Here is a 112,206-nt window from a genome sequence, read left to right as displayed (position 1 = left end):
TATCAAGCCTCCCCAGGATGGGAGTACAAGACCTTCCCACTCATTACATGGGTCTCCATCCACTGATGTAACACACAATGACAAGATGAACACTCACACACTCCCTCGAAGCTTGCCCCACATATGCCCTGTGCCAAATGCCCCCACCATCCAACACCCTAAACGAATAACCCTTCCTTGTCATATTGCCAAAAGAGTTTTCTCAACACTGTAATTTCAACCATGTACCCACCAATCCCCTGTGTTCACCTGCTCCCTCCCCCAACCCTCCCCCGTTCCATGGACCATTCAACCCATCCTCCCTACCCTAGCCCCCTGTTAAGGTTGCACTGCGCAGCCCAATGGTATCCCTATACCTCTGTCATATCCCTTCACTGCACAACTACTCACTTTCACCTTATCATAGTTTTCACCTGTGTGGGCATTGGCTCACAAACTTCTCCCTTTCTATTTCCTATAAACATATCTTTCAGACTCTAGCCCTCTGAGATGGCTTGATTTGTTTAATTCATATCAGAGAGGTCATGTAGTATTTGTCCTTCAGTGCCTGGCTTGCTTCACTATTCATCTATGTTATTCCGTGTGTTAGTACTATATTCCTTCTTACAGCTGAGTAGTATTCCATTGCATGTATATACCACATTTTGTTTACCCATTCATGTTGATGGGCATTTGGGTTGATTCCAGCTTTTGGCAATAGTGAATAATGCCACTATGAACACTGGTGTGTATATATCTGTTTGTATCCTTTATACCCAGCAGTGGAATTGCTAGGTCATATGGCAGATCTATAGTTAGTTTTTTGAGGAACTGCCAAACTGTCCTCACAATTGCTGGACTATTCTACATTCCCTCCAGCTGCGGATGAGGGTTCCCATTCCTCCACATCCTCTCCAAAATTTGTAGTCCTCTGTTTTTTTAAATAGCTGCCAGTCTAATGGGTGTAAGATGGTATCTCATTGTAGTTTTGATTTGCATTAGCTAATGATGTTGAGCATCTTTTCATGTGTTTTTTAGCCATTTGCATTTCTTCTTTGGAGAAGTGTGTCCAAATCACTTACCCATTTTTTCAATGGGTTGTTTGTCTTTTTATTTTTGAGATATAGGATTTCTTTATATATGCTGGATATTAAGCTCCTAGCAGATATATGGTTACCAAATATTTTCTTCCATTGGGTGAACTGTCTTTTCACTTTCTTGACAGACTACTTTGAGGTGCAAAAGGTTTTAATTTTGAGGAGGTCTCATTTATCTATTTTTTCTTTTGCTGCTCTTGCTTTGGGTGTGAAGTTCATGAAGCCATTTCTTATTACAAGGTTCTGTAGATGCTTCCCTACGTTATATTCCAAGGTCTTCATGGTCTTGGCTCTTATACTTAGATCTTTGATTCATCTTGAGTTGATTTTTGTATAAGGTGTGAGATGGTGTGCCTCTCTCATTCTTTTGGATATGGATATCCAGTTCTCCAAGCACCATTTGTTGAAGAGGCCATTCTCTCCCAGTTGAGTAGGCTTGGTGGCCTTGTTGAATATCAGATGACTGTATATGTGAGGATCTATTTCAGAACTCTCAATTCAGTTCCATTGGTCACTACGTCTATCCTTGTGCCAATACCATGCAGTTTTGACCACTGTAGGTTTGCATTATGTTTTAAAGTCAGGTAGTGTGATTGTTCTGATTTCATTTTTCTTTTTCAATATGTCTTTGGCTATTTGGGGCCTCTTTCTGATTAATTTCATAGTTTTTCCAATTCAGTACAAAATGCTGTGTTGATTTTTATTGGGATTGCATTAAATCTATAGATTAGTTTGCGTAGGATAAACATCTTAATGATACTTAAGTCTTCATATTCATGAACAGGGAATATTCTTCCACTTATTTAAGTCTTCTTTGATTTCCTTTAACAGCGTTGTGTAGTTTTCTGTGGATAAGTAATTTACATCTTTAGTTAAATTTATACCTAGCTATTTGATTTTTTTAGTTACTATTGTAAATGGTATTTTTTTTCTTGATTTCCTCCTCAGATTGCTTATTATTGGTGTATAAAAATACTACTGATTTTTGCATATTGATCTTATAACCTGCAACTTTACTGAACTCATTTACAAGTTCTTGAAGCTTTGGTGTAGATTTCTCAGGGCTTTCTATGTGTAGGATCATGTCCTCCACAAATAGGGAAATTTTGACTTCTTCCTTTCCAATTTGGATGCCTTTTATATGTTTTTCTTGTTCCCAATCTTAGCTTTAAGGATTTCACCATTGTACATGATGTTAGTTGTGGGTTTTTCATATATATCCTTTATCATGTCTGGAAAGTTTCCTTCTATTATTACCTTTTGCAGTGTTTTTTATCAGGAAAGGGTGCTGTAACTTGTCAAATGCTTTTTCTGCATTTATAGAGATAATCATGTGATTTTTAATTTTTGATCTGTTTATGTGGTGTATTACATTGATTGATTTTCTTATGTTGAACCATCCTTGCATACCCAGGATGAAACCCACTTGGTCATGGTGTATAATTCATTTGATATGTTGTTGAATATGATTAGCAAGTATTTTATTGAGGATTTTAGCATCTAGGTTCATTAGAGAGATTGGTCTGTAATTTTCCTTTCTTGTGGCATCTTTGGCTTTGGTATTATAGGGTAATGTTGGCATCATAGAATGAGTTAGGCAATGTTCCTTCTACTTCAATTTTTTGGAAGAGTTTAAGCAAGATTGGTGTTAGTTCTTTCCAGAATTTTTGGTAGAATTCACCTCTGAAGCTGTCTGGTCTGGGGCTCTTCTTAGTTCAGAGGTTTTTAATGACTGATTCTACTCTTTACTTGTGATTGGCCTGTTGAGTTCATCAATTTCTTCTTTCATAAATGTAGGCTGCTTGTATGTTTCTAGGAATTTGTCCATTTCCTCTAAATTGTCCATCTTGTTGGCATATTATTTTTCAAAGTATCCTCTTATGGTACTCTTTATTTCTGTGGTATCTCCTTCCTCATTTCTTATTCTGTGTATTTGCATCTTCTCTCTTTTTTTCTTTGTTTGTTTAGCTAAGGTTTGTCAATTTTATTGATCTTCTCAAAGAACCAGTTTTTGGTTTTGTTTATTTTTTTCTAGTGCTTTCTTATTTTCTATCTCGTTTAGTTCTGCTCTGATCTTTGTTATTTCTTGTTTCTACTCCCTTTGGGGTTAGTTTTCTGTTCTTTATCTAATTCCTCCAAGTGTGTGGTTAGGTCTTCGATTTTATCTCTCTCTTTTTTTGATGTATGAATTTATGGCTATGAATTTCCCTCTCAGTGCAGCTTTTGCTGAATCCCACAAGTTTTGATATGTTGTATTATCATTTTCATTTGTTTCAAGGTAGGTACTGATGTCTTTTGAAATTTCTTCCTCAACCCACTGTTTGTCTCAGAGTGTGTTGCTTAACTTCCATATCTTTGTACCTAATCTGATTCTCTGGCCTTTGAAGATTTCCAGCTTCATTCCATTGTGGTCAGAGAAATTACTTTGTATGATTTCAATCTTTCTCAGTTCATTGAGACTTTCTCTGTGGCCTAACATGTGGTCTATCTTGGAGAATGATCCATGTGCACTTGAGAAGAATGAATATCCTGCTCTATTTGGGTGTAGTGTTTTGTATATGTCTATTTGGTTCAGATACTCTAAAGTATTATTCAAAGTCTTTGTTTCTTTATCGATTCTCTGTCAAGATGTTCTAATGGTGAGAATGGTGTATTAAAGTTCCTCACTATATTTGTAGTGGCATTTATTTCTCCACTTAGTTTTTCTAGTGTTTACCTCATGTATTTTGAGGCACCCTGGGTAGATGAATAAATGTTTATGATTATTCTCTTTTCTTGAAAGATTACCCCTTTTACTAATTGTAGTGTCCATCTTTGTCTCTCCCAATAGTTTTGCATTAAAGTCTATTTTGTCCGATATTAGTATAGCTACTCTTGCCATTTTTCAGTTATTGTTTGTTTGTAAGATTGTTTTCCAGCCATTCACTTTCAACCTCCCTGAATCCCTGGGTCTAAGGTGAGTTTCTTGTGGACAGCACATAAATGGGTCATATTTCCTTATCCATTCTGCAATCTGTGTCTCTTGACTGGTGATTTTAACCCATTAACATTCAGTGTTATTACTCTCAAGGACTTACTTACATTGGCCATATTTTCTTTGGGGTTATGTATGTTGTATGTTGTTTTATTTCTCTTTTTGTCTTTTTAGTTGTTCTCACACTCTCTTCTGACTCCTGATTTTTCCTTTCAACCTGCAGAACTCCCTTTGGTATTTCTTGAAGGGTAGGTTTCTTATTGACATACTCTCTTAGTTTCTGTTTATCTGTGAATATTTTGAACTCTCCATCACTTTTGAAAGCCAGCTTTGCTGGAAGTTTTTTTTTCCTTTAGTACCATGACCATGTCATACCACTGCCTTCTTGCCTCCATGGTTTCAGATGAGAAATCAACACTTAATCTTATTGAGCTTCCCGTGTATGTGATGGTTCTCTTTTCTCTTGTTGCCTTCAGTATTTTCTCTTTGTCTTCAGCATTGGAGAGTTTGACAAGTATATCTCTTGGAGTAGGCCAGTTGGGATTTATACTGTGTGGGGTGTGCTGTACTTCCTGGACAGGTACATCCATCTCCCTCAGTAGGGAAGTTTTCAGCCATTATTTCCTCCAAACCCCGTCTGTCCCCTTTCTCTTCTCTTCTCCCTCTGGGATGCCTATAATGCATATGTTTGTGCATTTTTTTGTTGTTCAAATCCCTAAGTCTGTGCTGTATTTTTATCTTTTTATCTATCTGTTCTACTATTTGTTTGATTTCAGATGTACTGTCTTCCACATCACTAATTCTTTCTCTGCCTGTTCAAATCTGCTCTTATGTGCTGAGAGTGTATTTTTGATTTCTTGGATTGTGCTATTCATCATCATCATATCCATTATCTTTTTATGTATGTTTACAATTTCTTCAGTATGTTCTCCCAGTGTTTTCATAATCTCCTTAATCTCTTCCTTCATTTTATTAAGTTGGCCCATGATATTTGTTTGGATGTTTGATTAGTTGTTCAATGTTCTGCTTCTATTCCTGGTTTTTAGTTTGCTCATTGGACTGGGCCATGTCTTCCCATTTCTTGGTATGGCTTGTAATTTTTTGTTGTTGTCTGGTCATCTTTTTATCTTGATGGGTTTATTCAGTTGATTAGCTTCTCCCTCTAGGGTTTGTTTAGTTGCTGATTTTGTGTGTTACATTTTCTCTTTGACACTTTGTTCTTCTTATTCTATTTCCTTGTTGTTGTCTATGTTCCCTTGAAGGAAAAAGATTAGGGCCAGAGAAAGCAAAAGAGGTAAGAAAAGAAAAAGGATAGTAGTAATAATAATAGTAAAAGTTAGAAGAGAAACTGTCTAAGACCTGGGAAAATTAATATTTAACTCACGTGAGCAGTGTGGAGTAATAGAAAAAAAACCATGGTGTATCTATAATGAAATGGAAAACTGAATATAGAGAAGTATATTGGATGAATTAAAAGGCCAGGGTGATGAGGAGAGAGGGAAAAATAAAAGAAAAATAAGTTAATAAAAGAAAGAGAACAGAATAGAAGAGTTAGAAATTTAAAAAGAGAAAAATTGGGGACTAAACAAAGAGTGGTGGAATGTAAGAATAACAGAAAGCTGAAAATAGAAAGTTATAGGAAGGAAAAGAGATAGTGTTGGTAGCCAAAATTAGTATCCCACTCTCAAAGAATGCCTCCTCTTGCTGGGTGACCGGTGGAAGTTGGGGCTTACAGCAGTCCTCCTGCCCTGAGGGTGGGGTTTAGCCGTCTCATAGCTCCAGCCTCAAGGGCCAGAAACTCATGGTTTTACCTTGAGCAATCAATTTCTTTGTTGTGCTGTCTCCAGATCAATGCCCTGAAGCCACCTGCTCTATGGGTTCCCAAAACAGCTCACTCCGGCAGGATCTTGCCCCCACTCAGCCGAGTGTGCACTTAATCGGATGCCATCTTGCCCCTCCCTCCTGGAAGTTTTTTGATTACAGATTCAATCTCTTATTGTGATCTTTTTCTTTTCGAATCGTTGTGTTTTTCTAGAAATTTGCCAATTTCATCTAAGTTATCTAATTTGTTGGTGTACAGTTGTTCAAAGTATTACCTTACAATTCTATTTATTTTTGTGGAGTAGGTAGTAATGTCCCCCATTTCATTTCTAATTTGTTATTTGTGGTCTCTCTTTTTCCTGTCAGTGTAGCTTAAGGTTTGTCAATTTTATTGATCTTTTCAAAGAATGAAAATTTTGTTTCATTTATTCTACCTATTATTTTCTTATTCTCTGTTCCATTTATCTTCATATTGTTCTTTGTTATGTTCTTCCTTCTGCTCACTTGGATTTAGTTTGTGCTTCCTTTTATAGATAGAGTTGTGAGGTTAGGTCTCTGATTTGAGATTTCTTCTTTTTTAATGTAAGCACTTAGAGCTATACATTTCCCTCTCAGCACTACCTTTGTTGTATCTCATAATTTATGTTCTTATTTTCATTGCCTCAAGATATTTCCTAATTTCCCTTATGATTTCTTCTTTGACCCATTGGTTGGTTGAGTGCATTTTTAAAAATTTCCACATATTTGTCAATTTTTCAGTTCTCTTTTTAATTTATAGTTTCATTCCTTTGTGTTTGGAGATGACACATTGTATGATTCAATAATTTTGAACTCATTGAGACTTGTTTTGTGACCTAAGATATGGTCTATCCTACAGAAGTATCCATGTGCATAGAGAAGAATATGCATTCTGCTGCTATCGGGTGAAGTGTTCTCTATATATGTTTGTTAGGTCTTGTTGGTTTAGAGTATCATTTAAGTTTTCTATTTCCTTTTTGATCTGTATAGATCTATCCATTACTGAAAGTGGTGTATTGAAGGTTTATACTATTAATGAGTAATTGTCTATTTTTTCCCGTCAAATCTGTCAATATTTTCTTCATATAATTTGGAACTCTCCATTAGGGAAATAATATTTATAATTTTTTATGACTTCCTGTTAAATTAACCCCTTTATCAGTATATAGTGATGTTCTTGTTCCTCATAGCAGTTTTTGACTTAAAGTCTATTTTATCTGATATTTGTATAGCTACCGAAGCTCTCTTTTGGTTACTATTTGCATAGTATATATTTTTTCACCCCTTCACTTTCAACATACTTGTGTGTTTGAATTTAAGGCAAGTCTCTTGTAAACAGCATAAAGTTAGGTCATGCTTTTTTATTCATTCTGCCAATCTCTGCCAAAAGTCTGGAAAGTTTAATCCCTTTACATTTAAAGTAAGATAATGCAAGACTTTGTTCTGCTATATTGCTGTTTGGTCTTTGTAGGTATTATATATTTTTTCACCCTCAATTCTTCCTTTAATGCCTACTTTCATTTATCTGATATTTTGTATTGTACTATCTTGAGGAACTCCTCATTTCTTTCTGTGTGTATTTTTCAGATATTTTCTTTGTGGTTACCACGGGGATTAAATTTAACATCCTAATCTATAACTATCATGTTGATTTGATACCAACTTAACCTCAGTAGCATACACATGCATTGTTCCATTACCCCTTGGATACCAACCACACCCCCCGCTCCAGTTTTGGTGTAGTTGTTACAGATTATCTTTATACATCATATGTCCAAACCATGTTTATCATTATTTTCATGCATTTGTATTTTAGAACCCCTAGGAAAAAAAATGGTGTTATATACCAAATATACAATACAATTGTACTGCCATTTATAATGACCCACATGGTTGCCTTTACCAGATTTCTTCCTTTATGTCACTTTGCTCTACTGTCCAGTGTCCTCCTCTTTCTATCTGAAGAAGTCCCTTTAGTGGCCACTTGTAGGGAAGGTCTAGTAGTGATGAACTATCTCTGCTTTTCTTTATTCTGAAATGTCTTAATCTCTTCCTCATTTTTGAAAGACAGTCTTGCTGGACACAAAATTCTTGGTTGGCAAAAGTTTTCCTTCACCCCTTTAAATATTTCATCTCACTGCTTTCTTGCCTCCATGGCTCCTGATGAGAAATTGGTACTTGATCTTATTGAGGCTCCCCTGTACATAATATGTTGCCTTTCTCTTACAGCTTCAGTACTCTCTCCTTGTCCTTAGCATTCAACAATTGGCTTCAATATGTCTTGGCATGTTTTATTTTTCCAAGTTTATCCTGTTTGAGGTTCACTGGGCTTCTTGAATGTGCATATACATATCTTTTGTTAAATTTGGGAAGTTTCATTTTCTTGATTTTTTCCATATAGCTAATGCTTTTAAAAATGAAGTCTAACAACCTTAAATTCAAGTTAATACAGTGATGTTATAGTTTTTATAATAGTGACAATGACAAATTTCAATTGTCTTGAGTTTACTAATTCTTCTGCCAGCTCCAATCTGCTATTGAAACTCTCTAGGGAACTTTTCATTTCATTATTGTGGTTTTCATCTCCAATATTTTTGTCTGATTCCTTTAAAATTTCTGTCTCTTTATTGAGATTCTCATATTGCTCATTCATTGTGTTCCTGATATACTTTAGTTCTTTCTCTGTGTTTTCCTTATCTCCTTGATCATATTGAGAATCATTTTTAAAAGTCTTTGGCATTTTCGAAGTTTAGTCTTCCTTGTTGATGGTTTCTTGATTTTTAACTTGCTTCTTTGAATGGGTTATTATTTCCTGTTTCCTTATTTGTCTTGTAATCTTTTGTTGCACACTGTTCATCTTAATATTTCGAATTGTTAATAACTCTGGGATTGTAGTCCCTGAACTGTTTTTTTCCTTACGTTTGTAACCAGCTAGTGATATGACAAAGATTTCCTTGACTGTTGGGGCTAACAAAATGAAACAAACCAAAGCAAAAAAAATACCTTTCCTAGTCTTTGCAAATTGGCTCTGCTTTGGCTGGTGGTCTGCTTCAGAGTTCATCTCTCCTATCAAGATTAGCTTGATGCAAATACAAAGTGCAGGGTCCTCTCTATCTTTTCTGATCCTGTGTCTTGTCCTGGGCTTGTGCTTGCTAGTGGTCTTAGGAATTCCCCTTCTACTACTTATAAAATAGATTTTCTTCCCTGCAGGGTACTTTATTGTGTGACTTCAAGCAATCCTTTGCCCCAAGCCAATTTGACTTGTTCCTTATACTGCTTTAGCTGTCTGCAAGCTGCTTCTGCCTATAGGGCAAAGTTTAGAAGGGTGAGCCAGCAATGATGTCCAGGTTTACTCTTCCAGGCTTCTACCCAACAGACTATCATAGACATACAGGCACTCCAGTATGTACACAGGGGTTACTCTGCTCCCTCCTCAACAGGGTAAGTGAACCACGGAACTTAGGCTGGCTCAACAACACACTGAGGAGGGGTTGGGGAAGATGGAAGCAAGGTTGCTGTGAATGTCTCTCATCATTTTTAGAGCTGTGTTTTCTTGATTTTGGCTCTCACTCCGTACTGCAACCCTTTGTTTTCTTGAGTTTTCAGAAGATATCTCTGACAGTTTTTGCTGGTTTTTCAAGAATTCTGTGAGGCACAACGTTCTGGAGTGTCCCCCTGTTGCCATCTTGGTCAACAGGCAGGTTAAATATTTTATTCTTATTTCACTAACAATCCTGCCTTTCTTATTTTCTTGGCAATATATTCTTTTTACAGGTCTTAACTTTTTGAGTTTCTGCAAGTTTCTTACTTGACCACAGCAGGTCAGATAATATCTATACATTCCGGTAATAATCATCAGGATGCATTTCCTGTTCTTTTTTACTAAATACATTTAACATGTTTTCCAGCAAGTTGTTACACTATTCTAATTGTGGATGGTGATCATTTCTTCATTTTGATCACTTGATAGAATCACTTCCCATCTGAGTTCTCAACACAATATGCCTTCATATATGAATTCAACCTATTCTACCATTTTTCCATCTCTCTGCATTTTTGTTGTTGTTAATGATGCCATGGGGAAACAGGAAAAACACATGCACCCAGAGTTTCCCAAAAAGGTTTTCTTTGTTTATGGTGGACCCACCTAGCTCAATGGCACTCTTTTCTTTTTTTCTTACTTGATACATTTTCCATGGGCCATCTTGTACCCACAAAGGAATACCATCTGCATGCTGACTATTCCCATTTCTGTATCTCCAGCCCAGATCTCTTTCAGAACCTTTCTATCTAACCACTCACAAGACATCTCCATTTGGATATCTCATGACAACTCACATTCAAGGTTTATAAAACTGACTTCATCATCTACTATTCCTTCCTCTTATCTCCAACCAAGTGGCTACTCATCCTTTTTTCCCCATCTCAGGAAATGGTACTACTATCTAATCTAACAAATTATCCCAGACAGAAATCTGGAATTTCTGACCTTGACTGCTACCTTCCCTTAACTCCCACAGCCAGTCAATGGCCAATTCGTCAATGTTCCCTCTTTAACTTTCTGTCAATCACAGTTGTCATTATCTGAATCCAAATTACCATTGTTTCTTGCCCTTCCCAAAAATGCCTCCTACCTAATCTCCTGCTAAATCTTGCCCCTTCCTAACTATACTGCATCTGAGATAAAGGATTCTTTCTTAAATTGTATCTGATCTTGCCTCTCTCCTGCCCTGAAACTTTCATTACCTTCCCACTGCCCAGAGGATACAGCCCACACAAATATCACAAATAAATATCACTATATATCATAATGTTCAATATTTATTGAACATTTACTATATTTCAGGATCTTTGCATGTTTATTTCATTTAATCTGCTCAGCAACATTATGATGTATCATTATTATCTTCATTCTATAGAAAAGGAGAGCAACAACAATAACTATGGCTATCACATACATCCTGCTTAGCATACTGCAGGCACTTTCTAAACCTCATGTATTTTTTCATTTACTCTTCATAGTAGCCCTATGAAATATATAATATTATCATCTCCATTTTACAAATGAGGAAATTTAGGTGCAAAGAAGCTAAGTAATTTGCCTAAGGTTGCAAAACAGTAAGTGACAGGGTGGGATTCAGACCCAAGACTGAACTGAAAGCTCTTATTGACTATCTCATATTCCTGAATCTCTGCATAAGCATCCTTCTGTATGGACTATAACCAGGCTAATTGTTCTTGTTCAGATTTCAGTTTAGAGAAAGCTTCCATGTTTCCCAGACCCATAGCACAGGCTTTCTCGCTTCCATAGCAATGTGTGCTTGTCTCTATCTTTGTTATAGTATGATCCCAAGATTTCACACAAACACTTCTTTCTAAGAAAAGGAACTAAGTTCAATTATCCTTGATAACCCCTTTCTTATGATATTTTTTATTGTATTTTCTTGAAGATACATAGTTCACAAAAAATGTTACATTAAAAAATATAAGAGGTTCCCACATACCCCTAAAAATATGGAACACTTCATGAATTTGCATGTCATTCTTGCGCAGGGGCCATGCTAATCTCTGTATTGTTCCAATTTTAGTATATATGCTGTCAAAGCGAGTACTATACTTTATATCTTAATCCCCTTCCTAGTAGGTAGCTATGTACCCCAATACATAAGTGATGTTGTAAGTCAGGTTGTTCCAAAGGTATCAAAGGAGTTTTTGAGAATGTTTGGGCACACATACAGAAATGAGAATCATCTGTGGTTTATTCAACTTATGTTCATATTACAACCTAAAAGGCTCCTCATCTCACTTAGAAGAAAAGTCAAAGTCCTTATACCGCTGATAAGGAGCACAAGATGTACCCTTCTCATCTTTCACACCCCTGACTGCCCTATCCCTTTTTGTTGTCGAATTCAACTACCCTCTCCTGTGTTTGCTTCAGTCCAGCCATGTTGATACTCCTGTACTGACTTTCTATTGTCTGGAATGCTTTTCTTCGGGTATCATGTGCCTAATTCCCTCATTTCAAGCCTTTGTTCAAATGTCTCTTTCTCACTGAAGCTTATCCTGATCACTCTATTTAAAATTGCAAAGTGAGACATATCCCCTCTTACTCCCAGTCCTCCTTATCTTGCGGTACATTGTTCTTATCACCTTCCAACATATGAACTTCATATTTATTTTGTCTATTGTCTAGCTCTTCTCTCCCTGATAGAATGTAAGGTCCACAAGGGAGAGTTCATAATCTCTTTTGTTCACTGATGAATCCAAACAGTTAGAACAATGCCTGGAACATAGTATACACGGAAAAAATATTTGTTCAATGAACATGAAAGGTACTATCATCAGTCTCCACTTTTCCCTCACAACAGGACTGGAAATAATTGTTAACCAATCATAGAATAGAATGGATTATAGAATATAGTCCTGTTTGGATCCCCTTCTGCCCTGTTCTTAACCCCAGTTGGAATAAACTGTCCTGAACAGGGCCTTCATTATAGCCTTAGATTTAGCTTGTACACTTGCTAAATCTTGCAATGACTGTGCCATGCCACACTCTGTCCTCACCTTAATGGGGCCTTTTCTGTGCTCTCTTTGAGGGCTTCAGAGTTCTGCTCTGTTCTCTGTCTTTATTCTTTGACAGTGGCACAGATTTTAAAGTTCTTTTGTCTAGAACCAAAAAGGAAAAGGATAAGTTGTATTACATAAATAGCAAAGATTTCTACAAGGCAAAGAATACCATAAACAAAGTCAAAGAGGAAAAACAATCTGGCAGAAAATATTTAGCACACTCATGACACTGATTTTACAAATCAATAAGAAAAGGCCAAAAACAAATAGACAATGAGCAAAGGACATGAAAGAAAAGGATAAGAACCAAAAATTCATAGAATGATGTTCAATGTCATGAAAGGAATAATGAAATAAATTAAAAATATAGCAACTGCTTACCTTTCCCCCTCTATCAGAGGCACTTAAGTCTGAAGGCATACAACAGTGTTTGCAAAGATGTAGCCAAACAGACAAACTCACTCTAGATACATTTAGTGGGAATGTAAATTGGTGCAACCTCTTTGAAGGACAGTTGGCAATACCAAACCCCCTGAGAGGATGAGTTTATTCATTGCATTTTTCTTTGATAGGATTTGGACTTTTTTTTTTTTTTATACCATGTGCATATATTATTTTTCCAATAAAAAATAAGTTTAAATAATTAGAAAAAAATAACTTCTATTGCCAGGAGGGCCCTCCCATTCAGGCAGCAACTCGATGCTTCCTATATCACACCATTAAACAGCCCCCAGTAGGGGTTGCCCTGGGTTTACTCTCTACATGCCTCACATCCATGCTAGATTTACTCCAGGGCTCTGAGGGCATCTGCTTAGATCTACCTACTCATTCTTATTTTTTTCTTTCTTCCTCCTTCACCTTATTTCAGAAATAATTCAAGAGGACTGATGGAAACTTGTCACAAGTGCTTCAAAATGAAAGTTAATCAATGTAATTAATACTAATTTTCAAATTTCAAAATATAAAACTTGAGCATAGGAATCAGCCTGACAATTATGTTTTGTCATTTTATTTTAATTAACTTTCATCCCCTGGGCACACATAGTAATTGCAGGAAAAGTGCTCAAAGAACAAGTGGAGGGTGGGCAGATGCCAGTATTTAAAACAGGCTGTGGACAAAGTACTCTTCACACTGGGTTTAAGATTCCATTTTGAGAAATTACAAAGAATCAAACTCTAATGAATACGATCAGTAATCTGTAGCAATAATATAATCAAGGAGTCTGTAATATTTGCTAAGCATTTGGGTAATACTCCCAATTCAAAGAAGGTAACCTCACTCTTAGGGAAGCAAGACTTCTAGAGATGACTAAAATTAAATGTTTAAACCTCATCAACTGTAATGTGTGCTTTTGGAAGATAAAATTATTGGGGATGGGGAGTGCATGACACTTATAAAAATGGAAAGTTAGACAGCAAGCATTTGTCATGTGTCTCCAAAATGCAGAACAGAAGGCCTTACCATTTCCAAGTTAACATCCAGTCTACTTGGAAATGTTTATCCCAGTGGGGTATGTGCCTATCAGGTAAGTCATTAAGGCTATCAACCCATCACTGGCAATGATTCCATGCGCCCTAGGCCTCCTTCCCTGGTTTCTTCGGCCAGTCTCACCAGATGCCATTGCAATCTTTTAAGATCCATTAAGTCATTTAATTTAATCTCCTCCCAATACAGAATGCTCCCTGCCTTCTCATCAGTCCCTACCCCCAGCTCTACCATCTGTGACTCTTTAAAAGAACTTGTTCTACCAATCCCTGAGGAAACTTTCCCTCCCAGCTGCATTCCAAAGGTTTCTTAGGAGAATTTCTTCAGGCCTTTTTTTAAGGCTCCTAAAACCCAAACCTGCCCTACGGATAAAGGGTTAATGTTCTACAACTTTAATTGGTCTAATTGGTGGGAAGGAAACAAATACAACTATTATTTTAATTTCTTTATTTATCAAGTATCAAAAAAAAAGAAGAATCAGGAGTTACAAAACAAGTTAAATGCAATATGGAAGCCAACTAAATACAAATACATTTCACACATAGGCAACAGAAGCCTGTTCAAATCATTCCTTGAAGTCTGACTATTTTAAAATATAGATGTAAGGGAAAGATGTTCAGAGCTTGGTCCACATGGGCTTCTTAGTAGGTGGTAGAGCTCTGCTTTCCAAAAACAGTGATGGAGTCCAGAATCATGACGTGGGAAGGTTTCCATGGACACTGGATCTTCACAGTGTAATATGTTTATAAAACCACACACACATATAGGGAAAGCCTGAGTAAGCTTGCAGTCTAAACCCTGTGCTTTTAGAGGGCTAGAGGAACTGGACCTGACTTAATCCTGTTTATTTGCTCCATGCAAAGGTCTATGCAAGATCTCCCAAACTAAGCTATTTAGTAGCTTTCCATGAATGGTACTGAGATTATGTAACTCAACGCTGCAGACAACAGCTGCCGTATTTACACAGAAGCAGCAGAGCTCAGGAGAAATGTAGATTTGCTTTTAGGAATTCCATGTTGCAGGCTCGGGTAATATTAGATGGCAACCACAGTCCTAAATGTGACTGGTGAAGACACTCCGCACTTGCCCTTTAAACAAATTCTTACTCCTTCCCTCTCCCCTGTAGTGTCCAAGGACTGGCAAAACTTCTTTTGATTAAGGCATGCTGCTGTGAGTTCTCCAAGGCACTTGGACAAGGAGGTACATTTCAGACTGCACAAGTGGGCCTTCAAGAGTGACTTGAAGAGGGATGGTACAAAAGAGCTCAGACTTCTAAACAAAATGGAAAGCTATTTAGAAAAAAATTCCAATCTAGGCACAACAGTTTCTCACTGTGCAGAGAAACCTAATTAATCTCCCTCTAATGTCTGTAATCTGCTTTCTGTTCATGAGATAACATGTCAAGTCTTAATTCTTTGTTATTTCAAATGCATTTTAAACATCTTGTTGGAATGGGGTTAAGTAATCAGAGGCCAAGAGAGATGGAGGAACAACTGATTTCTTACCAATTCAGATTTAAGATTCAATTTTCTTTTTTTCATCTTGAAATTTGAAACCACTTTCTGTCCTCATCTCTAAAGTGGAAGCTATTTGTTTCCAAGAAGAGGTTAAAAAGTGAACACGGAACGGGCTGGTTCTTGTTCCCACTCTCCTCCTAGCCAGGCTTAGCCACAAGGGCTCTACACCACAGCAAGCCTGTGGGGCCGTCCAGACGGAGGTCAAATGCGATCATCTTGTTTTTGGCTGCCTGACTTGTTATTCTAACAAGGTTCCTAAGGAGAAGAGGGAAAAAATCACAGGACCTGTCTCCCTCTGGACCAATGACCAGAACCACAGAATTTAGAATTCATCAAATCTAAAGATGAATCCATTTCCACATGTTCACCGAAGAAACTGAGGCCCAGAAATGAGAAGAGACGAGGCCAAAGGCACTCTCCTAGGTAGTGGTGTATCAATTAGCATATTGGTGGGGATATCGGAAGCCTTGCTTAGCTATACGCCTCTCTCATCTCCAACCTTCTGGAATACTGATTTACACTGAACTTTTCAGTATAAACGAAAACAAATTAGCCTTTTGGATCTTTATACGAAGAATGCTTCCGCCCTGGCTTCTGTCTGAGGCATCCTCTGCTCCCCTGGCAAACTGGTGACCCACTAGAAGGCAGCCAGGGGAGTAAACTCTGGGCTGCATCGAGTGTGTGGCAAAGGTGGGGGAGTCCGGATTATAGTGATCCCTGCACTAGGAGCATAACACATGGAAGAACCCCAAACTCGCCTCACCTGTAAAATGGTAGGACTACTGAAAAAAAAATTACAAAAGCTTAATTTCTAGGAAAGAAAATAAAATATTAAAAACCACAATAATACAATGATAATAACTGAAAATGACGTCAACATGCCAAAAAAAAAGTGTTTTACAGAAGAATAGCACCTTTGGTGAAAAGTATTTTTATAAATTTGGCTATATCGCTAAGAGGCTTGAAGTATACAAGTATCTGCATCATGTGGGAAGACCCTCCAAAAACTCCATTCAAGCCTAAGGGACACCAGGAAACTAGCAGGATGGATGTGTACCTGAAGGCAGCGGTTGGGACCATGAGGAGAAGCAGAGATGCTGGAGATCTGTCATGCAGATGGCAAAGAGAAGTGGCCGGATGCAGAAGACATTCCTCTCTGTTAAGTGTCCCAAGCCCTTTCCTCCAGGAATGGCCTGATAACCTCTCTTTGGCATTGCCTGCACTCCCTGCAGCATGTTTATAACTGTGGTGGACTCAAAAGGGGTTTGCACCTGGGTCTGCTCCTCTCCCAAACCTAATGCAGTTGCCTTCTACCTCTCTAGCCCCACAGCACTGTTTACAGTTTCTCTCAAAGCACTTCTAGAAATGAAGGCTAGGGCCTGTCCCCTCCTTAGCCAGCCATTCCCATTCCCTTTATTGCTCAACAAATAAACGAAATAAAATTCATTGCTATACAAGCAAAATACTGGTGATTCGGTGATTGTAGCAGACACTTGCATATAGTGTATTGAGCGCTGAGTAGAAGAGAAGGTGCCAGGCTCCAGACACCACTCCCAGATGCCTTCTCATTAGATCTCTTTGGTGCTCATCCTCTTGGTCTTTTCAGCTGTTTCCTTTGAGAAAGAAGAGAAAATAAGGATCAATAAAATATAAAAAATCTTTTGCATTCATCTGTCCCCAAGACTATACTGCATTGACAGATAGATGCTCATCATGTTGAATTTAGTTCTGTTTGCTTGTCTGGCTTCTCCACGGATGATGGGACAACTTGAGGGCAAGGACCTCTTACCATTAATTCCCTGTGCTCAGCCAGCATACTGCTTAGCATGTAGGAGCTGTGTATTGAATTAAGAGCTGTCCTCATTGGAACTCCTACGAAACCAGCAGATCAGGTTTTATTGTCCCCTTTTTAAGATGAAGGAAAGGGTACTAAGTGGAAGTGCTACAAGATATTCAGAATCCAAATCCAGAGAAGTGCTAAGAGCAACAGCCTCTGGAGGAAGACAGCCTGAGCTTGAACTATCGCTGTGCTCCTTTCTGTGTGATCTTGGGCATATTGTGAAGACTTTCTGTCGGTCAAAGTCCTCAGCAATAAAATGAGGTTAATCATAATACCACTTCTTGCAACAGTGCCTGTATTTCTACAAAGGAGATATATGACTGGTCAATTAGCACAGGAAAAGATGCTCAAATCAAAACCACAATGAAAGACTATTTCATACCCTATAGGGTGGCTAAAATAAAAATGCTAGACAATAACAAGTATTGGTCTGGAAAAATGGAATTCCTAATACACTGGTGATGGGAATGAAAAATGGTGCAACCACTTTGGAAAAAAGTCTGGAATTCCTCAAAAAAAGAAAACATAGAGATACCACGTGACCCAGCAACTCTGCTTCGAGGTATATACACAAGGGGACAGAAAACATATGCCCACACACATGTGCACAATTGTTCACTGCAGCAGTGTTTGTAACAGCCAGAAAGTAAAGACAACCCAAAGTCCAACAACCAATCGATACAATGGAATATTATTTACCTATAATAAAAGAAAGAAATACTGACACAGGCTACAACATGGATGACCTCTGAAAACATTATGCTAAGTGAAATAAGCCAGATACAAAAGGACAAATATCATATTATTCTATTTATTTGAAATGTCCAGAATAGGCGGAGCTACAGAGTCAGAAAGTAGATTAGTGGTTGCTGGGGGCTGGAGGAGGGAAGAATGGGGATGCTGCTAAAGAGAACGGAGTTTCTTCTTCGTGTAATAAAAAGGTTTTGGAATTAGATAGTGATGATGGTTGCCCAAACTTGTGATGTACTAAAAACCACAGTACTGTACACTTTAGAAGGGTGAATTTTATGATACATGAATTATATCTTAATAAAAAAAATTAAATAAGAAAAAAATACAACCACAGTGCTGGCATCTAGCACACATGGTTGGTGTCCCACCACAATCCTGGTCCTTAATATTTCAGTGTGAGCTGGAATGACTTCTTACTGCCAGCACCTGCATCTCTTGGCCTGAGGGCTTTCTCTGGCTGCTGGAGCCTGTTCTACTCACATACACAAATGCAGGCAAGCCAGAAATGCCAGAGAATACCCCAGTTCCCTTCCCCTCAGGTCCAGTAACTGTTACGAGTTGCCCAGCAGAATTAGGCTCCGCTTGCCCACAGCGGTAACTTGCCTGAATACACATTCTTTACTGTTTCTTTCCCTTCTTGGGATCATTTCCCAACTCCCTTTCTGCTGTTTCCTGGGATTGCCTCCCAAATAAACTATTTGCACTTCAATCCTTGTCTCATGATCTCCTGAGGGATCTCACATAAACTAAAGACACTTAACAATGTTACCTGTTGTTAACTCACTTCCCACTGTCTACAGTGATAATCTACTTTGAACTACCTTATACTATTAAAAATTTCCCTCTTTTATGGGGCTCTGTTCATTTGGAGACTCAAGACTGCTGAAATATGAAAAACAAAAGACAATGGGTTTCTGCTTAAAAAATTGGTACGAGGTCTCTGCATTATCAGTGCTAATGACAAAATGCATAATGTGGTAGTATGAAAAGGTCATGTCCTTAGAGCTAATCCATTCCTGTGGGTGTGATCCTGAATCAGCAGAGACAGAGAGAAGTGCCCAGAAGCTGAGGTCAAGGCAGCAAAGAAGCGGGAAGAAACCCAAGAAGCAGGAAGCTGTGGGCAACAAGAGCGCAGAGGAGGGAGAGCCCTAGCAGACACCTCCACACACCTTGCCATGTGAGAGAGGAGTCCAGGATCACTGACAGCCTGTCTTCAGGGCGAAAAAGCAACACCTGATGAAGACTTGATTTGGACATTTTTCTTGGCTTCAGAACTGTAAGCTTTTAAACTAATAAATCCCCTTTGTAAAAGCCAACCCATTTCTGGTATACTGCCTTGGCAGCCTTTAGCAAACTAAAATACATAAAGAATAATCAATAAATATGAGCAATTGTTATTAATAGTTACTTAGACTTCTGTCAAATATTCTATCTCAATAGTTTAGCAGTTCTTATGACCATTATATTCCTTACAGAGTTTTATGTCAGAGAGGACTTGTATTTCTAGACCCAGTCAACAGCCAGGTTATCTAAGGTACAATATCCATTCTTAAAAACATCATGGCAAGTCAGTGGAAAGATGGGTCCAGGGGTCTAGCAGTTCCATGTTTTCTTCAGGTCCTTAGCATAAGATCTCAGTGGATCACTATTCTACCAGGAACCTCGTCCCCAAGGAGATCCTCAATGACATAGAACTGAATAGACTTCTTATTGTTTTCTCAAGTCTCAAGGAAGGAGAACCTCTCAGTTCCCTGTGCTTGTCAATCCCAGGCTGTTTTCTGGCCAGCCTGGCATTTAAATTAAATCCTTTCTGCTGCAAAATCCACTAATTTCTTGCACATGGAATACTAACTATGTACTAGGCACCGTGCTAGACGGGGGGATACAACAATGAACAAGTCACGGAGCCTGCCCTCGAGGAGCTACCATCTTTAGGTCTGGGTACTGGTCATGACTGTACTTCTTTAGACCACGCTCATTTGCAGCCCCTCAGCTGGCTGATGCTTCCTTATGCAGCAACCGGCCAAGTTCTAACCTACACGTGCCAGGGCCTGCTGGACCCCACCAGAGCTCCATCAGGGAACTACCCAAAGCATGAATTGATACTAATGGTGTGAAGGTATCATTCAGGACCTGGTCTGTTGAACAGAGTACATCTCTGCGATCTCCTCGGGCACAGGTAGTAACCCTGTGGTAGAAGAGCCTGGGTGGCAGCAGTGATACCTGAGCAGCATGGAGGCTGCCACTCACCTGGTGCTTTTGGAGCTTCTGCACATATCTAGTCATCTCCTCCTCTCTCTGGGTCTGGAGGCCCTTCTGATTTTTTCCTGCAAAAAGAACCAAGGTTCAGAGCAGTGGCACCTACCTTTTTGGGTCTCAGTCTGATCTCCCGTTTAACCTGAGGAAGGAAACGTGAATAACCTAGACCATGCTTCTCTGAATACGCAGGCATGAAGTGTCCCAGTGCAACTGATACCTCCAAGGAAGCACATGTGAACAAAACAATCTACCCACCACTCCCCTGTGGCTGCTCTTCTAGTGTCTCATTTAACTGCTCCTAGCACATCCAAGCCACTGCTGACCCTGCAGAATAAACTTCGCTGAACACCTGGATCCTGAACCAGGAAGTTCCCTTAGGACAGTGATTCTTAACCATTTAGAGCCTCAAATTTCCTGGAGAACATCTAAAACAATTGTCAGATTCTGATTTCTGTGAGGTAGGGCCTGGGCACCATTAAGTTTTCGAGGCTCTCTAGGAGATTCTAATGAGCAGCCAAGGTTGATAATCCAATCACTGCATCTAGCAATGTTTCTCAAACTTGCAGTGATTAAATAAAAGTCACCTAGAATATATCTTAAAACACAAAGGCTCCCCAGCTGCTTTTTTTTTTAAGATCTAGAATCAGTAGGTTGGGAATGAAGCCCAGGAATCTGTATGTTCATCATCAGGAAACACTGCCAAGGCATGCCTTTCTAACATTGGCATCAATCTGCCCCTCACACCAGTTTTCTTTGGCTCTGGCTCCACCTGGTTGCACATCCTGATACACCTTGTTTGCCCTATTTGGATTTGTGATATAGATCAGACTGCTAACTTTTAGCTACCGACCTGGAATGCTGCCTCTGTAATTTCCTCTCATACCCACTGCCTGCACACCAAGCCCTGATGGGGCCTCTGGAGCACCACCATCTGGATTGCCCTTTATACCAACATACAGGTCTGAACCCACCCAGGGAAGTAGGATAAGTAGTTCAGAGATGCGTGGCTATAGGAATGGGCATTATTCCATGGGAGAGCTCATTTGGCTTTTGGCTAATGCATGTCACAGGGTTTACTACTCATATTATCAAGATTAGGGCTCTGTAAATCAGCTGATGCCTACTCTATGTCCTAGAAAGGGAGGGCTACCTTTACAAAGACAGAGCAGGAGCACTTAGGTGTGGAGAGCTATGATGGGAGTGTTGGGAAGTTAAGACACCGGGTTTTACAGAACAGAAAGCTGAGACAGGGTGTACTGTTTTGAGACATTCTCTATTGGATGCAGTAGTGTCGTGTGCTTGGCGAGGCTTCTCTGGCTTGGTCTTGTCCTCCAGCAACTACTAGGACTTTCTAATGTCTAAATAGCCTTTTTGCTCCCTCACTCATACCTGGAGTGAGGTTGGCCTCCTGCCTCCCTGAACCGAGCAGTCTTGCTCCTGGGCAGTGGGAGACAGGTGAGCCCCTGGTCAGTACTGAGTTCCATCTGTACTGTTGGTGCTCCCTGGGCTCCTTGCCTAGAAGAACCTCTTCCTGGGTCCCCTGGCCCGTCTCCCAGGTAACATCGCATGTGATCTTCCTGAACATGGTCCTAGGAATCAGCCTGCTCTTTCTTACCTGTTTGACTTCTTAAAATATAAATTTATGTTCACCCCATTGCTCATAAGCCTTTCGGGCCTGGTTCCTTCCAAATCACCTTTTTCCTCAAATCCCACATGACTCTCCATTCTAGACCTGGCTTCTCTGTCTTGCCTCCAGTCTGAATCGTGCCTGGATCCTTGGTGGGACTTGGCTTTAATTCAAGCATCCCTCTTCACCTCTGACCTCAGTAGTCCCAGGATCTTGATGGGACACCAGAAGCTCCACCATACCCATAGCCTCTCTCTCCACTGCCTCCCCTCCAAATCCCCTTTGACACTTCTATTTCCACAAGCCATCCCATCCATGTCCCAACTGTCTTAACTTTTTTGTATGATTACCCAATTTTGTTAGTTCAAAGAGGGCCTAAGAACATTTTTCCTTTATCTTCCGGGTATGGCAAGGAAGAGTCATCTTACCTTTCAACTGCCTGTCTTTCACATAGTATTTCCTAAGGTATAATAAGGACTGAGTGGGTTAATATGGAAAATACTTAGAAGAGTGTTTGGCACACAGCAAGTATTAAATAAGAATTTGTTTTCACTGTTATTATTATTCCAATCTCATGTCAACATTTACTCTTGCTCTGGGACTTGGTCCTTTCCCATGCCAACCCTCTGGAGTAAGTTTTGAATTTAATGCATCTGGGGTAAGTGGTTTGGCCTCCAGCTGCCCACTAGGAGCTCTGGCATTTCAAGTTTGAACCCGTTACTTGCTCCCCACATCCTTTTTCCCAGCCACTACACTCCTCTCCGTTATCCCTGCCCTGACTTCTCTCATGGGTATTTCACAAAGGACGTTCTCTCCGTGCTGTTCTTTTCTCTGCCTGAGGCACAGCTCACCGTCACAGGTCATAGCTGTGCAGACCCAGTTTCCACAGGCACAGACACAGCGATTACAGTCCACCTCGGTCTCGGCTCCATCTGCGTATGTCTCATCCTCCAGGGCACACTCTGTTGGGTCCAGAAATAAGGGGCAACAGTTTGGGTTGTGAGGGTGGAAAAGGCGGTCTTTACTTAAGTCTCTGTACCTTAATCTTTTCTCAGACAAAACCTGCCTGTCCCTCAGCAGCACTCTATTTGAGTACCCACCCTGCCCCAGCATCAACCCAAAGAATTATGGGTCCTAATCTCACTGAGGAGATGAGGTACTTGGGCCCAATATAAAGTCATGAGAGAGGATTTTCTCAGCAAGTTGTGTAAAACTCCACCAATCCTGTCAATCACACCCCCCAATATCCCCACCTCCTACTATTCCCTATTTCTTAGGTTAAGGTGAGGGAATCATACTCTTCTCTGGGGGTTTGAAAGATGGGTTGAGGCACTTGAGGAACTCTTGGAAGCTGAGTTTCCAGTCAGCATTTTCATCAGACAGTTCAATGAGAGCATCAACACAGAGTCCTCTGAAATGAAAAACAAGAGAAATGTGTCAGCAAAACCTTGGCTCTACTTCTGAGGCAAAGAAATTAAGCATTAGGATGCACTTGCTATCATGTACATTGGAGCTTTTGTAGGAGGTCAAGAAGGCGAGTGTTGACTGAGAAAGTTTTCTCTCTACACTGACCTCCGATTACCATTATCTGTGTCTTGAGCACTTTGGAATCCTATCTTTATTTTGTTATTCTAGATATTAGACCATTCCGATATTCAAACATTCCTCCCCAAACAAGTAATGTTTCCTGCATTGTTTTATTCGCCTTGATTGACATGTGTTAACTTCCTGTACACCATCCACTAGCAATTGACTTTCCCATGTTTAAGTGTCAAGTCAGCCAAACTAGAAAAACCAAAAAGAAGAGATACGAAGAGATGATATAAAAGGAATAAGGGATTGGAAGGAATGTAGAGTTCAAGCAAGAATCCCCAACCTAGAAAGGGGATAAAAAGATTTTTCAGGAGCGGGGTTCTCCCAGTTCTTTCCCCACTGCCTTGGCCTGGATTTGAGTCTGGCTTCCACAACTTACTACCCAAATGGACTTGAGCTAGTTATTCAACCTTTCTGAGCCTGTTTCCCCATCTGTAAAATGAGGACAAGGAGCCCTCCTTGTTCAAGGATCAAACGTTGAAATTATAAAAAACAAGTGCCAAATGTCAGTTACTCTAGGTTATCAAAAGATGAAGGATTTGCAGATCTGATACTTATAGTCATGGACTATTATTAAGAAAGAATCTTTTTAGAAGGTGGACTTTGCTTTGTATTTCTTTTGAACAGAAGAGGTGCTTTTTCTATTTTTAATTCTTATACATATACTGGAACCACCCAGAAATTTCTAAGGGGTTAATTTTATTAATATTTACTCTAGAATAATACCAGAAAAGGGAAGGCACATACTCATATTTGTAACAATTAGGGCTCTATATATGAAATAACACTGTTTATCTTAAAAATCAGAATTAAAGCCTTTTCAGGCACACAGTTAAATAAGCATATTAATATAATTCCTTCATTCTTTCTGTTCCTTAAGAGTTTTGTCCAAAAACAATAATTATTTAATCAGATATTGATGTTCAATATTATCGGTTTTGTAATATGAACAGACTAGAACAGGAAAGAAATCCTATTTTGCTTTTTACTCCACATTTCCAGAAAGAAAGCAGTTCACGTTCCCTCTCCCATCAGCCCTTCCCTTGTGGAGCACGTCCTCACCCCCAGGCGCCACTCACCTAAGCAGCTTGTTGTTCTCCTTGTCTGCATAGGTGGTGATGTTGATGGTGGTTTCGTTCTGCTCCACAAATTTCAGGAATTCGCTGGAGTCCAAGTGAGAATCACCATTATCAAAGTTCTAGAAAGAGGATGAAGAGAACTTTCAAGAAAGTTCTATAGAGCCCCAGTTCCATCACGCCCCCTCAGCCTGCCCCACCTCTGGTTCATCTTGTTCTTGTCAGATTCCAAGCCTGCCCTGGCCTGGCATCAGACCACCTCATCAACAAAGGCTGGAATTCCTGGGGGATCCAGAGAAGGTACCTGGGTCCCAAGATGAGACCGTGAAAGTGCCTGGGCAGAGACCTTGCAGACTTTTCAAATCCAGATCCTGCTCTGGAGGGAAGCCTGAAAAGAGGCTTGAGCTGACCAAGAAGCCTGGGTGCCTGAGCGCGCTCTTTAGCCCCATCTCTGACAGTGTCCTGCAGACATCCTCAAATTTATTCTTGAGTTCAGACCAGCTACCACACATGGTCTCAAACTCTGATGAACACGCAATGGCACAGTCTAAAGTTGCAAGCTGCAAATCAGAATCTCTGCAGTAGAGACCAAAATATGCTTTTTAAACAAGTTCCTCAAGACCAACGATGCAGGTGACCCGCAGGGTTCGCTTTAGGAATCATAGGACCATTTCTTGCCACTTGGCTTCCAGTCTTTCTGCCTTGATATCAGGGCTTAACTGTAACACTGATACCCCTGACCAACCATATCATTAAGAAGCTGTGGCAGTTTGATATTATTTGTGAATTCCAAAAAGAGAGATTATGTTTCTAAACAGTTCTGTTTCTTTGGGCCTGATAAGCCTTTGTAATAAAATCAGAGATTTCACTTTTACTTGATTAACTAAGATTAGGGCTTTGATTCAGCTATGTCAGTAGGATGTTGAGTCCCCACCCCTTGGTGGCTCTGTTCCTTCTTTGGCAAAATGCTGACCCAAGGCCATAGCCATCTGGGACCATTCAAGATGCCCTGCCCCATCTGCCCTATCTGAAGGAGGGTGTTACCTTCAAGGTGCTGATCAAATTTCAAGTTGTGTACTGTTATTCTCCTAATTCCAGCAGCATTTCCCCTCTAAATTCCTTCCCTAGACTGTCTAATTCTGCTACCCTGGGGAATTAGCAGCTTCCCAAGTCAATTTCAAAGTGGCTCCCCAGACGGTGCAAGGGATTATTCTGGAGCCAAAGTATGTTCAGATTTCCAGATAGAAGGGAAAGATGTAGCTACTGACTCTCCTTTCTGACTGTCATGTATCACCTGTACTCCACTCTAAGTTGTATATTTTCCCATGGCATGTATAATGACAGGTATTTATAAAACAATTACAGAGGCCTTTGTTTTTTTTTTTTAAAGATATTGCTCTTTTTTTCCTTTTTTTTTTAAGATTTATTTATTTATTTATTTCTCTCTCCTTACCCCCAACCCCCTGCCCCGGTTGTTTGTTCTCTGTGTCTATTTGCTGCGTCATCTTCTTTGTCCGCTTCTGTTGTTGTCAGCAGCTCGGGAATCTGTTTCTTTTTGTTGTGTCATCTTGCTGTGTCAGCTCTCCGTGTGTGCGGTGCCATTCCTGGGCAGGCTGCACTTTCTTTTGCACTGGGCAGCTCTCCTTATGGGGTGCACTCTTTGCGCGTGGGGCTCCCCTATGCAGGGGACACCGCTGCGTGGCACGGCACTCCTTGCCCACATCAGCACTGCGCATGCAGAGGCCCTTGTTTATCATTCTTATTTATGTACTTATTTATCATTCTTATTCTAATTCCTAGGAACAGGTCTCAGATGTTCTCTATTCACTATACATTTACCTGAAGAAACTTCCCTTAGTGTCCACCTTCTCAGGTCTTGATTAATTAATGGTGAATAACTGATTAAGACGTTCAGCCAGGTGTCATTCTTTTTTTTTTTCCTCACTGTCTGAAAGATTTTTATTAATTCTTCTGCCAAACACAACACTGATTTCCATAAAAATTATTTCAGGTAAGAAATAGAAAGTCAATGGAAAAAAAAAAGTTGTGGCCTTGAGCTATGAAATATTGCTTTAATACACTTGATCGCAAAATTTAGAAATCACTGTGAAGATGTTAATTATTGTTGGCCTTCAGCAATGAATGGATTGCAGCTTTATTGTGACTTCCCCAAAAATGCTTTGCAGCACCTAACACACTGCTGCTACACAGTCTCAAAAAAATATGGAATGCTGGGCAACATAGAGCAACCCTCACAGACCTCAACATCATTGGGGCCAGATGACAGAGTCAGTGCAGAGAGAGGAAGGGTCTAGCAATATCCACAGGCCTCATTCAGAGGGCACCAGGGAGCATCTGCACATGTTATATTCAACTATAGCTCAGGCATCTCTAGAAAGTTAACAGCGGTGCTGCATGCACACACTTCAAATTCAGTGGGACCAAGAATCCAGGAAAGGCCTGGAGCTGACAGGAGGTCCCAGCCTGCCTGCATTCACACAACTTATGAATTATTGAACAAAATAAGGGCTCTGTTGGGCCCCCAAGGCCACATCTGTACATAGAATCTACAAGAGCACGGAGGTCGGGTGCCTGCCCCAGAACCAGCCTGGAATGCCTGGACCTGCCTGTGGGGTCATGATCTTGGACCATAATTCACTTGGCCTCTGTCTAGCCAACCAGTTACCAAGGCATGTGGCTCTGGATGCCTTACTTCCAGGCTCTGTAAGTGGTTAACAGTGCTTTCCTCATATGACATCATAAGGCTGTGGAAAGGTGGGAAGATGTGTGCTACGAGACCTGCTGGGGCTTATCATTGTGTGTTCGGAGGCTGTTCAGAGGAGGCAGATTGGGCTTCACTCACACAAAGCAGGTGCGGATATGATGCCAAGATACGGGATGTAAGAAGACTGGCTCTAGTTTCAGCCCTGGCCATCAAAGTCACATGGTGTGTGTCTGACATGGCCATGAAAGTCTGTTTCTTCCCTTCTTTATTCTGTTAGACTTTCATCTAAGAAACGGTGATCGAATCACCAGTTGAGGTGAACGTCTCTTTGAAGTACCAGATCTCTTGCCATCAGGCAGCTGTTTCACATGGTGGGAGACTCAGAGTCTTCCTTTGAAGACAGAACCACACAGGACTATGAAAAGCACTGAAGGGTTGGGAGTGAAACCCTCCCATTTTCTTTTGGAAGACACTGCCGGAGTATCTGGGAAGAGAGTCTGTGTTTGTCAGTCATGATCAATTTTTTTTAGTCTGGAATGAGAATGCCCTAGAGAAGAACTACTTTCTTAAGGGCCTTGCAGTTTTCAGATGGGATCATGTTAGTGAGTTACCGTAGGAGGAGGTGAAGACGTGTTGAGGGGAGGTGTGGCCCATGGACTTGGGAATCCAATGTAGAGGCAGGTGTCGGTGATTCCAGAGGCAGGGTGCCACCAGAAGGCCACTAGGAATGGCTACAAGATCCCAAGTGCTCCCTTGAAAGAGTGGCCTGGGCTCCAGCTCCCCTTCTTTGATCACCATGGCTTTGAGTCCTGCTCAAACAGACCCCACAGGGGCCATTTCCTCAGCTTCTGAAAACTTGTCTTATTTATTAATTTCTACTCCTGTCTGACTCTCTTGGCTTGGCAACAGGATGTGTTTTCCTGTGGAAAACAAACCACTCCCTCCCCACCCCACCCCCTCCTCAAAGGCTCTGTTATGTGGGAATGGTAGAGACAGAGAACAGGGAAGGGATGAGTTTTCTCATCCAGGTGTGATTTTAAGAACTTGGAATCCTGAGATACCCTTTCTGCCACAGAAGAGAGAAATCTCTATCAAAAAACAATGACATGGGAAGCGGCTGTGGCTCAATCAGTTGGGCTCCCGTCCACCATATGGGAGGCTCTGGGTTCGCATCCCGGGGCCTCCTTGTTAAGGCAGGCTAGCCCGCACACTGTGGAGACACAACAGCCCAGAAGCCGCGGAGTGCTGCTGGCCCGTAAGCGCCACGGAGAGCCGACTCAGCAAGGTGACGCAACAAAAAAGGAAGACAAGCAAAAACGCAGAAGAGTGTGCAGCAAATGGACACAGAGCAGACAGCAAACAAGCTGTGGGGGGGTGGTGGTGAAATAAATAAAAATAAATACAGGCACAGAAGAACGTACAGCAAATGGACACAGAGAGCAGACAGTAAGCAAAAAGTCTCAAGGCGGGGGATAAAATATATATATTTGTTAAAAACAAAAAACAAAAAAACAAAAAACAAACAAAAAAACACAATGAGACAAGCCAAGTGTCCAAATATCCTATTTCAGCCTAACCCAGTATTTCCCCATCTGTGGGGTTCATAATTAAGTGAGTCAGAAAGAGGAGTCCACAGACTAGACTGACGTTGGCCATAGTTGGTGGCCTCAGAGCTGCCCAGGTGCCTCAGGTCTGGAGCTGCTTCTGCTGGCTGGGTGCTGGGACATTTGGAAGGGTGTTAAGGGAATATATGACTGGGGTTGGGGATCGGAGGGCATCTACCCAGAGATCTGTGTCCATAAGTGAAGTGGGCTTTCGTGTTTATGTGGAATGTGGGTATCTGAGTGCGTTTGTCTCTATGTGGTGTGTCTCTGTGTGTGGTATGTGTACTCTGTGTGGGGTGTAGAAATGTGATGTTTGTGTGTGCACTTCTGTGTGTGGTATGTTTATCTCTGTGTATGGTGTACAGATGTATGTCTGCCTTCTTGTCAATTGGTTGGCAGACTGCGCTTAACCACATCTTCTGTCTTAATCTCCCTGAAAGATCTCCATGCCACGGTGGCCCTATCCACTTAGTTGCTAGATACTTTTTCCTCTTCCTTGTTGAAAACAGCATCTCTTGCCAATGGGAATGATTTGTCTCGTCAACTCAATATGATGGGAGCAACAATAATGAGGCTCATGAGGATTCTCTGGTCCAGTGAAATGTCAGTCCAATGACTCGTCCCTGATGAAGGGGAGCTCTGCAGACTAACGGGGTCTGGGTCCAGGTGAGATCAGAAAGTATTCTGTATGAACAGCCAGCTCTAGTTGGTATCACACAAGGGGAGGGGGACGAGCCTAGGTCATAGCTCTCACTGACAGGCTCTCCAAGACCTCCATGGCTTTAACTGCCCAAAGGCAGCTGCGCATGGAGTTAGACCCCAGAGGCTCGAATGACTAAACACTCAGAAGGAAACTATCACAGCTTCATGGAATGGTCTATGATAAGGAAACATTCAGGAGACTCTAAGCAGTTTTTATTTCCTTGTGGTCTAGGAAGATATGATTAAGCAATGGAAGGAGAGTCTTCCTTTCTCTGGGTGAACAGTTTTGACCCCCAACTTTGAAATACCTTAAAGTACTTGTCTAGGATTTCACTGTAGTTGCTGCCTTTAGAGAACCAGCCATCTGGAATGATCTCAGCTTCCAGCCACTGGATGATCTGACGTCGGAGCTCATCGCGGTTGGACTGATAGCAAACGACTGCAGGAGAGGGAAGGGAGGTGAGCTGAGCGGTGAGAGGAGGACCCCAAAGTCACCAAGCACCTGCTACATGGGAGACTCAGTGCCTGGGGCTCTGCCTTTGTTGTTCCACTGACCCTTCACTGCACTCTAGGGAGATAAGATTATCACACACATTTTACAGAGTTAGAGTACACCCAGCCCAGAGCACACAAGTACAACAGGTCTAATCCAGGATTCAAGCTCATGTCTCTATAAAAGTCATAAAGATCTAAAGATTGGACCTGAGAGACTATGTTGCTTAGGTGAGAAAAATAGAGGACATTTTCATTGACTTTAGGAAGCTGGAAAAAAAAATTAATCCATCAGTAGAACAGCTCACTTGGCTCAAAGATGAGCTGAACTAAAACACATGACCAAATGAGACCATTACAACTCTTTATGCCACTGGATTTCTGCATTTCTAAACATAGCTTTTTCCTCTCACCAACTGGGTCTATCAAACTATTCTCCCACTTAAAATTTTACACCACCTGCGTCATCCTTTATTTAAATAATATAAAACTAGGCCACAGAAAGGCCATATTTAAGGTCTGCTCTGGAGAGTGGCTGTAAGCCACACTGAAACAAAGGCTCAGACTGTGAGTTGGCTGAATGGGGAAGCAGAGAAGGGGAAGCCTCAGCAGAAGGAATTTGTGCAAAGGGCAGGGGGCCAGGACAATAAAAATCTGGAGATTTCCCCCATTTTCTCCCTCCCCAGCTGTGTGATTTGGGAAAATTCACTTATCCTTTTTGAGTCTCAATTTCTACATCTATAAGGTAATTACAGAAAGACCTACCTATCTCACAAGGTTATTGTGAGGACCGAAGGAAAAGTATGCATTAAAGGGGTCTGTCACTATAAACCATGGTGGCATTTCTATTTTTATTAATAGAAAAAAATCACAGGAGTCTCACTGGCATCTTCAATTATCTCCCTTCAAAAAGTGTCTCCAGCTCATACAGGCTTGAGCTTTTGGATTCTGCTGGCTCCGTGGCAGCAACATGTCTTACAGGATTTCCTGTCCTTGTAGCTCAATCACTACTCGGCAAAAACGATAACTCAGCCAACATTCTGACCCAACCAGCTGCTTCAATTGGCAGCACACAAAAAATGCAGTTTTGCAGCTTTTCTGAACTGTGCAGCAAGGGACCAGTTTGGGGTCACAGGTTCTGACACAGAAGATCCCTTGAGCTCTAAAAGGGATCATGGAATGCAAGATTTCCATCACGAAAAGAATTTTCTCCCTTAGATGCAATTTGTTAGAAAAAGTGGGCACTCACCTGGGCTGGCAGAAAGACTTACGGATTTCTTTTCTGTAAGACAAAAAAATATGTAAACACACTAAAGAAAAAAGAAAATGTCTATGTATTACTAGGATTAAAACTGTCCCACATTAAGGGCAACATCTGCAACTTTTTCATCATTTTATCTTGAGTTGGTCTCCTCTCCTTTTAGGGCTTAGTATGGGGATCTTTTACTTCCTTGATTTGTTTCAGTTTTAGGCTGTGGGGTAGAGACCAACTCTGAGGAAATAATTTCTTGTTTCTCCAGGGAAGTTTAAAGCTGAGAGGGGCCAGGCAGGGTTGGGGCTTGGCAGGGAACTTGTGTCTAATTACCAACAAGCTCAGAGGGACCCCTTTCCTCTTAGCCATTAGGATAAGTGCAAAATAGAGGATCCATGATACTAACAGTACTGAGAGGCATGCAAATTTAAAAAGCACGGGAAAAGTGAAAATTACATGTCTTCTTAGAATTCATTTATGGACTTCCTTATTATTATTGATCAGTGATGTGGTCCCTTTATTTACTACCCAGTGGCAGACAGTTCTGGAAGCCCCTCGGGGTCTGACTGCTAGAAGCCCTGGGCAGAAGCCTGGGCCAGCCAGGGCAAACCTAGCATGTTCATGAGTGCCAAGAGGATGCATTTCCCAGCAATCAGATGTCTCCATGGCTCTGGGCAGCTGTGGTCAGGGTGGAAAAGACTCCAGGAAGCAGGGCTACCTCTTCTGCTTGCTGGCTCCCCATGGCTGGGGTTGCGATGCAGTGGCAAGAGCATGCCTTACCTTTGCAGTGTCCATCGTAATCGACTTGGATCTTGGATCCAGTGAGGCAGGCGTCTCGGTGCAGCTCACAGTGGTTGAGGTAGGTCTTGCCATTGCTGCCACACACAGGCCTCTTGTGAGGTTTGCATTGCTGAAAGAGACCCGCCAGGGGATTCTGTGCAGTCATGGATGCCAAAACACACAGGCACACATACACAGAGGAACCTGGAAGGGAGCTCTCCACCAGCAGGGAGACAGCCTTTGTTTCCATCGGGCATGGGGAGCCTCAGCAACGGCCACTGGTGACTGACACCACCCACTGCCTGCCGGTTCCCCAAGGCCCGCTGTGTCAATCCCGGTACAGGACCATCTCTTCTACTCAGTGCAGAAACATACACCCCTCACCTTACCAAATTCGCAGAAAGGGTATTTAATTGGGAGCCAGGAATCTGGATTCTCTGCCACTTTGTAGCACTGGGAAAAGTCTTTGGATGATCTAAGATCCCTTAAAACTCCAGCATGCTAGGACACAAAACAGCTAGAATGGATAGCCGGGAATGCAGAGACTGAAAGCTGGCAAACACGTGTGTACATACACATACACAACACACATATTCTCCTGGGGCCTAACTACAGGGGCTTTTGCTCCTTTGCTCTCATGCTTTGCTTAGTATTTTGGGGCCATCTTGTCTTCCTCCAAATCTCACAGCTCCTCTTGGGAGGCTTAGGGTGGGGATGGGGATGCTTGGGTTATTGTAAAGTAGAAGGAAGAACTTTAGGGACAAGGAAATGGAATCACGTTCACTTAGCACCTAAGGCTCTGCTTTGGCTATCCAAAGTGCCAAGCTCACAAGCAAGATCAATTTCTTTAGACTTTTGTAGTTTCTTAAAGGAGACGGGTAAATAAGTTCAGCTCAGACCTAATAAAGGGACCAAAGCAAGAAAAAGCAGATGCAAGTGAAAAGAAACACAGAACCTGAAACTGGAAGGGTTTTCTAGCCCCATCTCTCCAATTCATAGATGGGAATACTAAGGTCCAGGAAGACAAATTTTATTCATTTAATCAATATTGATGAATGAGTGTCTACTGTGTGCTGCATGCTAACACTCAATGCGAAATGATTTGCTCAAAACTATTCAAAGAGGATGAGGTTGAGCTGAAACTAAACGCCAGGTCTTCAGACTCCAAGCCCAGGTTCAGCTGTCCACACAGTCGCCAGGTACACCTCTGGTGAGGTTCTCCCAGCGGGATCCGGTTTTCAGGTTTCTGGGGCTAGAGGTTTTCTTTCTGTGGAAATGGATCAGGATTCTAACCTGGGGACCAAGTCGAGGATAATTACAAAAAGACAAATGTCTTTCTAGGCTATATGCTGATTTTACAGAAGTGGGGGCATGGAGGAGAGAGATAAGGAACACATGAGGTTCTTATGAACTTACCAGAATCCTGCCTTAAAAAGAGGCAAAAGTAGGGTATTTCTCAAATCTCACTTTGCTTTTTAGCTTCATTTTTTAAAAACCTGAAAAACCTATACTCTGCCTAATATTTTTTTACCAAATGGTTAAGTCCTTTGACCTGGAAAGCCCATTTGTGGCAATCAGTCCTACAGAAATAAAAACAAGAGCATGTAAGGATATTTCCAAGAGGGTTTTATTGTTTGCAGTGGAAAAAACAACCATGAAACAACCTAATGTCCATCTATAAGGAAGTGGTTGAATAAACAGGTTTCCTTTATATTACTAAATATTATGTAGCTGTTAAAAAAATGAGTTAGAAGTATCTATATTGACCTGGAGGGTTATCCATGACATGTTATGGAAGTTAAATATATCTATATATCTGACTGTGATCCCATTTTGTAAAAAATAGAGGGCTGTCCTATAGTTTCTATTAGCACAGAAAAAAATGACCATGTGAAACAATATATACCAAACTGTTTAGTACGGATTATCTCAGATTAATGGGCCTGAAGGATTATGGAGATTTTTTATTTTATCCTGATAAAATAATTATTTATTATTATCCTATACTATTTGACTTATATAAAGCAATTATTAATTTTGTAATTTAAAAGATCTTATAAAACAAACGATTTTTAATAAAAGCCAAAAAAAAAATCTTCATATTCACATCTGATTTTTAACCTCTGAGTTAAAAATTCCACGTGTCTTCTTGGTTGGTTTTACAGAAAAGGGGAAAAAAACACATCCAGAGTACTTGAGCTTTTACAGAATGGTGAAAGAGTTGACACTGCCAAGCTGACTGACAGCTCCAGCAAGGTAGCCCCATGTGGCTGTCCCCGACCTCAGGGCTTACCTCAATGCAGAGGCAGGTGGGTTCTCCCTTCTCTGTGACTGCACACTCCCGGCCGGCTCCACAAAACACATTGGCACAGATCTTGGATTTGCTCTTTAGTTCTTCCTGAAACACAAAATCATAAAGGAAACCCTATTATAGAGATGAGCCCATCAAGAGGAGCCAATGGTAGCCATTACCTTCCAGGCTTTAGGGCTATGTCCTGGAGTCGTGGCACATGGTGGCTGGGAAGGTCTTCAACAACCAGAAGCTTCCCCTAATAGGCAGCACCACACTGTCTGGCACTGTTCCAGGCCCAGGTAGCTGAGGCACTGAGATTGTTTCTTGAAGAGCAAGCGCTCCTTTCTTGCTTGCTTCCTTTCTTCTACTAACATTTATTGAATGCCTATTATATGCCAACACTTCACTGTAGGCTGGAGATATAAAGAAACTGTCTCAGTCCACAGGAGCTCCAGAGGAAATTCACAATAAAGAGTGACTTGGGAAGCAATATGGAAGTGCAACAGGAACACCAAGGGGCCGGAGGGGAGGCGGGCAAGGATCAAAGGAGACTTTCTGAAAATAAGATGCCTTAACTGTCTTAAAGGACGAACAAGAGTAAGCCAGGAAGCAATGGAAACACTTGAGAGAACATGGTGACCTGAAGGACCTTAACTTCACTGAGTGGTTTTCAGGGCAGTATCACCTCAGAGGGCAACGGAAGAATGGCTACGTGGTTGGAAACCTGCTGTTATTCACTGTGTATCCTACTCAGCCACCTGTCCACGTCTGCCTCTGGCTTCCAGACCAAGAGGGCCAGCCACCCAATCGAAAGTAGAACGATCCGCAAACCTTGCTGGACAGGATTTCTGGTTCAGAGGTATGAACTGATGAGGCAGAGATGGTCTCAGTTTGAATGCCGGTAAGTACGAATCTGTAGATGACATATTCATTCCCTCACATTAACTGGTAGGAAAAAGCCAGCCCCGACTCACTGGCCACTCAGCAAATCAGTAGTAATGGTGGTTAATGATGGAGAATGTGATTTCTTCAGCCACCCCCACCTCCACCCCAGACTGGCTGGGCAGGCACTGAAGGGCAATGAAGGGCTCCAGGCCTAAGCCCTGGGGCTGTCATTTGTTGTGACAAAACCAACACCGGTGGCAAGAGCTGCAATGGCATTATGTGACTGACTGGCAAAGGCAGATTCCATGATCTATGTCTTACAGAGAACTCATGCCCACAAAGCTAGTAACAGTAAAATTCTTGCAGTCAGTAAATGTTTTCTTTCCAGAATTAGCTCAAAAAAAGCAAAAACAAAGTAGATGCATGACTGCGGAGGCTGTGTCCAGACAGCAGGACTGCTGCCACCTGGAGGCTTCTTTGGGAACTCCAGGTTATTATTTTCTCAAACAAGTCATCTTACGTCATGCAGGGCTCCTATTGGCCTGGAAGCCCGCCTCATGCTTACATTTCATTGGTGCACACGTTGTTGCTAAACCAATTCTTTTTTTGATGTTGCTAAGGTGAATTCAATAAAGCTGGCAGGCAGGTAAGAAAAGAGGAAGTAATTCCCAGAAGGCTGGGGGACTCGAGAGCTGTTGTTTCCTAAACACCGAGCAGTGATAAAAATCAAGCATATTCTCCAGACAGGGCCCTCTTGTGGAAATTGTGCCTGGGAAGGTAAAGCAATACTAAAAGGAAGAGGAAAAGGCTATCGCTAATCAGTGTGAAAAGTCTCAGATAACAGTACCTTTCCCCTCCCCTCCAAGAAGCAACATTCTAAGGGAGGTATACAGAAATCTACAACAAAGAAACTTTTCTCCAGAAAGGACTCCTCTTTGTGTCCTGTGGGCCTGTTACATGAGCCACAGACACACAAATGTATGTAAGCATTTGGATATATGCCTACACATAAGGCATACCAGCCCGCTGCTCCAGACACCACATGCTTTTACCATTTACTAGCTCTGTGACTGGAATTAGCCATTTTAATTCTTTGAGCCTCAGTTTCCTTATCTGTAAAACAGAGGTAAATACCAGCTCTGCTCTGCTAAGATGAAATACCTGGAAGTGCAACATAAACTGTCAAGCAAGCTGTCAGTGAAAAGTGTTATTAACTACAGATTAACTGAACAGTTATCAGTGTGTCTTACAGAGCTTCTACAGAATAGCCTGTGGCATTTATAGTCTCCCTTTTTTCCTTATGTTGCTATTTTTAGTGAATATCAAAAAAGAAAAGCTTCATACTTGTTTACGAAAGCATTTTTCAGAAACAGCTCTCAAAATCCATTTAAAGAAACAGACTTTTAATTTAAAATATAACAACTAATATACAAATAGTGCAATTAAAATTTACAAAGTATTCTGATACCTATGAGCTTATCTCACTGTGCTGACAGTGCAGTAAGAATGTGTTTGTTAATATTAACCCCACTTTACAGAGAAGGAAACAGAAGATCAGAAAGTGTAAGTAGGGAAGCGGATTTGGCTCAGTGGATAGAGCATCCGCCTATCATATGCGATGCCCAGAGTTCAAACCCAGGGCCTCCTGACCCGTGTGGTGAAGCTGGCCTGTGCGCAGTGCTGCTGTGTGCAAGGGTGTCCCCTGCATAAGGGAGCCCCACGCATAGGAGTGTGCCCCGTAAGGAGAGCCGCTCCACGTGAAAAAAAAGTGCAACGTGCCCAGGAGTGGCGCTGCACACGCGGAGAGCTGACGCAGCAAGATGACGCAACAAAAAGAGACACAGATTACCAGTGCTGCTGACAAGAACAACAAGTGGATACAGAAGAACACTCGGTGAATGGACAGAGAGCAGATGACCAGGGGGTGGGGGGGTGGGAGGAGAAAGTAATAAAAAAATAAATAAATCTAAAAAAAAAGAAAGGTTAAGTAAGTTTCCAAGGCCCCAAAGGGAAAAATTAGAGGAGCTAGCAAGTGTTCAGAAAATAGACTGATAAATAGACATAGATAGCTAGACAGGCAGATAGATAGATAGATAGAGAGAATATGGCAAAAATGGAAAAATGTTAAAATTGGTGTATCTAGGTATTTGGGAAGTAGTAGGGATATGTCAGGGTTCTCTGTATGATTTTTTAAAAACTGTCCTGTAAGTATGAACATATTTCAAAACAAAAAGTTAAAAAAAAAAATTAGGAGCTTAGAATTCCAACCTAGATCTTCAGACAGCAGATAATTAAGCTCCCATTTATAAACACCTGGCACCGGCTAAGTGATTTTTTTTAACACATTATCTTACTTAAGCTCTACAACAACTCCATAAGGTAGACATCATGATTATCTCCATTTTACAAATGAGGGAACTGAGCCCTAGAGGTTAAATAAATAGAAAGTGGCAGAACTAGGAAACTACCCATTCTAAGGGAAAAGTTCTTCCAAATTTGTATTTTTATATCCAGATAATTTAAGGTTAAGGGAAGGCCCCTAAAATATTATGAATGGAATGTGATTTGCATAATGGAGAAAGTGGGCCTGAGATTTAGATTTGAATCCCCCACATCTCGCTTCTGCTATTTACTTGCCATAGTCGTAGACAAGGTAGTCTCCATGAAACCTCAGTCTCCTAATGTGTAAAATGGGCACACTCATCCTTTCCTGGGTTGTTTTGAGGATAAAATGAGATGTGCTGCATGCAGCAGAACACCTCTCACAACTGAAGTGGCTACCATAAGAGTGTGCAACTTATTTTCAGACAGTTTTCCTACTAAGATGCTGTCTTGTCCCTGTTTCACCCCTGTCCCCTTACACTGGAATGATAATACTGGGAGCCTAAGAACTGACTGAATGACCCCAGTGTGAGAGAAGCTGCTAGTTACAGGGGAGTATTCTGCTTTGCAGGTGGCAAATCTGTCAATAGGTGGCAATCTCTCTCTTTGTCTCAGCTGAGCCCAGAGCCGCAATGCAGAAGTGCTCCTGCAGCTCTGTCCCAGTGAGATGGGTGCAGGGAGGTATGAGAACAGGGCACCCACAGGTGCAGGAGCAGGTACTCAGAACTGGGGGTTTGCTAACTTGGGAAACTGTCTCACAGGCAGCCCTCGGCCCTTCCCATTCACAGGCATGCTTCAGTACAGAAGTCAACAAGGAAGATTTTCTCCAGAGAGGGGGCCTCTTTGTGCCACTGAAACCCCTTCCCCAGGCCCCGTCTTCTCTGGGGGTGGGACTGAAAATCCACACCCCACAGCTCCAAGTAAAGTTCCTTGGGGTGGCAGGTGGTCTTACCGGAGTCACTGGCCATTCTAAGTGGGGCAGAAGAACATTTGGGGAGGGGGCGAATATGGCCCATGTTCTCCTGGGACAGGGGTTTGGCCTGGCTGCCTAGTGGGGAGGGTGTTGTTGAGAAGGAGGGAGAGAGAGGCAGGGTGGAAGGGTGGGCCTCACCAGTTGATATGGGGGGCAGGCCGGGATCTGACATCTGACATCTGATGGGCAGTGAGGGCCTTGGAAGGTTTGGGATTGGGCCAGTGACATGATGAATGTGTGCTTTGAAATGTTCATTTGCATCGGGTCCACTCAATTCTGAACTTCTGACTCAAAGTGCAGCAACCTGTCAGCACCTACAAGGGAGGCTCTTCACAGGTCTCTCCTCCTTACAACTTCTTTTTTAGTCCTATGGAACAGACGAGAAATTTGAGATGCAGAAAAGTACTGTGTCTGCCAAAGTCCACAAAACTACAGTCAGAGCCAAGCGGGGACCAGAACACTGTTTGGATTGACTCCAGAGCCATGGTGTCATCCCCTTACAGGGGTCAGTCAAGGGATGGAGTGGCAGGGCTGGCATGGGGGCACAAGAGAGTCTTGCAAATTAAATGGAATTGTTCGTTTTACCACTGTAAAAATCTTAGGAATTAGGTGCCAAAACTGTATGAGGATTTCACCTGTGTATAGATGACCACTTGGCACACGCATGTTCTCTAGGGACATGAGGTCACATGCAGGCCCGTTATTACAGAAGTATGAACCCATTATAGAAGTGTGAATGTCGCTGTGAGGGTGGGAGGGGTTGAGCTGGGGGCAGGGGCATATTCTGGAAGTGTGGGTACCCTGATACACAGACAAAAAACAAGAAAACACCTGCCCACCAAATGGAGCAGGATCCGATTTCTAGCTTTAACCTTCTGCATCATCTCCCTGGCTTGCCTCCATGTTGTTTTCATTCTGTGTTGCAAACCATGCTCTGGGGGTTTGGTGGCCTGGTGACTTCACAATGCAAACGCCCCTTAGCAAAGGGCTCACCAGGAACATTCCTGACTTTCACCAGGTGAAAACTCTCTCTCGGAGCAAATGTCAGCCATCATATGGTAATAATACTCCTTTATACTTGTACAGCAGTTTCCACTAATCTGTAATCTTTACTATCAGTTTTGCTTCACAAAACCTTTGAAGATAGGCAGGCAGGGATTAACCCAAGGCCAGACTTAACCACCCCGGATGAAGAGGAAACAGGCCATCGTGGACCCGTCCAAGCTCTCCCAGTGGCAGGGCTGTTTCTTGGCCCTAGGTCTCCAGACTCTAAGTCCAGGCCTCTTTCCAGTCTGCCTCTTTATAAATCAAAGCAGGGAAGGTTTTGTCTTAGATCCAAGGTGCTGAGAAAATGGGAATTATTTTTGGAAAGAAAAAAAAAGATTATTTCAAGCAAATGACTCATATACTAAACACAAAACCACCACAGAGGTGACAGTGTGCCTGAGTCTCTGGGCCCACCAGTGTTAAGTCTGAACGTAAAATACACTTTGAACGTTTAAAAAAATCCTCTGACAAAAAACAACTTCTGGAAGAACAGCATGCTCTGGCAGGAGAGGAAGCTTATAAGCAAAGCCATAAAACTGTCAGCTTAATAACTATCATTTCTCCAAAGTGATCTGCTCGCCTCTATCCCCTCTATCCTTTTCATCCTTCCCAAATTTCTTTGTAAAAAGAGCCCTCCTTATGCCAAGGTGGAATTTGGCTGGCTCTACTTGCCACTATTCTGTGACAGAGCCGCTTTGTTGACGTAAGAAAGGCTTTCCTTGCACTGCCAGAATTAGTCATGGAAACTTCGCAGGAACACTAGAGCCCCTCGATTCACAGAACACCCTGGAGGTTGGAACAAAGGAATTCACAGCTCTGGGGAGAGCAGGGGGAGGTCTGGGTGGGGTGTATAGGGGTATTGCTGGCTGCTCCCAGACAACCGATCTGGAAAGGAACCCTGGAGCACAAACCAGGACAAGCTGAGCAGAAAGGTGTCTGCCCGGAGCACTCACTGACACTGTTCAAGTCTGATTCTTTTTCTCTAGAAAGGAAGGTGTCGGTAAGCCCTCCATATTCGAGGGAGAGAGGAGGGAGGAGGGTGGTGATTTCCAGCAGTTGCTCTCCTGCACTCGGCAGTCGGCACTGGTTTTGCAGGGACAGAGGCCCCCTTTATGTGCTCACAATGAATTTTAAGATTTATGCTGCAGGGTCAGATCCAGGTTTTGTGTGGCCCGAGGCATGAACAATTCAGGGGCTCTCCTTAAGTAAATGAATAATACACAATTATGAATGCAGAATTGGGCACAGGTCTTCGAAGGGGCCTTGCAAGTGGAGGGTCTGAAACCTAAGCTTAAACTTTGCCATAAATTCAACTCTCCATCTACCCTATTCTTTTTTCATAAACAAGATCTTTTCAATAATGGCTTTGGGCCTTTGGACTATTAGACCTCTTTAATATTTTATGCACATACAGCTTATGAAGAAGACACTAAGAATCTGTCTTGGACATTTTGGCTTTCTACAGATCCACTGCAGTATCCTAGAAAATTCTCAATAAACATTTTTTACATTAAATGTCACTGAGGGGAAGTGGATGTGGCTTAAGCAGTTGGGTGCTTGCCTACCACATGGAAGGTCCTGGGTTCAGTTCCAGTGCCTCCTAAAGAAGACAAGCAAGACAGCAAGCTGATGCGATAGGCCGGCATGGTGAGCTGATGCAATGAGACGACGCAACGAAGAGACATAAGGAGGAAGCACAAGGAGAGACACAACAAGTGGGAGAGGAGGTAGCTCGAGCCATTGGGTGCCTCCCCACCACATGGGAGGTTCTGGGTTCAGTTCCCAGTGCCTCTTAAAAAAAGAAGACAAGCATGCAACAAACAGACACAGAGAGCAGACAGTGAGGGTAAACAACAAGAGGTGGGAGTGGGGAGAAATAAATAAGTCTTTTAAAAAAATCAGTTTCCAGTGACAGTGGGACTCTGGATATTCTGGGGAAGGCATGGCTGGGTTCTTTACTATGAAATCAAAACAAGGGATGCATCATTCCAAGGGAATTCATTTTAAGATAAAAATATTTAGTATGAACCTGTCATTCAAGAATTATTTAATCCTCCCTTGAATTAATTTCTATGTTCAGCCTCTATCACAGTTTATGGGATAATAAGATTCTGACATTTTCTACTCATTATGTGATGATAAATGTGTATGCCCAGAAATGATTACTTTCAAATGTCAGCTGGGACAATGGTGTTTACTATAATCATATTATTTTACAGACTCTGTCACTTTCTGTTTGCGTTTTCGAACTGACCATTCACCTTCCCAGGTGCTTATTTGCCATCTCTGGAATGCCTCCTATTCCATGTCCTTAGGATTTTCTTGAGGTGGCCCAGACACAGACTAATTCTTGGTCTCTTCTGGTCAGGGCAGAAAATAGCTGGCATGCATTAAGCACTTACGGAGTTAGAAACATGCTGGGCCCTTTCACACAGAATCAAAAATAATCTCACGAGGATCTGTGAGGTCAGAGATATCACCCTGTGTGCAACGAGGAGCCAGAGACTCTGCGAACTGGGCTGTGACTGAGGTTCAATTCAAACCCGAGTGGCTCCTTTTCCAGGCCCTGAGCAGAGCCTTCGGGGCATGGCCACAGGGATGAGGCGGGGTGTCTGCCTGTGAGTTGCACACTGCGCCCCCAACACAGCACCTCCGGGGACTCGGCTCTCACGGACAGTCTCAAGGGCTACGTGACAGGAAAGCAAGGTTTTCTGTGGTCCTCAGTGTGATCCCTGGGAGTTCCCAAGAGTGTCTATTGAAGGCCCTGGTATCACAGTTTCACCCTTCGGTTTCTTCAGAACATCTGGTTGGAAACCTTCTAATCCAGACACTTATCTGCCCTGAGTTAGTCTGTGAGGTTTGAGCACAGGATTCGTTTTCCACTCTCCAACAGTCTGCCTAAGACTTGTCCACCTCAAAGGACACGGGGTGGGGTTAGGGGTATGATTATTCCTCTAGTCTTCCTCAGTAAGGGCCAAGCCAAACCATTCAAACCCATCAAAAAGCAAATTTGGTGACTGTTTATAATAATAGAACAACAAGGAGAACAGTCTGTGATCAGCGTGGTGCCAGCTCTGTGGAATACAGGATGTGGCCTCTCCCTTCACTGGAGTTTCTCATCTAGTTGGGTGATAAAACGAACACACATGGACCACTGCAGTCCTGAAGTAAATGAGGTTGATGCCAAGGGATGGGGCTTCAGGCAAGAGGTGGGTCTTGAGCGGAGTCCTGAAGAATGGAGAGAAAGATCTGGATGGAAACCTGTCGGTTTCTGGGCGGGAAAGTTTTAAGAAAAACCATCTGACAGTGGTACATGAGTAGAAATGGGTGACGAGGAATTGGGGACATAAGAAAACCAGCTAGAAAAGGCCTGGGATGGCGAGAGTCTCATGTTAAGGTGGTAGTGGTATAAGTACAGAGAAAGGAAGGAATCCAAGAGAAATTTCTAAAGAATGAGACCTGGCCACATGCTGGGTAGAAGAAAGGAAGGAGTGAATCCGGGGAGCTGCTAAGAGAAACTGGAAGGTCAGTGGTGTCTCCAGAGGAGATGGAGCCCTAGGAAGGAGGCTGAGGGAGTGGTGGGGTGGGCCGATGAGGATGAGTCAGTTATGGGCATGAGCCTAATGGGACAGCAAAACATCCCACCAAGGGTTGGAAAGAAAGGATTTAGAGATGCACATCTGGACATCATCCATGTAGGAGTGAGAAACGGGGCCCATGGAACAAATGAGCTCAGGGGCAAAGGGTGGGAGTGGAGGGCTGAGAGCGGCTGAGGAGAGGAAGGGAGAGGCAGAGAGGAAGCAGCAGGAAGGGGAAGAGGCTGCCACCCACCCACACGGGATCTCTGCAAATCAGAATAGGCAGCTCTCCTCTCCACGCTTCCCGTAGGTGCAGGGTGTGGGGCTTGGCAAGCGGGGTGCAGATTGGATTTCAGCCCTATTCCCTGCCTCATGCAGTGAACAGCCTGCACGACTGTTGGAGGGCTCTGAAGGCAAAGAAGCCAAGAAAATAGAGAAAGAACATTCAAAAAACTGTAAGGAAAATCCCAAAGTGAAGAGAGTTCCGAGAAATGGATGATTAATGCCATTGTACGAGAACTAATCTGGCAAACAGAATGAAACAGCCATGCACACACACACAAAGCTATAAAACTGCTGAACCGTGAACCAGTAACCCAGAAGGCAGACCAGGAAAAGGCAGTGAGGTCTTGTGTAAGGAGAATGGAGACTAGGCCCTCGACATGTCCCTGCCTCTAACATGCTGGGTGACTTAGGGCAAGATACTTGACCTCTCTGAGCCTCAGTTCCCCCATCTATAAAACGATGGGATAGTAGACGATGTCTAAGTCCCTTAAATAGTCAGAATTTGATTAACGAGAAATCTGTGGAATTTATCATTTCAGATGTTCCTGAATATCAAGGTTTACTCTCCCAGTGAAGCTAATCCAAACACCCAAACTAAAGAGACTAGCTTAGGTAACAGGCTCAGGGTTTTTTTTTTAAAGAGTTTTTGCTGGGCTTTGGGGAATGGAAATTAAAGTTAGCTCTTGTAATATAGGGATTTTCATAAGCAATGCCTTTTCCTTCTCTCCTAGATCATGGTGGGGGAAATCAGGGGAGTGGCAACGAAACCCCAACTTTGGGCTTGATATCACTCTTCGTTAACTAGTTGGAACCCTCTATTCCCCTGGAATGCTATTAATAAAGTTTTTATTCTACTTGTGTTTGCCTTGCAGGAAAAGAAGGGAGAGAGTGGCTAAAGGAAAGTCACATGAGAGTTCACAATTCTTCATTCTTGCCAAGAATCTGTCACTGAAGTATGTCTGTGTTGCTAGCTTCACATTTACTCAGCATTCATGCTCTAATTATTTCCACATGTAGTTCAAAGAAAATGGATGATTAAAAGTTAAAAACAATAACAACAAATAAAACCAAACCAACAAAAAAAACACACACACCTAAATCCCAATGCCCTCACCTCAAAGAAGGGAAAACTCTAGGGCAGTCGTGGGGGAGTCCTGAGAAAGCCAGCCTTAGGAGCATCCTTTGCACTGTGTGCCAAATCTGAACCAACATCACTGCACATCCTTGTCAATCCATACCGAGGTAGCTAAACCTCCATCTTCCCAAGCTTCTCTAGCTCCGAACCAATTAGGATTCGCACTTTGGAATTGTAAATGGAATGTAGGCTTTATTCCCTAGATTTGGTGGAGGGTGGATGAGATATGGTTAATGCCTATGAGGAATCAAGTTCTTCTCTCTATCCCTCTACCCTGGGCTCCACTGAATATAGGTAATCCCTGGGCAGTTTCTGATAGCACATATGAGCTGGGGAAGAGCTGGGGAACAGTCCCCCTACTACATCTGTACCTTATTCCAGTACTCCAATCTGTACACGGTTCTCCCCAAAACTGAAAGCAAAAGCACTGTTCTCCAAGATGGTCACTTGGCACTGCCACTGAGTTGGATGCCCAACACTGTCATCTGACATCCACTCAGCCACATTTAACAAGGTCTTTGGCATGTGGCTCAGAGTCTTCTTCTTCCTCTTTCCTGGGTGACTTGACCTCCTCACCCCAAGTAGCCTCCATTTCCCCCTCTGCTTCTCAGGTTCTCTGGCTATAGAGAGCCTCAGGAGGTGTCTGTAAGTAGAGGAGGTAGCCACCGCAGATTTAAATCAAGAGCAGGCTAAAATCAAGTATATGGGGGTCCTGGGGTTCTTCATTTTGAAATAAGACTCTATTACCCTTTGAAAATGTCACCTTGAGGAATTGTCAGATGCTTCTCTAACCTTTGGATGGGCAGAGAATGTCCCAGAAGGACAGCTGAAAAAATGATGTCCCCTTCTGGACAGTATGATTTACTATTTGGCTTATCCAAAATTTTCCCCTTCTTCAATGCCTAGCTTGCCGTACCACTCCATCTTTGGTTTGTATGGACTCCTTTCATCTCTGAACTTTGATTCCTCTTTGTAGAAACTCATGGTGATCACTTTTTTTATCTTTACGTTTAATGGTCCATGTGGATTTTATCTTGCCAGCTGAACTATAAGCTCCTACTACACAAGGATTATGTTTTAGAGTTTTTCCACAGAACCTACCATAGTATTCTGTGCCAGCCACTCAAACAACTTTTACTGAAAGCATGAAAGGGCAGACTGAACCTCACTGCCCTGGGGATAGAGGGTAGGAATAGAAAGCCACAGCCCAGTACCAACGCCTGTCCTGTGGCTACTCCCTCCCAGAACTGGTCTTTTTGGGGAAATAGCCTAAAGACCTCACCCTTCTCTGCCATATATATTCAGCCTAGAATTTCACTAATTAGAAATTGTTGTAGACCCATAGAAAGACATTTTGTGTGTGTTGGTGAGGTAGATGGGAGAATAATAAAGGAGTTGGGATAGTTTCCATTCATTTCCTTTGTCCACAATAATGTATTACTTAGTAAGACATGCTGAGAAAATGAGAATTTGGTGGAGGGGGAAAAAAAGGTGGAAGACGAGGTAATGTGGGTATGTCTGGTATGTCAAACAAAGGCAAAATTGAGTGGGACTTCAGAATATAGGACAGGACAGCCAAAGAGCAGCCTGACACCTCGGAGACCTACACAAGGGAGACACAGATGAAGAAAGCAAAGTACGAATAGATAAAGAAAACTCGTGCAAATGGGTTTGTAATCTAAGGCAGCTAGGTTATGTTAACTCATCAGGAACCCCTGCCCCCTACAGAGTGGAATGAGGTAGAAGGGAAGCAGGTGGGTTGGTTTCCCTAAACCTGAAAAAGATACTCTTGCCTTGCCCTTACCTCCTCCATCCCCAGAATGTTCTGGGGGATTCCATTCACTCCCCACTAGGCTGGAATGCACTGAAACCTGGGTGGCCAGGCAAGGACAAGGCCTTGGGCATGCCCAGGTACTTTATTCCCCCTTGAGACGGGGAGTTTTAAAAGAAACTGTGACACCTAATGAAGAATTGAGACCTTTTGTCAGAATAGTTGAGATGGCCTGAGTATAGCAGGGAGGTCGGGGTTGACTAGAACAAAATGGACCCAGGAAACCCCGCATAGCAGATCGGCATGAGTCTCCACTTTCAAAACAGGGACAAAGCCCTAGGAATCCTTTGGGGACAGTGTGGCTGCAAAGCAGCCTTCAAGTTCCCAGAATCCACGGTAATTATTCTCCAGCCCAAGGAATGCAGAAGGGGTTAAAACGCAGCAAGAAACTATAGGCTAAATGAAGTCTCCATATGTGTGGCTCTGTAGGGTTCTAGGAAAAGCAGACAGATGTAATTAGAAGTTCTCAGACACTGGTTGCCATGGCAATAGCTGGCTGGGAGAAAACTGGGGGGAAACCTGGAGTCCGAAGAATGTAGTCTTCCAAGGAAATGCCAGAGGCAGGTGGTGTTCATCACCCTTGGGCTTTGCGAGCAGCACTTGTCCCCCAGCCTGTCCACTCCGTGAGCCTCGAAGACCCTCTCGATCCAAATCCCACTCCTCATACCTCCCCCCTCCTCCAGTACACACCCGGAGTATTTCCAAATGGAAATAAATGAAGGGCTTCTTTCACGATAGCATCCAAAGGAAGAAACTGGGGGGAACAGATTCTTGGTGGAGGGCTGTGCAGAAGCTATTGCTTTCGGTGCAGTCTCTGGTCTCAGGGGCTTTCTGGATCTGAGTCTGAGGAAGGGCGCAGGAGTCTGCAAGCTTAGTTTGCCTATCGCTACAGAGTCAGCTCCTCTGTGAGGGGGGAGGTGGGTGATGCCACAGGACAAGCAGGGGTATGTGAACTTGGGCACAGGAATATATGCTCTTAGGATAGCCTTATATTTTCTCATCCACACTGGGCCATTTTTGAGCGTAAAAGGGGACCTTTTTAATAGTACACTTGGGCAACAGGCATTTGCTGGACCACAAGGATACCTTAATGATTAATTTTATTTCATAGAGTGGGAAATCTAACCAGGTGTCCAAGGACCCCCAGGACCTCAGCTTTAGATTTTGGGGTTGGATTTTCAAGTGGGCCTATATGTTTAGATACTCACAAACCCCAAACCAAACGCAAACTCAATAAACCAGGAGTGATGAGAAACCTAAAGAAATCATTACTCTAGGTGTGGGCTGCCTCTTATAGCCTTAATTTCCTATGAGCCTCCAGTCACATGAAGACTTCCATGGGTTTCTGCTGCTGCGAAGCTGGCGGATGTGGGGCAGATAGGACCACTTTTGCTTTGAAATCTTGGTCATTACAAATACTTCCAATTGCTTCTCTAAAGAGCCCATCAACCATTCATTTCGTGTACTGTCGCCCAAGGGAGATGGTTTCCTATGAAATATTTCTGGCAATAATGTGGTCACTGGAGTGGGGTCATTCCACAGCTGTGAGGCCTAATAAAGTTCCCCCCAAATAAGCGAGGTTTCCAGGAGTGCATTCTTACACTTCTTTAACAAGGAAGCTAAAAACAGTGGCTCAGAAATCCTGTGGTCATGAAACCCAGGGAAAGTCAGCCCAAAGGTCAGACTCTCCTAGGGAATGAACAGAAAAATCTGTATTTTAGGCATAATATATCCAGCACAGAAATTATGAGCATGTGGTTCAGCCACAAGTTCAATTACAAAATTGTAGGATGCTTAAAGGGAAAGGCCCACCCAGGGTGCATCCCTTAGTATTTTTTTCAGAGACTTTGTGAATCACAGCCTTCTGGTAGGAGTTCCTGGCAGATACCTGACAACTACAGCTGGTAGAGGCCCTCTTCACTCAATCCTGGCTTAAGGTTGGGAGCTGCTAGGACAAACGTGCCTTGTTTGCCTGCACCTCTATACAGACAGGTCTGAGAAGTGGGCACGAATGCGAAACTTCTCCAAGACTTCAGGAACCACAAGTACAGGCTCCTTTGCTTCCAATAACATCACTGCACTCTGCTGGATGTGTGTGTCAGGAAGTTCTGGCACCCCCAACAGGTCCCCAGGATTTTAACAGTCTAGTTTAGAGGAATATGAATCTTTCTGAAACAAATTAAGAGCTACATAAAACCAGTCCCTCTGAAAAAGCAATGCTCCAAACACAAATGAATCTGCAGTTCCTTATCTTTCTCTAAAGTGGAATTGGACAAAACTTGTTTCCAAGCAATTAAGCAACATTTGGGACAAGCAAGCAACAAAACACCAAACATCATGCTGGATGCTGGGGGCTCAAGGAAGAATAAAGCACAGTCCATGCTCCTAAGAAGTTTAAGGCTTAGATGAAGAGATAGGGCCTATACACATGGAATTTTACATAACAGAACAGCACAACCTAATAAGGTAATTCAAGGCAATGTATTGTCAAATGAAACGTACAATTAAGTGAAAGTGTCTCAAGCAGTACTGTTCAGTAGAAATGTGATGGAAGCCTCATATGTAATTAAAAATTTTCTAGGAGTAACATTTTAAAAGGTTAAAAGAAACAGGTAAAAATAATTTTAATAATCTTTAGTTAAGTCAATATATCCAAAATATTATCATTCAGTATGTAATCAATATTACTGAAATATTTTTTTACATTCTCTTTTTCATTCTAAGTCTTTGAAATCCGGTGTGTATTCTACACTTACAGCACATCTTAGTGGGATCAGTCACATTTCAAATGTTCAGTAATCACGTGTGGCTAGTGGATATCCACACTGAATAACACAGTTCTTAAAAAAAAATGTCCCAAGGTTAGACATATTACTGAGAGCTGAAATGAGAAGATATTTTAGAAGTGGTGTGTTTAATTCAGTTCAACAAATGTCATCTGAACACAGAGCAAGGTAGCATGCTGGGCTGAACCTGGGACCTGGATACTGAAGCAATGTATACCTAGTTCTTTGAAAATAGGCAGGTGTCATGGGCACTGCACAGACACACTTAAATTTCATCCTGGCTCTGCCTCCAAGGCCCATTGACAAGTCACTTCACCCTCTGGTCTCCCCTACAAGAAAAATAACTATTTGCCACTCTCTGTGTTTAGGACTGCATATCGCAGCTCATTAAAAACAATGATAAAGGCCTAATTAAACTATACATATTTTGAGCCTTCTCCTAACTATTTAAATACCTTTTTTTTGCATAAAATTCCACGGACAAATTTGACAGAATATGTCTTTTTCAAAACATTTAAAAATTTTTTCTTGGCTCAACTGCTATACTGTCTTGCCTTCAGCTTGTAGTATTACATACACACACGCACACATGCTATTTTAGTGCCTTGAGATTAAAGTCAATGAAAACATGCCCACTCTGTCCTTTTAAAGACATTCCTGCCTTGCATTCTTTCTCTGGAGCGCTGGGAAATCACAGCTGTGGGGAAGGAGCTGTAAAACTTGCTTGTGCTAGCTGATGGGGCCTTAGCTGACAGGAGGCCCACCAATGAGAGACTGCTAAGGGTTCTGTTCCATTGTAACAAAACCCCCTATTTGTACAGAGGTTAAAATCCTGGGAGACCCTCAAGCAGTCCAACATGCACAAAGACTTCCTTTTCTCTTCATATTGTTTCTCCCAAAGGACAGTATTAGAAAATTCCACACAAAAATCTACTAGCTTAGTTGCTAAGGACAGATGATCATTGGCAGTAAAAGCACTCCCAAGAATTATGGAGCAGTATAACCCTCAAAGCTCTTTTATCCTTCATTTTGAATGACTAAAAAAAGGAGAAATGTCACATATCTAACTCACTGGGTTACACCAAGGGACCCACCCAACACCGATGAAAATTGGAGCAATATGCTATTTTAAGTCAGGGAAGTTGGTCTATGGGTCAAGTGTTAGAGGTAGCGTTTAGAGAGCAAGGCTGCAGGTGCGTGTGTTGGGCTGCTCACCGAGATCCCCCCAATACTGATCACTGTGCCATCACTGGGACTTTCCCCAGGATAAAAGACTTTTCCTCAGAGACTTCAATATGCACATCCAACAACAGTGAACTCCATCCCTTTTTATTTGTTTCACGCATACTGGGGATGTCATAGTTGCAGTTCAAATGAACCCTGGTTCATTGTTGCATTCCCTGAATGTAGGCCAGTGTGGCTGCCCCCACAAGGTCCACCAGGGCTCACACCGCAGAGGTAAGTTGGGAAAAGAAGCCAGGAGGACATTGTAGGTACTGATAAGGAGTTAGTATTTTATTCTTAACGCAATGGGGGTCACTGGAAGGTTTGGCACAGAGGAGAGACAGGATCAGTGTTTTGCAAAGATTACTCAGGCTGCTGTGCAGAGACATAGTGAGCAGAGAGGCAAGAGAAGAGTAAGGCTGCTAGTGCAATAGTCCAGGTGCAAACAATCGTAGGCTGGACTAGAAGGACGGCAATTGAGACAGTGCAGCCAATGGAGAGGTCATGCAGTTCAGCAACAGAGCCAAGGAGGCTTGATGGACTGGAGGTGGGGATGAGGGAAAGTGAAGAGTCAAAGAGAGGATCCCCGGGCCCATCAAGCTGGTACCCCAAAGCTCTGGCAAGTTCAAGGCAGATACGGACACCATACTAATGGTCCAGCCTGTAGTCACTGAGGGAAGAGGCTACCCTTCCCTCAGACTTGCCCTGGGGCCCAGAGGAGTTCCATGATTTCTGATGAAAGAGAATTAGCTTAGGAAGTGAATTCAAGAAGCCCACCAAGCACTGGGGCCAGATGTACAGACTCTGCTTGTGGAAATCTGCGCAGAACTGATCCCCATTTTCAAACTGTTCCTCGAAACACTAGTCTTTAAAATGTGGTGAAATGTCTTGGAAACACTGCATATCATACTGTCTTCTGGAAAAGTCATAAATAATGCACGTGGACACACACGTACTTTTTTTTTTTTTTTTTTTTTTTTTTTAAATTTTTTTATTTTTTATTGACTTTGTAATAATATTACATTAAAAATATATATGTGAGGTCCCATTCAACCCCACCCCCCCACCCCCCCTCTCCCCCCCCCCAACAACACTCGTTCCCATCATCATGACACATCCATTGGATTTGGTAAGTACATCTTTGGGCACCTCTGCACCTCATATACATTGGTTCACATCATACACACGTACTTTAAGTAAGGCTCTGAAAAGTCCCACAATTAAAAAACTGTTTAACCTAGCCTATATAGTAACATCACTTAGTACACAGTTTGAGAAATACAGATCTAGGCTCTGTATCTCTCTCCCTATAGTTCTATTATCCCCTGGTAGTCAAGCAATAACAACAATAATAATAGTGATTACTGTCTATTGTGCACTTGCCTTGGGTAAGGTACTTTATATATGTTCTCTCTTGGTATACATTATGCACAGGTGCTGTTTTATTTTATAGCTTCTGCGTTCTCTCTTGCTCTTAAAGAACATACATTCATTTAGTAAAAGAGTCATATATATATCTTTTCTGATCAGATATATCAGCAGTGTTTGCTCACAGTATTTCCTCATGGAGTGTTTAAGTACAAGACCAGAAAATCTTCATTTTATCATTCCATCTTCATTTGCTTGCCCTATTACGACCAACAGTGGAAGTTTCCAGGCCCCATCACTCCTCCCTTCCCTTTCCCCAATTCTCCTCATCATTATTTTCCTTCTTCCCCTTCTTCCTCTTTGCTCCACCCATTTCTAGGACAAGAAGCATTTAGGGATAGTTCATCACATCTTTGAACACCCTTGGGTTTAGAATCCCTCAAAGAGAATATCATGACTTTCTGAACATGGCTGCTGTCACATCTGAGCCTACAGACTGCTGGGTCCAGAGCCCATGATGGCCCTCAGCTACGTGGGAGCCAAACACACACACACACACACACTTCACCAATCCAGGCAAGAGAAGACTTTTACATGGAGTTAAGCAGCAAATCAGTAGGGGAATGAGGAGGCTTTTACTTTCTAAGCTATTGTAACGTGAATAATAATGGTCATGAAATGGTAATGCCATTTACACTAGGCAAAAAAATGGTAGCATTAGCTGGAGAAACAACGCAATCTACCAACTGAAATACAGCCCCTGGGGAGGATCCCAGCTTGCTCACTAATCCACTCCACAAGCAATGCGATGAAGCAACTTCAGCAGGAAGTGAAGCGCCTTCTCTTTGATCAAATGTGCAAGGGGAATTTGGAGGAAAATGCAATCTCCTAAGCTGTAAAATGACCAACACAGTAGGGGTAATCAAGTCCAAGCATTGCTTGTTCTTAGAGAATTTCCTGTTATTACCATGTTTTCTTTTCTTGTTCAAAGAAAAGAGAGTGCCTAAAATAGGAACCTTTATACCCTCCAAAACAACCTGTATAGTTTACATTACATTATGTTCCAATTTTAACTTTCAGAGAGATAAAGCTGATAACTTTTTAAATGTCTTTTAAACAATATGGCCCCCAAGTAGTTCAGGAAATTTTATTAAGAAATATGTCTGCAGTGAGTACTGAATTTATTATATGCAACGTTTAGCAAAGAGTTAAATGCCTGCCCTCTGCTCAAAACACTTCCCAATTCCATTCTCCCTTCTAATCCTTTTCCCCAGGAAAGGAAATGGTGAAACCCAAAGTGAACTCACACCTGAAGTGGGTGTTCCTCTTGCTGGGTTTTCTTTGGCCGTCAGCCAGCCAACCCTTGGTGCCATGCAGAAAATTACTCTTCTGTTGAACACATGACACAGACACCAAGTAAAACACAAACCGAAAGCCTTTACCCTTAAAACAAATAGCTACACCAGGAAGTCTGTTTCTCTGTGTGTACCTGTAGGCAAGGCCAAGGCCACACAGGATACGAAAGGAAGGAAATAGAAAATGGCAAGGTTAAAAGACTGGAGAGGAGTGGGAAGCAAAGCATGAATGGACACATTCCTGAAAAATTTGTGGGATACTAAGGAGAAGCTGGGTACATTTTCTGTTTCTTCTGTAGGCCTCAGCCCATCCCCATTAACTACAGCATCACTGCCCAGGGAGGAGCCAGGGCTGGTGGTGCCCTTGGAGAAGTGAAGCTGGGCATTCTGAGCATTTGTGAATGACTGAGAAGCACAAGTGTCTCTACCCCAGAGCGGCTTTTGTGAGCAGGGCTGGACCACCCAGAAGCCATCTGGACCCTTTTGATTGGGCTCTTCACAGTAAGGGGAACTCAAGCTTGTCTGAATCTGTGCTCAGCTGGACACGTGTATCTCTTCTCCAATAGATTTGAGCTGCTCTGATTGAAATCCCACACGTATCACACTAATGACATGAAGCAGGAATCTAGGTGAAAATCACAAGAATTTCTCTAGACTGTCTTTGAGTTCTCCATCCATTTTATTTTTTTCGTCTGCTGCCAAAGCCACACACTCGGGTCCTTCTTCATAACTGGCCTTACAGAAGCTAACAGCAAATGACAACCACGGGATTTTTGAAATGAGGCAGAAATGAAAGAATGAATGAATAATATACATTTATTAAGTTAATGTTCATTAACAAACTAACATCACAACAATAAAATTAAGCACTTGGCTATGTGTCCAGACTCAGAAAAGAAGTGAGAACAACAGAGCAAAACCAAATACTAAGCTAAACTAAAACTAAACAGTTGAAGGGATATTTAATAGCATTTTTTTTTTTTTAAAGGGGCAAACATGGCAGTGCAGGTTTAATATACATATATGTAGAATATATATGTACACACAGTTAGCACGGTCAAGGTGGGGAGGGACATTTTGGGATAGGTAGGAGGCTGGGGTCACTCACTATAGTGATTTGGCTAAGAGATGTCCAGGAGCCCTAGGGGCCAGGATGTTGGAGGAAAGAAATTACCAGAATCCCTTCTGGATTGAATTGGAATAGGGATCAGTGCAAAGGGAAACACCAAAGCTACTTTATTCCCTTCTTTGTAGCCTAGGGCCTTTTTAGATCAGGGAGAGAGGGAAATTTGCCTGCAGTAATCACACAAGACCCTGGAGGTGAAGGCAAGATTGGGGTTAAAACAAAGATCTCTGTTCCCCAACCTCAGATTCAGGGCCAGTATGTGCAATAGTCTGAGAAGGGATTAAAGTAGTGGAAAAGGGGCCCTTCTCTCTGTCCTCTTCCCAACTCAGGCTCAGTGGTGCATGTTTTAGAATAGTCTTCAGAACGGAGGTTCGGTGGTGGTACTGGGTGTGGGGGGAGGAGGGGAATAATAGATGTGGGGAACACGGTCTAATGGTGGGTGCTCCATGGGGTTTGATCTTACCAGGAAAGGATCCAGTCATCATCTCTCATTAGATCCCTGGCTCATACCATCCTAAGCCCATGAGAGGGGAGCAAAAAGGAACCTGTTGATGCCCAGGCCATCCAACCTGAGAATAGCTGGAAACCCTGGGTTCTTCAACCAGTCCAGCACAGGGGCACAAACACTCATCTCTGGCTTTTCCTTGCCTCTTCCAGGGGGACAGGCAGGTTAAGCGGCCTTTTCACCGTCCCTCCGCATTGGGTTTCCTTAGATCCACCCACGTCTCATGCCTCACCCCACCTCAGGTCTTTGTTGTAGGAAAATGCAGGTCCTTTCTTTAATAACATTTTTTTCTTCTCTTCATTGGTGTCCACATGTATTTATTTTCATGAAGGCAGTATCACTATTTGACCTATAGGGAGATGGCCATGTTCTCCAAGTATATATGTTAGTGTTTCTATTATGCATGTATATATAGTCCATGTGGGACACAGTCACATTTAATTAAATTCCGACACGAGTAAGCAGCTGTATGAGGAAAGCCACATTCAACACTCGGCTGGTCCCCCATTCAGGACCAACAGTCAGCACAGTTTATCACTGGGATTATCAAGTGGGATTTAGGAACCAGAGTGCAGGCTTGGCACTGGACTTTAGCAGGACTGCATTAGCATTAAACATCTGCATAAGCTTCTCTTTGTCTCAGAGTACACCCTGCCAAATCTCTTTATTTAACCTCTGAGGTGGAGGCTGAAGATCTGTGCCCAAGGCTGTGATAAAACTGCCCAGAGGTGATTCAGAGAGCACGGTGGGAGCCTCATCAGTGCCAGTACCACAGACTCAGGATCCTGGTCATGACCCAGATGACCAGGGTAACAAGGCACGGAAGAGTTCTGGAAAACTGATTAGGGTTCCTGCAACATTTTCAGATGACTTTTTCGGTCAACCCTTTGCAACATGGCATCATTATATTTTAAAAGAAAATGTGAACATTTACGGAGCCACAGAAGAAAACTTTGTTTTTGTTGTTTGTGTGCTTTAAAGTAAGTCCGACAAAAGCTCAGGTTGTATACTTTGGGATTTTAGTTTGTCTTTTTTTTTTTTGTAAAGATTCTTGGCTCAACACTAAGGGACCCAGTATCTTTCACTCTTATCTTGTGCTGTTGTGCAACTGGTTTTGAAGTGGAAGATAAGCAATTCCTTTCTATAGGGTAATCTGTATTTCGGATTCCTAGGTAGAAGGTCACTCGGGTGACACGTGCTGGATGTTTATATTGCACTCAACACTTGCAGGAAGAAGTAAGGGACATGAAATGCCTCTTGCTTTTATTTATTTCTCTTTTTCCATTCCTGGGCCAACTTTTCTTTCCAACGGTTAATCAAATCTCTTAAACTGCAGTAAGTATCCTATTTTAACCACCCAACTTAAAATGTCTGCCTCCTTTCATTTGGAGAGGATTTCAGAGCTGGGTTTTAGAGCACAGCTACTCGAAACCCCATATTTTGCAGATGCGGGGTCCAGTGACTTGCTGAGTTTATACTATCAGCAGAAGGCATGGGGTGCCTCTGTCTGTCCCGGGCCATTCTCCCCAGCCCCTGCCAATAATTGGAGGCATATTTGAAGCCAGCTCACAAGAGTGATCTCTGTAAACTCAGCCACAGCTTCAGCCAGCACTACTGCTATTTTCTCATCTCTGAACCTCTCAAAGCAGCTGCATCCTGACAGTCTCATAAATTCACTTACCTGCTTCTTATGTGTGCGGTTTATACCAGTCCCCAGAGACAGTTTAAGGCTGACTAAGAAAACCAGGGAAATGAGTGTGGAGAAACAACCAGAAGCAGAGCTGCAGAACTGAGTGAATTGTGCTGAAAAGGCACTGTGCCAAGCAGACACTGTCTAGACTTTACCCGGCCTCTCCCAGCAGAGGGGAATGAGGGGAGGGGGGAGCCAGGCAGAAAGCCTGCCTGCTTTTTGTTCAGCTAACGCAAACACATGACACAACCACCGATGGGCTCCAGGCTGGAGTTCACTCTAATACATTTCTTCCCAGGGGCTGGAATTCAGCTGTGAGGCTGAGGGGAGTTCTGCTAATCCAGCAATCAGAGGGAAGCTGGGAGTGCTCTTCTTAATTCCTGGGAAATTACAGTTCCCAAACTAGATTAGGTTGGGCAACAGCCAAAAGTAGCACACTGGGGTACAAAAGAACAAATTTTAAAACGTTCCATCTCTATCACCATAGCTCATCCACAAAAACCCACAAAAACAGAGAACAGGATTTTGATGGAGGCATGTTATAAAAATTTTATAAGACTGAATAAAATCAATTTATAAAACATACAGAAATGGGCACCATAGCCCAATAAGCATTATGTGACTCAGAGATAATGTTGGATGGGGGAGCTCTGCCATCAGAGTCCAGATAAAAGGTGCCCCTTCCTCTGGTGGGCTGATAAGCCCCATGCCTGGGCACATGGCCTGGTAAGCAGAGTACAGGAAGGATTTAGCCCCTTTGTCTGGGTGCACTTTTGCAGAGAGCAATTGGTACAACCATACCTAAGAATGTTCATGGAGTTTTATAGCTGTCTTGCAATTTGGTCTTTAATGTTAGAAAGTTGTAAATGCATCTGAAGGACAAGGAAACTACCTTAAAACATCTCCTGAGACACTGAACATTATGCTACAAATGCTCTCATGTAACAAATCATGCTCCAGTGTGGGCCATGGAGCAGTTGGATTTAAACCCAAGTGAAGACCTTGCCCATGTCTATGTGGTCAGAATGACCAGGCCTGAAGCACCAATCCAGGCAGCTGAGCCATTTAACACTGGACGTCACTTGAAGAATTATACAACCAAGCCTGTTGGCTGGGAGTTGAGTTCATGTTACCTAGCCAAAAATGTCTTTGGTTTGTTTTCAAAGCTGTGTTCTGAAATAAGACACAGTTGGCCTAGGACATTAAGCATTTGCCTTGGGATTTTAAATCCTGGGTTTGTACCCTGACTTTGCCAGCTAGTAGGTGGTTGATTTTGCGAAACTAGCTAAATTCTCTGAGGTATGGTTTCTTTACAGATAGGATGAAGATGATAATAACTACATCATCAGGTTTCAAGAATTAAGTAAGTCTCTTTCCCTCTCCTCCCTCTTCTTGTCTGGCTAACTACTGCTCGTTTTTCAGGGCTCAGCCCATGGGCCAATTCCTCCTGGAGAACTTGCTGAAACTCCCAATGCTGGCATAGCTTCTGAGCCCTGTCCTAGCACTTAACCTACTGTGCCACTCTGTGCTAGGCTCTCCCCACCTGGATTACAAGCTCCTCGAGGACAGCACATGTGTCTTATTCACCAGCACTAACTTGGTGCCTGACAGAGAGTAGCTTACTATGAGAAATTTTACTTTGTCCCAGATGGGCATAAGTAAAATAATACATGAAGACTTTGTGCAGCTTTATCCCTGCATAAAATAGGAGCATAGGGTTCCTAATGCAGCCCCCAAATGTAATGATATGATCTTTTTGTAATGGCCGGAAGAGGAAATGAGAAAGCAGAGCACAGGCAAGCAGGGAGAAGAGAAAGATGAAGAGGCAAGCAGAGAGCAACAAAGGAGGCAAGAGACTTGGTGTGGGCGCCGGGGAAAGGCGGATCCCGTGAGGCTGGGTCAGGCCTGGCTTCAGATTTGGCTAGGCCTTCCCAGCAAAGGACTCAAGGTTTGTGTGCAAAACACCAGAAGGTGTTGCCTTGGTTTCCAAAGGGCAAATCCCAGCCTGCTCCACGAATACTTTCTATCCTGCTTTGAGAGTAGTTTTAATTCTTTTAACAATGAAAGCAAAGGGCCCTATTCCTTTATGTGATAATTTTCAACCCCCAATTTAGAATTCATGGCCTGATAGCAGGCTGTGCTATGGGGATTATGGCCAGAATACATCAGAGTGACCACTCCAGAAAAATCCCAGCTACCTGGAAACCACCTCCACAAGTACAAAGGAGGGACACAGCAGAGAGAAAAGCTAAGTGTGGAAACATTTTCTAATCTTCTCCTATTGCCTTTTCTCACTCACTCTTCTCTTTCCAGTTCCTCCTTTCATTCTGTCTTTGAGGAGAACATATGCTGGGTGCACAACCCACTTGTATGCACAGGAGGTGTTCAATAATGAGTACTTAATTCTTTTCCTGGAGGAAGGAATTGTGACTTTGGAAAAGAAACACTATATAGAAGAAATGTGAAGGCGAGATAGGCTTAATGGAAGGAAGGGTTCTAATATAAATTCTGGACACCAAAAAGTCTACTGATCCTTTATAATTACCAAATACCCCCACCTCTCTTTTTAAAAAAGAGAGAAAAAGAGACAAGGGGAGTATAAAAGGTTGAAGTTCTGTTGTGAACTCCAGAAAATCATGTTCTTGGAACGAATCCACTCCTGTGGGTGTGGGGCCCTTTGACTGCATTAGATTCAGTTAGGGGACCTTTTGTTTATATCGCCTGATTAGATCACTTTAGGGAATTTGGTTGGATTATAGTCAGTGAGGTGTGTCCGAGGTTGGGTGTCCACATTCTTGCAGGGGGTCTTATGAAAACTGAGAACTGGAAACAGAAACATGCAGAGAAAGACAACCACCATTTTGACCTGCCATGTGAGAGAGAGGGCTGGAGGCTGGAATCAGCAGAGCAGGCCCTAAGCGTGGAGAAGCCACCATTTGCTCTACCATGTGGCAGAAGCGCAGGATCTGACTAGCAGCTAAACTTTGATGAGAAAGCATTTCTGATGATGCTTTAATCTGGACATTTTTGCAGCCTTGGAACCATAAGCTTTTATCCTAATAAATTCCCATTATAAAAGCCAACACATTTTTGGTATTTTTGTATCAGCAGCCTTAGCAAACTAAAACAGTGAGTTGTATATGCCATGAGTACTTACGCACATACACGCATTAATGCATACATGTGTGTGCAGGCATACAACCCCTCAGCCCCTGCTTTTGGAGCTCTTCCCATAAATAGTGATGCCATAGGAATGATAATAATAGCTAATATTAATTGAGCACTAGGTACCAAAAACACCCTTCTAACTGTTTTGTATGTATTAGTTCATTTGATTCTCACAATTAACCTATGGAGGGCAGAAACTGTATTAGGCCTCTTTTAAAGACGGCGAAATAGGCTCCGAGAGGTTAAGAGTAACTTGCTCAAGATCAAATGGCTATTAAAGGCAGAGCTAGGATTCTCTTTTTTTTTCAGAGCTAGGATTTTACAGTAATATAGCTTTAAATCCAGAGCACCTAAGCACTATGCCATATTTCCTCTCAAGGATAAATTGGTAAATAGAGCAACAACTTGAGCCAGTGCACAGACTGTACAAAAAATGGACACTTTCTAGTGGATATTTACATATAAACTGAGAATTCTCTTGTTGAAATAATTACAGAGTTAAAAACATTCCTCATCAGTGCCTAGTAGAAACTGGTAAGGGGCACTTTATCTCTTGGGGTCTGGGTTCTCAAACTTATGTAGGCATTTTCTTGTGTGTTTACTTTTAGTGTTGATTATAAGCCATGATCAGGTGAAACATTCTCCATTATTTCAGTTGGACCCAGATAGACGATACTATTCCTATTTTATAGATGAGGAAAGTAAGGTCAGGGAGGCTAAGGAACTTGCCCAAGGTCTTACTGCTAACCAAAGTCAGAACTCAAACCCAATCCACATGCCAGAGTCCTCGCTCTTAGCTAAAGCTGCAAATCATAGCTAGTAGGTGACTTTAGGTCACAGCAGCTAGAAAGGGCAGAACAAGAGAATGGAACTCAGTAGAAGGCTTGAATGACATGAAAATGGGGAATAAGAGAAAAACACCTACACCCCAGGAACAGACACAATTTCAGATGAAGTTCCACGCAGAAAAGCTGCCACCTACTGGGCACACTGATCAGGGAGACAGGGTGGACAGGCTGAAAACGGCCTCCGCTGCCCAAGAGAAGCTCCTCAAATTCTGAGAAGGCAGCAGCCATCCATCCCATTGCCTCACCTCAGGGTTTTCAGAGACAGTGATAAAAGGTGAGGAAGGGGATGGTAATTTCTGCTGAAGTCACAGATTTGGTCTCCTAATAAGCAGGTCCATCTGAGCTGTATAGTAGCTGAGTGGTAGCACTGTAAGAACAGCGTTCGAATGGACTGCCTTACTCCCACACTATTCTCAATAGTGTCACATGTGCAAAGTGATGAGCAGAATGTACTTCCGTAGGAGATCAACAAATTAGCTTTTGTTATATTATTATTAATACAGTTAATAACACTAAATATAATGAACACTTACTCCCGAAAATAAAAGGGTAGAATGAAAGACTATGGGGACAGTTAAATTTGTCTCAGACACAAGGATTTCAAATCTTGAAAACAATAAAAAGCAAAGAAAGAGAAGGACTATAGAAAAATGGCAGAGTAGAAAGCCCCAGGAATCAGGAATCAGTCACTCCACCAACAACAACTTTTGAGCTGGCAGGAAATGTATGAATCAAATATTTTGAATCTCTGGATTCTAGTGGAACACTGCACCATCAAGGGAGGAGCGGGAGGAAAAGGCTGGTAAACTGTGGTAAATACCAGTGAGATTCGCCTTCCCTGCAGTGGCTATCATTCCTCACCCCCCAGTCTTAGGCAGGTAGTAGTGGGCTCCTGGCACAGGTAGCTGGTGCCAGGGTGGGACACAAAGACCTAGTCCTCCAAACTCCAGGTGTGTGTCAGCTGAACACTGATGGCTGTTTCTGATCAGCTACTTCAGACTGCTGCAGGGCAGCTCTGGATGTGGCCATTGTTCTAAACACTCTCAGGAAAAGGCAGCAAAGGGATCTTAAAGACAGTAACCTTCCTCAAAACTAGGGAAAACAGTTAAAGGATGCATTAATTGGGCAAGTGCTGAATCAAGAAAACACAGCTTCAAAAATGGGAGAAGAAGCTCCTGGAGACCCTGCTGCCTCCTCCCCTACACCTTCCACAATGCACGGTAGAGCCAGCTTGTGTTCCCGCTATAGGTCCAGAGAGAGCACAGTTGCCCCTGTGTGCATGTATATCAGTGACAATCTACTGGGTAGAAATCTGAGGAACTGAGCCAGGGAACTTGTCTCAGGCTCACCCCAAGTGTCCTGGGGGCAGAGAAACTGCTTGCAGACAGCTGGGACAGTGTGAGAAATAATTAAGTACAAGTGGCCTGGAGAAGGACTACCTGTATTAAGCCACAGACGAGAGCACCCATGAGGGGGAGTTGAGGGGACTTTTACCTGAACTTCTGTAAATTGTAAAGAGGGGAATTCCTAAAGCCAAAAGCAAGCACAAGCCCAGGAAAAGAAGCAGGCTCCAAGGCTCAGAAAAGACAGGATGCTGTACTTTATATTTACCTTAGCCTGAACTTCTTGGTAGAAGGAACAAACTCTGAAGGAGACAAGCGCCAAAGCAGGGCCAATATGCAAAAAGACTGTGAAAGAGACTTTCTGTTTTGGTTTGTTTGCTTTAATTAGTTCCTAACATTCAAGAAACTGTTATATGACTAGCTGGATACAAACTTAAAGAACAGACAGTTGAGAGATGAAATCCCAGAGTTAATACTTTAAAATATTAAAATGTACAGTGTGCAACAAATGATTACAAGATAAATAAACAGGAAATTATGGCTTATTAAAAGGAACACAATAACAATCCAGAAACCATCAATAAAGAGGACAAGATTTTGAATTTATTGAACAAAGACTTTTTTCTAAAAAAGTGATCCTCAATATGTTCAAGGAGATAAAAGAAAACACAAAGAAAGGACTAAAGGGTATGATGAAAACACTGAATGAACAATATGGGAATTTCCTTGAGATTCTTAAAAGGAACCAAACAGAAATACTGGAGTTTAAGAGTCCAGTAATTTAAATAAAAATGTCCTAGATGGTTACAATAGTAGATTAGAGATGACAGAAGAATCAGTGACCTCAAAGACAAGACAATTGAAATGATACAAGCTGAGGAGCAGAAATAAAAAATAAAAAAGGGCAAACAGAGCCTAAGAGATCTGTGGCACACCATCAAGTGTACCAATATAAGCAAGACAGGAATCCCAAAAGAAGAAAGAAAGGGGCAGAAGGAATATTCAAAGAAATAATGGCAGAAAACTTCCCAAATTTAATGAAATACATGAAAATGCACTTCCAAGAATCCCAGTGAATACTACATAGGATAATTTCAAAGACTACCGTGTCCACACATAGACTAATCAAACTGTCCAATGCCAAGGACAAGGAGAAAGTTCTGAAAACTGCAAGAGAAAAGCAATGAGCTATGTACAAGGGAATCCCAGTAGGGTAAAGTGCCAATTTCTCATCAGAAACCATGGAGGAAAGAAGGCAGTAGAACGATATATTTAAAGTGTTGGAAAAAAAGACAATTGCCAACCCAGAATTTTATGTCTGGCAATACTTTCTTTCAAAAATTAGGTCGAGATTGGGGAGCAGATGTAGCTCAAATGGTTGAGTGCCTACTTCCCATGTACTAGGTACTGGGTTTGATCCCTGGTACCTCCTAAAAATAAAACAAACAAATGGAAAAACCAACTCTGACTGGGGAGCGGATGTAGCTCAGAGGCTGAGTGCTTGCTTCCCATGTACAAAGTCCTGAGTTCAATCCCCAGTACTTCCTTAAAAAAAAAAAATGAGGGTGAGATTAAGACATTCTCAAATAAACAAAAGCTGAGAGCATTAATTACCCCTAGAGCTGCCCTACAAGCAATGCTAAAGGGAGTTCTTCAGACTGAAAGGAAAGGATATTAGACAATAGATCAATGTGACACAAAGAACTCCAATAAAGTTAACTATATATGTAATTATTAATGTCAGTACTATTATATTTAATTTTCTTACCAAAGTCCCTTATAAGAAAATGAAAAATTCAGATGAAGAGAGAAAGCCACTGAAGCCAGAAGTTGAAAGCAACAAAATCTGGAAGAAAAGGGAGAGACCAACAGATGCCGCCGTGTGCCAGGACAGTCCAGGGTTGCTGGCAGCCGGTCTTTGGGGAGAAAGCACAACCCAATGATGCCTTAATCTGAACATTTTCAAGGCCTCAGAACTGTAAACTTGTAAGCCGATAAATTCCCATTGTAAAAGTCGATCCATTTCTGGTATATTTCTTTCAGCAGCCTAGCAGACTAAATAATATGTAGCTCCATTTCCTACTTCTTATGGTGCTAACATGCAAATGCATAAAAACTAAAGATAAATCTATGGTTCGGGACATACGATGTACAAAGATATAACTTGTTATAGGTACAAAACTAAAAGTGGGGGAACAGGGAGGTATATGAACAGTGTTTATGTAGCTATTGCATTAAGCTAGTAATAAATCAAATATGACTATTATAGATTTAGGATGCTGAATTTTAACCCCATGGTAATCACAAAGAGAATACAAGGAATATATATTCATAAAGAAATGAGAAGGGTCTCAAATGACCAAATACAAAAAAATCAAATAAATATGAAAGGAGACATTAATGGAAGAATTGAGGGGCAAAAAAGATATAAAACTTACAAAGACAAATGAGCAAAAAGAAGAAACTCCTGCATTACCAGTAGTTACTTTATATAAATGGATTGCATTCTCCAGGCAAAAGGCAGAGATGGATTTAAAAAAAGCATAATCCAAATATAGACTCACTTTAAATTTAAAGAAATGAGTAGGTGCAAAGTGAAAGGATGGAAAAAAATATATACCATGTAGTAGCAACTAAAAGAAAGCTGGGTAGCTATACTAATATCAGATAATAGATTTTAAGTCAAATCTGTTACAATTTTGTCTGTTATGATCTGTCCCTGTTACAAGGGAAAAAGGTCATTAAATACTAATAAAGAGGTCAATTCAACTTGAAGACACAACAATTATAAATATATATACACCTAACAGCAGAGGGCCAAAATATATGAAGCAACTATTGACAAAGTTGAAGGAAGAAATGGAAAGTTCTACCATAATAGTAGAAATTCCAATATAACACCTTCATAATGGATAGAAGAGTAATAAGGAACTAGAAGACTTGAATGACACTCTAAACCAACTAGACCTACGAGATATATTTATACAGAACATTTCACCCAACAACAGAAGGGCAATTTATCTTTAATGCACATGGATCATTCTCCAGAATAGACTCTTAGGTCACAACATAGGTCTCAATAAATTTTAAAATATTGAAATCATATAGTGTATCATCTCCAAACAGAAAGGAATGAAGCTAGAAATCAGTAACAGAGGAAGAAATGGAAAACTCATAAATCAGTGCAAATTAAACAACACACTCTTAAACAACCAACTGGGTCAAAAAAGAAATCACAAGAGAAATTACGAAATATCTAGAGGTAAATGAATTGAAAACACAACACCCAAACTTATGGGATGTAGCAAAGGTAGAGTTAAAAGGGAAATGTATAGCTCTAACTGCTTACATTAAAAAAGACGAAAGAATTCAAATAGAGATCTAACCTCAAAATAGGAGGAACTAGAAAAAGAAGAGCAAACTAAACCCAAAGCAAACAAAAGGAAGGAAATAACAAAGATTAGAGAGAAATAAAATAGAGAATAAAAAAGAAACCAATAGAACCAAAAAGCCTCAAGTTGGTTCTTTGAAAAGATCAATAAAATTGGCAAACCTTTAGTTAGACTGACAAAGAAAAAAGAGAGTGGATGAAATAAATAAAATCAGAAATAAAAGGGAGATCTTACTACCAACCCCAAAGAAATAATAAGGACTAAAAGAAGGCACTATGAACAACTGAACATCAACAAATTAGATAACGTAGATGAAATGGTAAACTTTCTAGAAACACACAAACACCCTCGAGGGGCATCCACCACCTGCGTACAGAGAACGCACACGCAAGGCTTTGTCTGCATCCTATCTGCTCATGTACCAAGGTCAGCATCTGGGTGAGGAAGTGCCTGCAAGACCACAAAGAGGGTAGTTGTAGCCCATCCACAGCAGGAAGGAAACTTTCTTTCCTATTGGTTGCATGGAGTTAACCTGCATGTTTCTTGTTTTTCTAGAGGTTTTCTTGACTAGTCACAACAATGGGGGCTGCTTCAGACCAAGTTTTTATTTCCACAGCTCTTACGAACTGAATATATATATGTCATGATTTAATAAAACCTTACTTTTTGTGTTTTTATTTAAACAAATTAGATAACCTAGTTGACATGGGCAACTTCCTGGAAACACACAAACTACACATACTGACTCAAGAAAAAACAGAAGAGATAAACAAACTAAAGACTAGTAAAGAGACGAAATCAGTAAACACAAACCTCCCAGGCAAAGTAAAGCCCAGGATCAGACGGCTTCACTGGTAAATTATACCAAGCATTCCAAGAATTAATACCAATCCTGCTCAAACTCTTCCAAAAAGTTGAAGAGAAGGGAAGACCCCTAACTTGTTCTATGAGGCCTTCACCTTCTTACCAAAGCCAGAAAAAGATGTCACAAGAAAAGAAAATTATGAATCTATATGCAAAAATCCTCAACAAATTATTAGCAAACTTAATCCAACAGCACTTAAAAAATTATATACCATGATCAAGTGATTTTGACCCAGTAAGCAAGGGCGATTCAACATAAGGAAAACAATTAGTGTAAATACCATATTAACAGAACAAAAGGGGAAAGCATGTGTTCATCTCAGTTAATGCAGAAAAGACATTTGTCAAAATCCCATGCCCCTTCTTGATAAAAACACTTAGAAAACTAGAAATAGAAGGAAATTTCCTCAACATTATAAAAGGCATATATGAAAAATCCACTGCTAACATCATACTCAATGGTGAAAGAGGGTAATCTCCCAAGATCAGGAGCAAGACAAAAATGTCCACTTTTCATTACTGCTATTCAACATATTACAGGAAGTTCTACCCAAAGCAGTCAAGCAAGAGAAGGAAATAAACGGCATCCAAATAGGAAAGAAAGAATTAAAATATTCCCTACTAGCAGATGACATGATCCTAAATACAGAAAATCCTGGAAAATCCACAACAAAGTTACTAGAATTAATAAACGAACTTAGGAAAATGGCTGCATAGAAGATCAACATGCAAAAATCAGTAGTATCTATACACCAAGTAATGAACAAGCTGAAGAAGAGAAAAAATTCCACTTACAAAAGCAGCTAAAAGAATCAAATGTCTCAGAATTCTAACCAGGGATGTAAAGGACTTGCACATAGAAAACTATGTAACATTGTTGAAAGAAATCAAAGAAGACCTAAGTAAATGGAAAGACATCCCCTGTTTATGGATTGAAAAAGTAAATACTGTGAAGATTCCATTCTTCCCAAAGCAATTTACAAATTCAATGCAGTCCCAATCAAAGTTCCAATAGCCTTTACTGCAGAAATGGAAAAGCCAAACATCAAATTTATGGAAGAGTAAGGGGCACAAATAGCCAAAACCATCTTCATAAAAATGAACAAAGTTGGAGAACCTCATCCTTCCTTTATAAAAACTTATTACAAAGCTATAGTGACCAAAAAAGCCTTATACTGGCACAAGGACAGATATACAGACAAATGGAATCAAATAGCATTCAGAAATAAATCATCAGTGCTGGGACATAGGTTAAGCGGGGAGGGGGTGAGAGGTTGGGATGGACTATCCATGGGACTGAGGGAAGGACTGGAGGAAGGAACAGGTGAACTCTGGGAATTTGTAGGTGGTGAACTCTGGAAATTTGTAGGTCTGTGGTTGAAACTACAATGTTGGGAATGGGAATGGGTTTTCTGTTTTGTTTTGTTTTGTTTTTGGCAAATATGGCAGGGTAGAGACACTGGTCCAGAACAGAACATCAGTGGTAGGGATAAATGTGGGAAAGTGTGCACCTTGGGAATGCTTCTATGGAATCCAACTGTGTTTTTCTTGGCAAAGGATGTTATCTAAGTGGGTGGAGACCCACACAATAAACAAGAAAATATTAAACTCCCATTATGGGGAGTTCTACTATGTTCTCAAAGAGAGGGGCAAGAACCTCTCAAATACATAGGCAGCACTTAAGAAAAGAAAACAGACCAGTATGTCAAGAGCTCAATATTAATGCATATAACTATGAACCTTATTCTTCAAAAACTGACAAGTTGTGTTGCCATAGGTTCTGAGGGGAGGGGGAGAGCAGAATGGGTGGAACATAGGGCATTTTGGGGGCACTGGAATTGTTCTGCATGTTCTTGAAATGACGGACATAGGCCATTATATATTTTGTCAGAACCTATACGGTGTAAAAGGTAAACCACAATGTAAACCATTGACCATGGTTAGTGGCAATGCTTTAATATTTCTTCATCAATTGTAACAAGTGTACCACACTCATGTAGGATGCTATTGGTAGGGGAGGGTAGTGAGGTGGGGTATCTGGGAATCCCTTATATTTTCTATGTTACTTTTCTATAACTTAAGCTTTTTGGAAAATAAAGTGAAAAAAATGTAAGCTATTGGGGGATCATACAGAAGAAATGTCATTATACATAAAAGATAATATCTTATGGTGATGAAAGGCACAATATAAAAATATTTTATTTTGTTTTTAATTTCTTTTAATTTTTTTTTTTTTTTGACTTTTTTTCGGGGGAGGTTTTGGATTGCAAAAGGGTTGCAACTGTGGCAGGGGAGGATCACTGTTGGGGGATGTGTGGGGCATGCCTCTATGGAATATGAATGTGTTCATACAGTCATGGGGTGTTGTCTTGGTGTGTGGAGACCCACAGAATAACCAACAGAATATTGAATTCCCATCCTGGGGAGTCCGGCTACCTTCTCTCATAGAATGGCATGAATCTCTAGAGTACAGGGGCAGTACCTAGCAAAGGAAGAAAGACCAATATGCTAGGCCTGTGATATTGAGGCTTGTACTATGAACCTTGTTCTTGTGATATTTAAACTTAGCCTAGAAATATAAATTGTCTAAGAATTACCTCCTGAAAACCTCATTTCTCAAAGGTGCCCTCTCTCTAACCCAAACTCAGCATACAAATTTACTACCTTCCCCCTGACATGGGACATGACTCCCAAGAATGAGCCTCCCCGGCATCAAGGGATTACTACCAAACACCAATTAGCAATGCATGTGGAAAAAGACCTAGACCAAAAGGGGAAATATTAAATACAAATCAGTTTTTATGGTGAAGAGATTTCAAAGTGAGATCTAAGCCCCCTCTCAGCCAGAAGCAGAGTGGGCATCACCATCCCCAAATCCTCAAGATTGAGGAACAAACAAACATAAGGAGGGAATGCAACTATGGACTAAAGTAGACTTATTATTATTCTAGTAACTGAAGAACTTGAAAAATTGGTATAAAGACAGTGGTTAGCAGAGGTTCTTAGGGGAAGGAAAGGGGAAAGTAGAGGGGGAAAAAGGTGTAAATGGGACATTTGGGGGGCACTGGAATTGTCCTGCATGATACTGCAAAGATGGATACAAGCCATTATACATTTTGTCAAAACCTATAAAATTGTGCAGTACAAACTGCAAACCCTAATGTAAACTATAGACTGTGCTTACTAGCAATGCTTCAATATGTGTTCATCAATTCTAACAAATGTATCACACTAATGAGAGATGTTGTTAATGTGGGAAAGTGTGGGAGGGGGAAGGCTGAGGTATATTGGAATCCTTTATATTTTCAATGTAACATTTATGTAATCAAAAGCTCCTTTAAAAAAAGGAAAAAAAAAAGCCATAAAAGAGAAATAAACCATCACATCCATGGCCAGCTGATTTTTGTTAAAGGTGCCAAGTGTACTCAATGGAGAAATAACTGTCTCTTCAACAAATCATGTTGATAATACTAGATCTCCACATGCAAAAGAATGAAGGCAGACCCCTACCTCACACCAGATACAAAAATTAACTCAAAATATATAAAGAAATTCTTCAACTCAATACAAAAAGACAAACATCCCAATTTTAAAATGAGTGAAAGACTTGAATAGACATCTCTCCAAAGAAGATATATATATGGCCAAAGAGCACATGAAGAGATGCTCAACAACATTAGTCATCAGGGAAAAGCAAATTAAAAGCCATAGTGAAATACCACTTCATACCCACTAGAATGGCTACTATTTTTTTTTGAAGTGGCAGATTACAAGGGTTGGAGAAAAAGGAACACTTATTCACTGATGGCAGGAATGTAAAATAGTGGGGCCACTGTGGAAGGCAGTTTGGCGGTTCCGCAGAAAGTTAAGTGTACCATTACCATATGACTTAGCAATCCCACTTCTAGGTATATACCCAAAATACTTGAAAGCAGGACTTGAGCAGATATTTGCACACTGATTTTCAGAGCAGCATCATTTACAATTGCTGAAAGATGGAAGCAACCCAAGTATCCATCAGGAATGTTTTCCAGATGTAAAAAGGAATGAAGTGGGGGGAGGGGAATAAATAAATAAAATAAATCTTAAAAAAAAAACAGAATGAAGTTCTGATACATGTGAAAACTTGAATGAATTTTAAAGACATCATGTTGGATGAAATTAGCCAGACACAAAAGGATGAATATTGTATGAACTCAGTGATATGAAATAGAACAGCAAACTTACAGAGTTAGAAACTAGAATACAGGTTACCAGGGGCCCAGGTAGGGGTAAGGAATGGGGAATTAATGCTGAAATTGTACAGTTTCTATTTGGGGTGATGGGAAAGTTTTGGTAATGGATGATGGTGAAGGTAGCACAATATTGTGAGTGTAATTAACATTACTGACTTATATATTAGAATGTGGTTAAAAGGGAGAATTTTAGGTTGTGTATATGTTATATAAAAAAACAATAGTACTGTACAGCACAGTGAACCCTACTGCAAACCATGGACTATAATTAATAGTAGAATGATAAAAATGTTCTTTCATGAATTGTAACAGATGTACTACACCAATGCAAGGTGTCGAGCATCCTATATTTTATGCATGATGGTTCTGTAAATCCACAACTTCCCTAATTAAAAAGAAAAAAGTAAAAAAAGACACTTTCGCTACATCAAATCAAGCCAATACCCCATGACACAAGAGCACACAAGGATATATCTGGAATTGCAACATGTCATGCCTTTTGCCATGTGCCACATGACTTGTTTTGCTAAAAGTTTGGTCACAAACAGTGTGCAGGATTATTCAAGGGACATATTAGATGCCATAAATTCAGGCAATCCTGGGAATGACTTATTGGTGATGGCTTTCAAATAAGCATATAAAACATCTATGACAAGATTACAGGTAAATCCTCCAAACACAGCAGAAAGTGCAGATTTACAGGGTATATTGTATACTCCAACTACCAAAGAGCTTTCTATTAGCAAGTTATTGTCAGATGGTTACTAACGCAGAAGTTCTTTTCTAAGACAGTAGCAGCTTTAGAGTCTTAGCAAGAAAAACTCTTTACTCCATCAGCACATTCAAAAAAACGCTCATCATATTTTTGCCAATGGCCATCATCAGAGGGTTTTGGCTTACTTTCGAGGGTTCAGATTCATCCTAAGAACTTAGATACATGGGCCAGAACTGTAAGTGCTGGTTTCCAGACTTACTCATCTAGTTGCTATCTTGGCTCTATCACCTTACCCCCTGCTGTCTTTGTTTCACAGTCCCGAAAGCTGCCTTCTAATCACCTTAAGTCTTACTAAAGATATGCCAGTGTTTGTCCAACTGGAATGGCAAACAGCTTTCATCTCACAGACAATGCAAATTGATACCTACTAGTTGCTATCAATTAGCATCAAGAACAAAGCTGAGAAGTATTTTCAAAGCTCCAGTCTCAGCAGGAAAGAATTCCATAATAGATAAATAAAGTCACTAGTGGGTAAGGGATAGGATAGTGGTGACTTGCATGCCAGGTTTACGTCATCCCTGCAGGCCATTTCTCTCACAGTATTGGTATTTTTATTGTCTATAGGATTGAATGGGCACATTACACATATCTGTTAACTGTTTCTGACAATTTCTATGAAAAGATGGGTGAAGCAATGGTGGCTAGCTGGAACACTTGACCCCCCACCTTCCTCTCATTACAATGTGAGGGGCCACCCATTTTTGGAAGTCCTACTCCTTGGATATTACATCCAGTATCTTGACAAAGGAATTTACCCTCTTAATATATGTTATCTTATTTTAAAATAAAATGTTAATATGCTATTTTCTGATAAAATATGAAAATAAAATATGCTCATAAAAATGTAAGACTACAGAAAACACTAGAAAAAGGAATAAAATTACCAATAAACCCATCACCTAAAGATAAAACGCTCTGCTGTATTTCTCTATACATTTTTACCCAGTTGTGAGGATAAGACTGGGTGGGGGGAGGAAGGATCTGTTTTTTTTAAAGATTAAATCCTAAACGTTTGAGAGAGATTTAAAAATTTTTGTAAACATAATTTTTAGGGCACATACGGAAATGCCAAGATTTATTTAACCCTTTTCCTATTGTTGGATGTTCAGTCTATCTTAAGTTTCCAGCTGTCATAAATAATGTGACTGCCATCTTATGTAGAGTCCCTTTCAAAATTTTAATGACCAGTGCAAAGTAGTCCAATATAATGATTTGAGTTTCTTTCCTCAGTGAAGACTGCAGTGAGCCCTGGCATATCCATTCATAAAAGAGTCATCTTCAACAACTCCAAAGCTCATCTAAAGTTTACTAAAATTGATTCCTGTCAATAAAGGCTGTAAATATTATTTGACTAGGTTTGCTATATGTCCTTGTATCTAACAAGGAAAAAAAGTTCCATGGCAAGTACCATTAGCTATAAGACAAAATGCTTAAAATAATATCCAAATTGCAAGTCTTACATGGAGAGGGTTAATTTATCTTTTCATGAATTATTAAAGGTTTATTATTAAACATCAATTAAAAACTTGCTAAATGTTACTAAAGTCAGACATCAAGAGAATGAACTGATTAAAAGATAATCTGGGGATTGGGTGTAGCTCAGTGGTTGAGCATCTGCTTCTCATGTATGAGGTCCTGGGTTCAATCCACCGTACCAACACACCCACACTCACACCAACACAAAAAGATAATAATCCTTGGTTAAGGAGTCATGAAACGCAACCCAGATCATACCAATCCCTCATCACTTCCTTGTAACTATTTCCACACTTCTGCACCAACTCTGCATATTACAGATTTACACGTCAGTGATGTAAATTTTTTTAAAAATCAAGGCCCTATATTAATGTAAAAGTGATAAAGGTGAAGATACTTGCTCAGCCTGTAGTTTTAAGAGTATAGATTCCATCCATCACAATTTAAAGCAACTGCCCTGCATTAGATTGGAAGCAGCCTGGGGCAAGAGGTCATGCCTTGCACTTAATCCGTAACTCTGCCCAGGGTGCAGGGCATGATCAGCCTGCAGCAGGCCTCAAGGAATGCTGCCTGAGGAGCACAGTGCCAAAGCCACCGGAGCCAGAAAAACGCCCCACAGAGAAAAGCATGCACGTGACAGTACACTCTCTCACAAAATGAACCTATCCAATCAAAAAGTTTCTTTTTCAACCCCATAATATCTGGTATCATTAAGCTAATAATATTCTCATCTGCTAGAAACTTTCTGTCCATGTCCACTTCTTTTAAGGGGAGGAAGAGAAAGAAACCATGACATTTTCAATTATCATATGTGATCACTGGTATTTGCTCATGGAAAAGTGTTGTTCTACTTCACTGACTTTGAAGACTTACTTTCCTCTTCCTTGGGACATTTCCTATGGGGTCATTACCTCCACCACAGTCCATGCCCCCTGCTCTTTTCCACCTCACAGCTCCTCCCCAATTTACTCCTGGGAGCCTGGGAACTGACTCCTGCTTCCCATCACTCTTCTCAACAAGTCACAGGAATTCCCAGTGGGAGGAGGATGGGTGGGGAATGGAGAGTGAGCAGTGGCTCACAAGTCCCCTCCTAACAGAGTCTAGTAAAGGGGAAGCTGTGGAATTGGTAATTGAAGCATTCCTCTGCTGCTGCATCTCACCCACCCCATTCCTCCTCCCACACAGATTCTAATACATGCCCTTCTAGAGACATGTGTTCCATCCAACGCCCCTGTCAAGCTGAGACCTGCTGTTCTAAAGACTCCATGGATGTGAGCTCAGGTAGATGGGGCAGAATTTAAATGGAAGCTAGTTGAAAGAACATGTTGGTGACAGAGTAATAAGGGAATGAGTAGGTAAGAAAGAGGGCAAGCAATCAAAAAACCAACTCTGAGGTAAAGAATAAGTAAGAGACCATGGAAAACATTCAGAACAATATAACACTTTTCTTAATGAGATGTTAATTTTTTCTTGATTTACATAGACTGGCAGCATTAATAATGATGACAATCATCTTTTCCCAAGCTTGGGACAGCCCTGATTCTGGAGATCTATTACTCCAAAGGCTTTGGCTTTTTCTCATATTAACATGATCTTTCAGGTAATCACACTAAATATGTGTGTGTGTGTGTGTGTGTATGCTGAATTAACCTATGTTTAAACAAAAACTTGAACACAAATGATCACAGTAGCATTCTCCTTAATAGTAAAAAAGTGGAAACAACCCAAATGTCCATCCACTGATGGGAAAAACAAAATGTGGTATATCCATACCATGGAATATTATTCACTCATAAAAAGGAATGAAATATTGACGGATGCTACAACATGAGCTTTGAAAACATCATACTAAGTGAAAGGAGCCAGCCACAAAAGTCCACATACCTTGATTCCATTTATATGAAATGTCCAGAATAGGCAAATCCATAGAAACAGAAAGCAGGGTAGTGTTTGCCAGGGACTAGGTTAGGTGAGGGGAGGCAGGTATGATGGTGAATGACTGCTTAATGGGTATGGGTTTCTTTTAGAGGTGATGAAAATGTTTTGGAATTAGAGAGTGGCAATGGTTGCAAAACATTGGGAATGTACTAAAAGCCAGTGAATTGTACAATTTAAAATGGTTAAAATAGTGAATTTCATGTTATGTGATTTTTACCTCAGTGAAAAAAGCATGCCAAATTAAATCTCTATGGTTGTATGAAGGCAAAAAGCACCAAGAAACTTGTTTATTTTCTAAATTTCATTTTTTAAGATCAATATTTGTACAATTTTACCTGATATAAAGTTTGATAAAATAGATTCATGTCAATAAAGACTATCAGTATTTGACTGTATGCTTTGTCCTCGTAGTTAACAAGGGGAAATTTTTCTAATGCAAGTACCTTTAACCACAAGATAAAATGTTCAAAATAATATAGAACTGCAAATCTCATATGGAGAGAGTTAATTTATGGTTTCATGAATTATTAAAGGTTTATTATTAAAACATAGATTAAAAACTTGCCAAATGTTATTAGGGCCATACACCAAGAGGTTGAACTGATTAAAAAAGAAATATCTTTAATAGTCTGGAGCCAGGAATTGTAGCCTAGATCATACCTACCCCTCACTTGTTCCACTGTGATTGTTTTCCCAAACCCTAAGTTCACAGCCAACTTTCTGCACCAACTCTTTCAGTTTTCATGCCTCAGCACTTCCCTATTTTGCCTTTTTCCCCACGGATTTTGCTTGGGAATTCTGTAAGCTACTGGCTGCTCTTCCACCTCCAGCAGGAAATTGCTGCTGGGGGAACTTCCTCCAACAGCTAAGCTTTTCTCTGAAATGTACTTGTAGGGAGGGAGTGCGGTAGACTTCCTAGAGTAGATCCCAGACCTTGGGCCACACAGCCCTGAGGTAGGTGAACCAAAAGCCTCCTCACACCTCATATTTGCACTCCAGTTCACAGTCCGATTTCACACACTGGCTAGCAATTCTTAAGCCTGGTGTAAAACCAACTAGGGAGTTGTCTCATCCATCAACGGACTGCAGCGGCCTTTGAGGGCCACAGCAGGGGGATGGAGGAGGTTAACTTCAGCCAGAGATGGGGTCTCTCCCTCAAATTCAAACCCTGGAAAACAAAGTAGATGAGAGGCAGACCTGGAGCTCAAGATGGGACCTGAAGGGATGGGGAGCTGGATTCAGATTCTTCTTCAGAACTAACTAGCATTGAGACTCTAGTCAGATTACCAAATCTCCCTAAACCTGTTTTCCTTTTCTGTAAAATGGGGATAACAATACCTATTTTATGGGGCTGGGGTGGGGGTGAGGGGGCTTTAAAAGAACATGTAAGACACGCTGCCCAATGTCTAGTATACAAGAAGTACTTGGTAAATGCCCTTGTATATGAAGTGCTGTGGGCTAGTGGTTAAAAGCCTGGAGTTTGGAGCTCACATCTCATCCCTACCTTACTAGCCTGGGGCATTGGATAAATTATGTAATATCTCTGAGACTCAGTTTCCCCCTCAGTAAAGAGTAATTTTATTGCATACATAATAAATATTCAATAAATATTTGTAATTTTTACTTTACTGGGAGTGAAACACAACTTGTGTTTCCACCTCAACCAACAACTTAGTTGTGAATTAAATGAGAGTTCTGTGTAATGTCTTTTTAAAAAATCCTTAAGACCTTGTGTGCTTTTAGGATTTCTCTGGGCAGGGTTAAACTGATACTAAGGGTGGGGCTAAACCGTAATATGAAGGGAAAAAAAATTCCAAGAGGGAGAATAAACCACCCAACAGGGAGCTATTTCCTTTGTAATGTACATTCCATTTCTTCTCCCTCATGCTTTTTAATTCCTTCCACATTTCCTGCCATAATTATCAAATGTTTAGTTTCTGACCTCACTCTTCTGGAGACCAGAGCCCAGGGAATTTAGAATCATTTGTTTTCTGTCCATAAATGTTTGAGTTAATGGAGGGGCTTGTGGGCAAAGCGTTTGTTGGTTTGTTTGTCATATCTCGGAAGGTTACTGGAGTTGAAAACAAACAAACATTAGACATACACACAAAAAAACAAAAACAAAACCCCTCTGAAATACTTTAACTGGAAAGGCCCAACACTTGCACACTGTCAGTTTAATGAATATTTTAGGTTTTAAAAGGCCATTATATGGCCTGGATAATAACACAGTACTCGAGGGCACTTTGCAAAGAAGAGAACAAGGTCCAGGGAATCTTACACTCTCACTTTACAAAGGAGAAAGAACATTTTATTTCGCCCCCAAAGAAGAAATCTCCTGAGATTTGTTTTGTTTTTTCTTTCCGAGGAGACAGACTTGGAAGAGAAAAGTCCACAACTATTTTCAGCTTCCTCTTAAGGGAAGGAAAGAACTCAGGCGCCTTTTTGCACTCGGCTGCTGCTGTCGCCGCCTCGGTCCCCGGCGGCCCGGCCCGTCCTCTGGCTCCTGTCCCCACTTTCCCTCCATATTAGCCGTGCCGGGGCTCTCGCTTTCGGGCCAAACTACTTTCCCCGATTTTGAGATTCAAGCTTCGTAGGTAACACAGCGGTTCCGTGCGCGCCCCATCCCCGCCCCACCCCATCCCAAGTAAGGAAACTCCGCGTCCCACCCCGGGGAGCATCTCCAGGACTCGCGCCCTGCCCGCGCGCCCCGCAGACCCCAGGCACCCCGGCGCGCAGGTTCGGACCTCCGCAGCCGCCCACCTACCTCGGCGTGGGCCCAGGCGACCGCCACCAACGCGAGCGCGAGCCAGCGTTTCCACATCTGCGGGAGAGAGGAGAGAGCGAGGCTGAAGGCGCCCGGCCCCCGGCCGACCCCGGAAACTTGCTCGAGTCCCGCAGGCTCGTCCCCTCCGCCCAGGCACCCCCCGCCGCCCGGGGGGCTCGGCCACCGCGCCGGGGTCCGCGCGCCCCGCGCTCACCATGGCCTGGTCCGGGTTTCCAGAGGGCGCGGGGCGCGGCGGCTGCAGCGAGCTCTAGGCGAAGGGGAGAGCTTCGCTTTTCGCCAGCCTCAGAGGAAATCCGACCTGGGCTCCGGCCCCTTAAGACCCCTCCTTTCCCGAGTGCCTGCCCCCCAGCTCCTCCCCATTCTCCTCCCTCTTTCTGCAGCAAGCGGGCCCCTCGGCTCCCGAACCCTTTCCTCCTCCCCGTCCCCCGCTCCGGGAAACCCGCGGGCGTCTCGGCGCCGCCCGGGCCCTAGCGGAGCACCCCTCCCCCGAGGTCACAGAGGCGAAGCGGAGAGGGGGCGAGCCGGGGGGACACTGCAACAGAGGCAGAACGGGTGGAAAGCGGGATAAAGAGGCGAAACCCCACCCCGGGGAGGGGCGCTGCCTTGCGGCTGCCCGCGCCGGCTCTGGGCGCCCGCTGCCGCGGTGGCTAGGTGGGCGGTACCGCGGGGGGCCCCGGGCCGGCGCTGGGGCGGAGACCTGGAGGAAAAGACGCCTGGCGGCCCGGGGAGCCGGAATCGCGCCCCATAGCTGAAGGAATGAGGGCTCGGGCTGCAGAGGGGTCCCCACACCCCGAGGGTGTCACCGCAGCCGGGCGCGAAGTGGGCGCAGGGGACGGAAGACCAGCTGGCGTGGGGAAGACTGTTTTGGGTTCAAATGCATTTTCTGGGGCAAGGTGACCGCCGCTCAGCTCTGCTGAGAAGATCCGCTGTCTAGCGATTGCCGGCAGCCTCATCCTGCCTTTCCCTGGGATCCCGGATGGTGTCCCCTCTTATCCTCGTCCTAACCCACGGGAGCGGCCTGTGTCCCTGCTCCCACCCCTGTCATCCAAGCTATCCTCCATCTTTACGCTTCCCATCTCCACCCGGCCGCCTTCAAATGTGCGCTCCCTCTCTGATGGTGTTGACTCTCCAAAATGCTCTCACCTCCCTCCTCTGGCTTACTTTCAGTCTCCTGCCCTGGCACCTAGTGAACAAATCCACTTGGCACCTCGGGTTTAACGGGTTTAACGTACCCAAGGCTGTGCCCCACTTCCCCCCAACTCCCCTGGCCTGCTTCCCTGTCACTTTCAGACGTGTGCCCCCATTTTACTAGTAGTGGCCTCCAACACATATCTCCATTTCCTAGCTCCAGGTGATCACCATATGCTGTCACTTTCCCATTTGAGACCTCATTCCCATCCCTTCATCTCCATTCACGTTTCCATTTCCCTAGGTCAGAACTTCATCCTTTCTCACTCAGGGGTTCTGGAAAATACCTTTGGTTGCCCTCCTATCCAGACTCTCCTAGTCTCCCCTCCCCTAGTCTCCACTGCAGCCCATTGGCATGTTTTCTCACTACCTGATTTAAACACTGCTTTCCTCATGCTCTTCCCCTGTTCAGAAACCTTCAGCACTCTTTTTACCACATCAGATCCAAATTCTGCTTTGCTTATAAATCCCCCATTACTGAACCTGCTTTATCCATTTAACTTTACTTCAACTACTTCAGCATACTCCCTCTCCTAAAATCAGGCCAGTCTTCTCACTGTCCTCGGAACTTCTCACTGTCCTCGGAACTTCTGCTAAGGCTTGTTAAGTACCACCTGTTGTTGAAGTTTTAGGGAGACCTCAAAATAGCACCCATATTTTCCATGCCAGTTCAGAATCAATTGGCATAGCTACAGGAGTCTCACTGACAGCAAAATGTCCCCTTTGTCCCTGGTAAAAGCTGGAATGGTGACCATGCCTTCACATCTGCTGAGACAGTGACCTTGCTCTTACTTCACCCCAGAATTGGACCTTCCCATCCAGGCCTAAGCATAGCTGAAAAACCTACTTGTGTAAAATTGACTGCATGGAAAAGCAGAAAACACATGCCTCCTGGGTTGGGACTGCTCCCCCAAATTGAGAGTTTGAGCCACATGCCAAGTTCCTCTTTCAAGGTCAACAGTCTCAGAACAACTCACTCTCCTGTGGCAACCAGAGGAGTAGGGAATGCCTCCCACCAGCTACTCAGTGCCAGGCACTATGCTCTAGTAGGGAACTACGGTGCACATGATTTTTCACATCTTTATATTCTCCAGAACATTCAGGGCACACTTGATGGTTTTGAGTCCAACAAAATTAAAGATCCTGTTCAATCAAGGGCACTTGTGGGTTGAATCATGTCTCCCACAAAGGCACATTCAGGTTCCAGCCCCCGATGCTGTGGTGTGAACCCATTTGTAAATAGGACTTTTGAAGATGTTATTAGTTAAGGTGTTCCCAAACTGGATGAGGTTGTACTTTAACCCAATATGGTTGAAGTCTTTATAAGCTAAGGACGTTGGACACAGAGAAAGAAGCTGTGGGCAGCAGCCAGAACCTGAAAGTCAATGGAACCCACAAGAGAAAGGAGAAGATGCTGCCATGTGCATTGTCACATAATAGAGGAGCCAAGGACCTAGGACTGCTGGCAGGCAGCCCCAGAAGGCTATAGTGTTTAGGGAGAAAGCAATGTCTTCCTGAGGTCCTGGTTTTGGACTTATCCTAGCTTCAGAACTGTGAGCCAATAAATTTCTGTTGTTTCAGCCAACCCACTATTTGGTATTTGTTTTAGCAGCTAGGAAACAAATACAGGCACCATAAACAAAATGATAAATTAGGAGATACTGCAGTATCTAAGACTGACATGGAACTCATAACTGAAGTATATATGTAACCCTTGCAAATTAATAAAAAAAAAAGACAGGAAACCTGGTAGAAGAATGGATGAAGGGTATGAACAGGTAATTCACAAATGGGGAATCCCAAATGGCTAACATGTATAGAAAAGATGCTTGAAGTTATTGATATTATTTAAACTGCACAACCACCTTAAAAATAAGGAACCTGATGTTTCAGATGAGGAAACTGAGGCTCATGGAAGTTAGGTAATTTGTCCAGGGTTATGCAATAAGTGGCATACCCTTAGTAGCAAAAATTAGACAGTTGGACAATGTCAAATGTTACTATGTGGGTAGTGTAGCCTTTCTGGTGTAACATAGCAATTAAGAGTATGGGCTTAGGAGCCAAATGACCTTGGTTCAAATTGCCTTGATAGTAAATCTTGGCTTTCCTCTTTACTACCTAAACTTGGTGCCATTATTTAACCTCTCTGTGTCTGTTTCCTTTTCTTTAAAATAGGCATAATAATAGTACTGATTTCATAAGATTATTGTGCAGATTAAATGTGTTAATACGTGTAAAATGCCTGGTACATAGTAAGGATGTAGTTAAAGTGAGTTACTAAGAATGTAATTGAAAAGAGGGATGTTGCAGGTATTAGTGATAATACAGAGTATGATTAACTCAACTCTACAATAAAACAAGATGAAAGAAACAAGCAGATAATAACAAACTGCATGAAGCAGTTGACAGTTATATCAGTGAGTAAATTTTGGTTGCAGGTGACAAAAGTCAACTTACATGGGTTTAAGCAGTTAACTGGAATTTATTAGCCCTTAAAACAAGTCTGGGGATAGGACTGGCTTTAGGAATGCCTTCATCTGGGAACTCAGATAAGGTCAGCAAGGATCCAATTTCTTGTTGTCTCTCCACTCTACCTTCAGCAGTCTCATTCCATTCCCAGGGTCCACATGGTGGTCCCCGGGAGCTCAGGGCTGTGATCTCAGGGTCCTAAACTGGCTGCAGTGTCAGCCTCATCATACTCTTGCACTCCATGATCTGGGGAAGTGAGAGAGCCATTTCCTGTAGGAACAAAAGCCCTAGGATTCACTTTTTTTTGAAGCCCAAATTGAATTTCCTGTCACCCCAAAGCAATCACTATCATTGGGAAAAGGACCAGGCTGACTGCCTTAAGCCAATGAGTACTCACCCCTGGAACTACCTCAAAGAAAATTAGGCTAATTATGGCAGGAGAAACAGGAGACAGATACTGAGAGAAACCAATCACTATAGCAATCAATCAACCAACTTACACTGTGAAGTCAGTGCTCTACAAAGTGGGGTGCATGCTCCCCAGAAGGCAAGGGAAAAGAATATTAGAACTTCTATTTTTATTTACTTTTATCTAATGTTAGAAATTGACTTTTGCAAATATATAGATTTACTCTAGCACCCATATTTGGTCCATATGCCAGACAGTCATGAGTTACATACAATTTGCCAAGTATCATGAGGCGAGTAGGCACTCTCCTGCACAAAGGGACAGGCAAGCGGCTTGTTGCCTTTAATGTATTGTGATACATGCAGTGTGTCCATGTATTAGCCAGCCAAGGGGTGCTAATGCAAAGTACCAGATCTCCGCCAGCTTTTATTAAGGGTTATTTTTGGGGGTAGAAGCCTACAGTCACAAGGCATTACAGAGTCCAACTCAAGGTACCATAAGAGGTACTTTCTCACCCAAAGTCATTGGCCACGTGTTGAAGTAAAATGGCTGCTGATATCTGTGAGGGTTGGCCCTTTCTTTCCCCTTTAGGCTCCGTGGGCCCTGCTTCTTCTGATCTCAGCTGTAGGCTGGCATAAGGCTCATCTCTCAGGGCTTCCCAGCTTCTCTGTTCTCTTCACAAGGTCAGCTGTAAATTATCAGGTGAGTGTCTCATCTCTCCCCAGGGCTTCAGCATCAAAACCAAGTTCTCTCCTCTGCTTGTCTTTTTCGGTGTATCTACTATTCTGTGTTCTTGACTGAGCGTCCATTTCTATAATCCACAAAGGGGGCTGGGACTCAACCCTGCATGCCCTAATGACATGGTCTAATCTTGATTTCATAATGTAATAGTGAAAACTCTGAATTTAATACAAAGGGGTATCACACCCAAAGGAAAAGACCAGTTTACAAACATGATCAATATCTCTTTTTGGAATTCATAAATAATATCTAACTGCCACCGTCTGGTTAAGTGGATTGACATATTTTACTATCTAGTTTAAACTAGATTAGATAAAAAATATTTCAGCTACAAAACCATAAATTGAAAATAAAAGTTCTTTCTCTTGTTAATAAGGAAAGGATAGCACTGACACATTTCCTAAAAAAAGCTCATACTGTCTGCCACACTGACAAGATTAAAAACAATGATTTAATCAGATCTGACAATGTCAGTCAAAAAATTTCAAAAGTAACAATAAAATTATTTGAAATGTGGATTAACATTGATTAGAATTGGTGATATCCTCATCCTACATGCATATTGTGCCTTGAGATGGTTAAAAATACTTGGGAATGGCAAGACCTTTAGAAACCAGGTATAGAGAACAAAGACAAATCCCTACTTTAAAAAAATGTCCTAAATAACATAGTTCATATTATTCCCTTAGTCCAGTGCTCAACAATTAGCAGGACTCAAAAAAGGCCAGTTACTATTTTAGAAGAGGTGGAAGTATCAATATTTCAACAGGCTCTTGCACATGGAGATGCTGGTAGGTCAGGGAAAGAGACAACAAAAGAGCGTGTTCTACTCCCCTCTTTCTGGTGACCCTTTGCCTGCCCTCTAAGACTCAGCCTCCACATCTCTGCCTCAGTGCAAATTTCCTTGCCCACCCCAGGCAGGTTAGGGCTCTCTTCTCTTTGCTCCCACAGAACCTTGAATGGGCTTCTATTAATGGCACTTATCAGAGTGCTGCAGATGATATCATTTTTTCAAACCTGCCAAGTAAACTGCCTGCTATGAGCTCATCTTAGTGTCCCAGCACATGGCACAGTTTCTAGCACATAATAGGGTCTAATAAATATTTACAGGTGCATGAATATTGCACAGAGCCATAAACTTTTGCCCCAAGGAAGAGAGGATTTCACCCAGTTTACTGAGTATAAGCATCCAGTGCATTAAACACCATTGGTAGCCCAAAACACATTCCATCTAGCTGCACCCGATAACTCAATAACAGGGAAAATGAGGGGACAGCAAACTCTTTGTTTCTTCTCTTTCCTTTTTTTTGTGATGTTTAAAGACATGCAATACTCAATTGATTATTTTAGAAAATTTCACTCATTTCAATGGTAAATGTTTAAAATTCACTTAGGTTTCTTACTTAATGGCAGAAAACATACCTTTGGGAAAACAATTGTCTACTTGTTCTGATCACCTATAGTAGAAATAGTACATGAAAACAAAATGAAGACAAGCTTCAGTGTACCTTCTGTCAGGTCACTGGAATTGACCAAATATAAAAATTGCAAAAGATTATCAGGAAAAACATACATTAGAGCAAATAGCACTGTGTGGGAGATTTGCTATATAGTGAATGAAGATATAGATGTTTCAAATGTTTCTCAGCTTATTATACATTGGCTAGATTTTGTTTCAATAATGAAATACTCAAAGAACTGCCTTTTTGTGCTAGAAAAGAACATTCTTAATAATAAATGACTTCTTTAATGAAAACAGTATTTTCTGGAAGAACTGTCTAAGTGGAGCCGCAGAAGAGTAGCTGCTTTGAATGGAGAATTCCCAGGTCAAGTTTCATGGCTATCTTCACCCATGAAATCCCTTTATTGCATCATTCATAGATGAGCTACTGTAGCAAAGACACTAAGGCCAGAGCCACACAGCATGTTATACACAACTACTTATGAAAATAAGACCTTTAAAATATAGCAGAATATTTGTAATAGTAACAATATGAGAAGTAGTGACCGAAAATTTTGGACTACATAGAGGTTCACCCATTTTCCATTGGAACAGAGGATTTAACCTTGTTGAACTTGAAAATACACAACTTTTTCTTTGGTACAAAGATAGCTGGTCCAAATTTGTTCTTTTTCTGTGAAAACAAGTAGATCATAATAGCACACACACACATACACACATAATCTTTCATTTACAGATAAAATGTGATGTTAATAAGGAGCGATTTAGATTGCTAGGCTGCTGAAATGCAATATATCAGAAATGGGTTGGCTTTTCCAATGGGGATTTATTAGTAGCTTACAATTGCAAGGCTGAGAAAAATTATCCAAATAAGGGGTCATCAGGTGATGCTTTCTCCCCTGAAGATGGGCTGCTGGTGATCCTTGACCCCTCTGCAAGGCACATGGCAACATCTGCTGGTCTCTCCATTTTCCTCTACGTCTTGTCGCTTTTGGTTTCTTGCTTCCAGTTTTCTCTTTCTTTGTATTCATCCTGTTTATAAAGGACTCCAGTAAAAGGATTAAGACATATTATGGGCCACGTCTCACCAAAGTAACCTAATCAAAATGCCCTTAACTGAAATAGAAGTAACCTAATCCAAAGGTCTCAACCACAGTAAGTTCACACCCACAGGAATGGATTAACTCTAAGGACAGGATTTTTCTGGGGTCCATAAAAGCCTTCAAATTACCACAATGAGTGAGAAAGTAATTGATTTTTAAAAGAAACTTGTACTATGAAAATAATATTTTGAAACTGTATATTTTGAAACATTTCATCATTAAGTGATTTTTTCCCCTGAAAACAATAGAACGGAGGCACTCACAAAAACTCTTATATCTGCACATTAAAAAATTTAAGAGACAAAATTTTCTAACCTGTTTAAAAATCTTCCAATAAAGATTTTCAGTAGTTTCTTTACTAATTTATTAAAAATATAAAAATGCAATGACTTTCTATTAGTTTGGAGAACAAATGAGTACCAAGGAAAATGGAAATTTACTAGCCAAATTTCAACAAAAACTTTTTGCATTATTGATTTCTAGGATTGAAAAATGAATATTTGTAATTTGGTGAGTGAGCCAGTGGTGCACATCTTCTGTCTGAATCTTTTTCAGTTCTGACAGTCATAAACCCAAATAGCAAGATAAACTGGACATAGAAGCCAAAACTTCACATCTGTCACAAAATGTTAAGCAAATATTTTTAATGAAGTGAAAACATCAGTGTATTAGTCTGCCAAAGGGGTGCTGATACAAAGTACCAGAAATCTGTTGGCTTTTATTTGGGGTAAAAGCTTACCATTACAAGGCCCTAAAGAGCCCAACTCAAGGTATTATAGGAGGTACTTTCTCACCCAAGTCAGTTGCCACATGTTGAAACAAGATAGTGGGTGATCTCTGCAAAGGTTCAGCTACAGGCTGACATAGGGCTTGTTTCTTTCTGGGCTCAGCTGCAAATATCAGGAGAATGGCTCTTCTCTCTTCCCAGGGCTACAGTATCAAAGTTCTCTCCTCTGCCAGGTCTACGGAGCTCTCTCTCCCTTCCTGTGTATCTTCTACTGTGTGTCTTCTTGAGTGAGTGAGTGTTTAAATAGCCCACCAAGGGAGCAGGGACTTAACCTGACTTACACAATTTAATCAAAGACATCTCAGCTGAGTCTAATACAATCAAAGGATATCACACCCAGAGGAACAGACCAGGTTATAAACATAATCCTTATCTTTTAGGGGGTTCATAAATAATCATAAATAATCTCAAACTGCCATAGTCAGTCTTACCAAATTAATTTTTTCAGTGAGAGTAAAAGTTTTTTTGACCATTAATAAGTAAAATAAATATTTTTCAGGGTTGATTATTTTATCTTTAACATATCTTGTTTTATGTTTTTGTATGCTTAAAAATGTATAAAATATATTGGTATTTTTTTTATTGGTTAGGGGGAGATCATAAAGTTTTGAAACCACTGCTACAGAAAACCAAACCTCATACTAGAAAAGAACATTTCTAGATTTGAATCATAATATTTATTATGGTTAATTAATCGTATTCAAACGACATTTTGAGAGGACTTGTGACAAGATGTTTTTATCAGCAACTTGGAGAAATAAACTATTTATATGCTTATTGCCTTATTCAGAGCCATGCATAATTTAAATGTATGCCTGTCTTACCCTGTCTAAAAAGTACTAGATCCACACAACCTCCTCTAAGTTAACTTCTGAAAGTTCTGTTTTGTAAATTGGTAGTATACATTTTCCTATTAAATTCACAAAGTTGTGATTCATGGTAATCAATCTATTCATTACAAACTTGGCAGGCTTATTAATTTGGATAAAGAGATTTATAGAATTTTTAGGTGTCATGATATTTGGTACACATCAATTCCTTTTGCACCCAGTATACTTTCACCTCGCTTTAAGTCATCATACTATGTTTCCCTCTAGGCTACCATAACTCCTCCATTTTTCCATCCATGTGCTCTGCATCACTATAGAGGCAAAGCAATGACCCAGGATAAGCCTACTGGTATCTTTCATCCTCCTGACCACAGTGATTGGTTCAAGAGTAGGCATTTGATAGAAATCAAGCCAACCAGGCCAAACGAGGTCCAATTTCAATACTTTGTTCTATCCATGATGAATACCAACTTTCTCTTCTACTGGTGTGGTTACTAGATGACATGAGCCTGAAGCTGCAGATGACTACTACCCAAGGCCTGAGATGTAGCCAATGTGGGGAAGCAGAGCCAAGAGATGGAGTCCAATAGCATCATCAGAGCCCCAAATTGATCTGTACTTGGTCTAGCCCTAGACGTTTTTTTATTCCCTTCCCCACCCCCCTTGTGGCTTTTTGCTTGATGTCTGCTCTCTGTGTTTATTCTCCGCATGCTCTTCAATGTTTTTGTTTGTCTCCCTTTTTTTTTGGTTGCCTCACCTTGCTGAGTCAGCTCTCCATGGGCTGGCAGGTCGGCAGCACTCCATGGCACCTGGGCCGCAGCTCTCTGCAGCATGCGGGCGAGCCTGCCTTCACGAGGAGGCCCCAGGATGCAAACCCAGAGTCTGCTATATGGTAGATGGGAGCCCAACTAATTGAGCCACAGCCAATTCCCTAGCCCTAGACTTTTTAATTTAATTTAATTTTTAAAGAAGCTTTAGGTTAACTAAATGATACATTGAAAATATATAGCCCTAAACTTTTAATTTTTGTTGTTTGCTTGTTTTTGCTTATGCTTCATAGGTTGGATCTTTTGATCACAATTGGGGAAAACCCCAGCTGATCATCAGGCCATAAATGTAATTACAAAGTGTCTTTGTTTGCCAGGGCTACAATAAAAAATATTTGTTTGTTTTAAATGACAGAAATTTATTGTCATAATTTTGGAGGCTAGAAGCCTGTATTAGTCAGCCAAAGGGGTCCTGATGCAAAATACCAGAAATTGGTTGTTTTGTTTTGTCTTAAAAGTTTATTTTTTATTTATTTCTCTCCCCTTCCCCACACCCCCCCCTCCCCAGTTGTCTGCTCTCTGTGTTCATTTGCTGTGCGTTCTTCTGTATTCGCTTGTATTCTTGTCAGCGGCACCCAGAATCTGTGTCTCTTTTTGTTGCATCATCTTGCTGCGTCAGTTCTCCGTGAGTGTGGCACCATTCCTGGGCAGTCTGCACTTTTTTCATGCTGGACAGCTCTCCTTATGGGGCTCACTCCTTGTGTATAGGGCTCCCCAACGTGGGGGACACCCCTGCGTGGCACAGCACTCCTTGTGCACATCAACACTGCGCGTGGGCCAGCTCATCACACGGATGAGCTGTGTTTGAACCTTGGACCTCCCATGTGGTAGGCAGATGCAGACGCCTTATCCATTGGACCACATCCGCTTCCCTAATTGGTTTTTATAAAGGGTATTTATTTGGGGTAGGAACTTACAGATCCCAGACCGTAAGCATAAGTTACTACCCTCACCAAAGTCTATTTTCACATGTTGCAGGTGTCTGTGAAGGTTCAGGCTTCCTGAGTTCCTTTCTTTCTCAGACTCACTTCTGTTTCCTCCATAAGCTGACTTCCCAGGGCTCCAGCTTAAGGTTTCAGCATCAGACTCCAACATCAAAACTCCAACATTAAGAACTCTTAACTCTGTCCTTTGCTATGCCTTTTATCTGTGAGTCCCTACCCACAAAGGGGTGGGGATTCAACGCCCTAATGATGTGGTCCAATCAAAAGCCTTAATCATAACTTAATCAGACCAGATTAGAAACATAATCCAATATCTATTTTCGGAATTCATAACCATACCAAACTGCTACAAAGCCCAAAGTCAAGGTATTAGGAGGATATGCTTTCTCTGAACTCTGTATGTTCTGGAGGTGCCTTGCTTGCAATATGTAACTCAGTTTCTACCTCTGTAACTTGGCCATCTGTCTTCTTCTGTCTCATATTACCATCGTGTCTGATTTCCTCTGCTTATAAGTTTCCCTAGTCATATTGGCTTAAATCCCACCCTCATTCAGCTTGGCTTCATCTTCAAAGACCCTCTTTACGAATGAGTTTATAGTCACAGGCCTGAGGGTGAGGACTTGAACATGTCTTTCTCAGGGATATGATTCAATCCATAATACAGAGTGTTTAAAACAACTAGCATAAAAGATACAAAAGTCCTTAAACCTAATATTTGGAAGGATCATGAAACATCAGAATTAGAAAAGTCAGGTGATTTTCCCAAACACTTGAGCAGAACTGGCGTTCTGTCTGCTACACCAGGCTGCCCCCTCTACTGCCCAGCACTGCTGAAGACAAAAGGATGTGTATTATTTAAGACTCTTTCAGTGCATGTGATGGAACCCATCACATGTTAGCCTAAGCCAAGAGGGACTTATTGGATGGGGAGACTATGGGTGTGGCTCACAGGGCTGAAGGAAGAGTTGTGGGAACTAAGGTCTCAGAAACTTGAATGGGACTTGTGGTAGGCAGGAAAAATGTCCCTCCCCCTTCTAAATATATATCCTTCCTAATTCCTGGAAGCTGTAAAGGTTAACCTTTTATGGAAAAAGAGTGAATATTATCTTATATGGCAAAGATGTGATTAAGTTAAAGATCTTGAGAGGAAGAGTTTATCTTGGATAACCCAGTGGGGCCTAGATGCAATCGCATACATCTTTATTAGAGAGAGGTACAGAGAGATTAGACATGGACAGAAGAGGAAAGGAAACATACAAAGAAGAGAAGACAATGTGAAGACAGAGACAGAGATTGGGGTAATGTGGCCACAAGTCAAGGAATGCTGAGGAATTCCAGGCAGCCACCAGAAGCTAGAAGAGGTAAGGAATGGATTCTCTCCCAGAGCCTCTGGAAGGAGTTGGCCCTGTCAACACTTTGATTTTGGATATCTGGCCTCCAGAACTATAAGAGAATGAAATTCTGTTGTTTTACACCATCAAGGTTGTGATAATTTGCTATGGCAGCCCTAAGAAACTAATGTAGGACCCAATGCTGTAAGTTCTCTCTCTCTCTCTCTGTCTATATATATATATATGTCTTTCTCATCTCTCTCTGATATCTCTCTCTCTTTTTCTCCATCAGACTCTCAGCATTTTTGGTATCTCCATATGACTGGGAAGATAGATGACAAGTCCCAATTTTACATCCTCCTAACTTTGGAATCCCAGCAAAAAGAGAGCATTTACTCTCCCAAGTTCCATATACCCAACCTAGGGAAGGATTCCTAAAGGTCTTGTTTGTGTCATGTGCCCACCCCTTGGATAAAGCATCTTGCCAAGGGGAGAGATCCTGTGCCTGACCATGTTTGGGCCATGATACGCTCCCTATAGTGGGCTAAACACTTTTAGTGATAGCTACAACAAACCAAATGGTATGAAGAAGGGTGGTGGGAGGCAGGTTTGGCTCAACTGATAGAGCATCCGCCTACCATATGGGAGGCCCGGGGTTCAAACCCAGGGCCTCTCCTGACCCATGGGTGAGCTGGCCCTTGCACAGTGCTGATGTGTGCAAGGAGTGCTATGCCACGCGGGGGACACCCCACACACAACGAGTGTACCCCCACAAGGAGAGCCGCCCTGCACAAGAAAAGCACAACCTGCCCAAGAGTGGCGCTACACACATGGAGAGCTGATGTGGTAAGATGATGCAACAAAAAGAGACAGATTCCCAGTGCCGCTGACAAGAATGCAAAAGCTGACACAAAAGAACACACAGCAAATGGACACAGAGAGCAGACAATGGAGGGTAGAGGGGAAGGGGAGAGAAAGAAAGAAATAAATAAATCTTAAAAAAAAAAAAAAAGAAGGGTGGTGTCTCCGAAGAAAAGGACCTTGGGCAGACCAAAACAACAAATATCCACTGCAAAGCAGTAGGTCATACTCCTGGATTCTTCTACAGCTTGGGACACTTTTAGGGCATGTAGCTTTAGGGACAGAAGAACAATGGACTTGTCCTTGGGACACAAGACATGGGATAGTTCCTCCTCTAGACTCACATAGGAGTGAATGACTGCCTTTAGAACTTATGTGGAGACTGGGAAGGCTGGTTCTTTGATCAAAATGTTGGGTCCACCCTCTTGTAAGTTTCCATAAGAGCAGGACTAGTCGGGGCCTCAGCAGCACCAAGAGGTGTAATTGGAAGCATCCTGGGGATAAGGTTTTCCAGGGCCAGAGGCCCACAGCTGAAGACAGCCTCCTTCTCAGTCTCTGGACTCTTCGTTTCCCTCTTTCTCTGCTTTTAATCTTCCTCCCTCCAATACTCTCCCTCCATCTTCTTTCTCTCCTCTTCTCTCCCAACTCCCACCCATATGTGGGAGAATCAGCAGGATGTTAATTTCACCAGTCATGGGCTTTATAGAGAGAAGTTTAAGCTTTTTTCCTCTACCACAAAGATAACACCTTCCCTTGCCTAGTTTTGGTGGAAAGAACACTATTATCAGCACAATCACTGACTTTTATCAGAAAACATCACTGACGAATACTTTCTCTGGAGCTGGGATGCTCCACAGGAGTACATCAGGCACTTGAGCGCAATGACAATGCTTCTTCCAGACCCTTTGATATTATTTTTAATGTACTAGTGAAACCTAAAAATGGAAGAGAATAACTGGTCAAAGGAACTGACTTGCACACGAAGTTTGTTCAGTAGAGGACTTTGGCTTATTAAGAATGTGGAGTATCACACTAAGAAGTTGCTGATGTGAGAGGAGTGGGGGTGTGGGGAGTGGGGTATATGGGAAACTCATATTTTTTAATGTAACATTTTGTGTGATCTATTTATCTTTAAAAAAAGGTAGTAAACAAGTAATAATAAAATTTTTAAAAATGTGGCGACATGGCAGAAAATGCTCATTTCTACTGGCTTTTCACGGCAGATAGAAATGCTGCTATTAACCCGCTGAATAACCACTCAGCTGTTGGGAGATGCTGCCTGGCAGTGTCTTCCAACTGGGCCTGTCCCCTGCATGTTTCCCTTTTGCCCTCATTGAAATCATAGTTGCTTATGGCTACTTTCAAAGAAAACAGACTTCATTGACTTAAACAGCTGTAATGAATGTATGGAGGGCATGTAATATCTCTGCAGGGAGAGACTTACAGTTCTTTTTCAAAGTGAGAAAATGGTGTTATTCCAGTATGACTGAAAATCTAAGGACTCAATTGACCATGTTTGCCCAGGGTGCCCAAGATCACCCTCAGGTTCAATGATTCACTAGGAGGACTTGAAAGACACAGTATATAGTTGTAAATACATAGGGATGATTTATTTCAACCAAAGGATACAAAGCAAAGTCAGCACAGGGAAATGGTGCATGGGAAAAGGCCCAGAGGTACCAGCACAAGCTTCCAAGAATCCTCTCCTGGTGATGGTGATGTTACACAGGATGCACATAATTCCTCCAGTGAGATGTAAAAACTCATGTGAAGTGTTGTCTACCGGGGACACTCTTTAGAGATTCAGTGTTCAAGGTTTTTACTGGGGCCTGGTCATCTAGGCACCCTTTGCTTAGCATATACCCAAATTCCAGTCTCCTAAAAGGAAAACAGGTGTTCAGCAAAAACCATATTATTTGCACAAACAATTTAAGAACCGTGAGTCACTCTCATCAGTTCTGGGAATGGTGGGAACCTTTCTGAAACCAAGTTTCCAGACGTCAGCCAAGGACCAAATTTGTGAACAGGCCTTTCTAAGGCTAGCAGTGTCAGGCCTGCTATGTTAACTCTTCTGCACATAGTGACAATGGAAACTTTTCCATTCTTGAATCTCCACAATTGATGAATGTCCATACATCTACTATTAAGGAAAACCTGAAGTTATAAAATAGAACTTACTAAATATAAATTAGGAGATACACTATGAAAACTCAAATGTTTGTCATGTTCCCAGCTTTCTTCTGAATGGTAGTCATTCAGAAAAGTGTTCCATGTGTTTATCCTGCTATCCTGGTTATACGTGATTGAACCAGGGATCTTTGCTCAAGTCAAAAGCTAATACGTGTAGTAGGTATAAGTTAGACATGACTGAGACCAAGAATCACATAGTCTGACCAATAAGGGTAACTCCATTTTGGATGGTGACAAACTGGTTTATCCACTGTCTTTGAAAGTATAAATGCAGATGGACAAATTACAAGTGGGTAACTAGAACTCAGACTAAGTGAAGACAGGGTTGTTATTGTCTGAAGTTTCTCTGAAGCCTATTGTGCTTCCCAGTCTTGGAACTCCGTGGTTAAGATGGAGATGATGGCTTCTGGCTCACATCCACATGCATCCTTGAAATTAACCCAAGCAGTGTGAAAGAGCTTAGCTAAGGCAGGGGTAAATGTGCTCATTACAAAGGGATTTGGCAATTAAAATGAGACTAGTTGTACTGGAGTACATCCAGGGAAACTTTAAAGAGTATAGTAGGGTCAACAATAGAAAGTGGTACCTTCTACTGTATAACAGAAGCTTTCAGAACACATTCCATTCCCTCAAAAAAAAAAAAAAAAAAGTAGGCATAAGAAAGCTTTAAAATCTATCCATGTGGTCAAATTGTAAGGCATTTTGAGAGAAAGCACAACGCTTTGGGCTGTTTCCTCTCCTACGAGGTGGATGTCAGTAAAGAGAGTGGTGTCCTCCTGTGACATAGCTCTGGTATCCTTGTCATATACAGGCAGATTGGACCAGATTGGTCTTGAGCACGGGCTCCTTAGATGCTTCAGTTGCTTTGCTATCAATGAGGTTGTCAGCAGGGTTGTGAAGTTGAGAATATCCTCTGAGGTTTTGAACCTCAACCTGGATTCCAACAGTGAGCCAAAGCATCCTGATAGGCTCACTGAGGGCCACACTTGACTTCTGCTGAGTCAGGCCCTAAGGCAGGATTATGGTATATATGTCAACTTGGCTACGAATTAAATGTATCTCGAGTTAACATTTCAGGATTCTGTAAGGACGAGGTTAACTGAAAAGTGTATTTGATGGATACTGCTTAACCTAGGATTTCTCAGAAAAGGAGCCTCAGAACATGCATTTGGTGTGTGGGAACGCATTGCCTATCTGACTAAGTGCTTGCAGAGACTCTCATTGACATGTTGTTGGCTGAGGCAGGAATGTGATGAGAAAGGATGGTTTCATTCCAATTCTATCACCTTCTTAAGGAAAGGATAACTCTTCTTTATCTGGCATGTGACCTTTTAGCTGAACTTGGAGTATTTTGGGGTCTGTTCAGAGATAGCGATAAATGGCACAAGAATACTTACTATGTGATGATTGTTCCCTAGTGAACCTCCTGGGTTAAATTGATAACAGTAACTTTAGACTACCCTCCTGGGGAAATCATGGCGGGTCTTCACAGGAGTTCCTGGCTTGCAGCCTGACTTAGGGAATTTGGACTTGTGCACCTCCATAGTCGTGTGAGACAATCTTATAAAATATCACAATACTTACAGATATCTTTTGCTGCTCTGTTTCTCTAGAGAACCTTGACTTATATACTGGGAAAAAGGAAAAACCTCTTTAAGCATTCAGGGTATGGTTATGCTTTTGAATATAGAGTAGTGATTGCGACTGTAGATTCTGGAATATTAGAGACCTGCAACTTAGTAGTTGCTTCAACAAATTACCTAACCTCTTTGTTCCTTAATTTATTCTGTAAAATGTGAATAATAACAGCACTACCAGGGTTTTTTGTGGAAATGAAATGGAATAATGCAAGAGAAAACAGTCTAATACCCAACACAGAGTGAGCACTCAATTACTATTAGCTGTTCATTTAACCATTTTATTTATCCATAGGTAGTGAATCATACATATGATTTTTTTTTATTCCTAAAGTTTCCAAGATCAGAGTTCCATCACTGGAGGTGGCCAACAGTAGAAAGTTTTATAGACATTTGACAGGGATAGATTTGGGTCATTTGTAAAAGATAACAGCCTTTTGGCATTTGTGGATTTAAGTTCTGTGATTTCAGCTATTTGCAGACAACTTCAAGCATATGTGACAAGATACATTTTAATTATTTATATCTGACCTTAAGCTAAAAGGGATAAAGAGTGATCAGGATGTGGTAGAAACGTTTTGAGAGTCTGCCTAACCCATGTCCTTCTCTGAGAACCAAATCCCCCCTCCCCGAATCAGAGCTGGGGATGCCTGGAGCTGGGGTTATGTCTCATAACCGCCCCCCCCTTCTCCACAGCTGATCCAACAAGGCAGTGGACACCAGACCCATGAGGAGCCAATCTGGTGCTTGAATCAAACAAATTTTCTCTCCTGGATAGTTCTTGCTTCCAGGAAATACTTGAAGACAGACCTGGGGATTAGGATCTCATGATGTTTGCAGTTTATTTTCAAAAGGTATGGAAAAAAGTATGTACATATAAAGATAGATTTATTATACAAAGAGAGAGTCAGAGAGTGGGAGGAAAAGGAGAGGAAGCAAATGTCAGAGTGCTAACAACTGGTAAGTCTAACTATTCATTGTATTATCGTTTATTTTCCTCTCCCCTTCCACCTCCCCCCACCCCGCCCCGTCTGCTCTCTGTGTCCATTCACTATGTGTTCTTCTGTGTCAGTGGCACCAGGATCTGTGTCTCTTTTTTTGTTGCGTCATCTTGCTGCGTCAGCTCTTTGTATGTGCAGTGCCACTCCTGGGCAGGCTGTGCTTTTTTTTTCTTGCTGGGTGGCTCTCCTTATGGGGAGCACTCCTTGCTGTGGGGCTCATCTACCCTGGGGACACCCCTGCGTGGTACAGCACTCCTTGCACATAGCAGTACTGTACGTGGGTCAGCTCACCACATGGGTCAGGAGGCCCTGGGTTTGAACCCTGCACCTCCCATGTGGTAGGTGGATGCTCTATCAGTTGAGCCACAACTGCTTCCCAATTGTACTATTCTTGCACTTAAAAATTTTAAGGTGTATAAGTTTTAATGAAAAAGAAAATGCCTTTAAAGAAATCTTCTTAGTCAGTAATTGGTTCCAAGTCCCTAGTCATCTCTCCTGGGCCTTGAAATGAGAAATTGCATGTGAATCCTGGGTGGCGGGGGCAGCCACACATAGAAGAGGAAGGTGGGCTTCAGAGACCAAAGTGCAGACACGCACAGGGGGAGAGAGCCTGCGATCCCTGGGAAATGGGGAATGTCAGATTGATTCCTGATCTTCTGGTTCTGGGCTTGCTTCAGAGCTCCATGAAGTGCTCCAGTATTGCTCCATAAATTTGTTTTAAAGTTTATTTTCTCCGTTTAAGATAGCTCAAGTGGTTCTGTTCCTTGAGGACAAACAGGCTCTGATTAAGACACCTGGCCAGCATATGGTAGTGGGAGCACCGCGGTCTATAGGAGACCCTTCCCCTGAGTTCGTGGAGTGTGGAATGAGTCACTTATCTGGAGAATGTACCTAGCAGACACCTGCCATCTGTAGCTCATTGTAGTCCAGGGGTTCTTAACCAGGGGTCCATGTAAAGATTTCAGGGGTCTGTGAGCTTGAATTGAAAACAATCAACTCGATTAGATGCCCGACATGATATGTGTGTTGCCTGGTCAAATATGACACCACAGTTTAATGCTCTTATTTGAGATGAACAATAGTCTGCACATTGACATGTCTATGAAAAATAAGATTTAACTTTAATTTTCTCATATTTTTGATGTATTGAATTATTATTTAATGTGTTAAGAAAGAAGCACGTATGTATAGTTTCATATCATATGCTTTTAATTTTAGTAACTGTATTTCAATATATGTAACTGATTTCCTTTGTAATATTATTTATGCATTTAAAAACATTATTCTTATGGGAATGTGTTGGTGTGGGCGTGATATATTTATCAAATAATACACAGTATAGTGTGGACTTAGTATAGTTTTAGTTTTGATTTAGTGTGTTCTGCGTGCAGTGGATAACTGTCTTCAAAAAGTTGGTAAGGATGGCGGACATGGTTTTATGATGCTGTGGGAAAACTTGAATTTTTAAATGTTTGCCAAAAATGACCATTTGAACAGATGTTAAACTATTGTAGGTTATCAGGTATTGAAATTATGGGAAAGTTGTAAGCATAATTTTGCATAATCCTAAAATTTAATTTTAAAGACAGGCTGATGTTGAGTGTCATAAAACTATCTGCCACTACATTCTGAGAACGGGTCCGTGGTTTTCACCTGACTGGCAAAGAGACCATGGAACAAAAAAGTTTAAGAATCCCTGGTATAGTGCATACGACATGGAGTACGTATTAATTATACCTTACGGCGTTCAAGGGAATAAGTCATATGTGTAGTGGGAACATATTCTTCTGGCCACAAACTCAGATGTACAAAAAATAATAACATTCTTTCCTTTTCTATTAGTAAAATTTAAATCCCATCTCCAGCCTCCCTTGTATCTGATAGCACAATCTGCCTTGCTCCCTGGGCTAAGTGTTTTCCCCCTTTTTCCCTGGGAGAGAGTGTTAGGGGAGGGTAGGCTTTAACCCCTGGCCATCACCACTGATGCACACCAGCATCTACAAAGATGGCCCCCTGGTCCTCCCCTCCTCACTGTGAGGCTTCTCCTGGCTTCTCCTGGGCCACCTGCTCTTTGGGGCCAGCTCTGCTGTCTGGGTACATAAGACTCTCTGAGACAGCCTCTGGCCTCTCTGCCCACTATCTGATCATTCAATCACCCCCTTGTCCCCAGTGGTGGTGGAGGGGGAATCCTGGGGTCTCATTACTCCTTGGGCTCAGATTTCCCCAACAGATTGTGGGAGTTCTAGCCGCCTTCCTCCTAGGGCTTCCCTTGGTGGGGAGAAGTGCACAATGTCCTTTCTCAAGTCATCGGGGTGACAATATCTCCCTTTCCTCGCGTGTAACCCTGACATGAAGCACAAGCTCCTAGACCTCCTCAAATCCTTCTAGGACCACTGTTTATGCCACACATTCTTTTAAAACTTAGTTGTTCGTTCTTATTAGAGTACCTAAACCTAAACTGAAATAGCTTATTTCATTGCTTTTTAAAATTACAAACTAACTCGAACTAGCAAAGAGAGACTTTCTGTCTTGCTCTTTTAGAAACATGGGATTCATTGTTTAATAAGTATTAAATAAAATCATTAAAGTAAGGAATGATTTCATACTATGAAATTTTGTTGGTTAGTTTTTGAGACCCGAAAGCAAAGTTTTAGATCTCAAAACGCTTTTTCCTTGTAAAGCCTGTTTTAAAAACCCAAAAGCTTTAATCTACTGGCTTCAAGGTTATGGGCCCAGAACTTTTCCACTTCAACACTCTGCTGCTATTTTGGGTGGTAGAAAAGTTTTGGTTATGGGTGGTGGTGATGGTAGCATAATATTGTGGACATAATTAACAACTTTAAATTATATATTTGACTTGGTTAAAAGGGGAAATTTTAGGTTGTGTATATGTTACTAGGAAAAAAACTCCACCAAAGGCCTGTACAATGCCAACAGTGAACCCTACGGTAAGCAATGGCCTAATGGTAATAGTACAATTATAAAAATGAATTGTAACAAATGGACCACACCAATGTAAGGTATTAACACTAGGGGGTGTGTGGTGGATGGAGCTGTATGTACCCAGAAAAACATGTTCTAAAATTTATTCCATTCCTGTGGGTGTGAATCTATGGCAGTTTGATATTATTTATGAATTCTAAAAAGAGATAATGATTATGTTTGTAAACTGGTCTGTTCCTCTGGGCATGATACCCTTGGCTTGATTTAAATCCAAAGGCTTTACATTTACTTGATTAACTCAAGATTAGGACTTTGATTGACCATGTCATTAGAGAGTGCAGCGTTGAGTCCACAACCCCTTGGTGGGTTATATAAATGGACACTCAGTCAAGAAGACAGGAGAAAATACACAGAGGAAGAGAGCTCCATAGACATGGCAGAGGAGAGAGCTTTGATCCTGAGGCCCTGGCAAGAGAGATAAGCCATTCACCTGATAGTTTACAGCTGACCTTGTGAAAAGAACAGAGCAGCCCAGAAAGAAATGAGCTTTCCAGCCTATAGTTGAGACTGGAAAAAACTAAGCCCACAGAGCCTTAAGAGGAAAGAGGAAGGCAGAACTCTCCCAGATATAAGCAGCCATCTTGCTTCAACATGTGTCAACAGACATTTGGTGAAGAAGTACCTCTTATGATATCCTGAGTTGGACTCTTTAGGGTCTTGTGACTATAAGCTTCTACCTCAAATAAATACCCTTTATAAAAGCCAAGAGAGTTCTGGTACTTTGCATCAGTGCTCCTTTGGCTGACTAATACAGAGCCCATTCTAAGAAGGACTTTTGATGAAGTTACTTCAGTTATAGGTATGGCTCAGCCCAATCAGGATGGATCTTGTTTCAGTTTCTAAAAGGTGTTGGGAATAATATACCAGATAGGGGTTGGCTTTTACAGTGGGAATCTATTAGGTTAAAAGCTTGCAGTTCTAAGGCTGTGACGATGTCCAAATCAAGGCTTCATCAGGTGATGCTTTTCAACCCAAGAACCAGCTGCTGATGGTTCTGCATTCTTCTTCCATGGTAGATGTGATGGTTAGGCTAATGTGTCAACTCAGCCAGGTAGTTGTGCCCAGTTGTTTGGTCAAGCAAGCACTGGGCTAACTGTAATACAAGGACATTTATGGACTTTAGCACCATTGACTTTACTGCAGTGGTAAATCATAGATAGCTGATTATAATTACATCAATCAGGTAGATTGCCATCAGCAATGAGTGACGCTTTATCAAATCAGTTGAATGCCTTAAAAGGGGAAGTGATTCCAGCATTGAGTGAGAATTTTCCAGCTCATCTTTGGACAGCCAGTGGCTCCCAGAACTCATCAAGGACCTTCACTGGACTTTCATTTGAGTCCCTGGTTGCAGCCTGCCTGTGGAACCTGGACTTGTGCATCCCCACAGTAGCGAGAGAAACTCTGATAAAATCTCTTACTATTGACAGATATCTCTTGTTGATTCTGTTTCCCTAGAGAATCCTGACTAATACAGTAGGGCATCTGGCATCTGCCAGTTTTGGTCTCTGCCTTCTCCTCAGGGCTTCCTTGCCTTCAGCTTCTGGCTGCTCCTTCTGCGGCTTTTCTCTCATTTGGGTTTGTCACCTTCTAAATGGCTTCTCTCTGTCTCTGTGGCTTTTTTTTGTGTCTGTGGCATTTTATTCCTCCATTTACTAAGGGCTCCAATAGGAGGCTTAAGACCCACCCTGGGTCCCACAATTTAATCAAAGCCCTTAACTGAAGTGATTTAATCAAAAGGGTCATTTAACTGAACCTCATCAAAAGGTCCCATCTACCGTGGGTTTATACAAACAGGCATGGATTGGCTTTAAGAACAGGATTTTCTGGGGTCCGTTAAAGACTCAAATAAGTATAGGTCTTAGGTCTCATAAAGGATTAGAGTCCTTTATAAGCAGAGTGAAAGTCAGACAGAGAAAGAGAAAGCCATGGAAGCAAGAAGGTAAAATCAACAGAGCCTGGAAAAGAAAGGTGAGGTCAGCAGAGGCCGCCATGTGCCTTGCCAGGTGACAGAGGAGACAAAGTCACCAAGAGCCAGCCCCAGTATGCAGGTTTTCGGGACCAAAGCATTTCCTAGATGATGCCTTGATTTGTTCTTTTTTTTTTTTTTTTTTTTAAGATTTATTTATTTATTTCCCTCCCTTCCTCTCCTCCCTCCCTGCTGTTTTTAACCTCAAAACCATGAGCAACAAAATTTTCATTGTTTAATGACCCATTTCATGGTATTTGCTTTAGCAGCCAAGGAAACTAGGACAGGGGAGTCTAACAGAAACTCAATATTTGCTGCATGACTTTTCTGTAAACCTATAATTTCTCTCTCTCTTTTTTTTAAAGATCTATTTATTTATTTATTTATCTCCCCTCCCCCCTACCCCCGCAGTTGTCCATTCTTTGTGTCTATTTGCTGCATCTTCTTTGTCCATTTCTGTTGTCAGCGGCATGGGAATCTCTGTATCTTTTTGTTGCATAATCTTGTTTTGTCAGCTCTCCGTGTGTGCGGGGCCATTCCTGGGCAGGCTGCACTTTCTTTCACGCTGGGCGGCTCTCCTTATGGGGCGCACTCCTTGTGCGTGGAGCTCGCCTACGCAGGGGACACCCCTGCATGGCAGGGCACTCCTTGCCCGCATCAGCACTGCGCATGGGCCAGCTCCACACGGGTCAAGGAGGCCCAGGGTTGGAACGGCGGACCTCCCATGTGGTAGACGGATGCCCTAACCACTGGGCCAAGTCCCCCGCCCTACAGTTTCTCTTAAAAACAACAACTACAACTAAGAACTAACTTCTTTGTTATCTGTGTTTTGTTGTCCAATCCCCCCTGGGGCAATGACTAAGGCCTAAGTCAAATGAAGACTGGTGGAGCACAAGTAATTGCGGGTGTGCCTGGAGGGTGGGGCTTAGGGGGATAACACATCAGGTTATATGCCACTCTATAATCCAGTGTGGTATTCATAAATTTGAGGATTTAAATTGGTCCCAGATCTTCTCTTGCCAATGTCAAGGTTTTTTTTCCCCTGTGGGAAGGTAAAGGATTTTCTCTCTCCAAGATCCTACTACATGAGAACATCTACTTGAAACTTGGATTGGATGGGCCAATCTTATTAAATCCAAATACAGCTGGAGATGGGAGGTCACAAGCAAAGTCTTCTAAGTCACTAAAATAGGTTTCAGAGAAGCTATATACCAAAGAGCACATTTACAGGGGAGAGCCTATTTATTTGTATTTACATGTTATAAAAACACACTTTATTTATCAACTTTCTCCCTTGGAGCAGGGTCAGTAAGTCACAGAAGGATCTGGGTGTATATTACAAACAGTAAGAAAAACCCTGACAGCATGACAGCAGTGGAGGACTTGGAAATACAAACAAAAATCAAGTATAAACATTTAAACATCGATGCAGTCTAAGGACTTAAGTGTAAATATAATGCATCACAAATTTCTCATTTGTTCCTATACCCAATGCTGTAATTAATCATAGTGTCTTAGAGCTCAGTGGGAATTTAGAGGAATCTAACCTAATTATGAGACATGGGATTCTTAATTTATTAATATACAGCATGGCATGATTTCATGACCTGATTCCTTTGGGGCATTAGCTATTAATAACTAAAAAGGCAAGCTTTTGGATCTCAAAATCCTTTATCCTTGCAAAGACTATTCAGATAATATTCCAAAGTTAAGAACTGACTTCTTTTTCTATATTTTGCTGTAAGAAGCCTACCTGAGGCTATATAATTTTGTCATAGAGCAGTCAAGTGGTTTTTCCAAGGTCCCTAGAAGGATACAGAATTGAACCCAGTGCTCGGCCTCCCCCTGCCCCCCAGGCTTGGTGCTTGGTGTTAGCAGAAAGAACAAAAGTCTTTAGGTTCAGAGTTAGATCTCAACACTTAGCAGCTTGTAAGCTCCTTAACTTCTCTGAGCCTCAGTTTACTTATTTATAAAATACAGATGAGCTGCTTGAATTACATGAGACTATATTTAGGATATATATGCAAAATACTGAGCACAGATCTGGGATTTTATAGGCAGATAACAAATATAGTTCTATTGCTATTTCTATTATACCAGATCATGAACTTAAGCCATCAATAAAAGGTTAAATTTTGTTTGGTGGGAAACGGACTTTGGCCCAGTGGCTAGGGTGTCCGTCTACCACATGGGAGGTCCGCGGTTCAAGCCCCGGGACTCCTTGACCCGTGTGGAGCTGGCCCATGCGCAGTGCTGATGCGCGCAAGGAGTGCCATGCCACACAGGGGTGTCCCCCGCGTAGGGGAGCCCCACGCGTAAGGAGTGCACCCATAAGGAGAGCTGCCCAGCGCGAAGGAGGAAGCAGCCTGCCGAGGAATGGCGCCGCCCACACTTCCCGTGCCGCTGACGACCACAGAAGCGGACAAAGAAACAAGACACAGCAAATGGACACAGAGAACAGACAACCGGGGGAGGGGAGGGGAATTAAATAAATAAAAATAAATCTTTAAAAAAAAAATTTTGTTTGGTATTCTCTGTTAAAGAATGTGGGGAAGTATGTTCTTTTTAAAACAAAAAGATTTTAAGTAGATTTTAGCCTCATTTGATGAGATTCAAATGTCTCAGTGGTTAAAAGGATGAGCATTAGGTATGTAGTAGAAGTTTGGATAATACAGAACTACTCATTTTCCAAAGATTGCCAATAGTTAAGATTTCAATGTGAACATATTGTGTCCTCTGAACTGTTTTCAATTTCTCTTCTCCTTTTTCAGTTCTTTTCTTTAAAGACCCTGTCTTTTCTATAGGCCCTATAGCTTCTCAGAGCACCTCATTGGGATTTTTTTAAAAAAACTGTATTCTTTTTTGTATTTCCCAAATGCCTGTAATGAATATCTGGTGCTTTTTTTTTTTGACATATAGAACGAGAATTTATTTGCTTACAGTTTTGAGGCCAAAAGAAAGTCCCAATCAAGATATCATCAAGATGATGTGTTTTTTCCTGGAGACTGGCATTCTGGGTCAGGCAGCCAGTGGCCCTTGGTCCTTAGCTTGTCACAAGGCAAGACACATGGCAGCATCTCCTGGCCTCTCCCTTCTCTTCCAGATTCTTTGATGTTCAGTGTCTTGCTCCCTCGGACTCTTTCTCTCTTTGTCTGAATTTCACCTGGCTTATAAAGGACCGCATCACCAGGATTAAGACCCATCATGATTGAAGTGGGTCACACCTTAATGAAAGTCACCTAAATCTAAAGGTCCTATTGACAAGGGTTCACACCAACAGGAATAAATTTAAGAACACATTTTTCTGGGGTATATACAGCTTCAAACCACCACAGGGATAACTTTTTAAAAATTATCTTTTGATTACTGCTTTCTTAATTTAACTTCATGATGGTCAGAGTGTGTTCTACATAATTTCATTCCTTTGAAATCGATTTTATTTCTCAGCATATGGTGTATTTTGGTGAATACTACACTTGTATTTGATAACTTTAATTCCTTTCAGTAATAGCTTGAGGTTTTAAGTGTAAAGGTTTTGAACATCTTTCATTAGATACAATATATTCTGCATTCTCTTTTGTAAGAGCACTATTTAGGTCAAATAGGTTAACTACTTTAAAATTTTCTCTATAGCTTTACTTATTTTGTGTTTGTCTTATCAGTTATTATGAGATGGGTGATAAAACCTCTAAGGGGGTATATTTGCCTCTTTCTTCTTTTGACTTTATCAATGTTTTTCTAAGTATCTCAAAGCTTATTTGGTGTATGCACACTAAGAATTTTTTCAAATGAATTGACCTATTTATCTTTATGAAATGCTTTTTTTAAAATTTGCTGATAGTCTTTGCCCTGAAATTTACTTTGATATTATTATAGCCACTCCAATTTTCTTATAACTCTGTTTTTATGGTATATCATTTTCCATCTTTTTTATTTCAACCTCTCTGTGTTATATTTTAAGTATATTTCTTTTAAACAGCATATATTTGGGTCTTGTTTTGATTCAATGTGACAACCTCTGTGTTTTAATTGGAGTGTTAGGCCATTTACATGTAATGTAATTACTAATATGGTCAGATTAAAGCCTACCAGCTTGCTCTTTGGTTGTTTTCCTGTATGTTTTTTTGTTCCTGCCTTCTTTTGGATTGAGTATATTTTAGAACTCTTACTTCCTGTGTTGAATAATTTTAGCTATGTCTTTTCTTATTTTTTGGTGATGGCTCTAGGGATTATTCTATTTTAAAATCTGACAACCTACTTTGAACTTGCATTCTATCAACCCACCTATGCTGCCTCTGCACTGGCTCTGGGGACTAGTTCTGGTCCGGTGTTCTTCTGTAGCCATCCATTCTCCCAGGTCTTTACCATGCGTTTGCCCACGTCTCAGCGGGGAGGTGGGGTTGTAGAGTTGCAGTCACTTCTGGACCGGTGCGGGTGCGGCCGGGGGCTCTCGGGCGCCGCCTTCCAGCAGCCCGGGGTCTGGCCTGCGCATCCCAACCGCGAGGAAGGAAGCCTGGTGGGCTCCTGGGGCAGGGGTGGGGTGGGGTGGGGTGGGAGGGTGGCAGGGCGCGGGGTGGGGCGGGGCTGAGGACTAGGGAGGGGGCGAGCGGGGTAGGGCGAGGTGGGGGCGGTGGGGCGGGGGGCCCAGGCACGGCGGGCGTGCAGAGGGAGGAGGGCCCATGTAGTATTTTTAAACCAAGAAAAAAAATCATTATGTCTTCTAAGAGGTTAGATAAGAGCAGTATTTGGTAAATTTGGTTATTAGGTCACTGCTGGCATTAATTTAAGGCATTTAATTGAGTGATGTTGATAGAAACCAGACTTCATGGATGGAGGAGTAAATGAAAACTGAGGAAGTGAATATAAGTGTAGATGATAGCGTGAAAAGGGAGGCTAGAGTTGGGAATGCCTTATTTAGGATGGGGGCATATATTTAGAGATAGAGTGAAAGTAGCTCTTGGAGAAGGAGAGATTAAAATATAAATAAGAAAGCGAGGTCTGGGAAAAGGCAGGAGGGATGGGGTTTGCAGCACCCACAGGTGAGGGGCTAGCCTTCAAGCTCTTCCTCTGGGGTAGACAGGAAGGAGGAAAGTTGGGGCCATGGCCGGTAAGAAGAAGGGAGAGAAATTGAGGTGTTGCTCTCTGGTGGCTGATTTTCTTTGTGACAAATGATCTCATGAGGTGAGCTTGATGGAGATGGGTGGGGAGAAAGGGCATAAGGGGAATGTGTGGCGCTGCCAACAAGGAGAATGAGACGGGTCTAGTGAAATCGTTACTGCTCAGGGCTGAGGGCCTTGCAAATTCGAGAGGAAATAGGGATAGAAAGACAACGATGAGTTTCTAAAGGTTATTGAGGAGAGGGATTTTGTGATGAAAAGGCATTTTAGGAAGCTTTTAAAAGTGGTATACCAGATGATGCGAGTAAATTCCAGGGCAGCTGGTGATGGGGCCAGAAAAGGGATGGTGAGTAGAGTCTTCTTAAAGGAAGACCACCCAGGTCTTGATGATAAGGGAGATGTCACCAAACCGCATTTATTCTTGGCCAGTTGGGTCCTTGTGATCTTCTGATAATAGGGGACTGAAAGGCTAGAGGAAATTCTTGGAACTTTTTGCTTTCTGTTTTTGTCCGTGTTACCCAAGCAGTGGTTCTTCACTCTGGCAATAGCAATTGGTTCTGCTTTCCCATTTTTTCCCACACTACCAGAGGTTACCTCATAGCATCTGGCACCCTATCCTCAGAGATCTGTGTTCCAGCTTGGTGGGGTCCCTTCTCTGAGTTCCAGTGATACCAGAGCCAGACAATCCCAAACACTGGGTTCCAGCTTAGCAGGGTTTTTCCTCTAAAATTCTAGATTCTGATAAGGCCAAACATTTACCTTTGTTTCACCAGCAATAGGGATGGTAGCTACTTCCTGCAATTATATGCTACCTCAGTGCTTCAATCTTTGTCTTCTTAGACCTCCAAAACCTGTTTAATCAGTTCCTTAAATTAATTTTTTTCTGTAAAAAGTAACTAGTATGGAGAAGCAGATGTGGCCCAAGCGATTGAGCTCCTGCGTACCACATGGGAGGTCCATGATTCAGTTCCCAGTGCCTCCTAAAGAAGACAGTGGGCTGGTGCGATAGGCAGGTGTGGTAAGCTGACACAATAAGATGGTGCAACAAGAGGCACAAGAGGAAAAACATAGTGAGAGACATAATAGGGAGCAGAGATTCCTGGCACCTTCTAAAGAAGACAAGCAAGACAGGAAGTTGATGCAATGGGCAGGCACGGCAAGCTGATTCAACAAGATGATGCAACAAGAGACACAAGAAGAAAAACATAATGAGACACAATAAAGCAAAGAATGGAGGTGATTCAAGTGATTAGGCACCTCCCTCCCATGTTGGAGGTCCCAGGTTTAATTACCAGTGCCCCCTAAAGAAATAAGGAAGATGAACAGACACAGCAAGTGCAAACAATGGGGGGGGGGGCAGAAATAAATAAGTAATCTTTAAAAAAAGAGTAACTGTTGTGGTTTTTGTTTTTGTCACAACTCTTACCACATAGTCATCTTTGGCATAATGAACAGATATTAGAGAAGACTGAGTTTAAATTGTGGGGTCCACATTTGGCTGGGTGTTCTTTGGCAAGTAGCTTAATTGCACAAAGCCTCAACTTGTATCCTCTGTAAAAAGGATATAGTAATTCCTACTTCAAGGTCTGAATTAGATAATATAAATGTATTAGTTTGCTAGGGTTGCTATAACAAATACTACAGACTGGTTTAAAGAATGGGAATTTAGTGCCTCATGGTTTTGGAAGCTAGACGTCTAAAATCAAGGTATTAGCAGGACATACTTTCTCTGAAGTCTGTAGTGTTCCGAGAGTGGCATGCCAGCAAATCATAACTCATTCTCTCTGCCTTTATGATACAATTATCTGATCTGTCTCCTTTCTCCTCCTCCTACTCTGTCCAAATTTCTTCCACTTACAAGGACTCTAGTCATACTGGATGTAGTGGTTTATAGCTGCATGTACCCCAGAAAAGCATATTCTTAAGTCTGATCCATTCCTGTGGGTATAAACCCATTGTAAGTAGGACCTTTTGATGAGGTTACTTCTGTTAAGGTGTGATCAACCTTATTCAGGATGGATTTTAATCCTATTGCTGCAGACCTTTATAAATGGAATGAATATAGAAGGAGAGGAAGAAATCCATGGAAGCAAGAGGCTGAAATCAACGAAACCTGGGAGAGAAAGGAGAGACCAGCATGTGCTACCATGTGCTTTGCTATGCAGCAGAGGAGCCAAGGATTGTTCATAGCTGGTCTTTGGGAAGAAAGCATCACCTTGATGATGACTTGACTTGGACATTCTCATGGCCTTAAAACTTAAGCTAGTAAATTTCCTTTGTTTAAGCCAGCCCATTTCAAGATATTTGCTTGGAGCAGCCTAGGAAACAAAAACATCAGGCCCACACTTAATTCAGTTTGGCTCCTGTAGCAGTTTGATATGGTTTATGAATTCCAAAAAGAAATATTGCACCGTTTTTGTAAACTGGTCTTTTCCTCTGGGCATATTAAAGTGTACAAGATTCAGAGGTTTTACTTTCACTTGATTAAATAATGATTAAGGCTTTGATTGGGCTACATCAGTAGGACATTGCATCCTTGTCCCCTTGGTGGGTGGGGACTCACCCACCAAGAACCACCAAGAAATTGTACTGCAAAGAAGAGAGGTTGGAGTTTTGAGCTGGAGCCCCAGGAATTAAGCACACATAGGAGCTTGGTCGTGAGGAAAGAGAGAAGGCCCAGGGAAGAGAGACGAACTGTTCACCTGATAGACTGCAGCTGCAGACACCAGAGAATGAGCGGCTGAGCCCAGAGTGAGGCAAGCCCAGGAAAAGAGGAACCCAGGAAGTCTGAACTCTGGCAGACATTGGCAGCCATCTCACTCCAACACGTGGCAGTAGACTGGTGAGGGAAGTAACTTATGCTTTATGGCCTGGTAACTGTAAGCATCTAACCAAAATAAATACCCTTTATAAAAGCCAACTGATTTCTGGTAGTTTGCATCAGCACCTCTTTGGCTGACTAATACAGTTTCATATTACCTAATGATGTCTACAAAGATCCTATTTACAAAGGGGTTCACATCACTGGACCAGGGGTTAGGACTTGAACATGCTTTTGTGGGGGACATGAATCAATCCATAACAATAAAGAATTCCCAATTCTTCCCCTACCCTCTCTTTTATTTTGTAGGAGATTAGGAAGTATTACATCTTCCTTTTTCTCCTGCTCTGACAACTATTCTTACCTTGTTCACATGAAAAGGTGGAGTTTGGTTGCTCACAACTTACTTTGAGACTTGCCTGACAAGGACTGGATTCACCACTGTTAAGTCACACCTTCTCTTCACAACTCCAGCTCTCTTCAGCCTTTCATCCCAGCTCAAGTATTGTCGATAGAGCTTCCTTCTAGCCTCCCTTTGCTCTGTAACTCATCTCTTCCCTCCCTTTGCCATCATCTGGGTGTGTCTCCTTTAGAGACCCCACTTTCTCAAACAAGTCTTGGCCAAGTTTCTTGCTGCTAACCGCACCCCTGCCTCCCAAGGGAAAGTGCTTTTCCACACACTACTCTGTTTATAAAACCTTGCTCCTGAAGGCTGACAAGCTGTGAGTTGCTTAAAATTGTAATAGTTACCTACGAACAGCCCAACTAAACATAGTTGTGCAATATGCAGTACTTTGGAACAGGAGAGCATTGTTTAAACAAGATTTTATATTTCCTCCAAGTAGGGATAAAATAAGTGGCTTCAGCATAGCCTGTATTATATAGTATTTTGAAAAGAAATGGGCTTTTTAGGGCTGGAAGGAAAGTTTCAGCAGTGCCTCTTACACTTTAATGTAAATGTGAATCACCTGGGGATCTTGTTAAACTTCAGATTCTGATTCAGGCAGTCTGGGTTGGAGCCTGAGTTTCTGTATTTCTAAAATGCTTCCAGGTTATCCCAAGGCTACTGACCCATGGACTAGCCACACTTTAAGTAGGAATGCTTTAATGCAGGGTTTCTCAAACTCGGTACTATTGACATTTGGGTTGGATAATTCTTTGTTTTGGGGGGCTGTCCTGTGCGTTGTACAACACTTAGTAGCATCCCTGACCTCCACCACCTCAATGCCAGTAGCCTGGACCCTCCCCCCAAATTGTGACAATCAAAAATGTCTCAGATATAGTCAAATGTTCCCTGGGGGGTAAAATCACCGCCACCACGACCACCACAATCATGCTGTGAACCACTGATTTAATCCAACCTTCTCATTTTATTGGAAAGTGAAGTCTAGAAAGTTCAAGTCACTTTCTCAATGTTACAATGTCCCCATCTGGGGATCTCAGAACCTCTTGATATTAGAAAGTTGACAGATTACAAAGCTGACAACAGTCTTAAACAGGTATGGTAGACAAACTAATGGCCCCTGAAAGATGTTCATGTCCTAGTTTCCAAATTCTGGCAAAAGGGACTTTGAAGATGTGATTAAATTAATGATTTTGAGGTGGGAAGGTTAGTCTAGATTATTTGGGGTAGACCAATATTATCACAAGTGTCCTTATAAGGAGGAGATAGGAGTGTGAATTGGAGAAGTGATGACAAAAGGAGAGAAGGAGAGAAAGAAATGCTATGCCACTGGCTTTGAAGATGAAAGTAGGGGCCATAAGCTAAGGAATGTAGTGGCTTCTAGAAGATTGAAAAGACAAGGGAATAGATTCTCCCCTAGAAACTCCAGAGGGAATGCAGTCTGCCTATACCTCAACTTTAGCCCAGTGAAACTGACTTCGGACTTCTGACCTCCAGAACTGCAAAGGAATAACTCTGTGCTGTTTTAACCCACTATATTTGTGGTAAATTGCTACTGCAGCAATCCAGATTGAAATCCAACCTGATTTATCTGGGCCATATTTCTTAACTGAAGAAATGTCTTCAAGAAATCCTATTTACAATGGGTCCACAATCATTGGCCAGTGGGCCAAGACCAAGAACGTGTCCAAACTAGGGTACACATTTCAGTCCCCACTGAAGCTAATGCTCAGAGGATCTAGATAAGCCATCCTATTTTGTTGGGGGAAGTAGAAGTAAGGTTGCACTTGGGTAGAATGGAGCGGATAGGAAAATGATCCAGGGAAGTAAATAGAGTGAATTAGGAAGAAGAATCAGTAATACTGTTCCAAGTTAAAATTAATGAATGGACAATTCGGTGTGAGCAAAGGCCCAGTCAGATGGAGCAGAAGGCCGAGGTAGACATCTGGCAGCATTAGGGAGTTGTGTATGGCATATGTGTGGGACAAGAGATCATCTGCCCATTGCTTCTGTGTGGTGGGCCCGGCATACTTGGATAGGACTTTGTGCTTCTCAAACTTTGCTGCATATTAAAACCACCTGGAGAGATTTTTTTTTTTTTTTAATGCTCAAGCTGCATCCCATACCAATTAAGCCAGAATCTCTGGGGATATCATAGTTTTTAAAACTTGAGCTGATTCCAATGTGAGGCCACATTTGAGAACCAGTGATTTAGAAGGTGAAGAGGTGAAAGACAGACTAATGTGTTCAACTCTAAAGAACTTATTTCTGGAACAACAGGCCTTTGGTACCTTGAGGAGGCTACATTCTTGGAGGGAATGATGCAGGTGGGAAACCTGGTACCACCTGATGTCCCACAGCTGGTAAGTGATGGAATAAGGATTAGGCCTCAACAATGTTGTATGTAGGGTGAGTCCAATCACAGGCAATGGGGACTTCAGCAGCAGGGCAGGGCAGCAGGAAGGAAAGAAAGCTGGTAATATTGGGGGCCAGGGCTGAGGGTGGGTTTAGCTATGTAAATCATGGAAGCCAGAGAAATTTGGAGAATTTACACTGTTCTGCTCTGAGGTCAATATGGAAGGAAGGGAACATCTTCAGGCACCTATGACCCACCGCTGCCTTCATCTATTAATTCTTACTAGCATTTCAGGACATAGCTTAGAGACACTTCTTCCTGGAGGCCTTCCCTAAACTGAAACCTGAGTTAGACCCTACCTTTTGAAGCACTTTTTCTTTTGAGGTACTAGGACCAGGTATTGAACCCGGGACCTCGTATTTGGGAGTCCATTGCTCAACCACTGAGCCACATTGGTTCCCTTGAGTTGGTTTTGTTCATTTGTTTGCTTGTTTGTTTTTGTTTCTCTCTAGGAGGCATGGGGAACCCAACTCGGGACCTCCCATGTGGGAGGCAGGTGCTCAACTGCTCGAGCCACATCTGTTCTCCCTTGAAGCACTTTTTAACAGCCTTATTACTTTTAGTCCTTCTGGGTATTTTGGTGCAGTAGTTAAAAAGTCCTCTATGCCTTCAGGCTAAATGTAGTTATATAACAGCTGTCCTCTCTCCCATGCATAAGATATACTTATTATTATATAGTCTCTAGATAATGCAAAGACTTGGCATTTGTGGCAGACTAAGAAATTATACCTTCAACCTTAATGTTAAACACATACATACACAGTAATTGCACCCAAGGCAGGTAATTAAACTACAGTTTCAGGGTAATATCCTTAGAGGTGTCTCAGTTCATAGGTTCCTAATCTAGGCAGGATCCCACTGTCCATCTCTCATTCCAGTGCGGTCTCACCATTGCTACCAGTGTGTGCCAGAGGGACTAGAGCTTACCAAGCATCTCTAGTTGAAATGATCTGTTCTCCATTTGCTGGGACCTGTTTCCTTTAAACCTGCAGCAACCTTTGTGTACAATCTGTATATTTGTTCATTCATGCTTACCAATTCTAAAACCTTGTCCTTTCTTGAACTAATTCCCACTTTTCATTCAGTGTTATAATCACCTGTTTAGCTGTGTAGGCCCTCCACGAAACCATATTTTTTAAGTGGCAGAAACTATCTTCTTTATCCCTGTATTTTCATCATGAGTATAATGCTTGTCCCATAGTAGGTGATTATTTCCATTTGTTGAATGATTGAGAAAGAAATTGA

At 41.9% G+C, this 112,206-nt stretch overlaps 1 protein-coding gene and 1 non-coding gene across 2 annotated transcripts; both read right to left on the bottom strand.

The window, feature by feature from the left end:
• Window positions 1–11,397: 11,397 nt before the first annotated feature.
• On the bottom strand, window positions 11,398–11,501 carry LOC111761219 (U6 spliceosomal RNA). The gene has a single exon (XR_002794643.2). It is a non-coding gene; the product is annotated as a U6 spliceosomal RNA (small nuclear RNA).
• A 2,873-nt stretch (window positions 11,502–14,374) lies between these two features.
• FSTL1 (follistatin like 1) lies at window positions 14,375–78,377 on the bottom strand. Its single transcript, XM_058295763.2, has 11 exons — window positions 77,646–78,377; window positions 77,432–77,488; window positions 34,456–34,560; window positions 32,163–32,292; window positions 31,380–31,412; window positions 29,947–30,077; window positions 24,611–24,729; window positions 23,237–23,349; window positions 22,790–22,900; window positions 20,303–20,379; window positions 14,375–17,072 (listed from the first exon to the last, which is right to left on the bottom strand). Exons 1-11 carry the CDS (start codon window positions 77,646–77,648, stop codon window positions 17,028–17,030), a joined length of 924 nt encoding a protein of 307 aa, XP_058151746.1. The 5' UTR covers window positions 77,649–78,377; the 3' UTR covers window positions 14,375–17,027.
• Between the last annotated feature and the right edge of the window lie 33,829 nt (window positions 78,378–112,206).

Source organism: Dasypus novemcinctus, chromosome 4 (genome assembly GCF_030445035.2).
Source record: "Dasypus novemcinctus isolate mDasNov1 chromosome 4, mDasNov1.1.hap2, whole genome shotgun sequence".
NCBI classification, from domain to species: domain Eukaryota; kingdom Metazoa; phylum Chordata; class Mammalia; order Cingulata; family Dasypodidae; genus Dasypus; species Dasypus novemcinctus.
Note: the sequence above shows the minus strand (reverse complement) of the source record. Positions and strands in the feature narration are given on the sequence as shown.

Bases quoted from the DNA above. Each gene is read 5' to 3' on its own strand.
- FSTL1 (XM_058295763.2), bottom strand. The intron at 22,901-23,236 runs GTATGATTCCCT...TGGACCCAACAG, and splicing joins TTTCAAACCCCCAGAGAAGA to AGTGTGCCCTGGAGGATGAG. The intron at 17,073-20,302 runs GTGAGTGGCAGC...TCTTTCTCAAAG, and splicing joins AGAAGCTCCAAAAGCACCAG to GAAACAGCTGAAAAGACCAA.